Source organism: Aythya fuligula, chromosome 7 (assembly GCF_009819795.1).
Source record: "Aythya fuligula isolate bAytFul2 chromosome 7, bAytFul2.pri, whole genome shotgun sequence".
NCBI classification, from domain to species: Eukaryota; Metazoa; Chordata; class Aves; order Anseriformes; family Anatidae; genus Aythya; species Aythya fuligula.
Window position 1 is genome coordinate 21,834,475 of NC_045565.1, and position 132,822 is coordinate 21,967,296.

General features: G+C 38.0%; 2 protein-coding genes across 9 annotated transcripts; one reads left to right on the forward strand and one right to left on the reverse strand.

Moving 5' to 3' along the window:
* The first annotated feature begins 35,353 nt into the window (after window positions 1-35,353).
* Window positions 35,354-43,937, forward strand: ZNF518A (zinc finger protein 518A). 5 transcript variants are annotated; one of them, XR_004253460.1, is made up of 2 exons: window positions 35,354-35,461; window positions 36,918-36,947. XR_004253460.1 is itself a non-coding variant. In XM_032190906.1 (2 exons), the coding sequence occupies exon 2, from the start codon at window positions 39,014-39,016 to the stop codon at window positions 43,658-43,660; it is 4,647 nt and encodes a 1,548-aa protein (XP_032046797.1). In that variant the 5' UTR covers window positions 35,356-35,461; window positions 38,894-39,013; the 3' UTR covers window positions 43,661-43,937. The 5 variants fall into 5 exon arrangements, 2 of the variants coding, with proteins under 2 accessions (XP_032046797.1, XP_032046796.1); XM_032190906.1 differs by lacking the exon at window positions 36,918-36,947 and adding an exon at window positions 38,894-43,937 and having other exon boundaries at window positions 35,356-35,461; XR_004253461.1 differs by lacking the exon at window positions 35,354-35,461 and adding an exon at window positions 35,970-36,120 and having other exon boundaries at window positions 36,918-36,948.
* A 2,380-nt stretch (window positions 43,938-46,317) lies between these two features.
* On the reverse strand, window positions 46,318-96,042 carry BLNK (B cell linker). 4 transcript variants are annotated; one of them, XM_032190907.1, is made up of 23 exons: window positions 95,919-96,042; window positions 77,887-77,952; window positions 71,896-71,952; window positions 69,897-69,946; window positions 69,080-69,141; window positions 68,299-68,455; window positions 66,927-67,096; window positions 66,358-66,439; window positions 65,523-65,606; window positions 64,064-64,089; window positions 63,468-63,496; window positions 63,085-63,180; window positions 62,226-62,268; window positions 60,883-60,910; window positions 60,478-60,550; window positions 60,084-60,114; window positions 58,960-59,002; window positions 58,114-58,192; window positions 57,350-57,381; window positions 55,333-55,412; window positions 52,162-52,245; window positions 51,255-51,410; window positions 46,318-50,002 (listed from the first exon to the last, which is right to left on the reverse strand). In XM_032190907.1, exons 1-23 carry the CDS (start codon window positions 95,963-95,965, stop codon window positions 49,883-49,885), a joined length of 1,695 nt encoding a protein of 564 aa, XP_032046798.1. In that variant the 5' UTR covers window positions 95,966-96,042; the 3' UTR covers window positions 46,318-49,882. The 4 variants fall into 4 exon arrangements, with proteins under 4 accessions (XP_032046798.1, XP_032046800.1, XP_032046801.1 ...); XM_032190909.1 differs by having other exon boundaries at window positions 69,080-69,120; window positions 95,919-96,041; XM_032190910.1 differs by lacking the exon at window positions 71,896-71,952.
* Window positions 96,043-132,822: the final 36,780 nt, after the last annotated feature.

Sequence of the window (132,822 nt, forward strand, 5' to 3'; positions counted from 1 at the left end):
CGCGGCGGCGGGGCCTGGCCCGGGGCACGTGAGCGCGGCGCGGCGTGCCCAGCGCTCCCCCGCCATCACGCGGCGCTGCCCGCCTCGCCCATTGTTAAAGGGCCGAGCGGCCCGGCGCGTGTGTACAAAGCCCGGCAGCGCCCTCACGCCGCCGCCCCGCCACCAATCGCCGGCCGCCTTACAGCGCGGCCCACCCGCCGCCAATCGGCGAGGGGAGCTCATGCGGGAGAGGGGAGAGCGCCGAGCTCCGCGGCTACGCGCGGGAAGGGTTTGGGCCCGCGGAGCTGCCGTAGCCGGCCCCGATAAAGGGCTGGGGACGGGGCCTGCTCAGCCCCTCGGGGGCTGTCCCTGGGGGCTCCCAGATGCTGGCAGGAGGTGGGGGGAGGGTCTCGCTCACGGGGCCGAAAAAGTTAGTGTACAGTTACACCTGAACTGAGTGAATAAAGATAACAGGCGCATCCTGAATGCAGCTGACAAACCCCAGCCTGGCTCCTTATTTCATTCCCTTTCTCATCGCCCTGCTCCAGCTGTGGGCTTTTTGGTGCCTGGGCTGCTCGTGGCAGCAGCTGTGCCTCGCCGAGCTTCTTCACACCAGGCATCTTAATGCCAGCCTGGCTTAGTGGGCTGCAAAAAGCCACGAGGCTGATCTTTGCTGGTCAATTCTTGCCTGCTGCTGGTTAAACTCTGGCAGAAAGGTTTGCAGTTGTAGGCATCCTCCCTCTAAATAGCCTACACCTGAGTGAATGAGCTTCTGCATTCCCAGAGGTTATTACCAAAAAGAGCTCCTCCATGAGCACCTGTTTCAGAAGGTCTTTTTCTAGCTCTTTTGCCCTGCTTGGTAATCCCGCTGCTTTACAGGTCTTCCAAAATAGTACTTCCAAAATACTTGGTGCTTTCTAGTGGTTCACATCTTTAAATTGCCAAACATCCAATCAAATAGCTAATGAGAATATAAAACCTAGTACAGCAAGTATTGCAAAGGGGAAAGGAAGAAATGCTTTGGATGCATTTTATGGTGAGGGAGTAGATTTGATTTTTCATTTCTACCCATGCTCAGACAAGACTCTTTAATTAAGAAAAGGGAAACCAACTTTTTGACATAACCAGTTTAATGACTTTGTAGTTGGGGCTGTAAAAGGCTTCTGCACACACACATGTCTAACTGGAATGGATAAGCCTGGGGATTTCGCTGACCTTTTTAATCCGAGGAATTGTGCTAATATGTGGAAGCCCTTGTTTTCAGGCTGTATTTCTCAGACTGCTTCCAATACAGCAGATTTTGTTATGTAGTGGAACATAGCTTTCTGAAGAACAAAAATATTTGAGAGGAGATGTTCATAACTTATGTGCATGCATATATAATTGAGAAAATACTTCAGCTATCTGAAATCTATGGGCTATTGAAAAAGCATCACTTTGGTTTTCTAATGGCTTTTATTCTCATCTAATTATGATTTTTTTTTTTTATAGGCAAGTGTGTGCTCACGCTAATTTTGACCTTTGTAGAGCAATTATACCGTTTTGAAATTATTTATTCTTAAAGAAAGGCAATGCAAAATGTTTATGCTTTGAGGGTAAGAAATATCTCAGCAACAGATTCCTAATGGGGACAGTCACTGACAACATCTTTATAGCCTTCAAAAATGCATTGCATGCTTGAAGAAGAGGAAACCAATAAACACCAACATGCTAAAACGTTGCTACAATGGGCCCAAACAGAGAAATGATGTTTCCACTCTTGCATGTTGGGAGAAATTACCGTCATTAGCACCACTGTCTCCCCTTAGAGCTTTCTAAGCACCAAGTCAATTAGTCTGTTTCTGTATTGTTAAGTGGAGAGAAAAAAAAAAAAAAAAAAAAAGATAGATGCTGGCTTATTTCTCAGATCTATGTACTTGTCTTGCCTGTGTAGGAAATGTCATCCTGATAAAGCTGTGTACTCTAAGAGGTATTTTATTTATGTGTCATACTTGGAAAAACAGTGACTTGTAGTTACTTGCCATGTTTCAGAGCTGAGCTGTGGAATGCTTTCCTTGTAATGCTTTCTTCATTATTTTTTTTTATTTTATTTTTTTTTTCCCAAATTGCTCAGCACCTATTACATCCAATTTTAATTGAGTTGTTGATCTTGTAAACTGTTACATGTCTGATTTCCATGCGATTGAAAGATAGGTTTGAGAAGAGCCTCACCATCCTGCCCATGGCCAGGATTGCTCTGGCATTCATTTTTCTTATCTTAGAGAAAGACAGTAAAACAAAATCACAATTTCCCTGAAGAGTGTATGCTAGTGCTTCAGTGTCCTTACGTTGAACAGTTTGTTAATGTTAGGTATAAGTGTCAAGTATATAAGTTTACTATCTATAAACGGACATTGAGAACTAATAATTGAAGGCTGTGTTGTCATGTCTCCCTTCTACCGTTAGTTTAGGCGAAGCAACCACAAACCATTTTACCTCTCCTCACAGGTCGTGTTATCTTAAACTTGCAATTGCTGTTCTTTTCTAGACACTTTTTAGATGGTTCATATCTATCTTAAGTGCATGATTGGAGCTAGAATGCAGTGAAGTTAGCTCAAAGATGTTTTTCATCAGAGGTGGCCTCTATTCTTTTCCTATAAAATCATCCTATTGAAAGAGCCAGAGTACTTCTGTACAGCTACGTTGTTATCTGCAGGAAGCATACATGTACATCTCTGCACCATGACTCTTGACTGGAAGAACTGAGAGTGTTCTTGGAGCCTCCAAACTTTATTGGGTAAGTGGATTCAGTTTTAAGTTTAAATGGGAGTGGGAATAGTGCTATTTGAAATACGTAAAATGTGGATAGATTAATACAATTTCAAATTTTATCTGCTTTTGGTGGTTAAGGCTGTGTACAGTACTCTAAGTGTTCTCACCTTAGTCCCCTGTGCAAAACAGAAGAAAAACAAATTTATTAAATCCTTAGAATAAAGAGAGGATGTTAATGTTTACTTTCATCAGGTAGTTAGGCTTTCATTAGCAAGAAACTGGAAGTGTGAAGTTTTCTGCTTAGGTGTAGCATATGGAACCTGAGAGAACAGAAAGCAGAAATAATTGTTATGAAACCATTTTAAATGCATATCCTCTCTCTGTGAATGGCCATGAATCACCTAAACAAATTCTTGTGTCTCGAGAGGGAAATATGATTGGCTGTGAAAGCTCCTGTCTGTGCTTTGAAAAGGTGCCAGGTAATAAGAAAGACCGTTATTATTGGAATTCTTCAAGAAAAATTATGACCCTGAACTACTTCCAAAACAGGGTATAATGGAACCTGTGAAATTTGGACTAAAACACTTGTTACATTTTTTTTTGTGGAATCTTCTAAAGAGAATGCTACTAAATTGTAGAATTTATGGATCTGTAATTCACAGATTATAGAGTTAACACAATTTCAGACATAATGGGTAAATTAATTTCTCTTTGTAGTTACTGGGAAGTTAGATCTGTATCTCAAGAACTGATGCATGTATTTGTGTTTAAGCTGCTTCCCCCCCTCCTAATTTTTTGGTGGTTCTTCTTGGCCTCTGGAAAAAAAAGAAATGTGGCTTTTAAAATACAAATTAAGAACTTGCAGGTAATTGCCTAGTTAAGCAAATATTCTGATCTTGAGAACAACCATCTCTCTACATTAGAAACTTTTTCTTTCTCCTGATATAAAAGGATCCATTTCTGGTGTATTGTTTTCAGTGTTAATGGTACATTAACCACAGAGTATCACAGTTTCTAAAGTCTGACGCATTGTTTTTACTTTCGTACCTGTTGTCATAAGATACATATTTGAAGTTTGGTTTTATCTTGACTGACAGAATTAAACAAATGAGTCACTTCAACCGTGTAAGTAGAGTCCAGGTTAGAAACTGAATTCTGGGATGACAAAGCACTGAAAGAGATATTTAAGCAAAGACTCAAACACTGTTAATTTTATTGGTTCTTACTTTTAGTTTGATGTTCCTTGGTGGTTCTCACCTGAATAAAAAATGGTACCTTAGATGGCATTTCTAAGGACTGCGTTTTTAGAGTTATAATGTAAGAAAATCTCAGTTTTCTGGAATTTGTTAAAAAAGAAGTTTCTTAAAAAGGAAATACCATCCAAACTTAGTTCCTGTGTTTTGCAGGGCTGGGAAAGTTAGCTCTGTTTTTGTTACTGTACTTGTTGATCTTATTTTCAAACAAAGGCTGTATTTGATGGCATTCATAGCAGTAACATTTCAAGGCCATTTAATTAAAGGGAATGAATCACTTTAAAGACAGGACTGTAACTGCTCACCCAGTTCTTTTGCAGCATGGTGGTAGATGAAATGTAGCGTGTCAGTTGTAACACTTCAGAAGCATTAGAGTGAGGGCTGCCTCCTACTGAAAACACTCCAGGGTTGTGTTTGTAAATGTCTGTACTGAATGTTAAAGGTACTCTATGGGTAAGATTTTCAAAGTTGTCTGGGGATTTGGAGTTCCAGAGTAGCTACTAAAATGTGATTATTGTTTTTGAACTTAGCTGGTAAATATCCTTTGGAACTGTTGTCTCTAGTTATTAATACAGTTATTAAGAGAGAAAGCCATTAAGAGAGAATTCTCTGGCCTGAATGATACATGCTTTTTGAGAAGACTTTTGATAAGCAATTTGGCTTTAAGTGTTTTCCCATCCTCTGGGAAGCAATTTTAAAAATGTGTGTCCATGAATGTTTTATTTGGCATTAGGATTAATGTGTATGTTTTTGGTAATGTGTTGGATGAAGGAAACATTCATATAAGTGGAATTGTGCTGACAGATATAATTTGTACTTAGGGGGTTCTTTTTCTTCTTTTTTTCTGCAAGACACACTCCCAGCTTAAGAAACAACTTCATCAGTAGCTAAAAAGATCCGAGGAACTCTGCATCTAAAGCAGATGTATATGCTTCCTGTTTGGAAGGTTTCAGCTTGTTTGACTGAAATTTAGGAAAGGTTACTTGTTGTGCAGTTAGCTCAGAGATGGAGGAGTATGGCAGTTAGTGATATGTTGTTGTTCCTGTCAAACATGTTTTGATTTTGGTTATATCCACAGAATTTAAGTGTAACAAAAAGGCCTGTTCCTTTCAAACTGAAGATCCAAAAAAAATTGTTGTTTGCTTTTTAAATATTTATTATTACTATTATTTAATAATATGCAGAAGGCAGCCCAGGCAGGGTCCCACAAAGTTAATGCTTTTGACTGCTGGTGGTTGCCATAGAGAACTACAAGCTTACATCCACAGGGGGACTTGGTCCTTGCAGTGCTTTGTGTTGAAGTAGTTGGTACTAGTACTTGACTAACTAGTTTTCTGTACCCAGGCACAAGTGGAAAACTTTACAGGTCCAGTTTCTTGCTAATGAGAACCTAGCTACTACTGAAAGTAACTATTAACATCCTCTGTTCATTCTAAGGGCTTACTGAGTTTCTTCTGAGTCTGTTCTGATTTATATGTGTGGGGTAAGGCAGCAGTACTTAGAGCACTCTGTTCTCTCTTACATGAGGGAAAGTTGCTATTACATCCTTCTGGAGCTCTCTCTACCCTAGGCTGAACAAGCCCAGTTCCCTCAGCCTCTCTTCAAAAGGGTGTGTTCCCGTTCTCAGCCATCTTGGTGGCCATACAATTAATTTTCTCCTGTTAGTCCATTACTTTGTTGTACCTGGGGGAGAAGGGAGTCCGAAAGCTGAATGCAGTATTCTAGATGTGGTCCGATGAGTGCTAAGTGGAGAGTAACAATTGCTTCTTTTGATTTACTTGCTGTTATCCTGGTAATGCAGGCCAGGTTGCTGCTAGCCTTCTTCAGTGCTGGAGCATGCTGTTGGCTCATGTTCACCTTGCTGCTGTGGGAGTCTTCAGCTTCCCTGTAGTGCTGTGTGGTTTAGCACTTTCTTCCAGGATACTTGCCAGGATCACAGCACGGTTTACTCTGTATTCATGAGGCTAAAAAAATAAATAAAAAAAGGATACAGTGCAGCAGGCTTGATGCTAGGGTAAATCCTGCCAAATCCAACAGGGCTTGTGTGTGTTTCAAGTACTGTGCTGTTTGATCCATTACTTAGAAGTGCTGCACCTTGTTCTGTTTTCTTGGTAGTGAAGAGCTTTTAGTTTGGGGTTGTAATGTGTAGGGATAGTGTATCCTAATATGAACATGGATCACAATGAGATCTGGGACCCAGTTCTGCAACAGTGATGACTATGGCAAATTCTGAATTTGATGTATCAGAACCTCTGAAAATAATCTTTGTGTCTCACTATGCTGAAAGAATTTGAGATATTTGTATTTGGGACATTTTACTGCCAGGTAGATGGTCATATATTGAATGAACTGAATAACTCTATATCTTGCTGGCTTGTGGATGCACCTCTCTCAAACTTTATGGACAACTAGACCCTTCACCACTACTTAATATATTCTTATGCTATTCAATGCATAATTACCTAGTCCCAACATGTCTAGTTGAGACATGCTTTTTTGAGATGTGAATCAGTGCTTTGTATTTTTACTCATTGCATTGTGACTCATTACACCCACTGCATTATTAAAAATGCAGAGACATACCTCTCTCTGAATATTGTTAAAAACACTGTGATGACTAGTTTAAAAAGCATGTTAAATGAGCAATCCAGTTGAAAATGTGCCCAAACAGTTTGGTTTCACGGTATATTATCAGCAGTACTCCCATCTGAAACTGTGACCCCATTTTGTGTTAGGGTCTCCATTTGGTATGGTTTCATGAACACAAGCGTTGACTTATATGAAGCCTGTGCCCTTAACAGGTGTTTAGCACCTTCTGGGAGGAAGGGGTCATTACAAATTTTATTTTTATTTATTTATTTAACTAAAATAATCAGTACTGACTATTTCTTTAACATAATGTGGAAGTAGACAGTATTAAGACAAGTTCTGCTCTAGGAAGAGAAGTGCAGTCTCCTTCACCCTGTTTAAGAAATGAGAGGAACTTATGAGTTGTGGCTCATTCTGCACCTTAAAAAACCTCAGACTTGGAGGAAATGTGCTGTCAGAAGAGTCGGTGTGCAACTGTGAGCTCTGCTTAGTGGATTTGCACTTTGAATTGTTGTGGTCATATACACCATTTTTTATAAACTCTTATGTTTGTGTTCCTGTTACATTCATAATTACTTTGAGGACAAAGTGTAAGAACCATCTCTTTTGTGCTGTTGGCAAAATGGAGTCATGTTCACTTAACGTTTTGAGTGAGAAACATTGCATATGAAAAAATTATACAAGCCTCAGTCTGAACTTACAGATATCAATATGGTAAATAAACAGTATCTTTGAAACACTCATATGCTAACATAATATTTTTAATTTGTTCAAGATTATCTTTGGCAAGAAAACAAGCTAGCACCTCATGTTTCTCCTCTCACTAATGGCCTCAGTCTTAAGAAATACCAGCTTGTGTTTTTTTTTTCAGTGGTGGTCCAACAATTTCAAAACAGATGATAAAAGTCAATCTTTCTGTTTGAGTCGTTGCTTTGCTTAGTACATGACTGTGATGAGAATAGTTATAGCTTCTAAGAAGTAATTTGATGAGTATTGCTGGGTGCTAGTTTTGCAAAAGTTTGTTACATTTTGAAACTTACTCTTTGCTTGAAAATGCTTGTAGAATTATTTTGAGTTTACTGTCCCTAATCTGCAGTTTGCAGTTTACTGTGTTACTTAGCTATTAAAGCCAAGTGGTGTTATTTTTAGTTCCTGAATGGATTTTTGCAAATAATCACAAGGTAAGTCCTCAGAGACTGATGTTCAGAGCAGTGCTCAGACACTGATACGCTTGGTTGGGGTTGCCACGGAAAAGTTGGCTTTTCAAACAGTATCATTGTTCATTGCTAGATCAACATATTGTGTTAGATCATAGGGGCTATGTATGGAAAAAAAACATGTCAGTTCAGACTGACTTTTCCAACAGTTAGATTTTACTGCCTGACTGTGTTTATTAAAGATTTCAGATAAGAACTTCTGTGGTGATGATCTAGAAGTGGAAAAAAAACAAACAAAACCCAATAACCCTCCATATTTTACTTAGATTTAAATTGATTTTATTATGAAAGTCGGAGGTATAATGCTGCAGACAGAGACACAGATGCTGGAACCAATTTGCATTGTGGTTTAATGAAATATTAAGTTCAACACTAGGACTCCTACAAGTGGTTTAAAAATGTGTTGCTGCATGACCCAAAGCTTTGATCTTGCATAACATTTCTCTGATACCTCAGCTTTGTTTAAAACCTTTAATTGGGTTATGCTTGTACTGGGTAGAATTGTCTATTAGTACTGCAGTTACTTTATACAAGAACAGGAATCACCTGTCCTTTAACAGTCAACATAAAGCTTACAGAAAATTAGAAAGGCAATGTAAGCTCTATAGTTTACACTTTTACTATTTCAATTAATTCAAAATGTGATATTATCATAGAATATTCTGAGTTGAAAGGAACCCACAAGGATCATCTAGTCCTGATATAGATCAAGTTTCTACTACTGGCTGACCAGTAGTAGAACAGCACAGAGATCTGGTATTAGTGACTATGGAAGCCTTATTTTTACATATGGATAAGAACATTTTTCATCTGTGTTTCTGAGTTTCACTTCCCTGTTTTGTGAAGAAGTTAGCTGTGGTGTAGTAACTGAGTGACGGTTATGTAATGCAATTACTGGAAGCAAATAATTCTGTAAACTTAACTCTTCCCAATGCTTTCATTGAAAGCAAATGAGTAGTGCAAGGTGAGGTGGCAGGCTTTGTCTTGAAGTGTACATAGGCTGGAGCAACTATTAATGTAGTTCCTGGAAACAAAAAGAAAATGTAGGCATTTATTATTTTACTCTCTCAGGAAAAGACAGAAAGTAGAAATTATTTTCGGAAGATAGAATAGCCGCCTTCTTGCTTGACTTTGTGGAGCTGTAATAGTTTGTCCAAATTCAAAGAAAAAACACAGAAGTAATAAAAGTATCTACTGGCTTTTGTTTTTGAGTTCAGCTTAGGTCATGCTGAGTATTATTTCATAGCCTTTCTCTCGTGGTTTGTGGGTGCTTCCCAAAGCCAAAATATATGGTTTTGGCTGATTAATGGCCTGCGCTTAGATGAGGGCAAGCAATGAAATATTCTGAGGTTGCAGAACACAAAGAATTGACAGAGCTCTCCAGCGTAGCTACAACATCCTCCTCCCAACAGGAGAAACATAATTTCACTGTCCCCATCCCCGTTGTGTGTTTCCCTTGAGGCTACTTCAATCATGGTGTAAAATTTAATAATAGTAATGTATATTTCACTTAAGACATATTTTAGAGAAAATGAGGGAGCAAGCCAGCAATATATGATCACAGAAATCTCCATGGATTTGAAATACTCCACAGGTCACGGAGTAGAGAAAGTGGATACATAAATGTAGGGAAAGTTATATGCAGAGCAGACATCTGTTTTCAACTATTTTCAAGTTGGGATTATTGCAACATAAATATTTACAAGTGCATTGAGATTACTTTTACAGTGTCATGGAATAATTGTTGTTTTATTTCACTGTATCATGAGGAGCAAGTAAATGAGCTGAAGAGTAGGTCAAAAGAACGCGGTGTTTATCCTGCCCTTCTGTTTTTAGCTTCTTCCTGAAATAGACGATTAAATAGCATAATTCTAATAATAATAATCAGGATTTTCTTGTGAACACCTAAACTGCTTACTGCACTAAGAGCTTGATATGGAGAGAGAATGTTATTTTGGAAAGTGCAGTGTAACACGGGTTATTTTTCAAGTCGTTTAGGAAAAGTTCTCAGGAGTAAGATTCCAAGGTAATCACTCATGTCTGTCAGGGGCACGCCCTGAAAGCATTGCCTAACTTTGACCTGCTGCCAACTGGCTGGGAAACTGTGGTATTAATAATAATAATAAAAAAAAAAAAAAAAAAAACAAACATGCACACAAAATAATAACAAAAAAAAAAAAAAAAAGGCTGTTTTAATATAATTTAAACATGTCATGAACATATCACCAAAATTTAATTTGAGGGCTCCCCATAATCTAGATTTCTAAATTTGTTGCTAATCACCATAACAGTTCCATTCCCACTGAAGTCAGCTGGAGTTTTAAAACTGAGACATTTGTGTTCTTAAGTTGTCAAAATCTGTACAGGTTTTACTAAGTATTTATTACTTTCAGCGCCTCATGCACCAGGAACAGTTCTGGTACTGTTCCTGTTCCCAGCTGTGAGAATAGCTGTAGTTGGAGTGAGCAGCTGCCTATCTCCCAGAGCCCACTTACCTGGGATATTAATGATATCACCAGCGAGGTGATTGTCCCACTGTCCACATCTCTGGTGAGGCTGAACCTCGAGTACTGTGTTCAGCTTTGGGCCCTTCACTACAAGAAGGACATCGAGACCATGAAGCGTGTCCGGAGAAGGGCTTCAAAGCTGGTGAAGGCCCTTCAGCACAAGTCCTGTGAGGAGTGGCTGAGGGCACTGGGGCTGTTTAGTCTGGAGAAGAGGAGGCTCAGTAAGAGTAGCAGAAGGAGGCAGGTTCACTTCATGGCAACGTGATGTTAGCTGCCATATGCATAAAAAATAAAGACAAAATTTGCTTGCTTCTTGAGGATTTAAGTTCCAACGGTCAGCTTAGAGATGCTGAATAGTAATCTGTGATAGCTAACAGGTCATTTGCCTGTCTGTGTAGGCTCTTGATAATACAAAGTGTGCTATTTGAAACTGCTTACCCCAGTGTAAAGGAATCTTCTATGTACTGTGGCCAAAAACATAATGGGATGGTTGCTGTGAAGAAGCATGTCAGGTTTGCTTATGTGAAGAGTATTTTGAAGTACCTCACTCAAAACAGGGCTACAACTTGCAGAACACTATTTTACTATACACACTTTTAAAATAAGTGGAAGTGATTAAACATTCCCAAGAAGAAAGTAATCTAAACTCTGAGAATGTAGGGAAGTGCCTTCGGATCATTTTCATGTATGAGTGAATTGGTAAATTCTTGAATCATGTGGTTATTCTAACAACCAAACCTTAACTTACATTTATGGACTTTTTGAGTATGCCATTATGATTAATCATTTCAGCTAAAGGGCACTGGAGAATTTTTATTTTTTATGAATTTAGCATGCAGTAGTCATCTGCGATTCTGATATTTTGACTGTGTTGAAATCATATTCTGTGTCTATCTTTCAAACTGTGGAAGCCAGAAATATTTTACCATTGATGCTTTTTAGAAGCTGTCAGGATTGTTTTGCAGTCTTGTTTGTTTGGGATTCTTCAAAGCAAGCTGAAGAAATGTAAGAATATGTTCATTGGTATTATTCTAATATCTAATAATAGCCAAAACACCCAGGGCACTTTTTATCTCTAAGCATTTTAAAGATATTCCTTATTGACACATTACCATCTTCAATTCCTAAATAAATTAAACCAAGGCAGAAAGTTGAGGCAGCTGTCTAAGAGTTTAAGAGGAGGGAGATGAAGATCAGGGAAATTTTTTTGATGGGAGGGGGTAAGGAAGTGGTGTGTGACTCAGATGCCCACTAAATTAAAAATTGCTGACTCTTAGTCTCAGTGGTTTGGCCTCACACCAGCTAATTTAATGGACTGGCTGAGGATCACTGAATCATGCCTAGTCTGGCAAGAATGCCTGAGCCAATGCTGCCAGCCATGTGAGCAGAGGCCATAGGATGCTTTGGAGCATAATGTCTGAGTTGCTTTAAAGCTCCTAATGGTCATTGCTTTGGGAGACTCCTTTGGAGCTGGGTGAATCCATCATCAGACCTGAGGGTATGGGGCTGCCCTGAAGACTTGTGTCTGCATTCTGGGGAAAGTTCAGGGAGCTGCCACACTGAATCAGGGAAAACTGGCAGGCTAGGTTAAGAGGATTTTTTTTTTTTTTTTTTTTTTTTTTTTTTTTTTTTTAATACTTAAGCTGTGTGCATAAATATTCTATTTTGCTAACTAATGAATCATGCCTTGGCTTGAGAAGGCTGGTGCTGCTGTAAACCTCAGTTGGCTCCAGAACACTTATCCTGGAAAGTCTCCTGTGATGCCTAGACTTACTGGGATCTAGTGAAGGGCCATGGTGAGAACTTAGTGCCAATGCCAGTGACTCAGGTTTGGAATGATGCAGCCTGTGACTAAGTAGATCCTCTCCCAGGTAGATTGCCAAAGGCTTGTGAAGCACAGTGCAAGACACTGCTCCCAGGCTTCAGTCAGCTCTGCCTTCTAGGTTTGTATATGTACATTTTTTTCAGTACCAGTCATCAAGGATTGAACTCAGTTGCTGTGAAATGCAATGGTAAAATCCTTTGCAACTCCCCTGGGTACTCTGCTTATTTAAACTGCACAGTTCATCTGGTAACAGTAGCTGACAAGCTGGTGGCTTAGAGCTCCATTGACTGGGCCAGTCTGCTGAGCAGAAGGCATATGTGTATGTGTGTGTGAAATTGGGTATGCACACTGTGAAATGCTGCCAATCAGCAGCAGAGCACTCCAACAAAGAGCTTTTGTTGCCATCTCTTCTCTTGAGGATCTTGTTATGATCAATATGTAATCACCGTGAGAAAGAAGCAGAAGATTCAATCCTCCTAGAATTTATATAGTTAATAATAGAGCTGGATATCTTTTCTGAGTCCAAATAAATTTAAGTTAGATGATATATCAGTGCACATTGATAAGATTTTTTTTTAAATTCAGTTAGCAGGAGTTATTTAAGTGTTTTTAGTTTTCCCTTCAGTGTCTGAACATGAAAACATGGATGTTGATTGTATGCAGGGATATAAATGTTTGGAGAAAAGAGGAAAAAAAAAAAGAAGAAACTTGTCAACTATGAGCATTCTTAGTGTATTGAAAAATCTTCAGTCTGGGGGTTTCTGGAGCTGGAAACGAGTCAGAGCTGAGTTCTGCTCTTGAGCATATGCTTAGCTGACAGGTATGTTAAACTGCAACAAATTCATGCATACTGCAACCTGATAATTTGTAGTAGGTGAATCTCAGCCTAAGACCTGCTTGGATACATGCCATTGTTTCTGAACTCACACTCCTATTTCAGTATGCCAGCTCGGCAGGGATAGGTAGGAATAGCTTTAGAAACTGAATTACCGTTTTTAACCTCTAGAGGGACCACCAGGACCAGAGATGAAGCCTGCTGTAGGCTGGCCGTCAGCTCAGCCCATTCCTTTCTCTACGTTACCTGCACTGTCAGAAGACAGCACTCTACTTGATCAGTAATGAAATAGTGAGAGAGGAACTGCGGGAAGTGAAATTTAGTCATGAATTACTGCCTGCATCTGCTGGGCTGTGTTCAGGACAGCGAGAAATCCTTTCCTGCAGTGCCCTGATGTTTCCAGCATCCTCCTCTCATCTTCCTCATTCAGAGCGGAAAATGTAGGCAGAGCATTGTACTCATTTGGGTTATGACTCTTTATCATTGGTAGTTGTGGTTCAAACCACTTTGAACCACTGTACCTCTCCAGCCTGACTTCTGCTGCTGCAGTCAGGGCATGGTGAGCCCTCAGAAATTTGTGGGTTAAGTTGTCTGGACATTCCTGTATCATTTTTATCTCTGTCTCTGCATTAAGTGGTTTCACTGTGAAATTCCTTCTATGATCAGTTAGGGTAGAAAACATAGTGCTTTCACTAAAAATGAGGAATTACTCATTGGCTTCTTGTTCCGTATAAATCAAGGTCAACATGGTCTCCTTGATTCTCTATCTCCAAATTAGTCTGAACTTGCTCTTCAGCATGACTACACTCCTTCAAGCAAAATTCTGCATAGTTTCTCCTACTCATATCCAAACACATCTACACTAAGTTTCTGAATTATCTACTTTAAATAAGTACAGTGAAATGCCTTGGCTACATTTTAAACTTTTTAAACCTCCATTTAAGGGGGGAAAAGCTTTAGATATGCAAAATGGGCATATTGATAAAATGTTGTGTAGCCAATTAAAGGACTAAGTGGAATGAAATTTGTGGTAAATTGAGTCCTTTGTTTTCAGCGCTCCAGGTCATGGTCGGATGACTGTGCAATGCATGTTTTTCTCAATTATATTGTTCTGCCCTGACTGTTGACATAGCTGTGCTCTACCTACAATGTCATAATGTTGTAGTTAGTGATATTTGCAGAGCTGAAACTTCTGTTTTCTGTGCATACCCTGGACTGGGTATGATTCTTTAAGCTAACCCTGAAACATGTATCTGTGAGCCCTCACAAGGGTCTATTTACTGTGGCCTTCTGCAGCAGACTAGAAAAGAGAAGGACGCTTGAAGAGTGGAAGAAATGTTTTCCAGCTCTCCTGCACCAATTCTTGCTTCAGCTCCCAGACAAACTGTTGAAAGAACTGAAGAAGAATTGCCTTGCTATTAAGTTGTTAGATTGGTAAAATTATTATTTGGGTTCATGTTAGCTTTGCAAAATATTACTTATCTAACCATGGGTAGGTCATTTAATCTCTCTGAAGCTCCATTTACCAGCACTACAGTAAAAATAATAATACTTATTTTCTGCTATCTCTTTAGTGTTTCAAGGTACTGATTGTGTAATGGTTTGTGAGCACCACTAAATCTTGAGGTGGTGCAGCCCGGCTACATTCACTGATCAGACTTGTTCTGTTGTATGTGTTTCTGCTATGCCGCTGGGGGAGAGTGAAAAGATAAGGGGGAAGGTGACTTTCTGGAGTGCTTTTATTCCCATTTCCCTTCAATGGATAACTAAATTTGTGGAGCGATAGCCTAAAATAGCAGGAGAGCAACTGCCTGCAGGGGACTGACTGCCGCTTGGTGGTTACAAAATGGATGATCAAAAACTACCAACTGTAAAATGTGACAGACCCATATTAAATTCAGGGGACTCCCCAGCTATAGATTTCACTGTGTAAGTAACCAAGTCCAGCCACAATCTGTGGGTCTAGACAGTGAGGTTCATGTGCTTTCACTAGCTTGGCTCACATCCCCAGGAAAACCTCCTCTTTGAGACCTGTTAGGGGAATGGGCTGTCGCTCCCTCGGGCTTGCCTGGAGGCTTCTCAGCTCCTCTGCAGTGGGAAGATGCAATTAGGGAGAGAGGGGACAGTTACATAAGGTAAGGGCATCACTGTGGCTGCAGGAGAGAGTAGGTACCACCATTAGATTGCCAACTTTGAATAATAATCTTAACCCTGAAAAAGAGAATTGAACTGGCTGTAGTGGCAGATTTTTTGAGCAGAGAACTGGGCAAGCAGTTTACAGGTACAGCAGACCTTCTTTTTTGGAGTGCTAACAACTGTTATAGTGTGAACTATTTGGCTAGTAGTTCATTCCTTCGTTCTGCAATCACCTCGTTTAACAGGCATCTTGTTTTTCTATAGGCCTGAGGTAACAGCAAGGCGGGTTTTGTCTTGTTTGCTTTTTCTGCTTGTTGGAGTTCTTTTTGCCGTAGCTATTGTGGTCACAAAGCATCTGTTTTTCTTCAAGGCAGAGACTGGAGACTGAAAAATCCTCTGTGATGATTATTTGGTGATGGTTTGAAGAATTCACACAATCCTTAAAGAAAATGAGGCTCTAAATTGAAAACAACATCCCCCCCAAAATAAAATATCATACACTCTGTGCATTTATTATAATCTGTTACAAAATTTAAAAAGTTTCCCTGAAATAAACACACTGGGAAAATTGAAGAAATTTTTGTTCTTTAGACATACAGAAGTTGTCTTGCAACAGTAAGGCAGTTTCAATCAGTAGGGATATTTCAGCACAATTTCCTGTGTGTTCAGTAAACAGAAGAAAAAGGTCATGATGCTTAAGGAAAATGTAGCACATACATAGGTGATTGAAGAGTAGTTGAGATTTTCTGATAGCAATTCTGAAAATCTTGGCCCATTGAAAGCTCCATTTATAGGCCATTTCATAGGGTGGCCATTTTCCATTGCTTTTCTCAACAGGGCATTAATGTTTTCATAGTTATTTTATTTCAATAATTGTCTTTCACCTTCTTCAGTAGCTTGAATTGGTATTAGCCTATTTCAGTTCATGGTTAAAATGTAAGGTAAGCTTTCAGGGCAAAGTCTTTGTGTTGTTCTGGTCTCTGTTCATCTGCAAAACTAAGCCCTATGTGCAGCAATAAATTGGTCTGCTGCCAGTTAATCTTCAGCATCTCTACTGATTCTGAAACTACCCAAGGAAAAATGCTTGTTTGTCTCCTGCCAGTTTGGAGAGAGCCTCCTCTCCCACTCCCACCTTGGCTCACTCAGACTGACAGATGCCTTTGACAGGGGAAACAGTCCTCTCTTCTGGCAATGTGTTTTGTGGCACTAACAAAAAACAGGTGGCTTCACAAAAGAATCTCTTCTCTTTTTGTCCATCTCCAAAGATATTCTTGTGGACTGTAGTATTGAATTGCCTTAAATAAGTCTTTCAAGACAACCTAAGGAAAATGACTTTCACTTAAAGAAATGGGCTCTTGCATCATGGCTATCTGGACCTGCTGTGTATCTGAACACTACACATGGGGCAGAGAAATGCTGAACTCCTGATGTTTTCTGGTTGGTGTAACTCCCTGTGCAATTAACTGAGCTGGTGATCTTCAAGCTGGCCAAAACATTATTTATTTATTTTTAATTTTTTTAACCTTCCTTATTTCACAGAATTTTTTTCATACAATATAGAGTTATTACTGGCCACCCTGGTGGTCTGTCTTGCCATTTCAAACAGTGACTGATGCAACTCACCTTTTCTGCATGCCAGGTAGTTGCTGGCATGCTGTTTTCTTGCTTTCCAGTAAGAAAGAGATGCCATCATGGAATGAGATTTGATTTCTAGGAAATCTTTGACATTGGTTAATTCCTGCTGTGAAGTATTCATCTCTCATTTTAATTTCTTCTGATCATAATGCCCAAAGGACTCTTTACTTTTGCAAGCATCTATGGTCATCCCCCCACTAATCTATTTTGAATTTATTTTAAATTTTATTTTAAGAATAGTTCAAGGTTTTATTTCTTGAAAACTGCCTCATCCCTTCCACATACTCCAACAGAGCAGGTCTTTACACTTAGAAGACAGTGGTGATGAAAGTGTTTTATCATTTATTTTTTATTATTTTATTTTGGTTCCATCCTGTCCTTGCATCCTGTAGATACAGAGTAACCAAGCAGCAGGAAGCAGTTTCATGGCAACAATTATATGCCTGTTTTAAGCTGACACATTGCCCTAAAACTCAGTCTTTTTTTAAAGTTTATACAAAAAGAAGGTAGCAAAAAATTGCAGACATGGCCCTGTGTAATGGCTTTGTTGTTCTCCAGCCATGTTGTCTGCAGGGCTTCTGCTCAGATAAATGTCCATATGGTTAGATCTTGTCTGAATGTTGCAAGATCAAGTACCTGGTATATCTATTGCTGATATGTTGTGCTTTTTTAGCTTCTTCCTTTTCTTCTGCTTTTTCTGTCCATCAAACTCAGAGAAGGAAGTAAGACCGATTCCTAGAGGATTTAGTTGTTAGATTGAGAAATACAGTCCAGGCTGCTCCAGAGTGAAGCAAAAATGCTTCTCTTTGTTTTGAAGTTGTTAAAATGAACAGTAAATACCAGTATCAGGGAACCTGCAGAGATCTAGTGGGTTGTCTCAGGGATCTCAGCAGCTGTTGGTGTCATGTAACCTAGGAAGTCTGTAACATTTCTGGCTGTTGTTAGAGATCGCTTCTGAAATTCCCCATATATTTAAATATTTGGCATTGGTAGGGCTAAGACTCTGAACCACACTTGTAAATTGTAAAAATCTACTATCATGGGCAATGTTTTGTCAGTGGTTTCTGTAATACTGAGTTTTCACCACTTTTCACCTTGTACAGTCATTAACACTTGTAATAAAAATCCATGCATTTACATCAGCATCTTTAAATTACAGTATGTCTTGTAAAGCAAATGGCAGCACGATATTAGATTGCAGTATGGTTTGATGGCTTTCCTTTTTGCACAAAGGAGAGAATGTACAGGGAGTTACAGTAATTTCATGTCCATTTTAGTCCACTATGTAAAAGTAGATTGGGACTTAAAACTAGGCCCAGTGGCTGTGGCATTGAGACCAACAGCTTTAAAGGTGTGCTAATGCTTTATTTCCAGTCAAATTAATGGGTCACACTCTGAAGCACTGTAATAATAATAATTAATATTTAATATTCAGACTTAAGGTGCTACAGACACTTTCACTTACTGCAGTTAACTTAATTTCTGCATCTTTCCTAGAGGGCTTCACCTTCAAAATTAGTGCCAGAATGCAGTGACACAAATGGGTGTCCGTCAGTCAGGCCTAGCGGTTCAGCCACAGGGTCTGTAGTCTCAGCAGGAGCTTGAGCACTTCCAGTTCACTTTGCAACAGAGGAAATCTATACACCTGAGGCACTTGTTTACACTGTAAAATTTCACCCTACTTTTTTGATTTAGAATTTAGGCAGGTTCGCTAGCCACTCTTCTATTTTGTTGTTTATTATTTGTAACAGAGCAGTTCCACGGCAAGGTACGAGGCACAGAGGAGAATGTCATTTTGCTGGGTACTGTATACAAGCTGAGGAGAGGATTTAAAGAGTAATAGTACATTCAATTTTCCATTCTTTTTCATTGATTTGAATTAAATAATTAGAAAATAGCACTTAAACCTGTAAAGGCAAACGTTTTAAGGGAATTCAAGAGGAACTCTGCAGTCCAAAGCTTGCCTTTTTCCTTGTACAAAGTTAATGAAGTCTATGCAAATACATTTTCCATAGAGGAAGCTACTATACTTGATGTTTCCTGCTGGCCCTGTTTTCACATTGTTCCTTGTGCTCTTGCACTTGTTTTCCAACTGCTGCCTGCAGACTCCCATTTTACTTAGGTTCCCAAGTCAGTTTTTTTTTTTTTTTCCTTTATTCTTCTTGTTTGTTGTTGTTGGTTGGTTGATTTTCAGCAGTGAAAGCGCTGCTGAAAATTTGAAAGTGAAATCATGTGTTGTGGGGTGAAAATGAAAGAAGTGAGCTAGAGTCTAGCTGAGAAACTCCGCGAGCTCAGATATCAGAATGAAAAAGTAACTAGAATAAGGAGATGATGTTAGTTGTAATTAAAAAGTGTCTTTTCTAAGTCTGAAGGCAGGTTTAAAACAACATCCAATTTCCATAATGTGGGAACAGATCTCAGAGGAGTAACAAGCGTTTCCTTTTCCCCCAGTTATATCAGAGTAATTGGGGGTTAGATGGGAGCAATACCAAGTCAACTTATTAGCTTTGTCCTGTCCAGGAGTTGCACTTCTGAAATGTGAATTCCCACTTTGCTAAGTCTATTGTCCTGCTCTTTTGTAAAACATATCATGGCTCCTGTGAAAATATGAGAATTTTTACTGGTTAGAGTTCCTAGGTGGTATTTACAGTGCTGGAGAAACAGGGGAGAAGAAATGGTCAGAAAAAAGGATCTGGAGAAGGAAAGTCATCGTAAGTATCCTTCTGTTGTCTTTTCCCTTTCTCATAGCATCAAGCACAGGCCACTTATCACAGATTAGATCTGCATACCTCATCACAGCCCTGACTGTTGGCCATCAACCACCACTCTCTGTTTCTCCCATGACATTTTAAATTCAGTGACTAATTTTCTACAAGTCCTTTTTTCCCTCAGTGCCCCTTCTGTACTGGTGAAGCATCTAACAGCTCAGATTCCCACATTACCTTTCCCAAAATGTCTCTGTACCACCTCTATCAACAGAACTGAGCAACTTGTATGTTATGATTTCAACTTAATCCCCTTAATTCTTTCACTCTGATGTTGCACTTCCAGATCCTCTATTTTTCCCTGTTATGTTTCGTCACAGACTTTGGCTAAACAGTCAGGAACAGGGACCATCCTTCTGTAAGGACAACAAAGGTTTATAGAAATGCTTATTGCTTCACTACTCCAATAGAAATAATAAGCATCGATTGATAGAATTGTTGTAATCATAATAATGGAAAAGTGCAGAACTGGAGAGGATCCTGAAAAACAAGAAAAAAAAAGTGAAAACTGAAGAACCAGGAAAAAAAAAAAGAGAAGGACGCTGAAATGAAGAAAAATATTGAAGGGAAAATGTAAACAGGAACAGATGGGAAGTAACAAAATAAGGTAGGGAAATTTTGCAGAAAAATATATGAGGTAAAAAACAAGAGAAAGGCCTGAAGATGAGAACAACAACAAAGAGTTCTGACACTTCTTATTTACACAATTTTTTTAATGTGTTTTCTGTGAAATATTAGGAACCTGGCTTTGAACTCTTCATACAGATAAAAGTGAGTGAATTTCAGCTGAGGATGGTAAATGTTTGCCACAAGCACTGTTTGCAAATTTTTAACTTTACTATAAAACAAACAAAAAATCCCTCCCCCCTAAAACAAAGGACACAACTTTTTTTTGTTTGTTTCTAAATATATATTTATACAATTAACATGTTAATTACTTTACAACAGTGTATTTGGGGCTGCAAAGTCAAGTTCTCAAAAGTCAAAAAATATCAGCATTACTTTTATTTTTTAATAGGCATTCAAAGAGGGTCCCTCACTAAAGGCTCTCACAGGATACTGAGGTGTCCTGGGGTGAGGTCCTAACTGTCTAAATATTAGAAAGAAAGAAAAAGTAAGAATTAATGGTCTGTTTTGTCTGTGGAGGGAGGTGAAAATTGGAGTTCCACAGGGGGTTACGCTATTTAGTGTATAGACAAGTGATTTCAACAACAGGAAGAAGGTTTGCTGATGGTACTGAGTAAAGAACTAGTAAATAACAGACCAGAGGGTCTTTTGAAGAGTTAAAGAAAGATCTCAGGCTATTATCAGGCCTTTATCAAGTGCCTACTGATGAAGTGCCTTTATCAATAGCCTATTCAGGCTATTATCAAGTGGTCGATGAAATTCACATAAATACATGTAAAGGTAGTGGCAAAAAACTATCTGAACTTTAAATACACAGTGGTGCATACTGACCTAGCTGGTACTGTTCAGGAAGTTTAATAGGCAAGCCCATAAGAATATGAAGTTAGTGCTAACTAACCACTGAAAAAGGAGCTAGAAGTTTAGGAATTATTAGGAAAATACTGAAAAGAAAATGAGAGCATGTATATAAAGAATAATTAAATAGACAGTGATTTTTCTGCATAAAGACGGGTGAAGAATATGATAATGACATGAGTGGCACAGGAGAAGGACAGAAAATGATTGCTCATTATGTCCAACAGCTTGGTGACATCAAATAAAACTGTAAGTAGAACTTTCAGACATTGAAAACTGATCAATGCAGCCTGGAGCAGGCCTGACTAAACCTCTCTAACAGGCTTGCTTTCTTTCCTACAGGATTCCTGCCTCCTTCAATACACAGGAAGAAGAGCATTTACTTACTGAATAGCTCTTCATTGTGTTGTTTCTTTCGCATTGTTCTGTGTGAGGCTTGTACCTGTACCTTGTTCACTGCAGTCTAGTTAGTCCCTTTTTCGAAAAGGTCTGAATTTTCTCATGGGTCTCTGGCGGTTAAAAGATCTATCTTTTCATTAATACTTGCCTTCACAAAATCTCTTTGAGGTTGTACTGTCTTTCCCTTACAGAATTGGATCCAGGGCACAAGGAGAATACAATTAGAATTGGTGTTGGGTACCCAATTTAAGAAAACTGGAAAGCAATTCTTCAGAGAATTCAGTGTGATAGCTCATTATGCATATTAACAGTGTTTCCCATTGACATGGGTAGCAGATCCAACTGCTGTGTTCTTCTGGGCATTGAGACTGTGAGTAGCTTAGTCAGAAAATGAAGGACTGAAATTGTGAACAGATGTAAGATGGTGTTTCAGTGCCCTGGTCAGCATACCAGGGGATTCTAGAAAAAGCAGGGATACAACTGTATCCTACAGCATAATATGCAGCTGCATTAACTGTGCAAAGCTATTCTTAATATTGTTGTAATCCCCTGTGCTGTCCGCTTCACATTTCCTGGCTCCCTTCACAACGTTTTCCTTCACTACAAAGCCTATTTAAAATCCACAGTGAGCTGTTCTCTGAAATTGGAGCAAGGGCAGCATCACAGGGCATCTGCATACAGAAGTTAAATCATAGGCTCCAGAGGCAACACTAGTGCTGTTATTCTTCGAGGTTTTGACTTGGGAAATCTTTTTAAAACATAATTTCCTTCAATAAAAGTCCCCCAAATGAGAGTGATTCTATCAGATAGCAACATATTGACTTACTTGTGTCATCGGTTTGTAGTTCCAGTCTCACTCACAAACTCTTGCTTGTGTCACAGACTCCCCACGTCTCTAGTTTCCTGCCTCAGTTTCTTCACAATATGAATTACAGTTTTCTCCCTGTTCCTCTGGTTCTTATCAATACGTTTTTCCTCTCCTTAATGTACTCAATCTCTGGCTCCTTGTCTCAGTGTCTTCATCTCAGTAGTTTATCTAGTCACAATGCCCTGTCACACAAATGATCTCTCCTGACCTTGGCTTGTTGTTCCCCTCTTGAATTTTCTTCAACAGTTCCCAATCCTGCTTTGGATCTGTCATCAGTAGCTCCTAGTGGAATCTGCTTGCCAAGACAGCTCCTCTTCTTGCCCCTCCTCTTCTTTAGCATCCTTGTCACGCACTTTGTCCCAAACTTCTCCCTTGATACCTACTTCTCAGAAGCACTTACAGAATTTTTATTTTCCATTCAACCGTCATTTTACAAAGTTAACCAAGATGTTCACCATTCCAGTATCAGTGGAAGAAGGAAAGGTTATAATTGATCACAAGCAAAATTAGGCTGGAAACTAGAAGAAAGCCATCTAGAGAGTGAAATCCTGTAGCAGCTTTTCAGAGAGAAGAATTCGGTATACATATTTATTTTTTCCAGTTATATTGTCAAAGACTCAAATTGTTCTTTGCTTTTTCCTTGCTTTAGTCAGGGACATGGATTAGGACTAAGGCACAAAGTCCTTCTGACATTTTCTCAGGTGTGGAGCAAGTAGAAAACCATTTTAACAGATAGCAGCTGTACCTTCTGACACAATGTAGTGTGTGCAGAAAGTCAAAATTTGCTGTGAAATATATCATAACAGTAGGACACCAAAGAGCAGAACTAAGATGGACTAAGGTTTGGTTTATTTGCTTGGATACATTTTGCTGAGACTTCCATAACAATGTTGAAAGTTGAGATTCTCTACATTCCTGGAGAGATCCTGTGCCTGTAGCTGTCCCCACAGGTCTCTCAAGAATCATTAAGTAAATGCTTTGCTGGGTGCCAAATCTTGACACAACCGTATGCTTTCCTGCAGAGCAGATGTTTGCAAAATTTAGCAGCAGACCCAAGTAACCAATTGTAGAGCAAAGACTGAGGCATGAATTGTACCAACTCCAGAAACAAAATTGTATCATACATTGGATGTCTGGACATCATTTCTTCCTTACTTTTCCTTTGATGTTGTAGTATTTTCTGCTGTATTATGTCTACAGCATATTTAGACAACCCACACGTTGGCTAAACTGACCAACATACTGGGGGGTCTTATGGTCCTACGCGGTCCTTTACAGAGATGTCCTCTTTGGACATAGTGTAAGTTTAAAATGTTGTATAGGTGTATTGTGCTTTTGTTTAGGAGACAAGTAAACACTGCCAACAAGACTGTGCTTGGGGGCATGTGAGTGTGTCTCCATGGCTCTGCCAGAAAATAAAGTGGTTGTAAAATATTAGAATAACAAATAAAGGACAGAATTTTCCAGCAAATTAGCAGTTACCTGTCAAAAATCCCTAATCCCTCTTGCTCCACAAGGCTAAATAGGGCATGGTCTGACACAGAAATTTTAAATAAATTTTTGTATGAAAGATACTGCACATTTATGTTGGAAAGTATAGCTCCATAGCCTAGTGAATGAATAAATACACATACTGACTTCTCCTCAGGATCACAATAAGTAATGGATGTTTTACTTAAGCTTCCACATCATGGCTTTGTTGCAATTTGATTATTCTGAAATACTACATTAATTGTTAAACTGTAGTGTATTAGCTACTGTTCTAATTCTAGAAAACTATTTTCTCTTTTGCAGGAATACAAAATTTGTCAGATAGTACTGTCTTGTTTGTTTGCTTATTTATTTATTTTTAATTACTTCCATGGTGATGCTTTAGGTATTTAATGTTCTTTTACTGGTATTTCCATGAAGCCATTTCCATGGACTATAGTGAGCTATAATGGCAGTAGTATATGAACATAACTTTCCTCCCACTGTCTTCCTTTCAGTGAACTATGATGTGTGAGGCTTATATGGGGTTATGGGGTTGTATAATTTTGTTGCAGAAGTGACTAAAGGCTGAGCCTTTCTTCACTGTGCACTGTGTTCCTGTGTTTTTTTCTTTCTTTTTTTTTTTTTTTTTTTTGATAAATAATACAACAAATGCTGGTAGAAGAAAATCTAAGTCCAGCTCAGGGAAATCCTCTAGATACATGAAAGGACATTGGGATACACTTGACATGAGGAATTTCTTTGATGATATGAAGTTACTGGATCATTGGCAGGTATGTTTGAGGTGAATGTGCCAGAATGATATTTCATTTTAAGGATTACCAACTGTTGGACTTGCTTCTTCCAGTAGAGCTGATCCCGTATTAATGAACTGCAGCTAGTTCATCACAGATGCAGCTCAGAGTCTGGCTGCTTAAATCTAATCTTTCTAATCAGTTAATCTGATAAATGTCCATGCTGGAAGTGCAAGAGAATGCTGGGTGGAAGGGAACAGCTGGAATCCTTTTAAGTCTAATTGCCTCCTGTGTGCCATTATTTTATTTTATGATGTAACCAACAATTGGACATGAAGGGTAGTGTGTACTCCACCTTTTAACATCAGTTTAGCCCTGCCAGGAAAGGGAAGGAAGGTCATTAATTCTTAACTGTATTTATGGGCATAGCACCCCACAGTCATAATGCAAGCCTGCTCACCATTATTCTAACACTGCTAATTGAGAGGAGTTCAGCAGACGTGCCTGGTATTCTCTGAGGTCCAGCTGGTATCCAATTTCCAGCAGAGTTTACTGAGAAACATGAAGGTCAAGTAACTTCCCCAAGGTTATGCCATAAATGGCTCAACTGGGATTAAGACTCAGATTGTCCTCGCTCCTAATCTTTTACCTTATTAACCACTGCAGTCTTTTTCTACAAATACCTAACAAGTTCATATTTGTAGATTTACAAACACAATGCCATGGTCAAACTCACTTAATTTGAGGGAATAGATTTCCTGAGAGGGCAGGTAATGAAATAATATTGGCAAAGCTTATTTGAAAATGAAATGGAAAATAATTGACTAGATTTTGCTTAAGGGAGCTATTATTTTAAAGGTAATGTTGTACTTCTCTCCTTGATCTCTTATTTCTCAAGCTTGTGCACATCTGGCCACTCTCCCTTATCACCTGTCAATAAGCTATCAAGGAGCATGGGATTTCCTGAACTCATTTTACCTTTCTTTTACCTAGTCTCTATTTACCTTTATTATATCTCAAAGAAATTGGCTGACTATGTAGAAACAGTAACAAGGTGTCTGTCACTTGGTTTATTTATCTTTTTGTAAAACTCTCTTTGATATAAATACTGAGTGTTTAGCATGATAAAATTGCTATAATGTAGCTGCTTTCTTGGTAATTTGTGTGGGGTGGGGTACTCCATCTTTAAGAGGTAAACCACCAAGAGAGTGTTTAGTTAGGATGAGAAAACCCCCTGGTTTTCCATATCTCTAACTAAAAACCACGAACAGTATTATGGAGCATCAAATACTTTATAGTGCCAGCTGGTTTTAATTAAAGGCTTATTTTCTCTAAACCAAAGAAGACATTTTCTCTAATACAATACATCACAGAACAGCAAACATGTTCACACCAATAGTCTGGTCTCTTTCTGTAAACAGGGATGGGTGCAACACACGTGTCTGGAGGACTGCTTGGAAAGCCTTGTGGGACACAGAACTAAGATAATAGGTAACATCTCACATGGATTAAGGAGCGAGAAAAACAAAAATGTTTTTATTGAGCCTGTTCTTAACTGCATTAACATAGTGTAACTGATCTCCTGTCATTAGGCAGTGAAATCCAGAGCCACGGGGTGCAATTAAAAGGCAACCTGACACCTGCTGTTTCCAATACATCTTCTGAAATATCCAGAAAGAGACAATGCATCTTATCAAGGGATTGAGAATGGTAAAAGAAGGGTTTTCCATTGTAGGTTCCTACTTCAAATTTAGCCTAGTACTTTGTGACCAGGAATGCCCTAAAAAGGGAGTTTGATCTCTAATTCCACTTTTCAGAAGTTGCCACATGATATTAATTATCTCAGCAAAAGTGCCAAAGATGAATGAATGTGGAAGTGGGACTAATTTGCATTGTGGTTACAGGTGATCAGGTACAATGACATGGTTGCGGGGCTATGCAGAGAAACTTCTGTTGTACTGCTGCCTTTGCCAGACCTGAATTGCAATGCAGGGTTGGCCAGCTAAAGATACAAAATGCAAGATAACCCAAAATTTAAAAACTGTTGACCATGTAACACCAACAGGTTACTAGATTTTATTCAAAGAGTAATGCTTTAAAATCCATTTGAAACCTCACTGGGAGCCAATGAAAGAGATTAAAACAGAATAAAAAATGTAAGGAAAAGGCATTCATGAATTTCCTAATAAATATCAAAGAAGGTACAAAAGTATTGGTAGGAGTAGGACAAAGAAATACTTTAAGCTAACTTACAATGAAGAAATAGCCCTTTTAGCACCCTCATGAGCGTACACCTTCACTCTGACAGATAGATGAACTGATACAGAGAGGTCAAATGACCTGACCTGAGGTGCACGTGTATGGACATGCACCTAGGTGGTAAAAACTTATGAGAGAGATCTACTGGCAGATATTCATAACAGTTAGAAACAAAAATTGGACAGAAGTTCTGGTGTTATAGAATGCACATTGCCATGTCTTATGCTGTGGCTTAGAAGAAGTTTGTGAATTAAAGTATTTTGGTTTGTGTATCTGAACCTTCTGGAACGGAAATTAACACCCAGCCTTGCTAAGGAAATCAAGATCAGTACTCAGGATGTATTTTGTAATGTTGCATCAGAGAGACAGTATATGCAATACTATGTGGTTTCTAGTTTGTTTGCCCATCAAGAGTAAAATCTTCCCCATTTAGAGACAGGCTTGAAGATTGCCTTGTTACCTCAGCATCTCTATGCATTAACAGCTGCATTCCAATTTGCATTGCTTCAAACCGTTCTGGGTTTGCCAGGTCCTCTTATGTCTCATGCAGGCAATGGAGATTCCATGTTCCTGCTCACACGAGGCTTCACTACTGATGAAAATGGCCTGGGGTCCCTCATTAGTGTCTGCTGGTATAGAAGACGCTCTTGTGTTACACAGCAAACCCTGCTAGCTCAGCTGTCTGTCACTGAAAGCTATGAAGTCAAGATGTCTCCCACAGTCAGTTCTGCTTCTCTTTCTTCATCATCTGGCCATAACTAGTTTTTTCTAGGGTAATGGCCTCATCTCTGAGCCAGCTGATCGGTGTAACAGGTCTCTGCACATGGGAGATGACACAGGATGCACTGTCTAATGGCTTAATGCCTTCTAGTTGTAATTGTGCTCTAGATCCTTGCTCTTGAGTGTTGGTTCCTTTCCCTGCCTAAAATCCTGATCCAATTTTCTCTCTATACCTTGTCCCTGTTCCTCTTCCTGACTCATGCTAGTTCCTAATCCTGCCCTTGATCCTGCTCAGCCTTTTTTCCTGCTCTTGCCTCTTTCTTTCCCAGCCCTGGTTTTCTCTTTGAGTTACCTTGCCTGACCTCATTTCAGCTAGAACTACTCCTCATCCTAAAGGCACTTGCATACATTTAGACTGAAATTACAATGAGCCAAATCTGATCTTCACTTAACCATGCAAACTATTTTGTTTTCATAAGACTAAAACTTAGCTGAGGACAGAGTATGATTCAGTGGCTTTATTATTGTCTAATCAAGAAATAAATATGTGGAAGTTCTGCTTCTGGTACCAAGGCAAACTGCTCATGAAGGTTAATCTAATCTTTGAGTAGATTATTCTTGATTGAGTTACATGTGGTAAAGTTGTAAATACAGTGATGAATTTTATTTTTATTTTTTTTTACACATTACTAAGAATGCCTCTTCCATGTGTTGTCTGGGAACACTCCCCCATCCCCACATGATGATAATTAAACACAAATCTTACTTTAGATAATGGGAAGGCAGAGAGATGTTTTTCGCTCAAGTTTCAGAAGACTCAGAACTTCCTAAAAACTCAGTCATACTACAGACTTTGGATTCAAGTGATCAGGAAGTGTATTTGAAAAACCTATGCTGAGAATAAGTGTGTGGGGGATATTCTGTTATAACAGAGTCTCTTAACTGGATACATCTGTCTGGTGCGAGCATTAGAATAATTAAAAAGGGGAACTGATGCACTAAGCCTATTTAGCAGAGCATTGCCTGGCCAAAAGCAGATTCCAACAGAGCTGTAGAAGAGTAGAGCAAATGCTTTTGTGTCTTTTCCCAGCTGGCTCTAGATGAGGCACAGGGTCACCTTGATTCAGAGGTCATAGCTTTCTTTTTAATAGTTTGATTTTTCTTCTGTGAATTTGACTCTGTTTTTCAAACTCATGTAAACTTTTGGTATCCATAGCTTCTTGTGAGAGTATGTGCCCAGATTTAACCCTCAATTGCACATAGCACCCCATTTATATGTTTTGAACTGGCTTTTTTATAACGTAATACCCTCTAATTCCTTTGCTGTAAGAAATGGTGAGCAATCAGCCTTTGCTTACCTCCTTCATATCACTCTTATCACATTAGCTCTTAAGTTATCCTTTCTAATGGCTAGACAGTCTTGTTTTGATATATCCAGACTGAGAAGGGAAAACCAAAGTGCATATAGTGCGGAAGATAAATCCATAGCATGAATTTATGCAGCAGCACTGTGATGTTTACCATTTTGTTCTCTTTTTCTAATGATTCTTAATATTCAGTTTGCTTTTATGATTATTGCTGAGTATGCACACTCTGTTTTCATATCAAAGTTTATCGTATCTCAAAGATGCTTCTTCTGGGTGGTATTAGCCATTGTGGAACCCATCATGTTCTACACAGAATTACTATTGCTTTTCCTTATGTAAATATTAATCGATACTGTACTGAATTTCATCTCTGAGTTTATTGCCCAGTTTTTCAGCACTACAAACACTCTTTGCAGAAAATTGTGAATAAAATTAATTATTTTAATCATCCAATTTAGCCATAGTGCTATTTCAACCTTCTGCTCCATGAGTATGCTGAACAGTGCGGACCTTAACAGAGAATTTTGTGGGACTTTCTGGTAACTTCCAAGAAAATTGACTTTAAATTCTGAATATTGTTTAATAAATCCATATATTCAGGTATTCTATGCCTTTTAAAAAGAGTTTCTATCAGTTTGCTCTGTATGGAAATCAGAATTACTAGTTTATAGCTCTCATAAGTCCTCTAAAAGACTGGGGACACATATATCTCTTTTGGCAATGTTGATTTTAAGTGAAAAGTTATACCTCAGTGTGGCTCTACGCCTCATGTAACTATTTCATTCTTTATTCCATTAGAATGCCTGGTTCTGGTCTTACTGACTTGGTTACCATTCTCTTTGTTGTTGTTCTATAGCCTTTTCTGCTAGCATTTGAAGACAATTTAAGACGGTCTCTTACAAATATTATGTAGAAATGCTCTAATGCAGAAACTTGTACAAGTCTGTTCTTGCAGAATGCAAATAATTCATTTTGGCTTTCTCATGTGGTTTGATCTTCTGAGTGCTCATTTTATACCTTGTTCATCTGTTGGCTCTACAGATTTTCTGGAAGGCTTCCTGTTTCTGATATTTTTCTTCTGATGTGGGCTAAAACATTCCTTATTTATAGCAGACAAAATCTGAAACACTTTTTGGCTCTTTGTAAGTAAACCTTAATCTCATCCATTTGTCTATTTCACCTTTGGATATATTTCTAAACATACACTTTATAAAATGTAATGCATTAATATTTATTTCCTGCCTTGTCTGTAATGAGATTATACACTTGTATTTACTTTTAAGTTCTCATGTACTGCTTGACAGTACCAGCTACTGCTTTGCATCGTCAGAACAGCACAAGTGATTGGTTGTTTTTCCAAAAGAGAAGTTCTAAATATCTTCACGGAAAGTATAGAAAAAAAAAAAAAAAAAAAAAAAGGTCTATCTGCGTGGTAGCAGAGGGGATAAATCTCTACAGGAAGAAAGCATGTAATAAACATACTTAGACGAAGAAAATTTATAGCTAGGAATTGACATGGCAGGCCTTGTTAACTGGCCAAGTGCCTAGGAGCACAGTCTTTGAACTAAGAGAAGAAAAAAACAAACAAGATGCTTCTGCTATTTGCTATTTCTTTTAAGAATATCTAGTTCATAGGAATCAGAAAAGGTCTGTTGTGACTCCAGTGTCTGAGCCAAGTAATCATACTGCTAAATGTTTGTTTTTAATTCCTGTATGACCTGTAAATATTGTTATCTTACAGGTAGACAACATGGTATAAGTGGAGGGTTCAAAGAAATTACATTTATTCTGTTCTATACTGTACTAGTTCACTTGTTAAAGGTGTTAACTTATGTTACACTTTTTTCACTACTGTATTCAGACATAAGAGCTGTTTAACCCAGCCTTTTGGGTTTGTTCTTCAAATCTATTATTTTCATACTGATCTGCTTACAAAAAGCTCCAAACTGTGCTTTTTGTTAAAATAAATGCTACATTGACTAGGTGGAGTTCAGTTCATTCATAAAATGTTGTATATGTGAAACAATGCTTATATGAATGAGCTGCCACATGATTAAAAGAGATGTTCTATATATCTTTCTCTGAGATAAAACTTCGATATACTGTGGAAATAAGAAAACTGCCTTTTTAATGAGAAACTGCTTTCTGATATACAAGATTATTAGCTTTGATGATCAAATAGTTTGCAATGTACAGTCTCCTATCCATAGCTATCAGCAAAGGAAATGAATATCTTAATTTTGCCTCTGTGTTTTTGTTTTGTTTGGTTTGATTTTTAATAATAAATATCCTGGTTTCATTTCATTGGTGAAAACAGTAGGAGAGCATAACGGTAAGGTTTCCTTTTCACAATGCCTTGTCTTGTAAACATAGCAGTATTAATGCTGACACCTAATGGTATCACTGTTAATACCTGAACATCACTGAATTCTCATTATTGATTTACCTTCACATTCACAGTGACATTGTAACAGTGAAAGAAATCAATAATTTATTTTTCTTAGTGGTTCTCGTGGTGTATTCAGTCTTAGAGCTATCTAAACCATAACCATTAATACTGCAAGTTCAAATGAAGACACCTATACCATTGGTTACATTTGTAAAAAGAGAAATTAATTTAAGTTCATGTGAGATTGAACAAAAAATGGGAGAGAACCAAGACTAAAAGATTAAAAGACGTCTTCAGATTGGTCTATTTTTTTATATGTTGATATGTGTAGAATATGTTGTCAACCTATGAAAAATAGGAAAATGTGAATGCCTGTGACAAATGGGAAAATGTGAATTAAATATTGTTTTTATTTTTAGCCAAATATTTCCACGTTGTAGTTCAAACATGGAATGCACTAGCAATAACACTTTGTTATTGTTTCTAAGTCAAAAGAAGCTCTTTCATGTCTGTGACCAAATTCAGGCAAACAAGCAATCAAATTATTATTAAAAAAATGGAGAGATCCTCAGCTTCATTTTGTGATCTGTGTCTGGTGCTTGCTTCAGCATAGACTTCAAAATTGAATTCTCTTTTTATTTTTTTTTTTTCCTGGAGTATTTCTGATGAAATCCTTTAGTCAGTACCAATTGTTTGGTATGATTCATTTCTGATGTAAGTAATTTCTGATAGTCCAGCAGAAAAAGGAATAAATTGATCCAATCCCTCCAGCTATCCATAAGTAAGCTGGACACCTAATTGTGATACTCCCATTGTTTGTGGGACACCGATGTATTTGAAGAAAGGACTGGGTTTTGAGTTTAAAAAAATCACATACACAGAACTATTAGCAACAATAACAGAAATCCCAATATGAAGGCTGCTTAAATGCCTCACGTGCTATGTTAACAGCACGTGAGGTTCACTAGCTTTTTCACAGATATCGGCACCTGATTATGACAGGCAGTACTTCTTTCCTAGCAAGAAAAAGGTTGACTCTGGCATGTTTCCAAACGGGTTTTGAAGACTTCATAGCCTTAGCTTTGGAGATGGTTTTCATAATGGTTTAGCTGCTGGTTTCGAAATCTTTCTTAGTGTTTGGCTACAGTGGTTTCTATTCTATTTGCACTCAATTGCCCTACCCATTTATGCTAGACTAATGCTAATGACACATGGAATGGGAAGTCCTGTAGCTGGTTGCTATTCCAGATGCAGAATAATTGTAATGTAATGAATGTACAGTGGGACAGTAAAAATACTGTTAAAGTTTCCAAAATACTACACAGCTTACATATGTTTTTGGGGACAACAGCCAATGATCCGAAGAAAAAACTGGCTGCAGATGTCAGAGCATTTTTTTTTCTGAAAAGTAAAAACAACAATGGAATATTATTGCATGTTTCACTGAGCACAGACTGTCTTGCAATTGAGAAACTTTTTCACAGGATCTCACATAGTTAAGTGGACCAAATTAAACTTACCTTCTGAAAAAAGAATAAAGGAATGAAATTGTCTTATGTGGATTCAGTCCTTGGTTTTTAATAACTTGGGAATTTACCAGTGATGCAGATGTATCGTGCCTGTCCAGATGCATTATGTGTGATCTGTCTTCATGTAAAAGAATATAAAGGCCTTCTGGTTCTCATGAAGCACTCCTCGGTTAATCCTTGAAATAGGACAATGGGACAGTGCTTGTTACTACTTGAAAGAAATCATGTTGTAATGACAACACTTAAATACTTAAAAATACCAAAGTTTGCATCCATGTGCTCTGCCACAATTCATACCTGATGCTACATGGGGTTTGACTGCCAGCATCAGGATACTTAGAGAATGTGAGCCACATTCATGTGTCTCCACTTTTGGACATTGGCTTTTGAAGCAGTTGAGAAGATTGCAGTTATGATTTCAGTCTCACTTGGATTTCCTTGATGGCTTTTGGTTTAGTTTCTACTCTGAGAGTGGTAGGACAGCAGCTGTTGCATTCATTGGTCATGTCCTTAGTGGTGAGTGCATGAGTTCAGAAAGGTCTTTGAGGAAGGTGCTGCTGTCATGGCTTGTAAGGTGTTCTCAGCATTCCTGCAGATGGGAAGGCTGTAGACAAATCCTTAGAAATTTTGGAGGAGGTTTTGTGGATACTAACTCATATGACTAAAGAGCTCTTTCATTAATTTTGGGAGAAGCTATTATATAACATCAACATATTTGCTGTTTTTCATCAGATTCATTCTCACTTTTTTTTTTTTTTCCTCCAGACAAATGTATTGTTGTAACCATGTGTTTTGATGTCATTTTTTTTCTGACTCCTCCTGTGCTGCAAACAATCTTGAAGTATAAGATAAATTAGACCATAGTCTTTCTTTCTCTTTGTAGTGTCATCTTGCAGGTGCTTTTTTTTTTTTTCCTCACCTGTGCTTGACATCTCTATGTGGTCTAAATTTGTATTACAAATTGATATACTACAGATAAAATGTTTGTTTTTGTGCTTGAATATAAATATATATATATGTGTGTATGTATGTGTGTGTGTGTATATATATATATATATATATATATATATATATATATATATAAATGAAAGGTTGGGATGTATAACTGACAACACGATGTATATTTTCATTGCCAGATTAGGAAAATTAACATTCTAACAGAAATTTGATGCTGTAGATTCTTGTCAGACTGATGATTTTCATGATAACTCTTTCCTGTTATCTTTTCCCACTTTAGGGCTGCAACCAGAACTATACCCTCTCTCTCTCCTTTTCTTTTTCTCCAGTTGTAGTTAGTTTTCAGATCCTCCAAAACAGTATGGGCACATATTTGCAATTGCCAATTCTGACTATTTAGAAAAACATAATAAATTAGAGGCCAGAAGAACAATTTTAAGACTTGCATGCAAATCATTCGTACATTTTTTGCTTGCTTTTGGCACAGACTGCTTCATTTGGGTGTAGTAGAACCATGAATGATATAATTCTGTTCCTGAAGATATTATTTAGGGCCAAAAAAACCCGCCCCCAAATGGTTTCTATTCATTTTCTCTTAGTCAAGGACACAAGGGAAATAAATGATGTCAGGCTGAAATGAAGAATTAAAAATATGTTCATTTTAATGGATCCTTAGTATACGTACACACATAAAGACAGAAACATTCATCCTTGTTCTTATATTTAATTTTGAACAAAAAAAAGTTGTGTATTTCTTAAAGTTTATTATGATTAGTAAGATGTGACAAGATTTCTGAAGAAGAATTTGTCGTTTATGGGAACCTTCTTTTGGGAGCCTAAACCTTTCTACTTTTTGCTTTTCATTTTTAAATGCTCTCATAAGCCTAGAACGGCCTTCCTTTTCAATGTCCTCTTGGCATGCAATTCATCTTAACAGTTTATTTCTGCCATGGCTCTTGGCCCCTTTTTGGCCATGGTACATCCAAATTTCCTCTTTCATGTGTACCCTCACGCGTGTTGGTGATACACGCACCCTTCCGCACGCTTTAAGACTTAGCACAGAGGGTTGGTGCACCCTACTACTAACAAGTGCCGCTCAGCCCTCTTCTCAGTGTATGTGATGTTGTGTCGCTAACCAAGCGAATGTTTCTGTTGAGATTTTCAGCTCAGATTTTTTTGTGTGTTATTTTGAGCGTATGAAAGCGTACCAACGTATGTCATCAACTTCTGACTTCCCTCACTGCTGTTCCCCATAGCCACCCATTTAGGTATGGTGTGTGTGCCTCAGCAACTTTCTCCACGCCGGACCCCGGGCAGGGGCCTTTCTTTTAACGTGTTACGATGGGAATCGTCTCTCTAGGATTCTCTCCCAGCACAGGGCCATGGCATTGCACACGCACTTGACCCGAAAGCATTAACAGGGCCCAGCCCCGTGCTCCAGAGACGCCCACGGCTCGGGGCTCTCGCCCAACGCTGAAGGCGGCTCGGGGCCAGCCCCAAGCGGCCGGCTGAGGAAGAGGAGGAGGAAGCAGGGAAGAGGGCAGCGCGGACTCCGAGCTCGGCAGGCGCTCCCGTCCTTCCTGGGGGCGGCGCCATCACCACCCCTCTTCACTGCCCCCTCCTGGGCCTCGTCGGCCGCCGTCCGCCGGCCCCAGGTGAACGCGTATCCCTCCGCCGCGGCCGCCCCCACCGCCGTACTCGCGGCCGCGCAGTCCCCGGATGGAAACTGTTATGGCCGCCGACAGCGCCGCGCCGGGCCGCGGGGACGGGCGAGGTAACCCCGCCAGGGAGGGGGGGACACCGGGGCTGTGCGTGCGGGGAGCGGGCAGCGCCTCGTGGCTCATCGCGGCGGCGAGGAGCGGGCGGGCGGTGCGAGCCCGGCGGGGCAGAAAAGCGGTGGTCGGGCCGGGGGGGGGGGGACAAGGCGTGAAATAGTCCCTCGCCCCCCTCCCTCTACCCCGAATGGCTGCGGGGGCGGCCCGGGAGCAGCGGGGGGCGGCGGCGGCGGGCAGTGCCTCAGAGCCGCAGCGCATGGCGGCGCCCCCCGGCCTGGCGCCGTATCCCTCCGCCCCGCCGCGGGCAGCGCTGCGCCCCCTGGGGCCGTGCGGGCGGCACCGGCTGCTGAGGGGCTGCGGGGGCCGGGGGGCGCCGCCGCACCCCCCCCCCCCGCCCCCCACCTTCCCCCGCGGGCCGCGGACGCCCGCGGGGAGGCTTCTCAGCGAGGAGCGGCCGCTCGGGGCTCCCTCAGGGTCTCCCGGCAGCCCTGTGTGCAGAAGGAGCGGCGCTTCTGCCCCGTGCTGCTGGGGCGAGCAGGCTGAGGGGAACTGGGGAGCGAAGCCGGGCTCGCAGGGCGCTCGGAAGCGCTGCCTGCCCGCCCCGAGCCGCGTCCCGAGCCGCTGGGCTTGTTCGGGACGGCGAAACTTTAGCGCAAAGGTACCTGGCGGCGGGGTGGCTGGATTGCTCTTAGCTGTCACTTTTAACTAGCTCCAAGTCTGTAGCTAAAACCTCTTGTTTTCTCCATCTGTCCCGTTTAAAAACAAAATAGTGACATTTGGGAGCATTTTGGGGGGGAAGAAAATCGAGGCGTAAAGCTTTAAGCAGTTACTTAGGCTTGTGCTTAGGATTTTTTTTCCATATGAGTTATCTGTGGCTCACACTGATGTATGTTCAGGTTTTGTATTTGTTATTTTTGCTTTATAATCTACTTCATACACTGTGAAAGTATTATTCTTCTCTGGCTTTTGCGAAACTTTCTAGAGAATTCTAATTGGGCTTTTTTTTTTTTGGTGGAGGGAGGAGGGAGGTTGTTATAGGATTTATAATTTTGCAGTGTTTTTGCTTAAGAAAAGGTTAATTTTTTTTCCGAGTTTAAGTTTGAAGGGCTCAGGTGCCGGTTGCTGCTTTCTGTCATCTTTTTAAGTCACTTGCCGCAGTTAGGGACACTGGAGGAGCATTAATACACTGAAGGTCAGAACATGCCCAGTGAGGAGGGGTTTGCTGGCTGCTTTTAATCTGACGTGAATTTGGAATTTAGGTTGTAGCTGATGGTGTTACCTCCCGGGAGAGCACACAGTACATATTTACAGCTTTTCAGTTCTTCAGTACATTAAACGTGCACCATATGTGAGAATGTGAAGATGTTGCGGTTTTCAGCTTATTTCTTTAGTCATGATTGATAAATACAATGATTGTATTTACACCTTTTAAAATATCTTTCTTTTTGTTTCTAGACCTTTTTTCAGTATTTCTCCTGACCGTGGCCTTTTCTGATTTTTATGTATTTACCTCTTCTATGTGTGTGGAAAAATATGTAAAAGGCTGGTGAAGAATTGAAGTCTTTTCTTAATGAGTAAGTTTGGCGTCTTCTTTCATAAAGTAAATCTAAAGATACTTGGGACTTTATTTTTACTAGTTAAATGTTTCTAGTCAATAATTTTATTTGTTGAGTTGCAGGTGCTTGTCAGTAGTTGCATGCTGCCCAGTAATAACACAGCTAAACTGTAATTTGTGTGGTTTAAGGAGGTCTCAAATCAGGCTTAGATATTTTCACCTGAGATTCTTTGCTGATCACAAATGTTCTGTCTAGGTGGGGCAGTGTTGCCCAGTTGAGGACCATATTGGCCCCGTGTTAGAAGCCTGTGGGTTGTTCCCTGAAGAATGCTGCATTCACTTGAAATTTTTATAGCATTAATTGCATAAATATTTCAGGTTTCAGTATTTGCAGGTATAGCATTCCAGTCTGAATGATAGATAGCTACTGTCAAGATGACACATTGCATGATGCAACCTGTAATCTTCATGTGTTGTACCTCTGTATTAAAAAAGTTATTCAGCCAAGAAGTTCAAGTCATGTTTTGGTCACTTTATCTGGGAGTTTAAGTTGCTCCTGTTCAAATAAAGAACTTACTGCTGACAAGAGAAAGTATTGTAGTACAACACTCTATTGGTGAAAATGGAGCATAATGCAGATGAGTTGTTATTTTCTTAACATTCAAAGCAGAGCAGTACCCCATGTTTTAATCTCCTGTGTGGAAAACGGGACAAGTGTCATTTATTTTATGTAATACTTATATATTATTTATCTCCTGTACCTAAAATGATTAATTTGGAAATATTCCCAAAGGGTGTGTGTTTGTGTCTGTTGTGTTTTTTGTTTGTTTGTTTGTTTTGAATGTGAAATGTATAGTTGAAATCCTGGGTGCCTCATAACTGAAAAACACAATTAGTTAAATTTTAATCAATGTTGATGTCTGCATAAAATGTAGAAATGTGTTTTGCCTATCATTTCCAAGAATCCTGTAGAAATGCTAATAATGTTTTTGAAGGTATGCAATAAAACATATGCTAAAACAAACAAATGTGTTCTGCTTTTCTTACTACAATACATGAGCATGGCCTGGATTATTTTTTAGTCTCTGCTTTCTTTCTGTTGGGTATTGATGTGCTTAATGCTAGATAATATTTGGGAGACCTCAGTGGTGATGCTTATAATGGTGTGGAGCTCTAGAAGCAGCTCTTGTACTTCATCACAGTGAGGGAGAGGATGTGATCATTCTTTCAGTTTGAATGTGAATAAATAGGATGATCTAATGAGTTCCAAGTCTGCGTTGCTTTGGGGCGGGCAGGGGAATAGCAGAGAGAAAGCTGCTGATCAGATTTCAGCCAATGCTTTACTTACTTTTGCTATTATAGTGTAGCTCTTAATTTTCTATTACAGAAAGAGTTTTTAGTAAGAAAATGCTAGGGAAGAGGCAGTTCTTGTTCCTTTCCAGTTTCACTTTTCAAAGTCAAATGATTTTCGGTGCTATTCCATTTCTGCTGATTTTATGCTGACATGAAATTGTTGTTGGAGCATAAACTTGAGCTGTTACAAATTGTCAGTGTAGTCTGTTGCAGAAACACTGATACGAAGTCTGTAGAGAGAATGGTGCTGACCATGCCTGTTTGAGTTTATTAATCCATGTGGAAGTACTGTTACCAGTTGTACCCCATGTTCCATAAAGATTAATTTATACCCAGGAACCACATGGTGAGAAATGAAAGTTAACTTTTATCCATTGACTACTTCAGACCTTGTGTGAGACGAGAGGTAGCCGTTCATTGTGTATGATTGTGGTGATTATTTTCTTCTGTGTGTTGGTAAAGGTCGTATCTCTATTAGTGCATTAGTTTTAAAAGTAATATTGTATTTGTTTTCTAATTTCAGGAGAATAAAATGGGGAAGTTGTAGAACACTGAGGATAACTCAGCACAGTAGTCTTGTTTGCTGCAGGAACTAAGCCTAATCTCAAGAATCCACTTAAAGAAAAGGAATACCTGTGAAATCATGCCATCTGAAAAGGGCCATTTTTTTCATGATAAAAAGCAAATTAATTTATTAAATCACAATGCTGCAAATAATCTTTATATGGATACTACTTTGGAAAAAGCATTGGGGAATGATCCTTTAAGTGTGATGACTCGACCAGCAATTTTAGATGTCAGTCTCTCCTATGAACTAAAGAATGTGAAGATTGTTTTACCCAAAGTGAACATTCCAAATGAAGTGTTAATGAAACATGAAGTAGATAGGTTTAGAAAACTATTCCAGTGTAAAGAGCAAACTGCAAGGAAGTCCGTAAATCTGGAGAAAGTGAATGGAAGCAGTCCCATTTGTTCAGAGGGAAACAATGTACAGAATATACCAGAAGTGCAATTTGAAGAAGGGCTGAAAACTACAGCAAAGATACTGAATTTCACTTGTACGAAGTGTGAGGATAATGTTAGATACAGCCCAAATGACCTACAGAAACATTTTCAGCTGTTACACTATGGCGAGTTGCCTTTGTATCCTTGTGAAATGTGTAACTTCTCAGCTAATGACTTTCAGTCATTTAAACAGCATAGACGCACCCATCGCAGCACTTTAGTGAAATGTGAGCTCTGTAATGATGAGCATATGTACACTTTGTTTGATTTGACAAAACACTTCACATCAAAGCATTGTGTAAACGGTCACTTTCAATGTGAAAAATGTGGGTTTTCTACCCAGGATGTGGGCACATTTGTTCAGCACATTCACAGACATAATGAGCTTCCATATAAATGTGGAAAATGCCATCACATAAGCTTTACAAAAGAGGAGTTCCAGAAACATGTTGTTTTCCATAACAGCGTGTTTCCTTTTGGTTGTCAGTATTGCAGTTACAGAACACAACGGAAAGATTATCTTTTTAAACACATTATATCTTTGCATAGAGACCACTTGTATGCAAAAGAACAACTGGAAAAGGATAAATGTGAAAAAAGAATAGTGAAGACTCCAGCAGGACTAAAGCTTGTGTTAAGAAGGTGTAAAACGGGAGCATCAAAAAAACCTCTCTGGAGACGGAAAAAAATAATCAGTGAAAGTGACAAAACTGGAGAAAAAAGTTCCCAAGTGCTAAGAAGTGTGAACAAAATTCAACCAAAATTGGATGAGTTGAACCAGTGTATGAGAGACGTGGAAACAAATGAAGAAAAAGATCGAATTATGTATACCGAAAAGCATAATTTCACAGGTGGAATGCTCTCTGCTACTGCTGCACAATACAATAAAGCAGATGATGGAACAAGCTTCAGCCTGGGATTATTGAAAAATGCCATTCCTGGGCCCACGGTATTGATGGTGAAAAACAATAAAATATCTGTTCCAGCAAATTACAGTGCTAAATTTATGGGATTTAAAATGGTAGATGGAAAACAACATATTGTTATAAAGTTATTACCTACAAGTAAGCAAAACTTGCATGTGTTGGGTCAGAAAGCTCATTCTCTTAAAGATGGCTCTACAACTCCTTTGATACAGACTGATGATCCTTGTAGTTTGTCTTTAGGTGCTATACCAAATGTTACTGATCAGTCAACCGTAAAGAACAATTCCATTCACACATTACCCTCTCCTCTGTTTTCTTCTGTTCCTTCTTCAGGAAAACCAGAAGTGGAAAAACAAAATAACTCCTTATTGTATGGTAGGAGTCTTTCTCAAACTGTAGCACCTTCTAATGTAGCTGTAGGAAAAAATTCGTATCACTTGCCAATGAAGTTGGGCTCAACTGTATCTCCATGTGATGAGGTGACAAAAATTGAACCTCGAAGTAACATCTCATGGGGAAACTATAGTCCTCCAAGTCATCCTCAGGTATTACCACCCACTATTACAAATGGGCTTCACTATGACCATATGAAAATGCCCTTCTTTTCTGAATTGAAAATGCAACATGGTGGCCTGAACAATGGTATTGGAAATAGTGATCTCTATTATTCACATTCAGTTGATTCTTCTAATGAAGGGTTGCTGTCTTTTCATAATTATTCTAAAATGGATACTTCAGATAATCAGTGTAGCTTTTGGATGTCAACAGATGACAAATCTAAAGAATTTATATCCAGCCAAACAGTTTCTTTTCAAAACAGAATTGAATCTGCGTCTTCATATTCATATCCAGAGTCCATCAAAGGCTTAAAACAAGAACAAATTGTATCAGACGAATCAAATATTAAAACTTACGGATACATGAACACTAAGAATAACTCTATGTTTTCTAAAGGCCAATCTAAATGTGTTATTGACAGAGAGTGTTTTGTGGAAGACCAGCGTAATGGCCAGCAGTATTTGGATGCTAACATACATCAAGACTTTGAGAACGTAGCTGAGAAATTCCAAGAAAATGGATCTGATTCTGTTAACTCGGTCTTAATGCCTAAAATCACATCTGTTTTCTCATTGCAGAGTGAACAGGCAGCTCATTATTTATCGCCTGAAATAAACCAGTTATTGCAAGATGTGTTAAAAGTGAAAGCAACTACTCAGCAAGAATCCCACAGCAAGTCAAATAACTGCATAAAACTTCATTCTGACAAGCTGCTTTCTAGTCATCTTTCTAGTCATGAGACAGGGAATAGAGCCTTTGCACACTTAAAAAGCTCAGCAACCGCATGTGGTTTTCAGAGGCCTCCTACTAATGCTGGTTTTCATTTATGTAAGAGAGAGTTGAACACAAGCTGTAGCACAAATGAAGGTACGCATTGTAGGAAAGAAAAAAGGATACCCAGAATATCATTAGATTCACAGGGAGGGCATGTAATATCCAGATCTCCAGGTGTTGGTGCATCACTTAAAACTCATACAGATGGAATCACAACACAGCAACTAGTAAAAGAAGAAGTACAGTCAACAACCCCAAATCCTAGCAGCTTTTCTCCAGTTCTTCAGGAACAGAAGAAAACTGTTTTAGTTCAGTCATCTCCAGGATTTTTTGTTCCTTTGCATCTTGCTAACCAGCCTGGACTGCAGGTTGTTTCAGGAAAATCTCTTCCGTCAACCAGTTCATTTGATAGTCATGCAACTAAAGGTGTACCTGCTTCTTTTGTTTTAAATAAAGGACCTGGAGTGATACTGACTTTCAGTGGGGCAATTGGAACAGTTGCAAATGTCCGTAGTGATAGTTCTCAGGTTTTAGGCAGTGTCGCATCCAGAGAATATGGTAAAATAACCGTACCAGCTTCAAAAGTGGAGCGGAAAAATGACAGCTTCAGAAGCGTAAGAAGTTCCTGTAGTAGAGCACATCATCCAGCAAATGACTCACTGAATAGCACATCATTCAAAGGACCTTTTGTAATTACAAACTCATCAGAGTCATCTATGAAAGGAATTTCTTCTGTGAAAGTGTTACCAGAGCAGCAGGATGCTGTCGTTGGTTCTGTGGAGTCAGTAAAACAACAGGAAATGAAACAGAAGCAACATGTTTATGCACTTTTGCCTGATGGACAGCAGGCAGTTTTCCTGCAATGTATGACACCAAACAAACCTGAAGTACATAAACATAGTGTTTTTCAGGAGAGTGCTCATTGTCAAAACTGTCAACCAAAGAAAACTGGAGCCATGCAACAAAAGCTTTTGCTGAAAATTAAGACTTCAGATACGCTGACTGATACCAATCAGTCAGTGAACAACTCAGTGCCCTCACTACAGTTGGATAACTTGCAGTCCCTTACTCCTGCACTAGCACAGAAACAGACTAATCTTACTTCTAATGATGCCTTAATCTTACCAGGTAGGTTAAAGCCAGCAAATGCCTCTTTGGCAAACTCTAATCCAGCATGTCGTATTCCTTCTGTAGAACCTGTATATTCTACCAAACCTGCAGGGATGTGGTTGCGAAAAGGTTCTGTAGAGAGTACGCAAGTAATAACTGCTAACAACAGGAATAACTGTGGTAGTCAGAAGTCCACATGGAGCACCCGGAACAGAGTGGCAAAAGTAAAATCTCGCTTAAAGCAAACTGGGCCTGAAAGTTCGGAAACTGTGGTTTTACAAAGAAACAATTTCAAACGGAAATGCAAGGATAATTGCAGAGAACCTCCAAGAAAGAAAGCAACATTGCACAGAAAGTGTAAGGAAAAGAATCAAGCTCAAGTTGTTAGTGAATCAGGTGGCCCTTACAAACCAAGGGCATCAAAAGAAACTGTGAGGACTTTGAAACTACTTCCTTTTAATTCTAAACAGCTTGTAAAATGCCCTCGGAGAAATCAACCAGTTGTTGTGCTTAACCATCCTGATGCAGATGTTCCAGAAGTTGTAAATGTAATGAAAACCATTGCTAAATTTAAGGGACATGTTCTTAAGGTTTCATTGTCAAAAAGAACTATTGAAGCACTTCTGGAGCCAGCCTTCTGCAATAGTTTGGATGTAACTACTGATGATCTTTCTCAAAAGAGGCACAAGACAGTAAAACCTATTAGCCCTGTAAAAGAAAGATTTGTATTAAAATTGACACTGAAAAAGACTAGCAAAAACAATTATCAGATTGTGAAAACTACCTCTGATAATACCTTGAAAGCTAAGTTTAGCTGCTGGTTTTGTGGTAGAATATTTGACAATCAGGATAATTGGGTAGGACATGGACAGAGGCATCTGATGGAGGCTACTCGAGATTGGAATTCGTTAATGTAATGTAATGATGACCAGTGAGGAAAATAAAACTTAACTATCATGCATCACAGCTTTTTAGAATCAAATTAAATTATGATACACAAGTTGTTTTGTATTTCAGTATTGTAACTGAAATTTAAAAATAATGCAAAGTGCTTGTATTTTAAAAGGAAAAACAGATTCTCTGTTGCCATTGAGCTTTTAGATACATCAAGGAACTTTGTGGTTTAGATAACTTGTAACTAACTGCAAATACAATTCCATAAAAAAAAATATATTATTTTTTGTTACTATTCTTCTGTCCTATATTTTTATTCTGTAAAATGAGTCTTCAGGGCTTCTGTACATATTTAAAAAATCAAAACATGTAAATATTTTTATACTTTTCAGTTATTTGATATGATTCTTGCACAGAAATTTTTTCCCCTCCCCCTTTTTTTTTCAGTTCTGTGCACGCACTACTAAAAACAATTTTTTTTTTTGTTGTCAACTACACAGCTGTTATCCTGGAATTTTTGTTGTTATTTTCACTTGTTAGCTTTTGATTTTGCTTTTCAGGGATTGAACACTATCTTTAGCAAGTGCCTAAAAGATGTGAAGCAGTTTACATTATGTCAACTGTGTAAGCAGAGGTCTAAACAGGGCCATTTTCCCAATAGTTTCATTTAAACAAAGCCATATGTGAATGCTTTAAGCTATATTGCTATGCACATGACACTTGTACTATTTCTGTGCAGTTTGTCTACTTTCTTAGTGAAGTATTTTTCATATAAATTAATAAAACATGTTACAATTGTGTTAATACGGTGAGCTTGAGAATGGAATCAGTTGAAAATATACTATATATATATTCATAATGTATATGGTGTTCCAGAATGGTGAACATTCCTAACCTGTATTGATTCTGTTCCTATTAAATTTGCTATAACTTGTATTTTCATAATATGACTGTGAGCATTTATAGAAAATACTCCTGGTTTTGTTATATACTATGGCTGCCACAAACCATGTAGGAAGGCCAGCAGTGCAAGGCACCATAATGGCCTATATAATTACAATTTTATTCCAGGTGCATGTAATTTGTCCCCATAATGATTACATGGTATTCTCCTGTTGCTTATTCAGATGAACCTTTTATGGTACTGGGGATTTTGCAAAACCAAGGCTTCAGCTATTCTGTCCTCATTTTGATGGTTAGTAGGGTAATACTCCCAGGAACCTGCTTGTTTCCTCTTTGTAGTTTTAGGGATAAAGGAAGGAGAATATGAGTCACATTTTTTAAAAGTTTCTGTTTACATAAACAAAGGACCTTATCAGATCTATAGTAACTGAGAGTATACGACTGAGGGTCCTTATTACGTGTAGTGATTATTATGTTTAGAGGCTTTATCTTCTGGATTCTAAGTGAACCCAGAGGCTAGATTCAGTGGGAGTGCCCTTAGCACATGGCACCTGGTGTTTGTATCAGTCTTTACAAGCAGTTTGGTTCCGAGATGAGGCACTCTACAATTCACATCTTCCCTTGTAGTCGATGGTGTCACTCGTCGTTGGCCATGTCCTAAGGGCTTCATGAAAACCTTGAATAACTTACTGATATACTATCTTTAAGGTCAGGTGGGGTGATCCTGAGGCTGCATGGAGTGATGGGACCCACCTACACTATTCAAGTAAACATGCTGCGGAAGATTCTTCTATCTACCCTGTGCAATTACGGATTTTCCATTGGTGAGGAATACAGCAAGGTTTAATTGAAGCCAGCCTTATCTCTGTCAGCAGGCACATTCAGTAAGCAGTGGCTCTTCTGGCGTTGTAGCTGAGTGCTGTGCTCAACAACTGCAGAAGTGTAGTCAAAGTTTTGCCCAAGTAAAGGAAGGTTATGTATGTTTTTGCCCAAGTATAGGAAGGTGTGCAAGTCAGTTTCACAACATAAAAAACTGTCAAAATTGAGTACTGGACTTGGGGAAGGCTGGTCACTTAAATCACTGAGACTTTAGGTTTTGTGCAAGTTGAATGGTGGCTTTCTGTGCCTATTTCCATACAGTGAAAGTCAAGACTGACATGCTACCAGTGAAATAATTCAGTCTCTTAGGGATGTCACTGAAAACAGAATTAGAATTAGATTGCATTTTAAAAAGTTATAATGAAAATGATTTTGAAAGAATTACTTTTATTTTTTTCGTTGATGTGTCTGTTGGCAGGAAGGTCCGTGCCAGTTTGTAGTTAGTGAGTTATGTATGGGAGTCAACTGAACTATGGGAGCCAGTCAAGGCAGCATAGTTTGGGTGAAAATGAACTTGGTGTGTGTTCTGTATCAAAATCAGCTCATTTTGTGCTGCACAGCAGGCTGGAGCTCTGATGTGAATTTGGCTAGGATCTTTGAAGAAGGCTATTGTAATGTAGGGGTGAGGCAGTGTGTTGGAAATAAACAGCATTAGGAAAGGATAAGAAAGTCTTAAGCTAGGAAGGATCTATAGGCTGTCTCAGCTTGCTGTCATAAATTCTGAAATTTAACCTCTGAATTCTGGATTTTGCCATAGCGCAAAAGTAGGTAGAGGCTCTGCTATAGAGTTCAAGGGTTTTTCTCTAAATTGATGAATCATGAGAGTGACAACTGTGGTTGATTGGATTTTTTTTTTTTTTTTTTGCCTGGAGAACCTTTAACAATACTGTGAAAAAAAGAGCTCTGTAATATTAGCAAATGCTGAAATAAGTTTGCTTTATACAATATTATTTCATTGCCATGTGTACTTTATCCATGGACATCCATCACATTCAGTGCAGAGAATTGTTACTTATTCATAAGCAGTGATTTAATATTTTGTTTTCCACTCTTAATTATGTCCTTGTATTATTTAGTACACATTGCTCAAGTACTGTTCTGAATATAGAATTCTTTTGTATGAGCTCCTCTGTAATGCTTCATTTGCAGTCATAAGAGTTTTGCACTTCTATGGATCTGCTTTCAAGGAATCTCAAGTCTCAGTCTTCCATGAAACTAAGACCACAAAGATCAGCAGCAGAAAATTTGGCTTAAGCAATCTGACCAGCATTGCAGCGGATGATGCAGTAGGAGGTTCTTCAAAAATGTGTTCAACTGCCTTAATAATGTGAGGCTACTTTTCTACTAGCTCACTCCTGCAGTGTTTGTTTGCACGTTGCTTGTTAGCTTCAGTAATGGGCAGGCATCCTACAAATGTCCCACAAGCAACAATATTTGCTTACGCAGCTAGGATTTATCCGAAAGTATAATGTGTGAACCAATTGAAATATGTAAATATTTATGGTAAAATAGTAAACAATCATGTATTTAATGCCTGTAATGTCTGATGTGACAAATTGAGGTGCGAGTAACGATTTGAAGAGTGACAGCTTGTAAATTTAAGCACTGAAAAACAGTAATCTTTAATTGTTTTGTTTGCAACATGTAACAAGATAAGAACGCTATAGTGTGGCTATAGTGTTTTGGGACACACAAACAGAAGTGCAAGTGCAGGGTCAGTAAGTGAGAAAATGCTCTGAGAAAATGCTTTGCAAATATATACTTGGCCTGAAGTCTAACCCATTGTGTATTCTTTGCAAGATGTGTTCATCAGTAAGTCATGGTTTCCCTACTTCAGTAATTCCAAAGTTTTAACCAAAAAATCATGTTCAGTGTTTGTTCCAGGGCTGTTGTCATGTGAGATGTGTTGTGTTTTTTTTTTAAACACTTCCTAAGAATCTGTTTCTACTGCTGGTGCTATAGATTGAAGGAGGAGGGTAGTTTTATAACTTGCATGCCTGAATGCTTGGATTTTGGAGAATGCAAGTTCTTACTCCTTTCATGGAGCAACATTGACAGAATAATTTACAATACTCCCTTTATTCTCCTTTCTAGATCAGGTAGGCAGACAACACTCCTGCTCTTTCATACGTTAGTAAATATGCTACTTTGCTCTGAGTTCTTAGAAAAAAAAAATGCACCTGCTCTGCTTTGATTGCATTTTAAAGCCAACTTTTTTAGTTGTAGTTTTAATTCTTCCTTTGTTTTTCTAGTTGGGAGATAAATTATATAATAACATCAGAGAAATATAAGGGGAGAGGCGTGCTGCGATGTCTTCTAGAAGTCAGGCTAATGTATCTGTTACCTGATGGAAACACCTGCTGGCACTAATTAGTGGCAGCTGCTGGCAATACACCAGCTGTAGGAAAAATGGTCAGGTACAGGATTGCACCAGGTTGCCATTGGCTGCTGAATTATTGTCACCAGATTTCTCAATACAGCATGTTACATCCTGAGTTACTTTGTGGAGAAAGGCATTGCCTACTGAATCCCTGCCTCGTTTTATTGCTGAAACTGTAAGTAGACTTTTGTGAGGAGCATCTGATAATGAAACAAGACACAAAGAGTTGTGTTAACAATTTAAATTCTGTGCCATACATGAATGAATAAGGCAAAGGCTTTACCTGAATGCAAAGCAAGCCAAACATTGAAAGGTTGCTTTTCACCGAGTATTTTCCATTGCGAGTATTGCTTGAAATGGTAACCTTCTAAAATGAAGTTTCATGTATTTAATTTCAGATTAAATGTATAGAAGGAGTAAATTAAGCTTGTAGACAAGCTTATAATAATAATAATAATAGGTTTGTCTTTCGTTAGTTTTGAGGCCTTGAATTTAAAATATATTTAAAGTGTTAATGTTCTACACATTAAACTAGTCCTAAGAATAATATTAATATAACACTAATTAGTATCAACTGAACAATATCCTAGAAAGTATTTATGTAATACTGTAAAGTAAGCTTACACAAGTCTGCTTACTACAGTAAAATCTGTATATGTAGTTTTTTACCTGTCAGGGTCTCACTTGTATCACATATGGGATAAGTACTGTAGTATTACCCATGTTGCAAAGGGACAAAACTGAGATGCAGCAAGGTAGGCAGCCATGTGCCAAACATCACTGTATTAGTAGGCAGTTATTTCTAGAAGACAGGTGTATTACTTGTAGAAGGAATTGCTCAAAGCCACAAGGACGCAGTTCTACAGTATAGCTACAGCATAGCTGTATGTGACTTGCTGAGACCTTACAATTTTAGGCTCAAGCTTGCCGTAAAGGTAATCTTAGAAAACACTGCCTAATCTGGAACAAAAAGGAAAAGCAGTGTATAGTACAGTGTCAGTTTGGGAAAATGTCATTAAGATGGATTAATTTTCAGGTCTAACCAAATCAAACACCTTTGAAACTAATTAAGAACTGTTCTTAAGAGTTTTCATTAGTGTGATTTACGCATTAATAAATTGAATTTTCACCACTTCATCCTTGGTGGAAATGACAGTGTCGTCAATAATACAATAAGCAAACCGCTGTGATAGAACAGGCTTTGATTTTGTGCGTGTGTGTGTCTGTAAACCTATTATAAGAATTGAATTGATGCTTAGTTTAGCAATGAGAAACAGTGCGTTTGGGTCTTGAGAAACAAGGTTTTGAAGACAAAACACTGAGAACTATTAAGTATATATGCTAAAGCTTTAAAAAGCAATAGCTTTTGTAAATACAGATCTTGTAAAGGAGCTCATACAAAAATATACATTGAAGACATCCACAACGCTGAATGTCTCTGTACACAATTGATTTCATGGTATTTTTAATTTTATTTGCATATTTGAAAATACAAACAAATACTAACGAGACAGAGTAAAGCTAAGGAAAAGGACATGTCCATTAGTCTAAAACAGTGACAGCTTTATTGCTGTGAAGTTTATTCATGTGAAGTACAGTCCTATTTACAGCTTGTACACAGCAGTACGTCAGGTTGAGTTGCTCTAACTTCTGGGGCTGTGCACTTCACAAAGAAATTACTGAAAGCAGTGATCTGTGGTAAACCTAACAAATGGAACAAGTAGATCACTGTGGGTATTCTCACATTTAAAGTGAGAATGTCCTACATGAAATCTCTCTTTAAATAGCAGGCAGAGGACAAGGCCATGGTATGCAGCTGTTCACCCCACTTTCAATATCTATGTTATCACAGACGAAAATCACAGATGATGGTGTATCTGCTTTGGCTTCTTGTTCAATACGCTTTTCTGATAAAGTGGCACGGGGTTGAACTTGATGAAGTGCATCTCTTAATACTCCATAGACGTTCTTAAAGAATATTTTCCATCATTTTGGATGTCGTTCTTTTAATACCCAATGCACATATTTTGGAATGTTGAAATAAATGATTAAAACCAGTCTTCATCATAGCAGTTCAGTTTGATTAAGAAACTCTTACAATATATTTCAGTTTTGTTGAGTCTTTTGTGTTGTTTTGGCTGTCAATTAGTACCAGGGAGGTATGCTGATGATTCTCTACTATTTCAGCAACACTGTCAAAGCGCTGGATAGAGAAAAGAGAAAATAATTAGTAGTGCTGGCTTCCTTTACTGCTGTAACACTGACAGTGATCACTACATCATCTTATTGAAGAGTCAAACTAAGACTGTTACCAAGTGAAACATTCTGCCTCTTAGTAAGAGAGCTGATCCTGCTCTCAGTCCTGATTCCAATCATGAATAGATTAGATTTGGACAATGGAAGATATTGCCACTAGCTTTCTCATCTCACGTTCCTTTCCATTTGTGATTGCTGCCTGCACAAGCTGAACCACAGTTTGTTACCTTGCATATTGAAGTGACACCACATACAGATAACCCTAATATATCAAGCTACAGAGTGTTGCCACTTGCAATCTGCTTCATTTGTGGTTCAGCCACCTCTGAGTGCTGGCCAGCTCCAGGAGTAACATCATACAGACAGGTATCAACGGGCCCTGTGTTAGCCATGCCATTTTAATGCTGGTCACTGTAAATTAATACACTGACTCCGCTGCCTCTTGTTGCTTTTTTTGGTCTTAATCCAAATAGAGATGTGGGACCGACTATCTTTTTCCCCTAGGGTAATTTTTGACCCTTTGTTGAGAGCCAGATTAACTCCAGGCCCATTTACTCCATTTATTCTGTAACCTAAAAGCTGTTACCTGGGAGGCAGATAATTAGGCTGAAGCAAGTCAACTTTTGCATCCCTGAAAAGCCTCCTCTGTGCAGTGATAAAACCAAATTTTTGTTGGTGTTTGGGATCCAAGTCTATGTGCTGCTGTCAGGATAATCATCTTTGTGGTATAATAGCTAAGCAGTGATTTTTGCACTCTAGAACTAAAGTTTAACATATTCTTTATATGAAAATAGGATTAAAAGCACAATTATTTTTCTTAATAGTTTTTTTTTTTTTTTTGAGCATAGCTATTCTTTACAATTTTTCAAAAAATTTAATTAGTCTTAGGTAGAAAGTAAATAGGTGGTAGAAGTGGCTAAAGATTTATCTAGTAGCTGCACTTCTAATCCTGATAACTTTTCAAAATGGTTACATGAGCATGTTTTTAAACTTTTTTTTTAATCTCTGGTTTTAATTAGTCACAATACACAAGAACTGATGTTACACTTTTTTTATAGCTTGGTAGTTCAGTCATTATACAGGGTATACTTTTATTTTAATACATGGAGAGTCTTGTTGGTCATACTGCAATGTACCTTAATCCTTGCTTGTAAGAGGTAGATAACTGAATGGAATGTTAGGAAAAATAGAAATCTCACCTCTTCGCCATTTTTTTCTCTGCCCAGTGCATATTGTCTTGTTGCTTCAATAAATCGTATAGGAATGTTGTATACTCTTCTGTTATAAAACACAACCAGTGTGTACGGTTGCCTTGAATCCTGTCCAGAACTATTCCTTACTAGAAAAGATCCATCCTAGAAAGAAAATAATTGTATTCAGGTTTTGTTTCTTTTTTTTTTTTTTCTCCGAACAGTTCAGTATGGTTCTAATGTAATGTTTTTCATCGATAGCAGTGTTAAATCCTTTTCTCTCATTAACAAAACTATACAGTGGGAGATGGGAAGTAGCACATATTCCTACTGTCTAGCAGCTTACAGAAGTTTAAGAGCCACCTTTGCTGCTGCCTGTTTTATCATAGCCAGAGAAAGGAAGAAGAAATGAACAGGCAGTGGCAGCAGTCTGTTGGAGTACACACATTGTTAGGAAATGAAGTTACTGGCAGTGGCAAGGAAGCACAGCAGGGGTGTTTCTCCAGAGCACTCTGGATAAAACAAGCACCTACAGCTACTGATGTTGTAGTCTAGTGCTAGCGGTAGCCTATGCTAATGCTAACCCCCATGCTCTGACCCCATCTTGCTTTACGAAGTTAAGGAGAAGGAACCTCAAGAGTGAAAATGCTGCAGATAAAATGCACAGGACTTGGCCTCTCATTTTAATGGATGCACATGTTCTGTGAGATCTTCCTGAGCTCTCTACTCTGTAGTAGCTTGCTTTGCAGTGTAAGTCTTGAAGCTACCACAATAATTTCATGTTTGAGAGTATTTGCATGGCATGGTATTCTGACCTGTTCATTATACAAATGACATTATTAGAATATTTCTGGTTATCTTTTGATATAAAACTTTAAGTTTTTCCTAAAACAGACATTCCTTAAAAGTGACCTACCTTGTTTGATCGGTACAGTGCATCTTCTGCTGTTTTCCGATCACAGGTAGCAGCAAACCATGCTTTACTATGAACACCAGCATCCTAGAAAGAAAAAGAGAGAGTGTTTCACCTGTAAAATAAGAACAATAATAATAAAGAATCTGGCCTGTGGGAGAGTTACTACTAAATAATTACGGCTGTGAAGAAATCAAATGCAGAACACTTCAGGAAACACCGAGTTCAGAAAATTTTTGCTAGGAATTTAAATTTATCATTTTCATTGGAAGGCTAAAGAAAAAACTGTCAAAACAGTGGTAACAGATGTTTGGTAGAAGGCTGATATGTGACAGAACAGAGAAACATACCCTGAGGAGAGTTTTCAGGTTCAACTGCAGGATGGTTTGGCATTTTTAAAGCAGAAAGATATTCTCATAGAATTTAGAGAGGGTGTTCAGGTATTGTTGAGAAATAATTTGACTGTTAACAATCTAAATGCTGCTCAGCTGTGGCCTAGCCCATAAAGCATCCAGATTAGATAGGTATCTAATTTTGGGAATGAAATTTCCCGTGTAATTAGGGTGATTTGTGAACATGGTCAAAATTGCCTGCATGGGGATAGTACTGAGGTAGGATAAGTGCATCTTTGGCTCCTTTTCCTAAATGAACACAAATAGATGGTGGTCTACAAAACATAGGAAGAACTAGTGTCGTTGCTCTATTTATAAAGCAGTTCAGCAACTGAGACAGGTTTGGATTCAGTTCAGGTTCTTTGTTGAATTGAGTCTGAATATATATCTTTACATTTCAAATGGTGCTCTTAACCAATTTGAATGTATTGAATAGAATGTAAATTTGGGAACAGGAGCGTTTAGGAAAGGGAATGGAGAATGTTAGAGAGGTATGGAAAGAAACTATACTCAGAGAAAGGATAGGAATGAGTGACTAGAAAGTCCGAGACCTATGCATTATGAGGATCCAATAGCTAGAAGATGAATTAACAGGTTATAAAACCAGCAATTCTCAAAGCCCTTGCTGAGAAGGTTGATGCAAAAACTAACTCAAGTGAGCAGAGAGGCTGTAGAAATAGTCCTGAGTATTTCCAAATGAATACTTCTGGGTATTAACCTTCCCAGTCATTTGAATGGCTTTCCTCCAACTTTATAGTAACCAAGCTAATGATAAAATTCATTTTCACAGAAGCTTTATGAAAGCAATCTGTCGACTCAGTACAACAGAGATTAAAGACGAAGCTGCATGTTCTGGCTGAGTTGGTCTAGCTGGTTCAGTGCTGCCAGTAATGGAATGCCTTGGCCTCTCCCTTGTGCTCAGTTTGTTGCTAGCCTGATCTCATGATGAGATAGTTTTCTTTGGTTATCTGGCAGGGTGTTTGACGGCCAGGTTGGTTTTCTGTCAGTTTAATTGGGCTCAGCTCACTGCAGGGCCAGAACACCAGAGAAGCATGTGGCTGGGAGGGGAGTTGACAGTGAAGAGAGAGCAGAGCCTCCTTTGTGTGGGCATTGCACTGAATGTGTGGATTGGGTCAGACCATAACGTGCAACTTTACCTCCAAATTCTTGCCATGCATTTCTCCAGTCATACTGGAAAGGGCATAATGAGAAGACTTGCAAGTACGCATGGTACTCAGCCACTTAAGGAGTGAGCGCAGTAAACCAATCTCTGTACAACAAAACAGGAAAGAATTAACTGCTCCAAAACGTTTCTTCCTGGCACTATCTGTGGGCTACAGTCTGGCAGCAGAGAGCTGTTACCAAAGTTTGGATGTGAACCAAACAAATAATGAACCTTATAGGCAAGAATCAAGTCTGTAAGCACCTGTATAGCGCAGTATGCTACAGCAAACAATAACACCATTGTATGTAATTGGTGGGAAAACAACACTAACTTCAACAGTTAATTTTAATTATTATTATTATTATTTTTTTTAAACAAAATGGATGTTTTATTAAACTTTGGTTTTGCCCATGGCTGTTACATAAAAGCTGCAAATGTAATTGTTACAAGCTGTTTATTTCAGTGTCTGCTGGATTGTTTATTTGAAAGCTTTTTTTTTTTTTATAATAAATATCCAGTATGACATACTGTTAAAATTGTTCCAGAAGTTCCAGTCCTTTGTATCCTTCCCTGTTGTATCATCTTTTTCATGCAGGTTTTAGAACACTTCATGTAGTTGGCCCTGCATAACAGGGCCTTTGTTTTGCAATCAACAGAAACAGTTTTACCTTGTCTGTGACTACTAAGCTAATAAAAATGGCTTCCTGCATTTTGTGGTCTCCTTTCATCCAAAATGTGAGTAAGGGGAATTGCACTGAAATGAGAACAACTTTTCCTTTGCTTAGATTATTCAAAGCTTAATGTTGCAACAAAACTCAGAAAAATGAATTGGTCATAAAACTAACAGTATTAACAGTAATGAGGTCTGTCTAAAAGAGCTGGACATGGGAGAAACTAAAACATGGAGGATGCTGTGGTGCCTCCCCCTACAAAACAGCACTGATTTCCTTCTTGGTCCCTAAAACTTTGCTGACACCCCAAACTCCAATGAAAAAGGCAATGTTCATCAGCGTAATTCTGCCCTCTGCATTCTGCTGTGTTGGACTAGTAAGCAGAACCATCTCCATTTCCTCCTACAAATTTATATAATTTCTTAGCATATCACATCTGTGCAGGCTAATGCTAATAGCTGCAGATGTCTTCATTGTATTGGCTTGGTGTGATTTATTTCAGGACAATATATACAGCTATACATCAGAAATTAGTAGGCAAATTATAAGCTCTTCACAGCCGTCTAGACAGAAGTACATCATCACAGTTTTCCTTGTTTCAAATGGTGTTGAATTATTACAAACTGGAGAGTCAGGAAGACCTGAAACTTAACTAAAACAGTTTTTTTTTTTTTTTTTTTTTAATGACTGGTAGAGTGTCAAGATTTGGTAAAATGCCAAATATGTGTTTCTCTACAGTCTGTCAAAGCTCTCCTATGCTATATGTTCTAAGCATTTTTGACTGAAAGCAAACATGTAGGTGATTTGTGACACAGAAAATCTTCACTGCAAACAGAAATATGCATGTCCTTAGCAAAGGAGTACAGTTGCTAGAGACAGGAGGAAATACTATTTTAAAGTAAAGGATAAGGAAATTTCTGCAACGTGAACTTAGTTGATGTTGTACCTGGTCTGCAGTACTTGAAATGGATGAAATGCTGCCATGAGGGGAAATACCCAGAGAACGGTTTGCAGTTTCTGGCACTTCTGTAAAAGAGAAAAACATGCATAAGTTTTCAAACTATGCCTTGTTTTACTGTAAGAAATTGGTTTGTTATGAGGACTGTGAAAGATCTGGAAAGGAAGAACTCCAGGCAGCAAAATGGCGAAGCAGAACTAGTATGAAACATTATGAAGCTTAATTACAATTGTGATAGCAAAGCACAGTAGAAAATAGTTATTGCACCTGAAACACAGATGTTAAATAATTAAAAAAATATATCTAAAAACTGGAAGGAAGCTGGTTGAGTAGCATTGCACATTAATAATATGATAGAGAAATGGGAAATAAGTATAGATAATTGACTGTTAAAATAGCACCTTGATAGATGTACCTACAGTGGACAATTATTACTGAGTGCACAGAGAGAAGATGATTGTAGAAAATATTCTGTCATTATGGAAGGTTTATTTTCTGTTTATTTTACTTGGGGGAAAAAAGCTACTAGGACTATTAGCACTGTTCCTGGACGTGATATTTTGCAGATTGCTTTAGCAAATCTTCACTAATATAATTCTGATTTAGATTCTGGTTTCAGAAAGCAGTGAGTGTTATACAGGACCTCATCATAATGATCCTGCAGTGACTCAAAAAAAAAACCACACAGTTGGACAGGAAATCCCAAAGGTGTGTTTAAACTAGTTTTAGAATTTATTTGTAATAAACAGACAAATATCTTGTATTCCAAGTTGCATTCCGTGTAAAGAAGAGAAACTGTAAAAACAGTTTCAGGTCTCAATGAATGAATAATCCCCTGAGGAAGGCCACTAAAGAATTTTGTTTTTCTGTAAAATTTTGACTGACCAGCTACAAGAGCTACAGCTGAATAATTCACTGTATGAATAAGTAAGAATTGCTGAAAGTTAGGCTGATTAAACTTTACAAAAGGAAATTAAAATGGGAGATCCCTTAGCTGTACAATAAATAAATAAATAGAAAGAAAGAAATGGAAAAATGGAGCTGTCTGAAGTAAGAGTGCGTTAAAGAAAGTTTTGCTAATTAGTGTATCATTTAGCATCTTAGCACAGAGTTACACTTTAGGGATTAAGAAGAATTTATGCTACAAATTGAAGCACATCAATTGTGTGACAGGGACAGACAGAACTTGAGAGCAGGCTACTGGATCAATGTGAACCATTCTTATGTTTCCATAGCACAGAAGATGTAATTGCAACATACAACAAGCAGACATTTCCAAGAAATAGACAGAAATACTAAGAACAGTGTAAAGCTACACCATATGCAGACTGCTATGTGCAATTATCATCTATTTACAGCGTGAAAGATATGTTCATACTGAAATACGTGTGGAAAGGGGCTGGTAGGCAGGGCAGACAAATGTATGCTAACAAGAGACTAGAGAAATATTAGACAGTTTACACTTCTGAGTGAAAGAGTCTGTATACACATTGCCTAATCTGTTTTTAGCTGTAAACTGAAACTCCAAGTCTCTCTTCGAAAGTATTACTTAAAAGAAGAGCATTAGCATTTGCCATTATAAAAGTATCTATTCTTTTCCCATAGTAGAGGGAGATTAAGTGGCTGGGTGTAATAAAAATCTGTCTGGCTTCTAGGCAACAGAAGCCTGAAACAGCCCAGAAACATATTTGGTGTTCTTCTGTGACAAGGAAGATGGACTGGATCTTTGTTATGATGGGACCCAGCTGCCTTTAGTAGAAATTTTCAGTAGTAACAAATGGGAGCAAGACACCCAATTTCCATTGATTTAGACAATAAACCCAATGCAATCCCTTAATTTTACTAGCTGAACTACACCCAATCTCCTCTTTATATGCATTACAGAGACCAAATGTTAATTCTAAACTAATGAATACGGATGGCCTCTTGAAATAATCTTAATTCAAAGATTAATCTGAAGTTACAAATCAACCACATTTTAACTCAAAATCCGAACAATACTTACTTGGCAGAATTGAGGCCTTTTGGAGCAAAGATCTGAAATAAATATCAAGAGATTACAGAAAGGTTTGAGAGCTACCTTCTTCTGAAAGTATTAATTATATTATATATATAAGTATTAATTATATTGTATAGCACTGTTCCTGGACATGATATTATATTATATAATATTTATATATATAATATATATATGGATATATATATATATGGATATATATATCTATATATCTATATATCTATATAGAGATATATATATATTTATATATATAATATATATATATGGACATTATAATATAATATCATGTCCAGGAACAGTTATAATATAATATATATTATATATATAAGTATAATATTATATAAGTATTAATTATATTATACATATAAGTATTAAATATATCATATATATTTTATGTATTTGGAGCTTGCAAAACTAGAATGTGTTCCCATCTCCTCCCTTCGTCCATTGACAGATAAGGCACAGGTATTTCAAAAATCTTATCCCGCTAGTACTGACAATTAGGAATTCAAATATCTGATTTAAATCTCTATCACCTAATTAGAGATTAAAGCTTCCCATGCTTTTTGTGGTGGCTATAGTATTTGGGTGTACTTGCCATGTTTACTTAATTTATTTGCTACTGTGAGGTTTCAAGAAATTAGTTTTAAAAAGCAAGAGAAGGAACTTTGAACTTTGCACATCTATGTTCAGACTGAGCAGGAGGAGCTGGTGCGCTGAAACATTCAAGAGATGATGAAAAAGGATCTTACTTTTGGGCACCACTTGGAAGGGGTGGAAGGGGAAGATCGTGGCTGGAACTTCGTCGTCGTTCTGCTGCTGTAGGTTTTCCTGTAGTTTGGGAAGAACAAATTAGAGTCAACATCTCTTCAGAAATATGTTGTCCCTGATAAGAAAGTCCCAGTAGTCAAAGGAGGGTTTCTTTTCTTATTGTCATCATTTCAGAGTATTTTCCTACATTTGCCATCCTGCTACTTCTGTTACTGACTAGTGGCATACTACCAAATTTATAGGCAAATAGCTGCGCTCTGGATGCCTTCAGGAACTCAGTGGGAGACTTGCCTTTTGAGAGGCGAGCTGTGTGACACAAAGGACACCGCAGGGGCAGGCTGCCTACAAGAGCGTGGCCGGCTGGCTGCATCTCACCCCTATGTTAGGCAGCAACTCCTGCTGAGTTTTGGCCTCAAGGAGCTGCTGCCTTGCACAGAGGCGAGACACATTTTGTGTCTCAGGGAAGGACTGGCTCTTGCCAGCAGTCAGCTCTGTGTGAGGTGGTTCTTGCTGAGCTCAGAATGAGCTCGCACTTCCCCTCCCTTCCCTCTTCTCCACTTTGAGGACTATATGGCACATAGCTGGTACATTATGTCGTGGGTTGCACTGCCAGTAACCTCAGCAGTGTTATTGTAACTGCTTTTAGAAAACAATGATGCTCAATGCAATTAAGGCTGGCCAGATCCAGTTCTAAACTGCTAAAACCACCCTCCCCCCTAAAATAACAAATATAAATTTAATGTGATGTTGTTCGCTGCATGTTTTTAATAAAAGAAAATGAAATTCTGGTAAAAGTCAGCTTTTTCACAGTAGTAGAGAAAATTTACCTTCGTTTAGAGTTGAGGTGTCTCTGGAAGGTGGGCATGGTTTCTGCAGTAAAATACAAGGAAGTCAAATAATTATTAAGTGGCACATCATTTATACAGCAAACATTAATCTTCCTATAGCGTTGTTAACTACTTTACATTTAAAATTGACAGCATCCAGGAGAGATTCGGAGATAGGGGTATGGCCATTTTGTGAAGAAACTCTAGTTGTATGACAGTGAATGATTTTGTGAAGTGGATTTGGAAATAAGTCTTGAAGCACTCATCTCTGAATTTTACTTTTGTCCATCTATTAGTACACACAAACTGGTATTTTTTTAAAATTAATATTCAAATTGGTAAATTTATGATTCTTTTTCTGCTTTCAAGTTAAGTCCAAAAATGAGAAATTCATCCCAAATACTTGTGAATCAACATTTGAATATTATCATCTTTGTCATACTATGCTTACAGATGTCTGAACACATTTCTCTTTCTTTACTGAAGTATAATTTATCAGTTTAGCTGGCGGTAAAGACTTTGCCAGCCTTCTTTTTCATTATTTTTTTTTTTAATCATAACTGATTCAAAATGGGAAGAAAAGTGTCAGTTTCAAAACATTTCTTCCAAATGAATTTAATTGGAAATTTCAACAACTTCTCATACTTTCTTCTACAAGAGGTTTGGGGATATTTTCCTAATGATGAAATACTTACTGGAAAAAAAAAAAAAAAAAAAGTGAATTTCTGCTATCATCTTGCATCTTTCTTGAGTTATCACTCCTACAATAAATCCATGTGCTTCTTATGCAGGACCCGTACATTTCAGGGACTACTTCTGAGCAGCCCACGTTCCCCGTGAATTATTTCTCATTTTATTCAGTCCTTACAGTGTGAGTTTATTGTTACATCCTAGAGCACTGAATCCAAATATCCATTTAATCTAAATGTTCTTCTACTCGAGCTATTTCACTTTTGCTTAGTTCATGTAACTGCACCCAAGTATTTCCTTTCATCATCTCTCTCTTCTCCTATTCTTTCTATGCCTTTATTTTTTAACCAAATTTACGATCAAATGGAGTTTTGCAAGAAAATTAAATCACCTGTAAAATTATAATTTAATTATGCAATTACAAATCAACTTACTGCTGGATTTACTGCATTAGAAGTTTTCTTTCTGTAGATTGTAGGGGAAAAAAAAGAGTAGAGTTAATTCCATGTATCTGCAAAGTAATTTAGCAACTAAGCATGTGCATGCCATTTTTCTGTGGTATGTGACTAAGTTCAGCAATCCAGCCAGCATCTGCCATCAGTGGCAGGCAGTGAAGGACAATGGCACTGGCACGCAAGCAGTATGCCTCCAGAAATATTGAAAGAATAGTTTGCCTTCACCTAGTCTGTGTATCTTTCATGAACAGCAATAAAAATTACTCCTGAATTTTGATTACCATAGGAAAAGTATTAGAAGCTAACACCTATCCACCTAGTAATTAGCCCCATCCCCATCAAAGAAGTAGTTTTATTAATATTTTTTACTCACAGGACCCTCGGTAATGGAGATGGAGCTGATCCAGTGGGAAATCTGGATTCTTGTGTGTTACCGAAGCTATGATCTAGAAGAAGATACAAACTATTTAGTATGCAGTATTAGCTTTATAATAAAAAAAACTTTAAAAACTGTGAGGAAACAGTGGGGTTTCCTCACTGCACTTCAGTGAGATAGAGGAAAAAATATCCATTGGTTTATTTTATTTTTTTTTATTCTTGACATGTTTTCACTCCAGTTATACTAGAAAATAGTTCAGTAACATTTCTTGCTTATTGCTGACTGATACGGATCAAATCTACACTGACACACTCCACTACATGGTATACTAAGGTCACCAATAACACGTTGAGAACAAATCCTGCTCATATCACAATGTTTTCAGTACAGAATACTTACTGTCATTGTTATTGTTTGCTTCGTGGTCCTGTAATGGAAAAATGTGTTAGATTTGATAAGAATTAGAAAAGTAAACAATTTTTAAAGAGGAAGTGCATAAACATTCTGGGTTTGGAAATCTGTAGTAATTTTAAAAGTAGATTTGTTCAGAATGTATATAACATACAGTATATTTTTTCATCAACTTCTATTAGGGTATTTGAAAAAAAAGGCAAACCAATTAATTTTTAACATTACAATAAGCTTTGGATTTCTTATAGTATGCAGAAAATTAGCCCTGACTTTTGCAGTGAGATCTTTTGGTTCACGTTTCAGGGTAGTGAAGGCAGTGAGTGCAGTGGACTGTCTTTTCACCATCCTAGAACCACAGTGATCCAACTCTTTGCATAGCTTCTTTTGTAGATGCTTTCTATTCCCAGATATTGTCCTTGAAGGAATCAGACTCCCATATGACAAGTACCTCTCCAAGAGGCACCGATTTGGCCATCTTCATCCAGTGGACATGCAGATTAATGGCTTTTCACTAACGTTGGTTACCAATGCATCCATTCTCTGGTTGGAGAGGTGTAATCCATCATCCAACAGCTGAGGGAGTAAAATGGGGAGGACCTTTTCTCCCAGTCAGCCCAGGCCTTTGAGAGGAATGAGGGCTACAGTTCTATTAACATGGTTAATAGTGCAGGTTATTGTTCAGAATGAGCTGAGCAGTAAGACGTGTTTCAGTTATTATTTGTCAGAGTGCATAGTCAGTGATGGAAAGGCACAACACTGGCCAAATATCATTCACACTTCTGTGTTTGTCTTTAACACTGTAAGGACTTGCCACTTATAAAATAAGCAGAGACCTAAACATTTGAACTAGACTGCATAATTCTGTCCTAGGCTGATTCTTGTGCAAAACTGGGTAACTACAAGTACCCCATTACACGCATTGTACAGATGAGAGTTTGTTTGGGAGCTTCATCCTTGGTGCTGTTTTCATCATCTGAGAGGAGTCATGATCAAGGAAGGTGTTTCTGATCAGGCAAAATCATCCATTGCTATTGACAGTAAAGTTCTCAGTTCAGCTGGTATTTTTTAGTACAGGAAATTATTTCTGTGCACTGAGATACAGCCTTTACACCATGTAAAGTTTTTTTTTTTTTTTTTTTTTTTTAGACCAATATAGATGTTCGCTGTACCTCTTTTGTCCAAAAAATTAATAGTGGTAATTATAATATTAGATGAATCTGACATTCAAAGTCATCTGTTTCTGTTATTTAATTCAGTTGATAAAAAGAACTCGAAACCACAAAAAAGCAGAATTTTAACACATTCTTTAAATGGGCACATTATTTACTCACTGTTTTTAGATGAAGACGATTTCTGGGAAGAGGCAAAACATTTCTGGAAAATATAAACAGTAAGGTTTTGTTTACGTTTTTACATATCATATATATGTATACACACACACACACATATACACACACACATTTTTACAAATACACAGTAAGGTTTTTTGGTTTTGATTGGCTCAGGTATGTGCTTCAAGATCTAGAAAGGTCTCCAAGTAGATGGATTTAATCACAGGTATGCACCACTGCAGTGGTTGCTGTGATGCTGGGCCCTAGTGTGCACAACCCTTCCAGAAGAGCTTCTGTCCTGAGCTTTGGGTCCCGTGCAGCTGTGCACAGGACTTCACCAAACACCATAACAGTGTTGTGCCACCTGCTCTTCCTGCAACTTATGGCCTATTTTGTAGAGTGATGTCTACAGATGAGACAGCTGCTTTGTTTCCAAGCAGCTTCCCACATTTCTGGGTGCACAGGAATGAAATAGGCTGCATACTGAAGTTTCTTTTACTACTTCTCATCCAGAGACTTGGAATATAAATCATGGATTTGCCATCCCTTGCCCCTATCCACCACAAAAATATCTTGTTTCAAGGGCACAGACTGGTAGTAGAACTTGAAAATTGTCTGCAGAGATGTTTTACCCCTGCACTGGATTCCTACAAGGTTATTCAAAAAAATAGTACCCATTGGGCAAACTGGCTTGAATACAGAAATTGACAAGGAAATGGGAACTTCCATTCTTAACTTGTCCCAACATCCCTAGCTGTTTGCATGTCCTGACAACTGCTTTTCTGTCTGAAAGCTACACAGAATAGAAAAATTTGTCTCCACTCTTATTTGATATCAATTTAAGCTGCTGTTAACTTACCTGGGAGTATCCAACTTAGGTGATTCTCTGGTCATGCTGTGCACTTGGGGGTGCTCTATATTCTGAGCAGGCGTAGAAGGAAGTGGCTTAGTGAACCTAGTAATAAAACATGAATTAAGAAAGGAAAATTGCATTTAACAGTGCTTACCCTTTTATTTACTACTTTCTCCTCCTTAACACCCTCAAAATTGTAAGAGGTACCCTGAAGAGATATTTCTTTTTAATATGTACTATGTTTGATTTATTGAACATTGAAATGGATGACAAACTTTGTGCAGAAAATCTACATAAGGAGATTCATTAAATATATAGCATCTAGATGAGAAAAATATATTTTCTGACAAGCTTTAAATAATGCACAAACATTCATAGCAATGAATTACCTGGTTGCTGGTGATGGTGAAGGTTTTTCCTTTAAGAGAAAGAGAACCAAATTATTTAGTCACCTTTTGATTTCATAAAATATATATTTATGATCATAATATCATCATCATAGCAATATCTTATTTTTCTGTTGAAGGATAGATTTCTACTAGAGCTCTGTCTGGTAATCTTCATGTGGACAGGATAGGCAGGAAGTCACCACCAGTGCCTGGGAAGCCCTAAGCACACTACTTTGGCTGTATGTCATGTCAAAACCAGCAAGTAGGAAGAAAATTACTATGTCAGAACTGTCATTGCTTCTTTGCTGCAATTGTGCTTCTAGAGAGCATTCCCTTAGGCTTCTGCTTCCCAGACTGGATTGCTATCACACAGAACCAGAAATTTCAGCCCCTTCCTATTTATTTTATTCAGCAGACCTTTTGAATCAATTTGCCAGTTTTTCTTTGAAGCGAATGTCAAAGTCCTAAGTGCAGACAGATTTGTTGCCATTTTTCCCCCCTGAAAGGCTGACAGTACATATATTTTTTTCCACAATCACCTTTGTGATTGTGCCCTGTGTGAGGGCAACATGAGTCAAACTATAGGAAAGCCTTACCTCCTCTTCAGGAACCTCGTAGACTTCTACAGGACAGGGAGGAAAAAACATGTCCTTTAGTTAGCAACAATGCATTACGTTACAAGAAAAACTGATCAGAATTTGTATGAACTGTATTTTGCCTCTAGAAAAATGAATTGAAGTTGCTCAGGTTCTGCCTCCTGTTCTTTTGATGGGAACTTCAGAAAGAGTCCCAGGAAGCCTGATAAGCAGTCACTGTACCACTGTTGCAAATGATGAACCTTCCCCCATGAGCTTTTTTATTTTTATTATTATTATTATTTTACAAAAAGCAAGATTAATGCTGGTGTTGTACAAACTTGAGACAGTCTGGAAAGGTGTGTTAAAAAAATCTACCATGGGTAGGATTTTAGCCTTTTCCTGACTCAGGAAGGAAGAAATCAGGTGAATCATAAATCTAGACTGACTCATTTCTGTTGCCATTGTCCATCCTCAAGCTCCATCCCACAGAAATATTTTAATTCACAGATATTAAATCCCCAAATTACCAGCACCCTTATCTATGCCCTGTTTGTTCAATGAAAATTGAATTATATTTCAACAAATTTCATGTCAGGCTTTGTTGCTTTTATTGCTCTGAAAAGTATCCATATTCCCACCAGGGGGAGATTTTTTTTTTTTTTTTTTTTTTTAAAAGTAATGTCTATCAGGAGATGGCTGTTGCTCAACACTGATTTACAGAAAGGCTGATTCAAAAGGGCATTTTAAGTGTCCAAAAAGTATGAAAAGTATGTCACAAAACCTTAAGTCATTCATAAAAAACTTTTATAGCTTGTGACTTGAAAGTTGAACACATTGCTAATGAATATGCAGAGACACTTAAAGAGCTGTGTGACTGGTATGTAAAGGTTACGCTCCAAGCAAATAATGACATGATGAGTATGCAAAACAACTCAGAGCACAGCTAAGGAAGATTAAGCAAGTATATATGTACCTACAAAAGCAAATACGATTACTCTGATTTGCTTCTGCTTTTGTTTCTTTTGCCAAATAAATTGCTTTTTACAGAAATTAAACAGGAAAGCTTACCACAGGGCATGCAAAACATCAGCCTATACAGAATTTCTTTAATATAGAATCTTGATGTGATTTTAAAATATTGAATCTTGTTTCCTGTAGTGAAATGGGATTAATAGTATACTGAGTCCTATAATTGTTTTTGCTGTATTGATCCATTTACATTCTTTCACTAGAGCAGAAGACTAAAAATAAATCAGTTTGGGGCAAATTACTTGTTCTAGTTTTATTCATCCTTAAAACAGATTTACTATTCAAGCTAGGCAAAACAAATGCTACAACACAGATAAACCTAAGGGGGAACATATTTTTATTTTACTGAAGTACGCCATATAGTTTATGTTGTGAATACATAAAGCAGAATTTAATATTGCTCAGTCTTAGGTTATTTTATTTCAACACTGATGCAAACTCCATTTACCTTGCATGTCAGAAGTAACAGAAGGCTTTGCAGAAGCAGGGAGGACTGGTTTTGTGGTTGGTTTCATAAATCTGTTCACAGGAGCTAAAAACATATTTTATATATAAATACTTGTGTGTATACATGTTTTTATATGTGTAAATATATACACACATATATACATTTTAAAAATAACAATGTAACATTTACATTAAGAATAAATACTAAGAAAATGCAAGTGATAGTTTTTTTTGCCAGATAACCTTGAACAGATTAACTGAAGCAGCCTGAAGTTCTCATTTTAAAAGGGAAACAACATTCAGCATTCCTGCCTTGATGAATAGGTTTGATACCGTCAGTAATGTCACAGAGCAGAATTAAATACTCCTCTCTGTTTACTTTTCACCATTGGACTGTAATACTTTCACTCTTCAGCTAAATATACTTCAAACACAGAGGTAAAAAAAAAAATGAATCAAAGTCTCTCTTTATTTACTGCAAATCTAAAAAGGCTTGTTCTTTTCCCGAGGCACTTCAACAAACAGAAAATTTTAATGGCGTGGCTCCCTTGGATGAGGAGGGAGATCACATACCATGAAAAACTTCTTGGTTGTACCAAGGAAGGACTTTGAAATAGCTGAGTGAGAGAGGCAGGAATTATAAGTGGTTCCCAACAAAAATAACTTGCCATGGCCTTGTCATGGACCAAAGGACCCAACTGCCTTTTTGCAAGCTCTTAACAGCTGCACCTCTACTCTTTCAACTCTAGAAACAGACATTAATTTGACCCATTTTTTTCCACTGTTGTTCCTAACAAAGTAATAAACAATTATTAGCTTAAATAACTAAAACTCACGTTTTGCAGGTACTGACACACTGCTTTCTGTGGGTTCAATATAGTTATCATCATCATTGTCCACAGGCACAATGTAATTATCCTGTAAGAAATGCAGGACAAAAGTTTACCAGTTAAACCTCCCTCAGATCAATGAGCTGTTTGAACTGAAGCCCTGGCAGCAACTCATAGTAGTTGCCATTTCACAGTGACTGCCATTTCAGACATTTATCATCACATACAGATGGGATTCTCAGAAAACCTTTTAACTAATAACTCCATTTCAGGACTGGTGGAAAAAAGCCTTGCCTTTGGTCCTGGGGTTAGTGCGTGAGGTTGCTCTCTCCCCATTGCCTTCAACTTGGAACAGAAACCATTCTGTGGTCTAAGGGGCTTCTTTGATACTTTATTTAAGGCAGATAACCACTGTGAATCAGTATGGTACTTGCAAATTACTGCTTGTGATATACAAAATATTTTGTACCATATAAACGAACAAAGAAACAAGTTAATGGCATTGCTGTCTACCATGTGATTGGTGTGGGGTCCATCATTTAAACTGTCAGAACATGTATATCTAGAAACGTTACCTCATCATCACTACACTCCTTGGGCTTCGGTGGTAATTTTGGTTTTGCAGCAGGAGATGGCAACAGCAGGGATGGCTTGGATGGTTTGTTTGGTCTGGATGAGGCTGGACTGGGTGTGCTTGGGAGAGGTTTGTTCATGGGAGGAAGCTGCTGATGACTGGTACGATTGTCTTTTAATGTGGAAGAAAACAACAGTTTTATTCAAAATTACTCATTAGCCTCTGGACAGTTTTCTACCACCTATGAAAACATCTTCATTGTGGCTGCAATTTAGGTGAAAAGGCAGCCTGAGTGGCTGCAAAGCCTGATGAGAACTGTGTGCAAAGTGGTCCTATTTCATCACCCTGGGTAGCAGCAACCCAGTCGTCTATGTCAGGATGCAGAGGGAGCCTAGATGCTGACTGTTCTAGGAACAGTCATCTAACTCTTAGATCTAACTCTAACTCTTAGGGAAAAGGTGGTGGCCATGTGGTATGGTCCATTAGATAGTACTTCTTGTGCCAGTGTGATCTTGGTGACCTTGGCGCAACAGGACAAAAAAACTGTTAGCGCACAAAGGATGGGACTGAAACACAAATTATGCCAAGTCCTCTGAGGTGACATTCTAAGGGGTCAGCAGCATTCATAAGCTTCTGGGAGTACATAGGTGGTGTTACAGCACTGTTGGTGACTTTTCTATTGCCAACGACAGTCTCGTATCATCCAAAAATTGAAAGCAGGCATCGTGCTGATGTTTCTTTTCCCAATTGCCCAAATCTTCGCCTAACTGAAGATCACTTTCATTCACTTCAGTGCAATGCACCCATGGTTGAAAATAATCCAAACAGGAAGAAAAAAGGCTCTTATGATAGACTGATATAAGTATGATCTTGCTTATGATAAGTATACTGTTTTTCAGAATATTTATCCTCAATAATAATCTCGAAGGACAATATGGAAGGAATATTTGGGCTGCCTTGACTTCTTTTTTTATTGCTTTTGGGATGATATGAGCTACAACTAGGGTTAAGGGACTCCAGTTTAGTCTGATTTGCTTAATCTTCAATATGAACTCCCACATTAAAATATGCAGATGAACCTGGAGCTAAGCTAGTGATATACCCCATACCTCTGCTTGAATTTTGTAGTTATTAGGTGCCTATCAAGTCTCTGGAACACATTCTATTAAAACTCCAAGCTCTGCTAGTAGCAAGAGTAGCCCGTTTCATGCAGTAATAACAAATCATATCCCCTGAAAGCTGAAGACCTGACTGTCCAAATTAAAAGCAAGCTCTTGAGGAAAGGATAGGCTGGTCCATTTGAGGCCACTTCTTTGTTGGTACTGATAAATAAGCAGTTATCAAGCTGATGTAGACAACGCTTCCATAACTACCTGCGTATTCACCCCTGGAAATAGGGAATGCAGAGGGAATTTTCTTTTTCTCCTGCTCACTTGGAGGCGGCTCATAGCTGTCATCAGGATTCTCTTCACTGGGGACCACATACATCTCTGAGTCAGAGTGGTCATCTGGATTTTCATAATCACTGTCCTAGAAAAGGAGAACTTCCCATTTCTCATTTCATAACATACTTATGACTTCATAGCAGTGTATGACACAAATATCCTCACAGGAATACAATTAACTATATTATGAGAATGCACCCTTGAAAGCACATTACCCTCTCCAAACAAACAGGCACTCCTGCCTGCCCCCTCTCCAGCAAGAAGGGAACAGGTCACCTCAGGGTGACAGCTGTATGGTCTGGCAATTACTTTATGTGGCAGATGATGATAACTTGCTTCATTCAAACATACCCTATGATTTTAATCAATTTTTTTTCCATTTTTAGAAAGAACTGGCTTTTTCTTCCTCCTCAAAAACAATACCTTCTATTTTGAAATTATTGTTCAGTTTGAGAAGTCCTTCAAATTGATACCATTCATTTATCTATTCATGGCTATCACAGACAGTATTTTTCATATGTACCTAAGTTGAATATGAAAAATTAAGGTACCTAAGAATGAGTATAAATAACGCTGGTGTAACAAACAAGATATTTCAGTAGCATTAAGTTCAACCAGAAGTAGGTGATTCAAAAATAAACATTTATTATTGCTTGTGTTGAACTTGTTGCTATAGTAACCTTCCACTACCCGAAAGAGATGTACTTACAAAGTCATCTGACCATTGTTCCTCTTCATTGTCTGCATGTTCTAAACCAAGGAGTAGAGTTACTTAAGGAGATGTAATACGGAACATAAATGTTTGTCTTAAGCATAGGTTAAAAGAAACAAAACAACAACCACCAAACATCTATCATATTTAAATAACAAAAATAGTATTGAAATTTTCTTAAACACTTGAGAGAAACATCTGTTTTTGCCTGAATAGAAAAAGTTAAATGCCTGCTTGTCTGTTTTTGATAAATTGTCTCAGAGCTGTTGGGAAAGCATTAGAATATGGTCAACCGCACATAGTCCAAAGAGCAGAGTGTGTATCCTGCTAGCACATCTCATTTTTAAATAGGATTACTTTCTTCATAACAATTAATAACAATTTCTTCTTAACATTTCTGACCTCTGGGCCTTGCAGTTTCTTGCTTCTTGGTTAAAGTTGCAAGACAGATTGTTATTTGAGTGGTTACATTAAACATGGAACATATATCTGATAACATCCAAACATTGTCCTTTTCTGCTTGTTTTCATATCATTGTTTCCATGAAAATATAACTTAACATACAAAAATGGGCACAAACTGATTGCTGTATAAACAAATATAGTTCTACCTGTCCTTTAAGATAATTCACGATGTCAATATTATCATGTTAAAAGTATCAAGAAATTCTGACTTCTGAGGCGATCCACTTGTTCAGGTCTTGTTCTCTTGTTAGAGACAAATTAAGAGGAAATATATAGCTGAAACGATGTTAGGCATGTAGGTATCAACTATACAGACATGCAATTTAAATTTTCCATTAATCCAGCCTTACCTGAAGCATAATCCCGTCGTGGTAGACTTGGTGGAGGTTTTTTTTTTAGCCTGTAAATGATAATTAAATTTATGATCTAAGAAACATTAGATCTAATGTTTCTTGATAGAAAGAAACATTAGCCAGGCACATAAAAAAGCTGGTAACAAAAGACACCTGCAGCTGAAGAAATATAGATTATCATCACAGATGCTTAGCAAATAGCTACAGGAGAATGCTTTGAAAAGCTAGGAACAGATAAGAAATTAGTTTCTAATCTGAGATTTCTTTTTGGCAAAGAACATTTATTTTCAACAGTTTCCTTGCCTGCCCTCCGCCCCCCAACCCCCGTTTATTTCCAGGCAGAAACAGATAACATAAGTGCCAGAGATAAATGTACATCTATCTCAAGATGAAAATCTGTTTAAGCTCACAGAGTTTACTAAGACTATGGCGTAAGAAACCGGTGCATTACTCTCCACTAATATTTTATAAATATCATTTTCTATGAATTTATTTTCTGAGCAGTGTTGAAATATATACCAGGTCTCTCAGGGCCAAATTCTGTTTCCACTTGCTATTATATTATGGCATTGTGCCTCTTTTTTGGTAAACGGTATTATAATGGTATTTGCAACACCAAATGAATCAGAAGATAATTTGTAGAAATCCCAAGAGGATCTTTGTTGCTATACATACAAATATATATGTATGTTCCTGTTTGTTAAATTGCACGTGCCCAGAGAAGAACCTGAATTATGTGGTCAGTTGGTATATCAATTGTTTCCTTAACGTTCTAACATTACCCTGTAAAAAAGAAAAAAATCTTGTTCACAGTCTAAACAAATTATGCATGTGTGATATTACAGGCCAGATTGATGCATCTGAAGCAAACTAAACTCTGATTTTCATAGCAACAAAAAGCACTGATACAATTTACATTGAAAAGTGTTCAAAAGACACTTTGAAGAATCCAACTAACAGCTTCCCTGTAGCACTGATGAGACCTCACCAGAGACCTGAATCTTTTCCCACTGAATTGATGGCTTCACTTATTCTTCAATCAGGTCCTAACAAGGAATTTCTTGATGTTATTCATTGGCAAAAATAAGCAAGTTACTTACAAAAAAAATGTTCATGAAGAATATAAAATGTTTTCTTGTGACCTCTGAGCAATAGTGATATCTACAGATTTTGCTTTACAATTTGACACTCAATATTTAGGTCTGAAACACGCTGCTTGCTGTCTTTGTTCAGATAACAATGTGACTCGGGACGGTGGCACACTGGCACTACCACATCAGCCTGCAAACTTTCCCATCTGTTTTGAGAAATGGTTTGGCTAGTGTTGAATTCATGGAATTCAGTTGCTCAGATAGTCACAAAAAAATGCACATGCATGAATCAATGAGCAAGCAGTGCAGGCATTGCTAAAGCTCGAAAAAAATTAAAAAATCCCAGCACATCATTTCAAAATGTTATCCGATTTTGTTTGTTACCATCAATACTAATAAAAGATAGCTTCCTCTGTCTAGTCTTTAGCTTCTCGTAGCATGAATAAACTTAGTGTACAAACAGTAAATTACAAAGCATTCTCAACAGCCCCGCTGTTGTGTTCTTTCCAGGTTAGCACAGGCATGTTAGAAAGAAAAACCCAGGGCCACTGCCAGGCCAAATCTGAGTTCTTAGAGGAGGGTAGACTAAAATCTATTAACAAACTTTGTGATGTGTCTATCCTGAGTTGTTCAGAGATGACGGACACTTGGAAAATAATGGAACTAAGGGAATAGTAAGAGGCTCTCTGGGTCACAGTGTAAATAAAGGATGTGGCCTGAGCCACTTTATACATTTCCAGACTGCTAAGCAGAGAACTTCAAAACTTTGTCCCAGGTCCTGTAAATCCTGGCAGTGGCCCTGACAGAAAATGTAAATATGTTACGATGAAAGCATACAAAGCACAGAACAGAGCTCTGTGTCTAAGCAGCCTATCATGCCATTGTGCAGCTCTGAAATAGCATACCGATCCCAAGTATCTTTCCCAGTTTTGCAAATTAAGGCCACTTGTTCATTTTGGAACCTGAATATCAATAGAAGAAAAGAAATCATTTTTCTGTCAAAGTTGAAATCGTTCATGGCCACATCTGAATTTGTTAGGATCTCCTCAAATACATTATTTATTCTCAAATTCAAATCCACTTAAAAATAATTTGTACTGTACCAGAATGATTTACTGAGTGCCAGAACTGAAATCCAGACTCTTCTGAAGTCAATAGGAGATTCATTTTGCAAGAGACAAAATTTCACCCACTGTGCAACCACAATGCAAGCTGAAAAGACACTTTCAATGCCAAGGAGTTGATACCTAGCTATTTCAGATACTGATATAATTCTACACAGATGCTTGCAGAGTGACTTGGTCCTGTTCCACTGAACCAAATGACAAAGGACTGAAACAATTGAATGCTGTCCAACTGAGCATAGATATTTAAATGGAAGACAGGATGATTTCCTAACCAGCTTTTAACAGAATTACGTAAAATCATAGTAAACGTAATTTTCAAGCAAAATATTTTAGTGGTACTCAGCTCTGCACTGCAGATGGTGGAACATCTCTGTGCTAGCTTTGATAGAACATAGTTAAATAATTCAAGTTTCCATTGAATTTCTCTAAAATTTTATAGAAAATAATTTTCTGGAGAATTTGAAGTATCTCTGAGAAATTTCAGTTCTAAAGGTCTCAATGAAATCCAAATACATTTTTGAGAGTATGTTAACAGATTTTAAAAAGCAATGTAACACATCTTACTACATATGTCATTAGCTTGAACAAATAACCAGGTAGCATTTGAGGCATTTTACGTAGTTAGGTCTGATGCTGCTCACACAAGGACAGGTTGTACTGTACAAAAGTTCACAATTTTTAGAAGAGTAAATTATTTCATAAAAACAAAACAATATATTCTGAGATTTTGCCTTTGCAACATCCTGAGGTTAATCCAGCAAAGTATCTAGGCATGTACTTAACTTTACTCACGTAAGGAATGCTATAAGAATTGCAAGTATTAATCACATACTTCAAGTTAATATCAATTTTTTTTTTTTTTTTTTTTTTTTTTTTTTTTGTCTTCCACAACTATACAGAGAATTGTAAAATGAACAGCAGCAAAGGTCTGGGTTTCCTGCTCCAACAGCATTTGTTTTTACAGGCTACATCCAGAAAAGTAATCAAATATATGTAGTCATATATATGTAGCAGTTGCATTTTACTTAAAGCAATAAATTATCCTTCAGATGCATTTCTTCACTAGCATTTCCACTTAGTCCCCCCAGCTTTTAAGAAGTGGCTAAAACCTCTTCATTTTCAAGAGTCCTTAACTTCTCCTGTTAGCCTCTGAACACAGCCTGTTACATTCTTAGGGAACATTTTTTTTCCAAATAGAATTTATAAAAATTATACTGACATCTTTGCTGAGACAAGCATTTATAGTTCAAGTTAGTTAGCGTACTAGATCATCTCACTTGTAATTAAATGATAAATTAATTGAACTTTGCCCAAAGCTTTTGCAGAATTCCAAACAGGTGCAATCCAGCTGACAGATACACTTTTCCTAAACTGTAGCCTCATGACCTAGTGGAATAGTTTGTTAGCTTTAAAGTATCTGGTGACTGTACAATGTAAAATTCATCTGAAACTTTTTTTTTCCCCTTTTAAAAGTGTTCTTACTATCCTTTTGCACATTTTCTTTATAAAGTGCTCTGGAGTAAAATGGCATATAGCTGTGCTGTAATCATCTTTATTTTGATGAATATTGTATTAACAAACATACTGACACTTAAAACTTCCTATTCAGCTACATGTTGAAATTGGTGTTACTTCAGAATAGTTATAATTATGTATTCCACTTTTCCCTGGTTTCTTTTTCTAACCTTGCTACAGCTCAGTTTTGTACTTTTATCTCACTGTTTAGTCCATAAAATACTATTTTTTCCCTCTGCCAAGGGTTTGATCATGGATATTTTCTAGTTGCAGCAATGCAGGTTGAAGAGACATTTAGTGACAAAATAACTTCTGCCTGAAGTTATTGTCCCCAGCATGCCTGCCACAGAGGATTGTGTGAATGCTTCCTAATCCATTCCATCAAATTGAACTGCAGCAGTAATGCTCTACCGTTTAAAACACCCAAGCCAGCAATGTGACATGAACATGTCAAGCCAGTGGATTGGTGTAGGAATAGGTCACTGCTATTTTGGAAGTGATGGATCCCTCCTAAGCTGGCACACCTATGGCTGGAAGGAGGTGTCTGGTCAAATTATAAGTGGTATAAGAAAACAGACCAGAAAAATCTGAAGTAACCCAACCAAGAATTTGGGTAAAGCAGATGAGGTGTACCTTCATACCATTCTTCAGGTCATCTAGCAAATGTGATTTCAAGAAATGGACATACCTGGATTGTGCTCAGTTAGTTGAGTAACTGTAGGTGCATGATTTTAGCCATTTCTGATGGCTTTCCAAAGGAAGTTTTGATAGGTTGTGATACTGCAAGAGGGTGAGTGACCTGAACTTCTAGCTTCTTATTCAGTACTGTAGATTATCACATACAAAAACTTTATGGTGAAATCCTGAATTTGCTGTGTACGAATTGAGTTTTAGCATTGATTTTAACAGAACTAGGATTCTTCTGAACAAGCCTTGATGCTAGGAGCTTATGATTTCCAGATGAGTGCTGTCTTCACAGTGGGTTTCAAATAGGCAGCCATCCGTCACAGTGAAATCTATCATGTCTTTCTTACTTCCCTGGTTTGTGTTACCAAAGATAGAAATACAAAAAAATGCCTGGCACACTCTCACTATTTATTCAACTTTGGCTATCCCTATTGATTCTTCTGCACCTGACTACAATCATGATTGTATTCATTGACATCATGATCTGCACAGCAACTGGGACTGCAGTACTGGGAACAGTTTTGCATATTATTAAAGACAAGCAGGTGAACGATAGCCTGTGGGCAATATCTTTACTTCTACTGTCATAAAATTTTGAGTCAGACTGCAGAATACACAACAGGAACTTTTAAGCAACAAAGAAACTATCTGTAGTTTTCTTTTACCACCACTTCTCAGATAGCTTTCCACAAAACTTTAAGACACAAGATGGTGGACATAGCCCTCCTCACCCTCACCCTGAAGATGAACTAATTTGGAGAATAAGACATTTGATGCAGGAACTTTTCTCCATAATCAAGAACCAATCCAGATTTTAGAAGCGTCTTAAACAGTGATAAGTCAAATGTCTTCCAAGAGTCCTTGAACGTTCTTCCAATTTCCATCACAGAGGCTTACAGTAAACATGTTGCATATGACAGCTTTGGGCTTGGGATAAGCAAGTACATTACTCGGTTGCTATACATTTTTTTTTCCAATTATAAGAAATTTGAAATTGAGCCAAAAAATGATTTATGTTTTTGTATAAGTTGCAAATCTGTGCTACATAAAGCCATTTTTAATATTTTTTCCCTGCTCTAGTTATTTTTATGTCTTTGACATGTAATAAAATAATCATATAACTGAACTGGAAGAAGTGATAACTGGATAACCACTTTTTTTTTTAAAAAAAAAAAAAAAAAGAAAAAAACATATGCTAAAACCTAATCAAAAGCCCCCAAAGGGCACATTCAGAGGAATACAGCCAGTTCTAATTCTGCCAAGCTTGGTATGTGTCGTATATATCCTTATCAGTGTTGCCAACTCATGGTTTTATTGCAAGTCTCATTATATGCTGGGTTAAAGACTTGAGTTCTTAAGTCATGTGCAAATGTGAGAATTACTGTTTAAAAAAAAAAATCACAACTACAGATGAGATTAATAACTCAGCTGCACCACAGAGGTCTCCAAAAGATTATTATATGTATTTTTTTTACATCTCATTTTCAATGAGAATACATTTGTATTCTCATAGCTGGAGGAGGTGGAATGTGAGCTTTGTGCTAGTCATACATTAAGAGACTTTTTATAAGCCTGCTCTTGTTGTGGATTTTTTTTTTTTTTTTTTAAATCTTGAGAGAATCAAAGTATTGCAACATTATAGCAGCTATCTTATATCTGACATTTAACAATGGCACCTCTGACCTTCCCAGCTTCAGCTGCATTTAGTTCTTGTTATTTTTCCCTTATCTGTCCTTCCCCTCTTACTCTCTGGGAAGGACACACAGAGAAATACTGATGAACAGCAAAATTCATGTCTGGGCAACTATGGAACACTTTTTTTGGCCTTAGATTACAAACTTAAGATATTTTTTGTTGTTTCTGCCATCTGCTTTTCTCTGGGACATTTGCACTGGACCCACTGCAACATTATTAACTACACTTAGCTTTCTACTTCACAGTAGTAATTTATCTCATTATAAATCAACAACACCCCCATCCCACCCCCAAACCAAACCAACCAACCAAAACCAAGACCACCAAAAGCCTTCGCAGCCTCTAAGCAATTCCTGTGAGCTGGTCCTGGCTGAAACAAACAAGTTTTTGGCAGACAGATCTCTAAACACAGTGATCTTTTTACATACGCACTGTGTTGACAAGAAAAGCATGCTTAGGTAAAATTGAAGATTCAAGTAGTTGAAAGATGGTCATTTTAAGGGAAAATGTGCTTTCGTGCTCATGTGGAAGTAAGTATACAAACCATGTGACTGTGACTCACTGTGCATTGCAGAGTGATTGCTAGAGTGAAAGAAGATATGAGGGGTGGTAGGTGAATGATGGGCGACCAGTCTCAAGAATCTCTGATATATATGGTGATACAATCCCAGCCTGCTCAGGACTTGTGGAAAGAAGCAGAGCTGTGATAAAGAGGCCACAAAGGTGGGCTAAGGGTACTGCTGGGTAACTGAGAGGGAGAGGTGGTGGCTGTTGCTCCTGTAAGTGCCTCCCCACCTCCTCTGCCCAGATTAGGGGCTGCCCCACAGGCACTAAGAGCATCAGCCTGCCTGGCTTCCCAAAGCTCCAGTATAGCCAAACCAGGCAGAGCCCTTCTGCTTCTCCCACCAGCCTATTGACTGCTTCGCAGATACCTAGAAGTAGCTCTTGTTAAAATCCTGTTTTTTCTTTTCCTTGAACTGAGCCATCACGGTCACTCTAAGAACAGTTTTTAGAAGAATTTATAAGTGCCTTTTATGGGCGAGAGCTGTATTTCTAGAATTTAATATAGTCTTCATGGAAACACTGTAGATACTGTGTACTAATTAACTTCTAGAAGTACTCAGTACTTTTGTAGCCAGTGACCCACGTGAAGAAAGACATCTGAATGAGAAAATCACATCCAAATGGAAGTTCAATGCAAATGAGCTATTGCATTAAGAAGAAGTAGTGAGCTAAATAGTTAATTGGTTTGAATAGATGTTTGACTGGAAACTGAATATGGTATTCATCTGACAAGGATGCAGAATTACTGGAATTTCTTTCTATGTATAAAAACACATGAATATTTTATAATACTCCTATGCACGTGACATCAATATTTATGCTGGTTAGTGCTTCTTACTGGAATAAGGATGTTGTTAGGTAATGGTGGATTTTGTTTTATGTGACTGAAAAACAGGAGGATTTAACATTTTAATGGCAATTCTAAGTGTTATGTCTGACCATTTAGTTCAAGGTGGAGCTCAAATTAAAAGTCAATTGCAGCAGGTAGCCTAACTAGTGGCTAGATGAGAAAGGCACACACCCAAACAACAAGTTTTGCTCAATCCCAAGAATATACAACAAAACAGTGTTTCACCCAAATACTGATTTTCAGTGCTATGAAACAGCCTCCCTTTGGAGGCCAGTTCTGCAGCCACTTCACAAAACTCTTAATAATTCTGATGTCACAGTTTGGACTGAACTTCTTTACATACACTAAAGTACATCCTTCCAGAATAATATGGTCCCATGACTACTAGCATAATGTTACAACACTTTAATCTGAATTTCCACAAAGAGAGAAAACTAGGAGTTGTATTGCAAACTTACTTTTTGAATTTGTTTATTATCCCACTTTCATTTTTCTTGATGTCGTGAACCATCTTTTGAAGCTTCCTGCAAGATATTAAACAAAATCAGCCTTAAAATTACCATGTGGTTGAACACCCATTTACATGAATTAAGAAAAACACGGGCAATATATACAGTTCTTTTCTTTCCAGTAATATTTTGCACATCAAAAACTGTTTCATGAATGTTTGATAAGTACTTCAGTTGCTAAAATAAATTCTGTAAAGTTTCCATCCCTTCTTAAGGGAGCTCTTTGGCATGATTTTTGTTATCCTTCTCCTTAAAACAATTCAGCGCAGTTTAAATGATCAGTTTAAGAGCAACTGCATCATGAAAGAACATCAACTAACAGGTTAGGATATTTCAATGTTTGCATATTGTTCAGAACTGACATACTCTCTAATTTCTGATTTACACAAGTCATTTCTTACATGGGCAGTGTCCCATAGTGTTTGAAGTTATAACAGGAGAGGGGAAAACGATACATTGCTGGGCTTAGGCCATCTGAAAAAACGTTACAGTATCTGTGACTGAGCTGTAAAAACTGATGATCTCAGGACTCCAGGAGTTACATGGACCGATATCTAGAATCAAAGATTGTTTTTAACTCATCAACTGCACTGACCTCATTAAAAAATTATTTGTAACCAAGGCAATTTAAATTAATATATAATTTTTTTTTTTTTTTTTTTTTTTCAGCCAGCAGGTACAAGTTTATAATGTGAAAGCTTATAGTGAAACATGTTAGAGCTCTCATCTTCCTAGAAGCTCTTATAGAAAGCATACATGTTTCTAGTTTCTTTACACAGTACATTCTTCCAGTTCACCTAAATTAAAGTATCTTTTCTTAGACCCAAGCCGAAGATTTTAATTCAATCAACAAAGAAGCAATGATTTTTTCAAAAAGGACTTTTTATAAATTCTGCCTTGCACTCTTCATTATAAGTTGTCTATGCTATTCTATGTTTCAGTCTTTCCTACCTCATCTTTGATGCAAGATCAGGCTACCAACAGAATCTTGGAAGCTTTGCTTACAAAGACAAGTAAAAACATCAAAGCTTTCTTGCCCTTTTTTAAGGCTTTCTTTAAACTAGAAGCCTTAATATGCAAAAGCTTTGGTAACACGTAGAGCTTCGCTATCTTCCATCTTCATCATCGGCAGTTGGAGCTCTCTCTTAAAAATTAAAATAAATTTTTCAAAGGAAATTGGAATTAAATGTGAAGGTCACGGGTCATATCTGATACGTAAAGGGTATTGCTAGAGCCTCAATCTTTGCACAACTTTACTTAAAAAGCCATTCAACCTATTTTTTTTTTTTTTTTTAAGATTCTCAACTAATCAAAAAAAATCATGAGAATAACTGACAAGCAAATCACAAGCATATCTTTTAACTTTTGCTCAAAGCTCATACTATTAATTTATATATATATATAAAATTACTTATAGATGTGAGACATAGATGCCCAGAAAAATATTTAGAGCTTTCTTGCAATAATACACTATACCTGTGAGAAAAAGTCTGCATTATTATCTGAACTAACCAAATTAATTAAATATGCAAATCTGGGGGTGAAGATCTTAGAAGATCTTCTGGATTTGTGTGTCTTTCTCCCCCCCCCCCCCCCCCCCCCCAATCAATTCAGCTTCTGTTCATGTTTGAAATATCACAGATAGCCACCTTCTGCAGTTGACTTTCAGTTTTGTGCCTCAGCTGGGGCCTGGCAGAGCTTACAAATGAAAAGTAACAAAAAGCATGGAAAGAGAATAGAGAGAGGAGATTTAAATGTTTTAGTTCTAGTTTGTGAAAAGTGGTTCTTTCTAAGTGTTTGTATCATTTTCAAAAAATGCTTGGCAGCCTTTAATTAAAAAAGCATATAAGAATCAGTTATTTTTCCTCCAGTATTTATTGTTTGTTAGAAATAGGGCCCAAACCAAAAATTTAAGTCTAAATTGAGATCCGAATGTTGCTTATTACTCATCTCTGACATTCATATATATCATTACAATGGTAAAATTATGGCTATACTTTGAAAAAAAAGTTTCATTTTTCACGTGAATGATTTTATGTCGTACTGTCACCTTGGTTCTGAAAAAAATAAACCAACAAAAAAATAAAACCCACCCCAAAAGTTGTAACTACAAGTTCCCAGAACATTTTGTTTTTAATTTTATCATATTTAGATGGATTAGACTATCACTAGTGTCACATGTGCAGTGAATAAATTTTAAATAACATTTTAATACATATTCCTATTTTTAAGAAGAGGCATTTATATTGAAGACAGTTGCTGGTCCTGCTACTGGCACAATCAGATGGTTTTCTGCATGCAGGTGAAACCAGAACATTTCTAACTTCGCATAATCAAATTCCTGAAGCCATTTTATTTTGTAACTAAAAAGTGTGATAAATTAGGGAGTATCTAACACACATTCATGATTTTTTTTCCCACTTGAAGTCACATACATGTAGCTCTCACATGAGTTGCTATAATACCTAGTTTGTTGCCACTGGACAACTTAACTTGCATCAAGCCTGTGAACGTAAGCAATGCACTAAAATAGTGGTGAGTGTAGAAAGTCATCAGGCATGGATGATCTCCAGCTCAAGTGGAATCCCCTTTGACCAATGAAGTTGAACAAGCTGCAAAAACCAGTCTGGTCAGTTTGCGAACAAAGGCTGAGATTTCTTGAGATGAAAGCTGATATAATGCTACCATGTGAAAGTTTTACAGAGCCATCTGTCTGACTGGTGATTTTAGAGGGACAGTAGAAAATATGAAAGGCAAAGCAAAGTTATTGAAGAAGAGTCTTAGGGGTCACTGACCCAAGCCTGAAAGTCATTCCAGAGCAATAAGGAAAGTGAAGCACAGAAGGGCATTCATACACCTGTGTTGCCTCTATCTACATATCGACTTGGCCTCAAACACTTTGCCTGTGTCTCATATACTTTTCTTTACATAAGAAAATTTCTTCCGTAAAAAGTTCTTGCCACAGTACACCTCATTAGAACAACAGCCTTAAGAGTATCCAGGACATGGAGTCTACCATGGCCTGATGTAGACAGTCCTTGCCTTAAGTACATAACTACAAATCTTCACAACACTTCTGAATCAGGATCTTGTTAACAACTAGTGATTATTCTCCAGTTGTTCTCTTGGGATGAACAGGTACTTCAACGTTTCATTCAAGGCCCTCAGCCAGCTAAGACTGTAAATTAAAATAAGCAGCAAATCTTGCATTGTAGTTAAAGATAATTAAGAGATTAAAGTTAAGAGCTGTTTCTTAACTACATGCACCAAGTCTTCATTCAACTTCAGTTGATTTTTTTTTTTTTTTTTAAATGTAAAATTGGACTTGCAGATAGAGGTGTAGCCTATGTCACTGTTGATCTTTGAAAAACAGTTTTCGGAAATAGATACCTATTTTGAGATCCAAGTCAATTATGACTGGGTGAGACCCTTTGATCAGGAACTCCTTGCACACACTAGCTTTTCAAAGTTCTGCAGTTATTGCTGATAGTAAGCATGCAGATGAGAAACTGGGAAGTCTTGGCTCTAAGTGCTTCTAAAAAGTTTTATGTTTCTAAGAAATATATTAGAAATTCTACCTGTCAGAGGGAATAACAAATAAGATTGTTCAATGAGTCCTTCAACTCTAACTTCTCTCCACTTAAAGTTGTATTTTACAATTTCACAGTGGAGGGCAGCCAAACAGTTCAGTATATAGATCAGGCCTGTTAGAGGTGCTAACTCCCTCCTGACTGAATCATTGTCCTGACTGACTATTGTAGCTACTGGATAGAGCCTCTCAAATTTTAGTTTTTCTCCTTTCAACAGCTCTGTGCTCACTTGGGTTGTTAGGATACTGAAGGCAGATTTATTATTTTTTTTAATCTTCATTGTTGGAGCCCAACAAGGAGCATTAGTAGTTGGTAGAAAGGTGTCAAGTGAAACAGGTATTTATGAAGTAGTTAGCAGACAGCAATTATTTACTTGTACCAGAAATAGATTTTTCTACTGGCTGAAAAAAAAAAGTATACACAAAATTGTATGGAAATAAATCTGGCCTATTCTCTTGTTCTGGTTTGAGCCTTGTGAATATAGCTGAAGTGTTACGTCAGGGGTGAAGCTGCTCTGGCCTGGGCCTATCTGTGATGTCTTTGTGCTCTCCTATGGGTAGAAACTCCATGGCTTTATGGGTTCAGAGAAGTCCACCAACATCGTACTTTATACTTGCTCTACACTTTTGATATAGGCAAATTCCCATATTCTAGAAAGGCAGTCACCGATCAGCGCAATATTTAAATGAAAGATTGAAGATTAAACTCAGGTTTCTTGATTCTGAATTCCCTACTTAGTAAAACACAAAGTGCTAAATGCATTTTTTTCCCACCTCACTAAAGTAATGCAAGCACTGAAAAAAAGATTTTAGTAGACATCAGTCCATCTTGGAGATAAGATATGGAAAGAATGAGTCCAGTATAATAAAAAGTATGTCTGGGAGTATGTCCTTAAAAGGACATTTTCCTTTTAAGTCTTGGAATAAACCTTTCTAGAAGATGACACTTTTAGTCCTCTCTTGCCTATTTTTCTTATCTTATCAAATTTGACCTCTAGCAATTCAGGATTATCTGATGTTGTGAAAAATGAGTCACTAGTTGTGATACATATGTAAAGAAAGCCAGAAAGGCTTACCACTGCAAATACAATACATCCAGAAAGAAGGATTTGCTGTGTCACAAAACACCTACCTGTGTTCAAGGACTGCCTTGAGCTCAGAGCTGCCTTGAGATAAAATAAAATGAAACAAAACCACCCTCTCTTTGATCTGATCACAGCTCAGCACATGAGGAATGTATGCGAAGTGAAGGGCAATGGATAGGCCTGGCTTATGACACATCTATGTACTTGGAAATCAGATGGAAGCTTTTGACGCTCTTGCATATAAGTTATCCCACAAAAGCTTTCCAAGCTTAAAATAATAGAAGAAAGTATAAATAACCCAAAGAACAATGAGATGTGAGATGTGATATAGAGCCCATCGACATGAGAAAGAGGAATTTGTCTTGATTTCAGACAGATCCACATTATCAGTAACTCTCCCACCAGTTTGATGAATTTGAGAGATTTTAACTACTAGCATTTTAAACATCTTCACGTTTCTGCACATATACATGTACATACTTTATTTAGAAAGACCATGAAGATCATCTACACCTCCAGAAATCTCTTTAGTGAGCCCTTTGCTTGTGCACAGAGCTTTTGTAACCCTAACCAAGATGTGTGCCACCCTACAGTATCCGGGAGACATTTAAGCAGGCTCAAGTCTGCCTTTTGTTTTCCCATTCATTTCAACGATGTGTGCTCAGGAAAAGATAAAGACACTGGGATTTTGTCAGACTTCTCCCAGAGAGACCTGAGGGGAGAGGGTAGGCAGTTCAGAGCATTAATGATCTCCCCATGCTCCTGGGAACCGAGAGTAAGCTTCATCTTTGTGTGCAGTGAATCCGGTACTTTGAACCTCCAGCATGCACACACCGTCAGTAATTTGTACACTTTGCTTTGTTTTGTGGTGAGGGAAGGCACATAGCAAAGGACACTGCTCTGCTGTATGAAAACACCACAGAGCCTCCTGGGTAGGAAGAGAGGGCACTGCTGCTTTAGTGCATCTGGCTGTAAGCACAAACATGTGCACTTGAAATTGGGAGTGGTGCTGATGATGATTCTGGAAACAGGGCTGACTGCAGTGTCAGTAGGGAGTGGCAGCTAAACAAAAACCAGTTTTAAATGGTTCACAGGAAGTCTTCTATATTATGAGCATACTTCTGTTTATCTGGAGGACTAGAATTATACCTTCTTAAATTCTTGGCACTTCCAAGGCTGTCTGAATTATCAAGTTGTGCCTCTTGAGAAATCCCTATCTGCACTCTGGGAAAAGTTCCTTTACTTGAAAAGGGGCAGAATTTTGAACAGAATGTATTCAGACAGAAGATCTGTAGGGGAAGCTTTAGGCACTATCAATACATTCAATATTAATTGACCTGCATATTCTTTCTCTTCCTAAACTCAGATTTTTAATGGATAAAGTTGAACTGGCTTCAAAATAATTATATATATATAATTTATATATATATATTAAATAATATATATTATTTAATATATATTAATATATATATCAATAATATTATATATATATATAAATCAGTCAGGTTGCACTCTGGGTTAAGTTCTTACACCATTTTGGGTAAGGCTGTTTCTCACTGACAATGCACTCTGTAGTTCTGTGTCTAGAAAGCCTCTTTTTTGAAGATAAACTACCTCCAGTTACTTCAACCAAGAAAGATTCATTTTGGATGTACCCCTCATCTTTGCTGTGAGAAAAGCTGCGTAACAGATCAAGTAAAGCAAAAAAAAAAAAAAAAAAATTCTTCTTTTCCAGGCAAATTCAAATGCTTAGCATTAGAAATGTGGAAGAATGGGATTTAGTAGGTACAAGCTTAAAGAAAACAACAACAAAAATTCCCAACAAAACCCCTTGCTTTAACATTTTAAGCTTTGGCTAAGAAGTTTTACAGAAAGGATCCACAAAAAATAAAATAGAAAGCTTAGAAGAATATAATGGAATTTGGAGAACAAAAGCTAAGTTATTACAAGATGAAAACCAAAAAAATAAAGAACAACAAAAAAAGGAAAAAAAATACTATACCTACCCTTGTTATTAAAAAAAAAAAAAAAAAAAAAAAAAGAAAGTGGGAAACTTGAGAACAGCACACCCAGCCCCAACCTTTACTGTTCCCCACAGCTCAGTTATTCCACCATGGTCTGCCCAGCTGCTCTTTATTTTGTGTTTCCACTAGCTTTTAGTTTTATAAACAGGCATGCAGGTGACAAAATTAAGAAAGAAAGTTATTGTTTCTGAACAAAAGGGGAAGACTCCTGCTTGCTGGGGGGAAAACTTGCTCACCTAGAAGCGCATTTGCGGAAGTACCACTTGAGATTTTGACAGCTTGAAGCTCTTATCTTGCACGATATATTCTCAAACTACATACAGTAGTAGGCTTCCAGCAACGTCTGATTGCTGGCATGGTCTTTGTGAAAGCTCACTGAGATCTGTAATCTGAGTGAGAGTTTTGTAAGATGTAGTTTCATATTACTTGCTAGTTTTGTTCATCTAAACCAACCCAATTAATTGCATAAAACAATTCTCCCCTTTCACCTCCCTTCTGGTAGCTCAGTCAAAAGCAAAACGAGAATCCCAAGTACAAAAAGCATCTATTTCAGCTCTTTAGGCCTCCTTCAGGTACTTCAGATGTCCACATGCACACACCACAATGCTACCTGGAACAGCGGGAGAGCAATTTCCTTGCAAGGAAATGCAGACTGGCATCAGCTGGCTGGGTGGCAGCTGGTGTTTTCCACGGCTGGTGTGTGTATACAACGTATGCAGACATAGCTGAATTCTTGAGGTGCAGTCAGATAAACTGCTTCAGTTGCTGCTGGTCTGGGATAGGGTGCTGTTGCCACATATGCACTCTGGGAGCTTGTCATTACCCAACCCCTGCAATGCCTCTCATGGTGGGAGAAGAGGCATTTTGGAGCTGGAGGTGGTAACCTTAGACACCAAGACATAAACTCTAGGCAAAGAGTCTTTGATCTTTATCTGTAAAGTTATCTCAAAGCTCTGAAGAAAGGTTGAAAGAGGCATGTTCATGAAGAGAAGTCAATTATAGACACCTATCTGAGAGGATGCATGAACAACAAATAGTCTTCTGCTGTGTTCATGAGAGGCACATTAGGAAATGACTATAAATATTTTAGTTTTGTCAAGATATATATATATATATATATTTTAAGTTTGAAGAATGAGCAGAATAGGATGTTATTCAATCATGCACTATTTTGTCTAAAAGCAAAAAACATAATTACAGCAGGTGTGTGTTTACATGGTACACACAGAGGCACAGAAAAGCTTAATATTGATTATACTTTTCTTCTTCACATGCCCTCTAGGTAATCTTCTCAAAGAGTCTGTCAAACTCACTTTTACTAGCTACCAACACAGATGGAGTAAGTGAAAATACATAACATGTAAAGGCATAAACATCTCTGACACAAATTAGTCCTAACATGAAATTAAATAGTATAATTAGTTTCAGGTGACTAGGAATTCTGCACCATGAAAGAATCTTATAGTCACTTAGCAAGGAATCCTGATTCTTGACCTCTATAGGCATATGCAGATTTTTCCACAGGGCTAAGACAACGGAAGCCTTACCAATGGGACTGACTTTGGTACAACTGCTCCCTCCTTTTAGGTCAAGGCTGAGCCTTGTTCTGACTATGTGTGGACAGTGTATTAATACTGAAGGGTTTGTGTGTTTAAATTGTACAGTATTTGTTGCAATTGTTTTTTTTTTTTTTTTTTTTTTTTTTTTTAAACACCCCTTTTTACTTTAGCAGAGAAGAGTTCTGGCTCTTGTTATTTCTACTACTTGTGTGGACTTCCCAGATGTTTACGCATATCAGAAAGCAGTGATGGCCAGGCACTTTGGACTGCTGCCTTTTAAATTACAGATATTTAATAAAAAACTGAAGGCATTTCAGTTTTTTTCTTCCATCTTATCCTGTTTGCTCTCCCCTTTATCCCAACTGGATAATGGCGATACTATAAACAGGACAGAGAATAATCAGCTATTACAATATGCTAAGTGAATATTGCACATCACTTCCTGACACAAAATGTTGAGAGATTTTCTGTTCTGTAACTGACCTGCTCTGTGTCTTTTTGGTTAACTGATCTCTTTTATGCACCAGTTGTCTGGATACAACCTGATGCATTTAAAACAAACAAACAAAACAGAAGCTATATTCAACAAGGCTTCCTTCCTTTACTCTTCTGAAAGGCTTGCGAGCAGCAGATGGGATCTAAAGGCATTAGCTTACTCTAACATACTGGTCCAGTTAAAATAAAAGAATCTCTGTCTCTTCATGAAGGACTTGTTCCCTATAGCTTGACAGGTAAGAGAGAACAAGGACAGAAATTGTAGGAGTAATATGTTTTTTATATTTTACCAAACAGAGGAAGTACAAAGTCATTGCAGGGAAGTGAATAAAGACAGGACATGGTAAGGGCGCTGAAAATTACCATCTGGCAGCAGTAACATTACCTTTAGTCATGATTTTACATATGTTTTAGAAAGGTTGGATAACATTTCTGTCATTCCTGCAGTCATGTAGATTGAAAATGTGATTTGGTCACATGAAGGAAAGCAAATGAAAAAGAAAAAAAGAGTTAATTGAACATGGAAACACAGAGGCCAAATTTTGATTTGGTTTTGAAACAGAGAAAATTCCTTTGTTCTCACTCCTCTTCCACAAATTTCAAATCTCCCATTTTAGTTCTGGTCACCTATTGAAGAACGTCAAAAAAATCTCTTTCAAGTTATGTAATGGGCATGACTAAGATTTAACCAAATATTTAAGCAAATGTCTAAATTCAACCACCTTAACGTTAGGTACGTACTTAAATTTTGTGTTGAGGTCTTACTAACGTGTGCACAACAGCACTGACATGAGATCGATAAATTTACTTCATGATCCGAGTGTAGTCTTCATCAGTGTCTTTGTGCCATTTAAGATTGCTACTAAAATAAACTTTCTAATTTAGTGATTTCAATCCAGAAAGTTCAGAGACTGAAAGAATAAAACATGTTGTTTTTCCAAGGTGCTCAAGAGTTTGAAGGCAAGGTGCTTTGTGTGCACTGGAGAGAGAAAAGGGAGGAGGTTTTTCTAAACAGCCTTTTAATTCTTCTCCTTAAACCAAAAGTGCATTTATATACATAATGGACTGCATTTGTTCTACCAAATAGTGCTCTGACAACCAAATAAAACAGAGCAGAGCTTCTAGATATGGCATTAAATATTAAACACTCCCATTAGCCTACTCCTAGAGACAAAAATAAGCCCAGGTATTTTAATGCTCCCTTATATTCACAAGTGACTAAGATTGGTTCCAACAAAATAGCTTTTATGTAAATATACACTAGATATGCTGAGTAGATATAAGAAATTAAAATTCACTACTTTTAGAATCTTTTGTGAAAGCTTTGTTGCTTTTTATAGAGATTTCCAGCCACAGAAGCATTGTATCCCCAGACGGGCACAGATAGGTGACACACATAGGGAACAAAGAGAGAAGTTGTGGATGCCCCATCATCAGTTCATGGATCTATCCATTCTGTTTATTTTGAAGTTATCCATTTTTATTACAAGTTTGGAGAGGTATTCCAGTCCCTACAATTATATGGCCACTTTAGTGGAGCCTACATAGGCTGCCATTTGAAATAGGAATTCTGCTCTTCTCTGCCCTCCTCGTTTTGACCTCAGTGTTTACCCAGGTATGATGAATTAGGGAACTTAAACTAAGAAACTAACTTGTTTTTAATTTTGCCAAGTTTTGTATCAGCAAGATCGGATTTGGATCATCATATGGCCATGGGAACCCTAGGGCCTGTGTGAAGGTGGAGATGAGGTGCAGGGCAAGCAGGAGAATTGGGAGGGTGGAAGAAAGGGACTTTCTTTTGGCAGCAGCTCAAACAGGCTGAATTAAATTGGCCACGTAACTGCACTTGCAGTAGCACTTAGCTGCTTCTGCACTTCTTGCACAGTTGCTGGTGTCTGTATTTTAAGACATGAAGGAATCATTTAGCCTTATAGTCCTGGCCACTTGTATGCATGGGCACTTCGCCCAGTTACCCCTGCACTAAGCTTCATAAATGTTCACTTTTTCATATTATTGACTGAGGATGCATTATTTTAATGCTTTCCAAAGTACTTATTATGTAGCATATTATATCTGTCGAGATCATAAGCCCGTAGCATTGCACGCATGGCTTCACTTATATCAGGGAAATCTACTTGTCCAAAATATATGCACTGACAGATGAAGAATAAAGATACTAACAGAATTTTGAGGCTTCTTTTACCCCTCAGTCGTTTAGTTTATTTTGTGAAAACCATACTTATTCGCATCATACATATAGCCCTTTCACAGTCTACTGAAAATCTAAGATGGTTCCTAAAGACAAATGAGAAAATCCTATCACTCTCAGCCACATTATCTATCAGTTTTCCAGTTCTCATCGGCTGAGATAAAGAACCAATAATACTTGCTTTCTGAAGCAGATGTTGCTTATCTATCATATTGTAATGTACTTTACTATGCTTAGATATAAAGGAAGCTAGAGAAAACTAAAATCAGTCTACTAATGCAGTGATCATTTTAACCACATAAAGTGTATACGAGAAAACTATCTAATGATGAGGGACTTATAAGTCATCTGCAGATAGCTCAAGTCAAGTGCAGATAGCTAGACTAGATAGATAGACAGACTTTTAATTGATTTGTGCATTTTCCTATGAAAAAAGTAGTTTTGAGGCATTTCCATTAGATACATCAGAGTGGGTCACAAGTTTTCCTCATTGCAGCATGCACACAGTAATCTGCTACAGTTTAATCCCGAACTATAATGGTCGACCAAACTGAGAGGAAATATTTACATCTTTTAAATGTCAAAAATTTCAGCGCAGTTAACATAACATTGAGTGTTAGGGTAAAATGATCTGAACTCCACAAGGCATCATTTTTTTTTTTTTTTTTTTTTCAGTTTCTGTTCTGCAAATAATTGAAATCTTATATTTTTTCCTCTGTTTGTTCAAAATGCTGGAATTGCTTGCAGTGTTGAAGCTCCAGCTATCTCTCACCCTTTAAACAGAAAGCAAAAGCAATGGGATTCTTACAGTATTCAGTATTTTGAAATGTTTCAGTTATACCTTGTCTGACCTGTTACAAACATAAATATGGTTAGTGGGGATTTTTGATTGGCTTAAATGGTTTTCCAAAACTAAATTCACCAAGCAGAACTAAGACTCGATTCCATTACTCTTCACTAACTTTTAAACTGTTGACTTTCAAGAGGTTTGCTTGACTACTGGACAGCACTGAAAAAAAGAATAAAATAGCAAGTAGGCCAAAGAGATATTTTCATAGGACCATAGAATAGTTCCAAGGGGGAAAAAGGAGCTACTAAAAATCATGCTCATTTTCAAATAAAGAGGTACTTATAGCAATTTCAATCAATGTGGGAACACCCTTTCCTCATCTTGTTAATGTTGTTTTCCATATGCCATATGGAAATAAGCCATACGTGTTGATTTTTTTTTCCTAAAATTTTAATTATCGTATTTTTCTTTCAAAAGAAAACGATCTATCAAATTATAATGGACTGTGCAGTATGTAGGTTTTGAATGATTCTGTAACATGCAAAACTATTTTGTTCTTGGATCAGCATATCACTGGGTAACAGAAATGTCCTATAATTTAGTATCTAGCTCTCTACAGAGCTATATGGGGTGTAGTTTTAAAATAGAGGTGAAAAAGGATATACGAAGTTTGCTGAAACATTTTTATTTCTTCTATGGCCAAGGAAATTAATTTATTGGGTTTTGTTTGGTATTGGGCATATGCTTTTTCGACAAGAAAAAGACCACAAACAGTGAATCTTTAGATCAATCTACATTACTAAGTTTTGCTGAATAACTGACAGTCAAAGGCCTGAGATGGCATAACTTATTATTATTATTATTTTTTTTTTTATAGTTGTTCTGGCAAACGCTGCTATTGTGGACAATTATTTGGCAGGGCTACAATGTCACTGGAAGACCTAATTTTATTTGGAAGAATGTGCCTGTTTGGCAGTGCTGTCATAAGCTACACCAGTGACTGAACAATTTTACCTACATAGAAGGAAACTAAAGGTGATATATATGCATAACTGATCTTGTGAACAGTTTTGGTGCAAACCTAGACTCTATTCTTATGTTGCTACCTACATTAAACAAGAGCTCTTCAGAATGGTTTCAATATTACACAGCATCATTTTGTCCATATTGCTCTATTTTCATATACAACATATGTGGATGACAATTACACTAACACAGTTTGCTATAAACAGCATTGTAGGCAGGAAAATTCTATCTAAGTATGTATTGAATTTTTGGGTTTAAAAACAGTACAGCAGGATTCAGATTTTTTTTTCCCCTCCCCTAACAGTTTTCATTAGAAGCTTTATATATGACGATTTATGTTTTTTAATAAACAAACAAAGAGGGCAGCTTGGCAGACTGACAAAGATTGCTCCATGCAGAACAACATAGCCAGAAAGAAGGACAATAATGGAAAAAAAAGAAAAAAAAAAGGAACAAATTTGAAAGGGATTGTTCATATGAAATGCTTGCGCAGACAGGAAGAAATGAGGAAAAAAATATAGATGGGGGTGGAGACTATGCTATGTTGAAGCAAGGGCAGAGAGAGAAACAGCAGGAGAATTTGACAGGGGAAGTTGCACTGGGAGTGAAAGAATGGATTTTCTCAGTGGTATTTAGAGAAGCTTGCACTCTGTATCTCATTCCATTCCAAAGTCCAGAGGTGAGACAGATTCATGAACTGTTTAACTGAAAGCAAGAGGAAATAGAGATTACTCAGCTTCATCATTTAATCAAAACTTCATCTTTTGTAGGGCAAACTGGACCTAACAATCACACAAAGAATTTGTGTTTGTACTTAGCAGCACAGCAAATGTAGCTGGTGAGCTTGCTTCTCCCCATTCCTGTGCATTTCAACTTCAGAGGTTGCATGCAGTCAGCACTGTGACTTCACATATAGCTTGGCCAAAACGTGCGTGTGCCACAAAGTAGACTGCCATGACTGTGTGCAGTAGCAAGTTTTCAGGGGAAACTGGAAGCTGAGAAAGAAGGCTGCTGGAGGTAGCAGTGGGTGGTGAAGGCCATTTCTGGCTGAGGGCCTAAGGGTAAAGGCAGCTAGGGCTCATGCTAGAAAGAGAACAGAGCAGGTAAGAGCAGAAGTGACTCGTGGAGATGAAATAGTGATGAGAAACTAGAAGAGGTCAGACCGGAAACATCTCAATGTGGAACAGCTGAACTCCTGATTCAGGCTCTTAGACTACTAAGCAGTATGTAACTAACCCTGTACACTTGCGTAAGTTTTCCTTTGAAGCGTATACAACTAAAAGAGGGGAAATACGTTAATGTTGGTTGTGAACTCTGGTGCCCAACTCTGTCACGGGGAGACTGCTTTGAAACTCCAGTTTCTTTCCTTGGTTAATTTTTACTCTGATTCTGACATAAACTACATTAACTTAAGGAAAAAAAAGGAGATTAAGTTTTTATTTGCTCCTATTCACTATTAAGAAGAATTAATTAGAATTTCTGTAATAAAAACATTTTCTTACAGTGCAGAACTGATGTTCAGATATTCCCAATTTATTCTCTCAAAAAGGAAATACTCCCTTTGATAAAACATGCTATATTGTAAACCGATGTCTTCTATGTCTAACATCATTTTGCTCCCAAATGAGTTCATTTTCTGCTTATACCCTTTCAAGAGGAAACTACACCAAAAAAATCTTGTAGTAAAGAAGAGACCAAGTAGTTAAGAGCCAAGCTATCTCTATCCATAGAAAAATAGCAAAGACCATAAATACCTTCAAATTTGATAGACAACTAACAGACATTTAGGCCTCAAGGAAACTTCTCTTGATTTTTAATAGAATTAGGACTTAAACCCTCCTGTTTAGCAGGGGATGTTAAAACAAAAGGATTGTGTTTGCATTGCAAATAAGCTGACACATATCCTACCCGAGAAAAAAAAAGTCAGTTGTGTGTGTCCCCCCTCCCCCCCCCGTCCCACCCCCCAGCTTGTTTTTCATTTGCCAGTTATGGGGAGACAGTGATTTTAGGTTTGGGGTGGAGTTTTTTTGGGTGGGACAGGAAGAAACTGCTGCAATTTAATGAAGTTATTTCAAGTGAACAGGAAACTTTACTCTTGGAAAAGTGATCTTTTTGAAAACTGGAAGGTGTTAGCTATTTGACCTTCAGCAAGTGAAAGCATATGGTACGCTTCTGCTTCATGCCATGGTTTGTCACTGCAGTGGGGATGGTAATGATGCCTTTGAAAATGGCATTGTGATACACAGCTGAAGGCAGCTGTGCGCAAAGGGGCATTATTAAGGTTTGTGGTCATAATAAAAAAATGCAGCAAGTCTGAAGAGATGTTATAACAGAGTCATATATAGTAGCTACAAATTATTTACAGAGCAGGAATCATAGGTGCATAGTCTAAGGAAGCTGAACCACAAAAGAGCCTGCAAGTTTGATGCTATATTGTTTGACTTGCTAATTTCATGTTACCTTTGCCAACTACCATCCCTGATTATGAGTGCATCTATTTATGTATACATTTGTCTGAAGCATAAAATTATTTTCCGAAATCAAGGCATACTAGATACTGCTATGTCAGCATAGCATTGCTCATGTATTTCACTCCACACTTTAGAAAATCATTCAAACTACCAAATTCTTTGCATGCACTACATAAATTAATCTCATGATAAACAACGAACCCTGGAACTTCATGTTTTCCTGACTATATAAAAGCGATTAGAATAAACAGTGTATTCTGAGGAAATATTTCTATAATACTGCACATACCTTATAACAAACACTATATTAAAACAATAATGGAATTCCATGAAGTTCCAGCATTCCATCAAACTGATATTTAAGTTAATTGAGTGACTTAACTTCAACTGCAAACAACGCTCATACTGCAACATGGTAGTTAGAGACACATAAGAATGCTTACACTTCTTATTGTTGCAATAAATGTATTGAATATGTCAAGAATTCAGATCTAATGTAAAGCTTGCTAATTCAATGAAAGGCTGCATCTGTTCGATTCAAGTATGCCCATGGAGATGAGATTACTGAAGCCACATAATACCTACTTTTTCAGGTCTACACTGAAAAAAAATAAATCAAAAGTTCTATTCTCAAACACTGACTCAGCAGCAGTACTACTTTAATTTTTGCTGCTACAAAGCAGAAATTTTAAGAAAGCTGTCTTTAGAAAAGTATGTGAACTGTAATTACATCAATTGAACCTATCCTTTGTAGAAAAGTTCTCTGCATTTACATCTTGGCATACGGAGGAAGGCAGATTTTTAACATTCATGTAACATTTGGTGGAAATTTTGAGCCACACATGTATCTTCTTTGTAGGTAGGAGGCTATATTAGGAAGTCAAAGGCAAAATCAACAAGTCGCAGAGTGAAAGCAGGCACATGGCCATTTCAAAGAAGGACGCAATGGCTGCCACCATGTTAAACTGATCTCTTCCTATATTTGCACATCTCTTCTAAGTTTGCACTATGAACACAATCTCAAACAAACTTGTGCCATAAGTTATTAAAATCCTCACGTTGTAGTACGATCACTGTAACCACATATCCAAGTCTCTGTCTAATGAGGTATTTAAACATGTTTAAACTAAAGCATGCATGCATTTCCACTGCACGTAGTGAAAACAATCATGTTTGAGAAATATGTGCTGCTTGCACAACTAAGGTGAATTGGCAATGAGAAGGACAGAAAAAGTAGCTTTTAATACTTCAAGATAATACAGGAAAGCGGAGCTACTTCCCCTTCTTCCTTATTTTACAATTTAAAAGCTCAGGTCAAGACAGAGTGTCAGCCCATGTAAAGATAGATGCAGAAGGGATGCAATGGCTGTCTTTCTGGTTTAAGGCTTTTGAATTGGTACACAAAGAAGCTGTGGACTATTATAATCCTCACGTGTAGGACCTTCTCTATATATTTGGAAGTAATCTTGTTTTTAGCCCTGTTTTAAGCATTTGCTAGAGGTGTAGAGTAGAGGGTACAACTTTATCACAGAAAATAATATTTTATTGCTTTAGGTACAAGTAACTATCTTGATGGCATCAAGTTTTCCATCACATCACTTAGCTTATTATCTTGAGATAGCTAAATGCAACCAGCATTAAGGCCTGACACTATTTAAACCATTTGAAGTGATAAACTGCAGACAGTGAGAAAACTAGCTGTCTTCTTCCTGGTCCATTGAACCATCAAGAAATGGTCAAGCTGTACAGTGCAGCCTGCCAGGTTGAGGACTATAATGGTCATCGCACCTCTACAAGTACACCCCAATATTTCAGCAGTACGGAGAGGGTGGAAATTCTGTTCCATCAAGACTAGCTTTACAAGGGAATATTTTAATTTGCATGAAGGCTTCTGGAGAGAGGGGGAGACACTTGTAAATGGTTTATGAATTAGTATGAAATGCTTAAATATGAGTAATTTTAGGAAAAAAAACGCATGTTTTCCAGTATTGCTTTATAGAAAAAGAAAAGGAAGAAGAAGAAAAGATGTTCCTATTTTAACCTTCATCTGAAACAGGACTTCTTTTAATTACTCAGGAAAAAAAAGGCATTGTGAAAGAGCCCTGAGGTACCCGCTCCACCAGCGCACAAGTCCAGCCACACTAAAAATACTTCAATAATGGTCAGCTTCTGCTTTTTTTTTTTTCTCTCTCTCTCAAACCATGTGTTTAAAGTTGTCCTCTTTCATTTAGGAGCATTTTCCGCTTTCCAGTTCCCTGTCTTCTACCCGTTCTTTCGAAGACTGGGAAATACCACAGGAACTTAACTGAGAAAGCCAGTTTATGACACTCCAATTAAACCATTAAGCCATTAATCCATTTTTTCCCTAATTTGCATATGGCTCACACACCTTAGCGAGTCCAAGCCTGTTTTCTTAAACCTTTGCAAACAAACTTTTAAACCCTTTTCCCCTACTTTGCCGGCGAAGCAGCCACCACGTTATCCTCCACAGACCCGTCTTGCACTTCCCCGCACGGCCGCGGCGAGGACCTGGTGTAACCCCACGGCCTCTGCCCGTGCCCCTGTATTCCCCCCCGTGTCCCTGTAACCCCCACGTCCCTATAACTCCCCAATGTCTCCCCTCCAGTGCAGGATGCAGCTCCCCACGACCCCGCCGCGCTCCTCGCCCGCAGGTGCCCGGCAGCCCCGCTCCGCCCCACGCGTGGCGGGGTCTGCGGGGGTCCCAGCCCGTACCTGAGCTTCTCTCCGGCCGGCACGGCCAGCTTGTTCAGCTTCTCCATGCTCCGCGCTGCGCCACCACCCGCCGGGACCCCCGGCTCAGCCGCCCCTGGCACCGCCACTCGGCACCTGCTGGCGCCGCCGCTTCCTCCTGCCGGGAGGGGAAAGGGCACGGCACAGCACGGCCACGCTGCCTGCCAGCACCCCGCTCCGTGCTCGGGGGAAACTTCCCTGCTAGGGGAGCCTTGGCAGCTGGGCGCTGCAGGCTCTCTCTCCCTGTCCCACCCGCAGGCGCAGGCAGAGGAGGGACCCGGTGCTCCCGGCCCGCCCCCGGTCCGGCCCGGCCCAGCCCGGCCCGCACAGGTGGCCGCGGCAGCTCCGGGTAATGCCTCTGGAAACGGGACGCGGCTCCCCCGCGCCTCCCCGCAGCCCCCTCCGTGTGTCCTGGGGGAGCGGCCGGGGAGGAAGGTGGCCTCGCAGTGCCGACAGCCGGCTTTGACAGTGGGTGAGATCTCGATGAGCTCCAGTGGGCCGTGGAGGGGCCAGGGAAGCAGGCTGCAGCTGGGTGCTCAGCCCTGGGCTGGCCCCAGGGCTTGGCAGGAATGCAGGGACCGCCGGAGATGCTGGGCTCCCTTCTCTGCTCCCCACATCTCTCCCTGTGATGGCGTGCCGGATGCTGGCATGCTGCCACGGGGACTTTTCCCTTCCCGAAGGGGCTGCAGCAAAACTAGAGATCACCCAGTTGTCCCTATCCTTTTGAATATCACCGTCGGGAAAGAGACGTTTCTTCACCTGCCTTCCTAAACAGCACACCCTCCATCAGCACAGGGTGAGGTTGTTCCCACCCCAGATGTAGGTAGCTGGTCTGTGTTTAATGGCTCTGATACCTTCAGCCCAAGCTTGGTCTTTTTTTCCTCTTTAAAGGTCAACTTATAAGTAACAATGTAAGCAGGTATTCATGCTTGGGCTTTATCCTGTAGTTCTGGTACACTTTTTTTTTTTTTTTTAAATTTCTATGCCTTGTATAGTGTTGCCACTCTCTTCTTTCTGTATCTTTGGCCTCTCTGTGGCTTAATCTACAAGCTAAGTCTGGTCTAGGTAAGAAACCTTTCTCTTCTTTCTCTTCTTTCATCTGCATCATGTTAATAAGTTTTGGTAAGTACTGTATATTTTGAGGACACCATAAGTTATTTATTGGGGAGATTCTTATGACACTTAAGGCAGGTTTTCATGTGGATATGTTAAATCCCTAGATTGTACTGACTATATTTCTTTTGTGAAAATTTAGTGGTAAAACATGCTTTCCTGGTTAGTGCGGGTGACAATGGGGAAACAGCCTGCCACAAGATTTATGTCTTTGCTAACAGTATTGCTCTGATCTTGGCATGGATAATGTCTTTGATCTCTCAGCCTTTAACCCAGGAATCAGTGGATATTTACACACAGTATTTCTCAAGGGAGGGCCCTTAGTGAACAAATTACCCTTTTGGGGTGTCTTATAAAGTTGGGGTATTTCATAAAGGCTTTAAATAATAACAGTCAAGTTGAATTTTATTTACTACACGTCTCTGGAATTCCACCCTGCATTATATCTGATTATGAACTGGACACTTTTCCAAGTTTACTCACAAAGTTATTTTTGAAATTAAGGTTGCACTCTGGCAATGTGAAGAAGCAGTGCAAATCAATTGCAGTGTCACTTTACCTTTTGCTTATATAATCTTCCTGCTATATCTTAACATGTATCAGGATACAGGCTTGCTTGTTAGGCCCTTAGACAACAGCTGGTTCTTACCTGACTCACAGAAATCCCAAACTATTTCCGTTTGAGATCTTTGGTGGCAGCCTGTCATTCACACGCTGCCCAGGTTTTGCCTTGTTTCTTCATGACTCATCAGTTTATGGGTTTAGTTTTAATGCTCTACAGTGCCTGGTGAGCCAGAGAGCTTTCACTCTTGTCCTTACAGCACTGCTCCCTTGAAGGAACTGATGCTGATGCCCCATTCCCAGGGCAGTCCCGAGGTCCATCCCTCAGCCTTCATCTCTTATCCCAGTGTCCATGTAGCCATGCAGTGAAATGGACTGGGAAAGAAGTCCTCTACAAATGATCTGGCAAAAAGTAACAAAAAAGGTGGTATTAGCTGCATGCGCTTCTGAATATGGTTTTGTGCATAGGTGTTTGTGAGGGTGCAGCAAAGGGTAGGAGGAATAGGGTGTGTGGCTGTTTAAACTGGTATGGCTGCCAAGAAGTTACTCCTAAGAATATCCCTATTGCACAAGACTTGTTCATGAGATTTTGTGGTATCTGCCACAGGGCCTGTCCATGGATCAGTATCTCAGCCAGGTTGTTTCTTTCCATGCATAAACATGGCCCAACACACATCTCTGCTTCACTTTAATATCTACAAACTGCTTACAGAAAAACAAAACCAAAAAACAACCCTTTTCCTGCTGCTCCACAAGGGCTTGGCCCTCTGAATGTTTATGGAGGGCACATCTTCTTTTACTTTATAATCACTACTACCATGATGCACTGACACTTTCCAGGGGAGAAGAGTCCTGCCCTAGAATTAGCAGAAGTCTCTAGTACCAGGTGATGTAGCCTAGGCTGGCTCCCTGCTCCTGCAGTACATGGGCAAAGAATAAATTAGACTGTTCCTCCCCAGAAAGTGCATATAGTACCCTCTAGTCATCTCAAACCCAAGGCACCTGAGAGAGAGCAGTTTCTCCTGGCCACCTTGGAATATGCTTTTCCTGGGAAACCAATGGAGGGTCAAGTGCAAGTTAAGCCCTGAAATTAAGAGAAGGAAGCCACACTCCCCCATATGTCAAAGAAATTTTTTCTAGTTACAGTGAAATTCCTCCTTTTCCCCAGTTTAAATGTATTCATGTGTCAAGAACCTTTGGATCTAAACTGAAGCCTCACCAGGAAATGGCTAGAGCCTGCTTAGCTGTTTCTGGTCTGCCTACAAATCAACCTATCTGGCCATCTATTGTTGTGCTCTGAAAGCATATCAGGGCAGAACAAGATAGGACAGCCACTCGAGAGACCAAAAAAAAAAAAAAAAAAAAAAAAAGAACACACCCAAACCTCTCCAAACAGCTGTAGGCCTCTTTTGCCCAGCAGGTGGTTTCAGAGTCCGAATTTTGAGCTCATATTTGGACTGACCCTGTCTGTGGTCAAGACGGTTTCTGTATAGTCCTTACAGAAACACTGTTTACTGCCAGCAAGGAGGAACACACTGGGAAGGGGTGGTTCCTCCCTCCCTCCAGGGTTACTTGTTGCCCCCAAATAGTGAGGCAGGACTTCACTAGCCTCAGCTCCAGGAAATGACCTTCCTGCTTCTTCAGGAACCCTGGGAGGGCCTGGAGGCAGCAGCAGATTGGAGCCACGCAGTGAGCATAAAGTCATGCTATTTTTGTTGCTGTAACCCCAGCAACTGTCCATCTCTGACCTCGTGTTCATTTGCAGAATGCCAAAGAGGAACTAGCATTTGCTTTACCACGTGGATGTCATTTTGGCCATAACAGGGGTTGACATGAAACCCCCTTCCCCAGGCATGGGTGCTGGCAGAGGGGTGGTTGTTCTGAGGGATGCCTGTGCTACTACTGTGCTCCCTGGCACATCTGGGGCCAATGGAGACAGTTGGGAGGCACAGCCGTCAACTTGCAAGTGCTGCTGGCCATTGAGATGTGGCCTGGCAGCCTGGACCAGCCTGTGCTGCCCAGCAGAAGTAAGGGGCAGGTCCCAGGGGCATTGGGGTGACAGTAGTGTCTCAAGTGAATAGGTTTTGATATGAAGTTTTTTGCAGAAGTGTTCCTGCAGTAGTGGTCTTCTGGAGTTTTATTGTTCAAACTCTTCACCTAAAGGGCATTTAATGTTTTAAGAACCTGCATTGTCATGGACTCTGCCATTTTTTTTTTGTGATTAGGTAGATAGTGGTACTTTCCTTTTCCTGTGTATGACTACAGATTGACTGGGCAAGTTCCTTGCACCATTACTCAACATAGGTAATGCAGAATTTGCCAGTAAATTCCCTTGGCAGGATGGTTCAGAGAATATGGATACTTTTTTACTTTTTTTTTTTTTTTTTTTTTTTAATTTTTGATGCTCAAAATGCCTTTTAAATTTCTGGAAAGATCTTCTTAATGCCTGGAAGGACAATCTAAATGCCACTGACTGTTGCAACATCATTTCCTCATCACTGTAAATGTTGTGGCTTAGTTTGGGTTTGTTTCTCTCATGCTCTCCCAATATGACTGTATTTCTCCTCTTATGCCCATAAATAAAAAGATTTAAAAAAACAACATCTCTATCTTGCATATTCAGAAACTAAAATGATTTTTTAACCTCTTCTGCTATTTTCTTCTCTTTATTTCTCCTGGTTCATTCCTTGTGCATGCTGCCTCACTTTGATGGCACACTCTGGTTTCTATTTAAGACCTATTTTCTATTTAAGATGAGGTAATCAGGACATGGTCAAACCCAGACTTGGTGCAACAGACTGAAACTGTGAGTATTGTACCTTCATTTGGTCAAAATTTGTTGTAAATTGACAGATATTTCCTGTTTACTCCAGGCTCCAGTTCCCTATACCCTATTGTACCTTGAGTACCTCAGGTAGTATGTCCAGTTTTGCAAGACATAAGAAGAGTGTCTGAGGTCACTTGGTGTGTTCAGCCCAGAGCAGAGGTGACTGAGGGGAGGTCTCATGGTGGCTTGCAGCTTCCTCATGAGGAGAGTGGAGGGGCAGGCGCTGAGCTCTGCTCCCTGAGGACAGCGACAGGACCCGAGGGAATGGCATGGAGCTGCATTGTGTGAGGCTAAGGTTGGATATCAGGAAAAAGTTCTTCACTGAGAGGGTGGTTGGGAACTGGTACAGGCTTCCCAGTGAAGTGGCCATGGCACCGAGCCTATTAGAGTTCAAGAAATGTTTGGACAACTCCCCCAGGAGTTGGGCCTGATGATTCTTGTGGGATTCCTCTTTCCAACTCAGGATATTTTGTGATTCTATGATTGTTAAGATCATCTGTGGTTTAAGATTTGTCTGAAGCATTTGAGTCCTTGGCAAGTGGTGTTCCTAGATCATAACAAGTACCTCCCTACAGTGGTAACTGTTATGGAGAAACTGTTAGGCAAAAGCCAGAGTTTGAGTACTATTGCTGACAACAGTGGTAGTTTTTCTTGACTGAAAGTTTCTGTCTGTCTCTTTCAATGACTTTTTTTTCTGATTTCCACTGAAATTAATGCTGTCTACTTCAATTCCTGCCGGTATGTAGTTTGTATGATGATTTGGGTTTTGTCAGGGATTCCTGCTGAAGCTACTGATATCACTAGTAGTCACATTACAATTAAATATTTTATAAAATATCAGCTCTACATATAATCTTTTAGGTTATAAACTTCCTTTTAGGAATACCTTTCATGATGTTATCTTCATGTGGATTACAGATCATGACTATGTTTAGCCTAGGGAATCTAGGAATCTGTTTGAGTTCCTGATCTGGGTTGGCAGCTGAAGCTGTGAAGCTGTGAAGCTGAACATGATGGGGTGTTGCTCAGATGCAAGAGCATCTTCCCATAGCCTTGTCTGCATGACAAGAAAGCCTAGGAATATGTCCCAGACAGGAGCTGTGGCACACATGACAGGTGGGCAATCAGGCTGTGTGAAAAGTCCAAGCCAGTATATTGATACAGCTTTGCCTGGAAGCTGCCATTTTTAAATATCTAAGGTTTCACATAGTTAAAATAACGAGCTGAGCCTTATAAATTATGTCATGTAGCATAAAAAATGAGCATTAAGAAGGTGAATAAAAAGAACTGCAAATAGATTAATTTTAGACATCCATTTGAAGGAAATCTTCTTTATATTTATTTTTATTTTTAATGCTTTGAGGAGCCAGTGCTGCATCAAAGAATCTCAACGAGCTATGCATGACTATTTCAAGAGGAAGCTATTTTTTACAGGTTACATTAATGCTTACAGACACAGTCTAGTGCCTTCAATGTATATAAAACAGCTGAGAAACATGATTTGATGTAAGCAATCAGTTTGATAATGAGGTTTCAATTTTATCTGTAACATGACCATATAAGACTCATGTTTTCTCTCAGTCATGCTAGAAAACCCATTTCTTAACCCTTTCCCAATTAGTAAAGTCTTGCCTCCAACATTAATAGAGAAGATCATACCAGACAATATTCTTAAAAATAGTCAGGAGTCAACAATGGAACTTCTCATTATAGGAAAGAGTTTTTTAGATGGATTTCATGCGCAACGTGTCCTGCTAAGAACCTGGTATATTTGCTCATTTTGACTTTTGAACTTCTGGGGAATGTGGGAAACCAGAAGTTGCATGCTCTACTCTTTAAAGGACAGCTTTTTGATCTTTTGCTTGGCTTTTCCCTCAGGAAGTTCTGACTAAAGAGCAACTGTATAAGCTTTTCTGAGAAATATGTAAAATGACTGAAAATCCAATTCAAAATATCTGCATGATTTTACTGTCCTGAGGTTATAATATCTCATGTAGCTTAGAGTTACTTCTCCTTACCTATATCTACTTGCTGTCTCAATTCTCTCTTAGACTGATAATTGCTTCAAAAAGAGTGTTTATTCATATGTAAAGACCTCTATTTAAAAATTGAGTCTACTGCTTGTGCTCTCTGACGTTTGGCCACTACTGGGATAGCACTTAAGTTGAGAATTCCAAACACTGGAACAGTGTAATGCGAATGTAAAGGCAGACTCTAGAAGGAATTTGGTTTAATCAGTCTGCATACACATGAAAGTCAGAATATAATTACTACAGTTCAGTTTTTCAAGGCTGTGGAAGTTAAGTGAAAGTAGCCCAAATTGCTCCCACCTCTGTCTAAATTGGAAAATAGCCCAAATTCATACCACCTGAATCTGAACTGGGATCTGTAGCAATGTTGCAGGCTTTAATTTTTGGTAAAGGCCTGATATTTGAAGTATGCTGTACATGTTTGATCTATTCTGCTTTCAGAATATCCTTAGGAAGCTGTGCCATCAATATGCTATGGAGACAGTGAGCGAGTGGAGGGGAAATGTGCTGTTAGCACTGGCCTGTCACATGCTGCCTGGGTGGGTTTTGTGCTTGATCATCTGGGTCTGAATGCAAACTTGTGGTACTTGATACTGTGCCAAAAGTGCACTCAAACCCTATTGTTTAAAAGTGTGTCAATTTAGATATAGTTTTGTTTCCCCTCAATATCTATTTCAGTTGATAACAACTGAAATAACAACTTACCATTCAGTGTCCTATAGCTGGTGTTTGGAAACCATGAGTTTATGGAACATGGTTCCTCATGACTTTCTATGTATTACTTACTGATTGCTATAATCAGGTGAACACACTGCAGTTTCATGTTTAAAATAATACATCTCTGTTTTTCCCAAGCATTGCTTTCAGGTTCTCACTAACTAGTCTATTTAAATTATTTTATTATTGTTTCCACTTCCAAGATGCATATAAGCTCTTTTAAACTAGAAAACACTGCTTCTTGTACAGGGAAAGATACACATAGGCATTTAGTTGTGTCTTAGCAGATGAGAGGAAGGTACATTTCTGTCCCAAGAATTTTTAAATACTTATTTTCAGAAATTTTAATTTCTTCACTATGGGTCAAATGGCTGAATGACACAACATTAATTTTGGAAGACTCCTAGCAACTGCTGTAGAAATTTTAAAGTTTTGATCTGTTATCACTTTGGATAGTAACTACTGAAATTGTTCAAATAGTTATAGTAGTAGATGATGTGTTTGAAAATGCAACTATAAATTTAATTGAAAGGGATTTGGGTTTGTCTTTAGGCTCACTAGAGGAAACAGACAGTACATGCGGGCTTGTACTACGGGGTAGGCAAAGATGTGAAAACAGTAAATTTAGTAGGATTTTCTCATGAGGGGGCTTCTGAGCAAATTTATTTTAGCACCTGCAGAGTGTTTTATTTCCCTGGGGACAAACCCACTGTGTAAAAAGCTGCACTTCTGCTTTTCAGTTTTACCGTCATCTGTTCCACATGCACACAGAAACACAAAACTTACTCCTTCAGACAGACTAATTATTTAATGATAAATGAAAGTCGTTGGAGGCCGGATTGCCTTGGAGGCAGTGACCTATGCTGGAGCCATTTGACAGCTATGGAGGAGAAAAGTGCCTCTGAAGAGTAGTGCTGCTGCTTGGTCTGCAAATCTTATCCCTTTCCAACCTTAACGAGTGACTGCAATCCAGATATTCATAACTGGCTAGCTTTCACCTAGCTTTGAGTGTCACCAGGGAAGTGAAGCTGCAGTGGCATGGGCTTATTTGAAACCTATCAAGTCCTTCCTTCAAGAGCATCAGTCAGAATTCACACATGCAGTGGTCTAAATACACTTGCATCTCTGCTGACAAAAATCACTCTATACTCACACAGACAAAAAGTTGCATAAAAATTCAAAATGAAAGGTTTATCTGAAAATGAGGTTATTTATGTATGGCAATGATAATGTTCACACATCTCATGATGCCTTCAGCATCTGGAAGATGCTGAAAAAATGGCAGTTTTTAAACTACTTTTCTCCTGCACTGGCTTGTAATACATCTCTTCTCTGGAACAATTTGGTAGTCTTATCTCATTCCTGCTTAGAAACAGTTTTTGTTTGTTTGTTTGTTTGTTTGTTTGTTTTTTGGTCTTTTCTATTTTCATGCATTTCCATCATCTTAAGGCTGCCCTCTTTCTTGGATAACTGGGGTCCCTTATTAGAACTCTGTGCTCTGAGAGCAATTATGTCACATGGAACAGAAAGAGCTCCAAAAATTCTTCTGAAATGAATTCTTCTGAAATGTTGCCTTCGAAAAAAGACAGTGAAGTTATCAAGAGGATGGAGGACTTTCTAAAGAAAGAAAATATCTTATTAATTAAAAAGTAGCAGACTACTATGTGAAATAACAATGTAGCAATATTTTATCAATGACAGCGTTATGTGGCTTTGACATGAGATGAAGGGTCTAATAGAATACTGTTGTCTGTGGAGAAAAATTGCTCAGACTTGTAACTCTAGCCATGAAATTTTTCTGTTAATCTAAGACTGCAAATATTGTGAATTGTTGTAAGTAATATGTTCACACAGTTGGTAACTTTTATTGCATTAGGACTACAAAACAGTACCAGAGTAGGAGTGGCATACTATGGTATAGTGAGTTCTAATTCTTTATGTATCTTATTTTGAAGAATTAGTTGTACAGCATTTAAAATAATTATTTCATAAGTTTGAGGTCATAAGAGCCTGCATTGTTGTACTCTCAGAGTACATTGAGAGAAAAAAACCTACATTTAGTAGCAAACACTGGGTTTCAGAATAACTGTTTCTAGTTTTTTTTGGTCATCCCTTCAGATTCAAAATCTGAGGAGAGAATGTGGGGAGAAGTGAAAGAGGAAAGAAAATTTGATAGAAGTCTACGTTTAAAGAGACATGTATTTAAATTTGACTATTCATTGTGTTGCACATAGTCATGTTAATAAACATTTTTTTTCATTATTTTTTGTTTTAATAAAGAACAAGAAGGCTACTACACCGAGGAAATAAAAACAAAAAAAATATTTGGGGATTAAAGAAAATTTCTGACTGGGTAGTTTAGAAATAATATATATTAAGTGATAGTTTTGTGAGGTTTTTCTTTGCTGAACATTAGTGAATTTTAAAAACATCTGCAGCATGGACTTGGGTACCTAAATGTTCTCTGTGTTGTAGAGCTCAGTCTGGAATATAAGAATGATATGCATTTGAAGTTGTCCTGTTCACTATTGCTACAGTAAGTTTGAGCTGGGAATATGTTTATGAACAGACTGGTGAGTAAAAATTAGATGCCTAAGTACTATTTGTAATCTGAAACTCTTGACAAGGAATATATTATTTTTATGGCTTATACTATAACATTTTCATGTTAGTTAACAAATAGAAAGGCAATAGTGTTACAATAGAGTGTTCCAGGGAAAATGATTTTTAAAGTAATTCTTCCTTAAGGATTGTGATTTATTTCAAGCTTAAGCCATACTTGAGGTCTGCTAACTCTTACTGTCCTATTCACTATTCACTGGAGAATTTCCCCTTTTATGGAAAAGACTTTTTTTTTTTTTTTTTTCCCATAAAAGTATCATGAGCTTCTAAAGAAATTATACTGTTTTATTATTATTATTAATAATATTATTATTCCTGATGGAACTGATACCACCAAGACTTTCCTGAATCAAAGATCAAAGTGTATATTTATTTGTTTCAGCACTTTCCATTGGGGTGTTTTAACAGCTTAATATAGTGATATACTGGTTATACACATGTATGCAGAGGCAATCACCCACAGCCATTTGCCTCCTTCTTCTTCCTTAGGCCACTGGTGCTGTCTAATGCCACAACTGTCATATAAGTTAGACCTTTGATCTGATCCAGGTTTGATTTACTTTAAATTGAAGTAAGCCAATATACAAGAATACTAGAGTAAAAAGGGATGTCATAATAGAAAAACAAAATTTTGAGGTTGTTATAGCAGAAATGCTAATCCTGCCCAGGTATCTGCTGGAGCTATGCCATGGTTGTAAATGAACAACACTTCAAGTCTGTACAGAAAGTGGGGTTTTCCCAGACTCTGGTGTTCCATCTTGTGTACTCTGCAAAATATACAACAGGTATAGCAATAGATACAGGTTTGTCTTTGATACATACATATATATATATATATATATATTTTTTTTTTTTTTTTTCACAGTATATTTCAGCCTATTTATTTGTGAGCTATGTATAGACAAAAAATAAATAAGAGAGATACTTGGTGGGTAAACATTTAGATATGAATCATTTCTTAAATGTTATTTGTATTTGTAATCTAAAAGGAATATAGCTGATAATTCATGCTGACATTTCAACAACCCTGTTACTTCCGTGATTTTGAACAATATTACCTATTCATTATAGCAACAGCATGGATGTGCCTTGTATTTCCTTGTATTTCTTCAGAGAAGAATTGCCTGAAGCCAAAGGAATGAGATAAGGAAGATATATACTGATAAATTTAATTAATTATATCACCTAGATCAGGGGTTTATAAGAGGATCTGATGATTTTATGAAATGTATGGTAAGGCAAATTAACTGAAATAGCTCTTAGGATATTGTGAAAACTCTGTGAGCTTTCTAAAATAATAAAAAGCTGTGAAACTGGACAGTAAGGAACTAAATAGGAGAAATGACAGAGCTGTGGTAGCAGGTGGCTGGGGAAACTGAAGTGACAGAAGAAACTGAGACCTAATGCTCTGTCAAGGATGTCATGGGAGGCTGCCTAAAATGTGTAATAGAATCAGGGAAGGAGAATGGAAACTAGGAAAAATAATACAAGAACTGTAAAATATCTAAAAGGTTTGTATTTTTCCTCTCCAGAACACTGGATTATTGGGACCATAAGGAGCTTGTTAGACATTGAAAAATGAGGCATAGCTTGTTGAAAAAAACAAAATAAAATATTTACCATTTCATTATCATTTTAACAGTAGTCTTAGCCCAGACCAAGACAGTTTTGGGCAGGAGACTGTGCTGACTCCCAGCTTAGGAGAATGTCCCTTCCCTCTGTCCTCCAGAGGGTAAATAAAATGACCTGAGAGAGCTGATCTGAATAGTCCTAAATTGTAACACGCTGCAGGGAAGGTTGTACTACTGTATAGAGACTGGCTGTAGTCTGGCCTTAACAGACCACCTCTTCAAGAAATCACAGCATGTCTGAATTTTACTTCTAAGAATTGTAAACAAGCATTAAGAGCATAACGTCAAGGTGTGTTTACACCGTGTGGTGGAGCACGGTGCCAGGGCTGGTAACAACTGAGCAATCTCTGAAAAAAGACACAGACAAGGCACTTCGGGTCATGTGCAGTGTCCAGCAATGCTGCTTTCCTGCTTTGGCAGCCAAGCAGCTTCTCTGCTTTACGCTGGCTCCTATGCTGGACTATGCAAGCATACAGATGCTCTGAAAAACAGAAATGTAGAGAAAAACATCTTGGAAGTGGTCTGGGAATCTGAATATGATTTTTCTGACATTTTTATGACTTTTCTTTCTAATATCTGCACTTTAAATATGTGCAGTTTGGTGCTGTCTGTATTTAGGTGGCTACAGGTGATCTACCCACAGAGGCTCTTTGATGCTATGAATCAAGTGCTGGAGGGGTGTTAACACCATCCACCATGTAGATGTGCACGAGGACCATCATGCCAGTGTCCATTCTGTTTCTATGGTAAGTTTTTATTCCCCACCTTGATGTTGCTGTTGGAAATGGAGTTTAAGAGGAAGGTGCTAGTAAAGATGTATATATTTACATGATTTCTAAGTTTGTTTGGGGCAAATATAAATATATATATATATATATATTAGTATAAATATTTATATATATATATTTATATATATTTTTTGGGGTGGCAAATTGAATTCTATGAGTTGCCACCTGTAGCTGTGCAGGCTGTTGGGTTTCAGGTCTTGAATTTATGTTGCGTAAAGGGCTGCTGTGGCACTCCTACCAATCACACTTCAGCTTCTGCCAGGCCAGCTGTGCTGAACTGACCTTCCTGAAGCTGTTTCAAGTGACTGGTTATAGGCACCAACTGTCTGACTTGCAGCTGCAATAGGCCCTCCTGTCCCTAACTTCTTGCAGCTCATCTTGTAACATTTCTTCTCTGCTTGTCTAGCTGACTCCATTTTACCATAGTGGAGTTTTCATGGCTTAGCATTGTATCTCATCTTTCAACCTGTCCTCTTTTCATTTCTGAATTCATAAAAGTCTGAATGAAGGGGTTTAGTATGCTCCTTCATTATCTTAGATATAGTGCATGTCCTGCCATCAAGCACAAACATAAAAACTGGTGAATTAAGCTCTGCATGTTTATACAAAAGCAGAAAAAGGCTATATTTTCACTTGTTTTTGCAGAGGCTACTCTAAAGCAAGACGAATGAAATGTCTCTCCTGCAGCAAGCGTATGTGTTGATAACACACTGTGTATTAAATGTTGTATTTCTTTCAAAAAATGAGAGGACTCTGTTTAGAGACTTGGAGCAAAATGAGCCAGGACATCTGTTCTGTTTTCTGCGCAGCATTTGAGCGGGGGCACATGTGGAATTCTGTTAAAATAAGATTATAAATTAATAGTTCTTCACACTTCATTGCTTGAATGAGACAGAAGTTATTTTCTTCTGAATTTTGAGTCCCAGGTGCAGCACTTTCTGACTACCAAATATGATTTTCTAAAAGGGAAGAAAGACCAGTGAATCGAAACTACAACAACTTGTTCTCTGTGGTCTGAGTACAACCTTGTAATAGAGAAAATCAACTCAAAAAAAAAAAAAAAAATCAAAATGAATCAAAGCAAATCAACTGACGGGGGGAAGAAAAAGATCCTGTCCAGACACATGACAATATTGAAGAACCGGTTTGTGAGTCAGGCACCAGCTTCTGTTCCTGGTTCTGCTTCTAGCTCTGTATACAAACATAAGAAGCTTGTTTGGGTCTCTGTTTTGAAAAGGTGACCTCTCACTTGTTTCTTGTTTTCTGGTACCCACTTTGAGTTGCTCTGTCACTGATACCTTATGGCTATACAGGCAGGTTGAGAGTACTAATGAAGATAAATGTTTCTACTTTCACTACAGTTTAGTGAGGTTGAGCTGACTGTCACAAAGCTGGGATCCTCTACAGCTGAACCAATTTATGCGTTTTTCTTCAGAGGTTGACCCACTCTTGCTCTTCAAAGAGGATTAATAGACATCTAGTTTTATTTAGCAATAATCTGTGACATATTTATCAAAAAGTCTGTGATTTAGCTTGCTTAACATCCCTAAAAATGAGCATAGTATTTCCAACATTAAAGAAATACTTTTATAATGCTATTGTAACCCTTTCAGAAACATCATTCCATAGATGACTGTACAACATGGTAAGTCACCATGAAAGGTGATTGGCCAAGGTTTACTAACTCTAAAATTTTCTAATTTAGAAGGTGTGCTGAGCAGGCTCTAGAAAAGAGAGTAGTGGAAAATCATGGCAAAGGAAATGGAAAATATGGTAAAACTTGTCTGGAAGATTGGGTTCCCTTGGTGCTAAGAAAAATGCCCAGTTATAGATTCACAGGAATGGAATTTGTCTGTCTGTGTTCTCCTGATTAGGTACTTCTCTTGACATGACCTGGGCAGCTGAGATTGGGAAGGTGCTATGGTTAGACTGTGGTCTCAGGTTCAAATCCATGCTGCCTATGATGGCTCCACAAAGCTTTCAATGTTATGATATTAATATTCCCATTCTTTCACTGTTAATTTTTGGCAAAGCACTTCAAAAATTATTTCAGAATAACAGTTTTGTCTGGCTTTGGATACAAGACAGCATGTTAAAAAGTCTAGTTACAAGAGCAGAAGTGATCTTTCTAGAAGACCTTGGTACACAACCTGCTGTGAGGGGGTCTTTCTTCCTTCTCAGAGAACTGGTGTCATGCAAAAGTCTTGGTTGCTCATGGCAGTATGGAAGAGAACCTGCTGTAACACAAGTGTCTGTTGCCCCCTTTCTGCTGCAGGAGGAGTGTAATACTTTCTACTTCTGTAAATATTTGATGCCTGAGTAGACTTTATCAAATATGCAGTATTTAGTCTTTTTCTAAATAATTGATAAAAATGTGGTTTAATGTCAAATTCATATATGTATGTCCACATACTATATATATTTATATATTATTATTTATTTATTTATTTATTTATTTTTCCTGAGTGTATATAGTTTCTGTGACACTAGAGTGGTTAGGTACTGGAAATCTTTTTTGGTCTCTTTTAGGTACCATTTTTTTTTTGGTGAAGAGTTATTTTCTGTATTTGCAGGCCTGGCCTTTTTCAGTCTGGGAATAGCTGGAGATCTTTAAAGTGGCATTTAAGCTACACCAAGAACTATGGATAGCAAGGAACTAAATCTACCTATTTAGCCATAAAACATTCAACCTGAGTCAGCGCTAGTATTTAAAGGCAAAAGAGTAATTAAAAATCCACAATGGTATATCCCAAGGAGAGGGTCAAACCTTTTATGACTACTAAATATTGGGGCAGAAGTCAACTACCACCAATGTTTTTTCATCTTGAAGCTTTCTCTGGGGTGGGGAAAGTCCAAATGTAGAAGGCCACATGATTTTTGTACTGCTTTATCTCATTTAAAGAGACAGTAAAAGCTCTCTGTTTTAGGGAAAACCCAGTTCTGACAGAAATCTCATGGATTTTAATAGTATCAGTCTTTTAATATTAAAATCTTTGGTTAGGCAAAGTAATCCATAGAAATAAAAACAAAGGAGCAAAAAATCCAAATATTTGAAAGTGAAACTGAAAGTGTGATGTTGCACAGCCTACTTTTATTAACTTGGACTACATTTAATTATAATATCATTAACCCCCAATTCCCCCCAAAAAGAGGATTAGAAAATTCTTGACATGTCATTTCTAGTTTCACATTGCATCCTGTTAGAAACCTATTATTTTATTTCCTGACTTTCCTTCTGTTTTATTCTCAAGCTTAACTATTGCCTTGAAGTTTGCACCTCCAATTTTCTTGTGTTTTTAAAGAGAAGTAAAATTGTACCAGAGGAAAATACATTTTACATGCCAGCATTTGAAACAATGGCTCTAGCTAGAAGCATGGAGAACAGGTTAAAAATGCTCTCAAGTGTCTGACTAGACAGTGGAACAAAGATGTGTAAATCTCTGTCATGAGCAGATCCAAATTAGTGCTGCCAGCAGAGGCCTCTTTGCCCTTTGGACTGTTGTCACCTTTCATGGCCTGCCAGCCTGTCTGTCTGGCAGCTGCAGCAATGGTAATATTGGGTACTGCTTTGAGCTGTTATCTCCACAGTATCTGCTGTCCTCAGTGCATGCATCTCTTCTGGCCCTGTGGCATCACTGCTTGTGAATGGGGCCTTGGAAAGCGATCTGTGGCTTTCACCTGCCACAAAACAAAAGTTTTACAACTTTTTCTACTATTTTAAGTAGGAACATCACAACTCTTGATGCTTTCCCTTTATAGCACCCCTGTGAGATAGGGAAATACAATTATTTCTGCAGGTGGGAAAGGAAGCAGGGAATGCTAAAATAATTTTCTTGGTTGTTCTTAGGAAATCTGTGGCAAAGCAAGGTCTCAAAACACATCTATCAGATCCAGATTTAGTTATTAGACACCCTTACTGCTAAAGATTTTGCCTTGCGAACTCTCTCTTGAGCCACCTACAAATGAATTAGGAGGGGAGCAAGGCTTTTGTAGCTGGTGCATTGGCCTGGAGCAAGGGTGAGTAAGTTGTTCATGGAATTTAAAGATTGATAGCTGTAAAAAGAATCTGAAAAGTGATTTTACCACACTAGGTTGTTTGTCTTCCTTAATGAATAAATAAAAGAAGGCAGGCATAGGAGGGAAGATGAAAATGAAGTCAAAGTGCAATGTTTCTTGTCTTTGCAGTTTGAATTATGCAAGTGCATACATTTCAGGAGGATCATCTCAGAGTTACAAGGTACTTCCTTGATATGTAATGTCTCTTACAATTCAGAGTTTATTCACATGTGTCAAAAAAAGAGATTTCTTTGTCTTGGAAGGCAAGGATGAAATATTTCAGTGTGGAGTTATCTCATTAAAAAATTATGAACAAATGAAAAATAGATGTTAGAAAGTAATCTAGAAATCAGTCTTAACTATATGACATTTACTTGATTCTTGAACAGCGATTTTTTTTTTTTTTTCTGCATATACTATAAATTCCTGGTAAAAGAAACAAGTAACATTTTTTGACAGCATTGATAATTGGTAGATGTTTGTTTCAAGAAAAGGAATTCAAATGTTGCCTACGCAATAATTAAACAAACCTTATAATTATGTGTTCCTTATCCACAGTTCACCCAAGACCTTCCAGAACTGCATGTCAATATGTACAAATGATAAACTCAAGTCTTAACATCATCAAGACACCATATTTTATTTGCCAATGAAGATTTCTCATTTACCTCACAAACTGACACGTGTTAGAGAGAGACGATTTTGTGATAAAAGATTTCATCCTGGCTTTGGGAAAGTGTTCAAAACAGTTTTCAACTGAGCAAAATTCATTTTGAGCTTGGTTTAAGATGTATTTCTAATCACATCAGCTGTAAAAGATGCCTTTTAATTTCATGGGCCCTGGGAAAGTGAAATTTGAGTAAGCTGAGAGTGTTGTGAAACAACTTGTTCATAAACATCTCATACAATAAGTCTTGGACTATCTACAATGAAGTCACTGAGCTATAATTATGTTGTTTCTTCAAGGTATGTTCAAATTACGGATGTATATTACTGTATCACTGATACACACTGTATATATATATATATATACAGTGTATATACATATATAAACATATATACAGTGTATATATATATACAGTGTATATATATATACTGTGTATATATACAGTGTATATATATGTATATATATGTACATATATATACATATATATGTATACGTATATTACACTGTATATATATATATACAGTGTATATATATATATGTATATATATATATACAGTGTATATATATATACAGTGTGTATATATATATATATTTTTTTTATTTTTATTTTCCCTCTGTTATCTCTTCCCCCTGGAAAGATGTAAAAGAGACTTTCATTGAATTACTCGAGATATTCAGTGCAGGAGTCAGAGAATTATATCTCTGTATGGATGCACATTGTTCCTGGTACAGCTGTGGGCTCTCCTAGCAGAATGCAGAATAATTGCATGTCTTAGTTTGCAAAATATTTATAGTCTTCTAGATTCAAAATCTTTCTTATGAAGAACACCAAGTTCTTAAGAAGAACATCAAGAACATTTTAAGAAGAGAATATCAAGTGTTACACTAGTGAGAACTAGGATAGGAAAGGGGAGAGCACTTCAGAAGAACCAGCTTCTGTGTAACAAAGCCCCAGGAAGAAGGTTTTATACCAGGCAGAGACCTGAAGCTCTGGTTATGCTAGGAGGACACATAGGATTTTGGTCTTGACTTGTCTGGCAATTGCTGTTTTCTTGTTTATCTGTCCTTAGTGATCTGGTCTGTTGTGGAGTACCTGCAGTACATACAGATTCGAACAGACCTGTTGATCTGGCTCAGGTAGATCAATGCAGATCTTCTCAAGATAAAACATACAAACTGTTTGCATGCTAGAAACTGGTGATTTTTGTGATAGCAGTTAGTAAGATGTAATAGCAACAGATCTTATAGTGAAATGGTGCTAGGGACCCGGCATCCACTCTATGCATTTCAGGAGTTTATTACTTTGTTACTTTGGACTGGACCTGTTATGGCCTTTTGTTGATTTGACGGCAGAATTGTTATTACAAAACACTCTTGTTATTCCCATTTACATTTTCAGAAGTCAAAGCCTGAAAGCCCACATCAGTACAAGCTCAGCTCTTAGTCTCGGTTCAGTAGATTCCTGTGGGCCCCAGTATAGTAGAAGGCATGTATATCACAGAAACATAGGTCACATCCTTGGTTGATTTTATATGCAAGTTCTCTACCTTTCCTATCAAAATGATGTCCTGTTAGGCTCAATTACCTCACCAGAAACTCCTCTCACACTTTCCTTATCCCTCTAGTTAATTATTAAAACAAACCCAGAATATTAACTTATACACTCATCAAATTCTTATCAATAGGAATATGATTTTAACAGGTAAAAAGCCTCCAAGTTCCTCTAGATTGTTACCAATAGAGTGGGATTTGGAAAACAATTCTTGTTATATAAATAGATTTAATGTTTTCTCAGCAAGGAAAATGTTGCTATGTGGAATAACAGCCATTAGGTGAAATAGAGCAACTCACTCCATATTAAATCAAATGCTTCCCAGTTTGTTTGGCTCATATAGGAAACTCCCAAATATTGTTTCCTGTGCAGCAATACAAGAGAAATAATGTACTTGAACATTAAGGCTATCCTAAATGGATTCAATTTTTCAAAAATTATATGATTGCATTTCTTATCTGTTATACCTGTATTTGCTTACCTAGTATTTTATTAAAATGACAAGTATTGACATGAAACTTTGTCTATAAATATGTCAGTAAATTTATAGACAAAGATGTATTATCTGTGTATATAAAGATCTTTCACTCAATTCACACAAGTTGTTAGTAGCAATAGCTTTTGATTATTGACATCTGCATCCAGTATTATTGAGTAACTCAGACTTTTAAATCTTATTACTGGAATTCAGAGCCAGCTAATATTTGAAAAGGTATTCTGAATGGACAATAGAGACTTCAGTGTTTTAGGGTTAGACCCTGATTTTTTTTAACTCCTTGGAGCATTGATGTATTTGGGTAAGCAACTACTGTTTTGGCACTGGTCAGTAATACATGTCCCTGTATGATGCCCTTCCCAGTCATTTCACTGGCCTAATTTTTACCTCCCAAAAGACTCAATCTTCAGAGCTTTATATATAACATTTACATGCAGACTTCCAAGTGCTCTGTCAATCTGATCAGTTAAATTGTCATCTTGGCAGTAGATGAGCCAATTCTGAAAATTTCACTCCATACTATGTACAAGAGAAGAGCTTCTGTATTCCAGAAATAGTTGAACTTGTACTTCCTAACATTAAGGTTGTCTCTGATTGTTTTGGGAGGACCATCACCCCGCAGCTGCTGTCAAAAAGACTTTCTTTTCAGCTGATTCGAACAACAGTTCTTTTCCAGCATCTTTATCCTGAGCAAGTTCCAGCCCAATCAATTGAAGTCCTTCACATGAACAAGTTTCAGTTCACATTTTTGCTTATTTATTAGCAGAGAAATTGTCAGAGTACAACAGAACATTAGCTATTTCATGGGGAAACAGATAAGAATGAGAAACTTACGGCTGATGCATTATTTTGAATCGGCTCAGCTCATAATCCGATAAATTCTGAAAAGAGAAAAACCACGTTTTGTATTTTAAATAAAGTTATAATTAATTGAGATCACTCCATGAGGTGAATTACATGACACTTTTAAAAGTGAACTGAGCAAAGACCTAAAAATAGTTTTCAGTTTTGTAGTTACGTGATTGTCTTATCTTGGTTAATGTTTAACTTTTTATTACTCACTCCTTGTAACGTTTCTGGAAAACAGGTAGCACACACTGTATTGTTAAACTGGAATTTAACCAGGCATGTGGCAGATTAAATTATGCTGGTTAATGAATCATTCAAAAAGCGATAAGCAAGCCACTTTATATAGTCTCTTTCCAGCTCCACTACAGAGTTTCTTTTGGGGTTGTTACTGAGATCAGCAGATTAGCACAGCAGTTGCTGGCTGGAAGATTACTTTTAACAATGGTTGGGAGACTATACAGTCACCCACCTTTCGGTCTGCTCTTGTGCTAGACTTCTGCATGAGTCCTCAACTCATGAAACACTGGGGATGAAAAATAGAAGCATTTTTTGCGTGTCACATATAGTGCTGCATAAAGACCCATTTTAGCGCTGAGCAAACTAACTCAGATACGGGAAACAGTTTGGCCTGCAGCTGAGCTTCTCATGTTGGGCTTTTAATCTAGTCTAGCCAGACCAAAAGTATAATTGCGTGGTTTCAGTCCAGAAACATTGTGCTAATGCTAAGATGTTGTCTTTCTTGACATAAATTTCAACTGTAAACACGTCCTTTTAAATAGATGGAATTATAACCCTCCTCCTATACTTTGTGTCAGGAAGAGGAAATCAGTTTTTGATGATGTTGTTTCCTGAGACTCTGTAGGAGCAGCTACAGAGAATGTGAATCCCTTAAAATGATTCTTTGCAGTGACTTCAGTGATACTGAATTCATTGTACATTGATTGATGTTAGCTCAGCTCTGTTTTTCTGGATAATCTCCAGCCATCAGTTCCATTCCAAACTCTTTTGACTTTTCCCTCACCATCACATCAACATGATAGATGAGTTTGTATTGAGCATGTAAAGCAAGACACTGACAACTGTGTTAGACAAGGAGATCAGGAGAACATGTAGGTTCCAATAAAAACACATTTCCTCAGTCTGTATTTAAATTCAGTAAAATCTCCGCATTTTGAGTTCTTTGTTATATTTGTTGTGAAAATACACCATTTCAGACACTAGAGAATCCCCTGCGTTGAATACTTAGGCTGTAATTATACCATAACAAAAAACAGCTGCATATCTACATGTAGTATGTATGGTAATTAGCAGATGATCTAGCTGATCTAGAAATCACCACATTCCTGAGGAAATTTAAAGCTATACTGAGCTGACTGATTGACATACAGACCAACCCGGGCATATTTAGATGTCATCAGCTGAGAATGAGTCATCAAATTGCCTCTGCAAATCAATGACTAGCAATATTAAGTCAATTTCTGCACATATTTTTTCACCTTCTAAATGAGAGGAAGAAATGATGTTTTTGTTATTGTAAGGATTAATTCTTGTACACTTCCTTTTCTTTACAAAATAAAATATTTAAGCTTTTACTTGTGTATATTAAGTTGCTAGGTGATCAAAAGACAGCTTGTGCAATTCTTTTTGGCCTTCAAAGACAGTGTTCAATGGAATCTGCTTCTTAAGCAGTGCTCTGCTGTAGGTAGTGCTTCCTGCATGGGTATGAGCTCTGTGAATAGGCAGACCAAGAACTTTTTAACTGATAATTGAGTTTAGTGGGTGATGAAACTATAGACCTGAGCTTTCCTTTGCTGGTGAATGTTTTATACAGAGAGTTTTAGTTCAATTCCTTTTTTTTTTTTTTTTTTCTCCTGGTGACAACTTTCAATAAGGGTATTAAATTATGAACTTCCTTCCAGTTTGAGGAAACTGGCATCTATGAGTCCAGCTGAAAGTTGTGTTTTTATTTAGTAAGTTCAATATTTATTTATAACAGAAAATTATACCACTGATTGTAACTGGGAAGTGCTACTGCATTTTAGCCACAAAATTCTGGTCTTAGGAAAGAGTACAAAAATATCTTGCATACTCAACATTCATGAAATTACATGGTAGTTTCTGGAAGAAGGAAACTAATTTTTCTAGTCTTTAACTGTTCATTGCTCCTGTTCTTGCTGGTGATATACATTGTTAGAGCATATGTATACATATGAACATGAATAGGGTATATTGCAAATTAATACATGTGATAAAGAAGAAGTTAAAGTAGTTTCTTTCCTGGAGGGATTTGAATTGCAGAATAGACAATAAGGAAATAAAGGGACAATAAAAAAATAAAAATAAAAAATAGCTTCACGTTGGAGTGCAGTTTAGAAAGCACATGCAACTATGTTCTTTTCAAACCAGTTATTGATTTCTTGTTTTCTATTGGTTCCTTTATTCATCAGACATCAACTTTCTTAGTAGCTTACTTAGCTCAGTAGCTAACAGTAACCAAAACTCTCAGGTTGCAAATCAAGCCAACCAGCTTTGTTCAGCAGATAGTATCGTGGAAGCAGAGAAATGCTGCTATGGTGCAAATGTCTGAGGTGTGTCTCTCACTCCTTTACTTGCAGAGGCATGTCTTGTATTTGAGCGTATGCTGTTGTAGCTGCTTGCCAACATAGAAAGTGAGGAAGCAGAAGCCTTACATCAAAATCAGAGAGGCAAAGCTTCTGTACGATACAGAACTGCCGAGCTGTAAGTAGGTCTTATGCATTTTTGACTGGGAAAGTTTAAGTGGACTCGTGCATGTGTACTCTGCAATGTATGCAGAGCGGCCTGACACATCTGTGGTGCTCTAGTTCTGTGCATGTGTGTCACAAATGGCCAGCCTGTGTGCATATGGCTGGGTGGGACTGTGCTTTGCAGACTGGGGATGTGTAGGGAATGATAACTGATAGGTGGATAAGGAAGGGACAGACAACATGCAAATGGAGCCTTGTTTGAGGAAGCAGAGTAAATGTGGTTAGAAGGTAAAGCAAATGTGGCTTTCAGACGTGGTGAAACTTTGTAACACACTGGGTAGCATTTGGGAGCTTTTCCGGCCCAAGCATAGAACAGACTAAGGTGCATGTGCTCCCTCTAGTTGGTGGAAATAGTAATACCTACTGTTCCCTAATGGCTTCAGCCACAAACGTGGCTGTCGAGTCACAGGACCTAACGTGATTTGGCTTCTGCTATTGCTTTGGAGGATTTTTGCCACGCTTTCACAGTTCCCAGCCGAGATTGTGCTAGGAGACGCAGAACTTTTTGAAGCAGGTTGTTGATGTAGATGACTGTGTGATACAGTCTTTCTAGCTGTATTTTGAAGTTCACAGCGCATCTCTTTCCCCTTCTTTACTTTTCAGCCCCTTCATGTAGGATGTAGGTAAGCACCTGCATAATATGATTACAGCTGCAGTTTCAAAGAAAGTCTTGAACAATCCAGGAGAGCCCTGAAGGATCAGTAGGAGTCTGAATTTTTGATGTGAATTAGAATGAGAGGATTCCATTGACTTTATGAAAAGAACAAAACCAAAACCCATACTGTGTTGCTAGATAAGCTGTCAATAATCTGGGCAGTGAAGCTGTATGTAAGGTGACAGTCTTGTCATTACCTTCCCATAAGTGAGTTACGTTCTGTAACATTGATAGTTCTGAGCATGGATCAGTTTGGAGAACTTTGCTATGAAATGGGATAATTTCTTTGTGTGTTTGTATTTATACACATCCATAGATTGGAACATGATATTGTATAATGATCTCCTCCTAATTTTCTTGACTGGGGGAGAGGAGTGGGTGGGAAGGGTGTGAGTAAAGGCTCAGATTTATTTGCTATAAAGCTATTTCATGCTGTTATGGCAAAATAAATGCATAATATTTTATAAAGGCTTTGTATTCAGTATGATGAACTTCTTTATGTTAAGACTTGCTCATAGAATTTGTTGAGTAGAACAAGAAGACTGCAAGAAGCCATCATTAGGCGGCTGTTGAACAGCTACATTTTTTTTTCCACTTACGAGAGACAGAAATTTGGAGTACAAATATAAATGATCTGCATTCAGGCAGTCAATGCAAGCCAAAAGCTGAAATGTTGTAGAATTGTAATAAGGCAGGCTAATGATATCTCCTATTAACTGACATAGAAGATCTATAAGTGGCCAGAGGATACCCTACATTTCTTAGTAAAAATGTCCTGATGGAATAAGATCTCAGTACTGTCCTCTAGAAACACAATCTGACTGTCAGTCTGTCTCAGAGCAAATTGGACAAATGTATAGTGGAAATATTTTGGGTCTTTTTCCTTTTGTTAGATTGAGGAAAACTGAAATGCAGGGAAAAGAGCAGAAGAGAAAATCATAGAGTCATAGAATCATTAAGGTTGGAAAAGACCTCCAAGATCATCCAGTCTAACAGTCCCCATACAGTATATAAGGTGTGGAATACTTAATCTCTGTCCAAAAAGAATGGCATAGTTAAGAAATGTTTCCGTTGTGACTATAGTAGAAAGACTATTAGAAAAGTATACACTTTGAAGTGTGTAAAACTGACATCTAGTGGCAGCAAAAGCACCTCATGTGCAAAGGAGCTTTATAGCAACACCAGTTTGCAAAGCAGATTAACATGTTGTAGCTATGTTTCAGGAAATGGTAATTTCAGTATGTACTCCTCTAGCCTACTTCACATGCTAATTGTTGGTGTTATGGAAGCTTTTGAATGAAATCTGGTGCCTTCTAGTAATATCTTGCTTAAGTGAAGTAAGATGGTGGTGTCTGTTCATCTTCTTGATTGTAGAGACTACTGCTAAAGAAGCATTGTCATCCTGATAAACAGTTTCCTTATGAGAGGAAAGGTCTGGAAGGGATGTTAGAATTAAAATACATGCATCCAAAACAAACACACACACACACACACACACACACACAAAAAAAAAAAAAACACTGAGGAGGAGACTTAAATAATCTAGTGTTGCTGAAGGAGACTGTTTGGCAGTTACCAATTTGAGACTTCTTATGAATAGAGAATTCAGGCTTTGGAGCTGTGGCATTACTGAAAAGTGTAAGCTTCTCTGAGAGTTGAATCAGGAATGGCAAAGACTCAGGATTCACATGAACTGAGGCAAGACGTAAGCTATCTGAATAAAGAAAGCATAAGGGAATGTGCTTTGGTCATTCCCAGTGAAGATAAAGGAAGAGTTCATCACTTGCTAAAGCCTGTGCTTAAGTGTTTTTCTGAGCCATAGTTGATAACTTCATTTCTCATTCATAATGTTACTCAGTTGTTATTTTATATCTTCTTCTATATTTTGTCTAGCTCTGCATTCAGATTTTAGTGTCTCTGAAGAAAAACTCTTGCTAAAACTCTGTATGATACCTATGCCAATGAAATTTTAACTTAGCTTTCCCTCTAGTGCTAATGTATATGTATATATATAATGGATAAATGACTAATAAACAGAAAAAAATAGCAAATTTATGCAGAAGATGAAATATTAAGTACTTTAAATTGTGTGTGGAGTGCCACCTCTATAGTCAAGGGAAGGATTCTAAACTGAACACAGAAAAATCTAAAAACATGGTTCTAGTCTGTCTCCCATATGAAATGAAAGTGATCAGGAAGAGAAATCTAGGTAAAAATGGACACATATCTGAAGGAAGAAGGACAGGAAATGTGCTTCAGTGGAAGCATAATTAGAAAAGGGCAAAAATAAGAAAAAAGAATTGTGGTTTATTTTTCCAGGATTGGCAGTTTGTAGCAAGAATTGTTAAAATAGCAAAAACTTTTGGCTGTAAATCTGTATTTTGCACTATTCCCAGTTCATAATGGCATTTATAAATAGCTTGGAGGTTAAAAATATCGGTAGCATAATTCTAATGAAACATACCATGGTTCATTTGAAACTGCACTGAGCTATATATGCTACCTCCATCATTTCATCTCTATTACTTTCAAAACACAGTGCATCACATTTGTTGAACACAAATGTTGATATTCTGCAATGAAACTAAAGTCACAGTTATAGAAGTGGCATAAAAAAAAAGCTGCTGTCATTTCAGAGAGGCAAGCCTACTGCTTTAATGTGAAAGCAGAGATGATCAGCAGTCCTGTTGGTCACAGAGCTGCTCTGTAAGGGTAAGATTAGTTAAATCACACTGGCCAGAGCTGAGTGATGTGCTCTTATCTATCCTGACATGGATAATCTAGCACAGGTGCTTAACAGTGCTGATACACTTCTGACCTTTTAGGTCTGTGTGTGATAGAGGCCAGTTGCTGTGTGTAGAGTTGCACTGGCTTTGTCTGCACTCTCTGAGCTTCTCCCTACTGCTTGGACACTGACACTCTTCCAGTGCAGTGAAAATATAAGGATAGGTCATGCTAGCAGCACCAGAGTTGTTGATATTCATGATATTTCTAAGATTTCATAGCAGCCACCTCTACATTTTGCAATAATGCCTCTGTGAGTCTGTGTGGTATACATGTAGATTACTTTGAGAGAAATAACTTTTGCAAGAGTACCTAAAATGTATACATTTAAGGTTAAACATTTTTACTTCGAAAGAGCTCCAGTGAAAGATTAAACTAGTAGATCCTTTGTTCTCTTATATGCTATGAGTGGTTGTTTGTACAATTTATTTGCTTATAACATAGGGGTTTCCATACCATTCTATACCCCAGGATGTGCTAACTCACGCTTGGCTATCCAAGACTTTCTTGAACGTGTCATAGCCAGGCTCACATGCTGAATGAATACTCCCTTCCCTGAAAGCTGGCTGCAGATATAGCCTTGGTTTGAGACAGATAAAACTTGATCTGCAACATAAATCTTTTTAGTGTGTGAGACTGGAGTTTGTTGTTTTTCCTAATACATAGGTGTCCCCATTAGTCTTACGCTGACCTGAGAGAGATGTGAGGATTCCAAAGTTCTTTAACAAAAATAAAAACAAATTATACTGTCTTCCTCACTAACAGTGATACTCTGTGGGCTTAGCTCTATATTTGCATGTCCTTATTGAAAAGACACTTACTGGAATACAGAAAATAAAACCACTTCCCATCTCTCTATATTAATACATTGCTAAATGCTTAAGCAAACTAAACTGGGTTCTAGCCTTTGAAAAAGGAAACAAGTCCCCACATAAACTCTTATGACCACTAGAATTTCAGCCTCAGCAAAACCCACCAGAGCCTGCTGATGATGTGGACTGCAAGATTAGGAAGTCTGATTTTGTGTATATATAAAAAGAGAATTTGGAAGAGCCAGCTGAAAGTCTTCTAGCAGAACCATTTATCTCTAAAAATACTGCATCAGTTAAAACAGATTGTTTTGCAGGACTCCCATCACTTTATCAATGATTAAGAATGTAGAAAAAAATGCTAGAGTTGAAACAGTTTATTTTAATGTTTTTAATATAAGGTGAAAATCTCAAATGAAGCTGGTCAATGCTACTGCTTCAGTGGTTCCAAAGAATTTTATTTTTACCTTTATGGGAGATCTTCAACTACTCATTTTGGTTTATAACAAAGGGAAATATTGAAATGGTGGAAGTTCAATTTTTTGGCCAGCTCTAAGAATTAATGGGCTGGAAAATGTTTGTAGTCCGGAGACAAAATGCCAGTGACCCAAGATCTCCAAGAAGCAGGATGTAGTATAGAAATGTTCTCAGAGTAGGGTTCTGCTGGAAGCAGAACTGGCACTTTAGGAACTGACCACGACTCCATGCAAGATGGGAATACACTAAGCTGTTGACTAGTTTTGGACCCAGTTTAGTAGTGATATTTTAAAGGATTTACACTTTTAATAATCTTGCTCTTGAAGAGGGCTAAACCACATCTGAAGCCAGCTGCTGCTGGCAGCTGCCTGAATCCCATTTCACTAACTGCACACATGTGATTTGAGTCAAGTGATGTCCTTTTGCACAACTGTGGCTGTTGTGAAAACAAGGCTCTACCTTGGCCAAGTGACTAAGTACTGTTTCCTTCTATGTCATCTTTTCCTGCTTAAACATTCTGCTTTTGCTACCTGATATTTCCTTAAGTGAGCAAACTTTTCTGTCATGGCTGGTCTACCAAACTCCTGCTGAAGTGAGACTGTGTTAGCTCTTCTGGGAACATGCTTGCCTCTGATGGAGTCTCTCTCCCCTGGATAAGGATAGGTGTGTTTTGTTTTATAATTACCTCATATTTGACTCTGGGGGAGGTGTTTGATAAAACACAGCTAGTGTGGAGCCCTTTTGGTGCTCATTCCCTAATGTTAATAAGCTGCTGCCAAGCAGGGAGAAGGAAGCCCTGTGAGGTAGCTGAACATCCTAGTGGTTTGTGGCTGCCAGAAGACCTGTTTCTGCTCACTCCTTTCTCCCTCAGCTTCTGGCTTGGAGGTATGTTGTAAGTCTCCCATCCTGTGCTGACTCTGGTGCTTCTCTGACCCTTTTGTGACTTGAACCAGCTGTAATTTAACCACGGGAATTCCCTTGAAAGCTTCTGCCTAGGAAGAGAGGTGAGGGGAAAAGAAGAAATGATAGTGGGAAGGCTCACCCCTGGCAGCTGGCATTTTCATTTGAGTTTCTGTGAAATTGGATGCTGAGGCTGGGTCTTTGGTTACTATAAAACCTCCTGGGGAACTTCTCTGGGCACTGTGCTTCCTCTATCCCCTCTGTGCTGTCATTAGCAGTTATATGGTGACATAAAGTAACCCTACAAAAAAAAAAGTTGTTCTTCAGGGAAAAAAAAACAAACACACACACACTTGATTTATCCAGATTAGACATCTGGATAAAGCCTCCATTGCAGCCAAGTGAGAGCCACTGTTAGTAAAGATGTGTGTGTGTGTGGGGAACATACAGGAAAGGTGGATGGAGAAGCACTGCCCCTTTAACTAGGTATGAAACTGTGCCTTCAATTAATCTAATTTGCTTACTGAGGAAGAAAAGCTAAAATGGTTTTGGTGGCATTCGCAATATTTGAATATTGACTTGAAGGGATATTGTCTTGACATGATGGCAGAGGCTGTCTCAGTGGAAGATGCTCTGTGCATTCTGTTGAAAAATGAGTTCTTTCTCTTTTCAAAGTACTAAGAGTTTCCATCATGCTCTCATGAGGGAGTCTGAAAATGACAACAGGAAATACCACAGCAAAGATCAATTCTCTGGTCACTGATAGGTGAGACTGGCAAGGAACCTTGTTACTAGGGAAAGTTAAGTCATAATCCTACTTAAATGCTGCTATACAGGACAAATAACCGACTACAGAGACTTTACAGGTCTCTGGGGCTATTGGAGGCCATGGGATCAACCTAGAAAATCTCAAAAAGTAGGGGGCTTTGGGCCTTTAGCTTGCCTCTGCTGGCGAAGGGCCTGGGAACTGTGCAGAAGTGCTCCCTGCTGACACTGTCTGCAAAATCAGCTGCCTTGCACTTCCTTGCATCTGGACAGAAATAATAGTTATAACAAGAAGTGCTGGGAAATAGCTGAGCCTAAAATGACTGTACAGAAAGTGTGTGAATCATCTCACCTCTCAGACCAAATGCTACTGCAGAAGAGATCAGCGATCTCAAAATGGCAGCAGCAACCTTGAAAGCAAAACCTATGAATGAGAGTAGTCTTGAAAGATTAAGAAAGATCATGTGCATAATTTTAAGCACATCAAGTTTCTTCGAGAGCTAGTATTTTTTAATCTTAATGATAAGAATAAATGTCCTTGCTGAATCAGAATCTGAACAGTGACTGTATGTGTTTGGCTTCATTTAAATAATCACAGTGGCTATAGATATGTGGTATAGATAGTCTTTAATTCATACAGTCACAAAAAAATACGTGTATGCATATCTGTAGGCATCTTGAAAAAGGACTTTTAATTTGCTTCAGTCGTGTTGCCTCAGCCACAGAAAGCAGAATTGCTAAAGTGGGAAATCACGGAGTCCATCAGCAAGTCCTTGGTTGCTGCATTTCAATAGCAGATGAAATAACTGAAAAGATAGACTTTAAGGTCCTGGCAGTTCATTGCAAGTATGAGAAGGAAGGAATGCTGTATTCTATAGAGGTAATGTAGGTAAGCAGCAGTATTATCAAGACTTCGGTATATTGAAGATCTGTTCCTAATATGTAAAACTTATGTACTAGACCTAGGCTGCTAGAGGAACTCAGCCTTTATGACTAGTCTGTGTTGAAGAGACCAGCTGTCAATACTACTTGCAGCCTGTGGCACTGGCTCAGACAGAAAAAGCTATTTCTGCCACTGGAAAAAGTAATGCATAGGTGTCTGTCAGTAGCTGTCTTCGGTCAAAGTGTGAACCTCATCTGTGTTGGTGTGTAGCATGGGGAGTGTGGATGAAGACTTCTAAGGTGGGGTGGGTGGCTGTTGGAGCACATGGCCAGCATGGAGCAGCTTCCCCTGTCCTTCTTTGCGATGCTGTGCTGAGTGCTACTGCTTAGTGGGTTATGGACTGGGTAGCTCCAGCTGGTGAGAGCCACCTCTTGAAAGGTAGTAAAGCTAAAGATGAGTAATGTGATATTAACCTATGTTTACATATGATCTTTGGAAATGTTCTTGGGGAGTGCTTGGCTACAAAGTGGTTAAAGACATTTGATGTAAACATCCCCTTTATTTTTCCCAGTGTGGAAATTTGAAAGGCAGTTATAAATATATGCTCCCCCATGCCTCATATCCCTGTTGCCTTTCTGGAATGCTGTTATACTTGTTGGTGTACTCATATGGTTTAATTAAAATCTTTTCTGGTCCGATGCAATAAGCAATGTCTTCTGTCAATACAACATATCTGATGTTAATGATGCTTCTGGATGATAGATTGTTGTGGGGACAGCTACAAATGTGAAGAGTAACCCATTTATTTATTTATTTATTTATTTATTTATTTATTTATTATATCATGAGCTAAACAGATAATGCCAGCTCGAAAGAAGCGAAGAAAAAGGTGCTTTGAAAGTTCCTCATTTTTCTTTGTTCTTAAGCAGAAATTTAACTGTTTAATGACCCATTTGTCAGTGATATATATCTATCTAGTACATGCTAAGCTATTAGTTGTATTTCAGTAGGAAAAAGGATATCTAGGTTTGGATATGGGACTCAAATTAGGTTAAACAAAGTTCCTGATGTTTGTATACATATGATTATCTGCAGAGTGTCAGTACATAAATGGTATAGTATCTGTCTCTTCTCTACTTCTATATAGCTGCTTGATCTTTATACACATTTTTATTTACTTGGATTTCATGTTTGGTCTGTGCACTTACTCAAGGTCCTGGGGCAGCCAATATATGCCTCATCCTCTTCCCTCTCAACACTACGAATCTTCAAAAATGTAAATATTGGTCTTTCCTCTTTGCTTGATGTCAGTCCATGAAGGCCATATCCACATCTGAATTTCTCAAAGATTTTAAGTATTCAAACTATATAATTCTACTCTTAGTATGTTCTGCATTAATTTTATAATATTAGATACTGTCTGGAAATGAACACGAAGCAGACTTAGTAGTAGTTATTGTGGACAAGGTGATGAAAAGTGGATTATAAAAATAATGACTAAAGTCATTGAAATTACTGTTCCACTGTATATAAACATACACGAATCTCTTTTAAAGAAGGAAAAAAAAACAACTATTTATACCAACATTTTAAAATTTGTAATTTGGTCAGCTAGCCAATAGGATAGTATTTACCAGCTACATTTCTTGCAGTGAAAGTGCTAAGACATTAATATAAAACATGTAAAAATTGTTATCAAGGCTGTTGATAATCAAGATCAAATAATTGTAGGAAACACTTGTATATAGAGAAGTTGGATAGGGTTTCACTTCATGAAACATTAATGTTCAAGTTTCAGTCAGGTACTATCTGACTGTTTGGAGCAGTGTACCTTTAAATGTATTATCAAGCTTGTACAGAGTATGATGTGGGAGTGGAAGGGAAAATAAGCATGTTTTCTTTGAGAAAAGTTGAGCTTTGAAAGCCACTGCAAGTTTTGGAATGTTAAAAAGACAAAACAGCCGAGATGCATAAATGGGCAAAGAGCAAGAAAAGAGGTCAAAGCTGTACGTGCAAATGTCCTTTCACATCCTCGTGGTTTCTGAAGATTCACATGGCTTCAAAAATAAGCTCATTCCAGGAATACAGTACATGGATTTGCAACAAGTTCTATAACTATTCTGTCATTCAGATAGTATCTGAAAACTAGTGATGATATTTATGTTAGGACAAAAGAGACTAGTTGTATGTTCATTTTAAATTAGTCTACCAATACAAGCTTGCTTGTGTGTAGGAGTAATTGCTTTGTAAGAAAGTCACAGTTGGTTGACTATTCTCTCCCTTTCTCACCCCTCTACTGTTGACTAATACAGAAATTTATCTTACAGTGAGTATTTGCGTTCTTGCTTGTGTGCCAATTAAAAATTTTAAGCAGTTTAAGGCCAATTCATACTGCAGAGTGACTGTCATGTACTATTGCTTACACGCAAAAGCAAACTAGAAATTGGATAAAGATGGAGCTCTCATAAAAACCATATGCTGTGTTCTAAATGATCTGATGGATTTATGAAACTTGAGAGTCAATAATGGAAAGTGATCAGTTATTATATAGCAGTCAGCCTAATGACTGGGCACATACATGTTTAAAATAGGAAAAGAACACAAATCTAAGTCTTGATATGAGTCTACTAAGTAAATATCAAATATTGACAAATTGTGCATATATAGAAGTTAATCCACCACTGTATTAAAAACTTCACTCTCATATCAGTGTGAAACCATCTCTTTTTCAAAGCTCCACAAGAAGAAAAAACACTATTGGATAAAAACATCTCCCTTGTGTATGTGATCATGTTCAGGTGTGCCTGTTTGGATGATGAGTGTTGGGGTAGTTGCTGACTACCTGATTAATGATTGCACTCATGAGGAGTGTCTGTGGATTTGGACACCACTGAGCTTGACTAAAGTGTCTCTATTCAGCTTTAGCTGATTAAAATTCATATGCAATATTATGTGAACATGGGCTACTTCAGATTGAAGCTCAACAAAGGCGAAATCATATTTAAGAAATTCTTGGCCTATTCCACACTAAGTTGTGGAAATCCAGCTATTGTCTGTAAATGCCAGATCATATCCATTTTATCTGTGCTGCCCAAATCTTTCCCATCTGGAATCACTGTGGTGCTTTGGATTATGATGAAGACTATAGGAAAACGTTGAAAGCATTCAATGACCTAATTGCTGAGGTTCTCAGTTTCCTGTGTTCCTGAATTTATTCGTGAGTGTAGTCACAAAAACCTTTCAAGACCCAACAGTAAATGTAACACTAGACTCTAAGGTTCAAGAATACCTGACTGGACAGGGAAAAGGAAGAAGTGATAACACCATAAATAATGCATGGCACAGGTTTTAAGAAGACAAAGTTTGTTGGTATAGGACTTTCAGCTGGGGAAGTGTATGTGCTGCCATCAAGTATGACCCAAGGTTTTTGGGATGATATGTTCAAGATTTTATTTGCTTTTCTTCCTATTGCCTCTTTGAAATTCAATGCTGTTTCCACAGATGCTTTTCAAATGCTCTGTGTACCACCTGAGTCAAAAGCATTGAAGTAAGTGGCTGGGTTTGAAGTAAGTGGCTGGGTTTTTGATTTTTATTTATTTATTTTGAAAAGTAGTGAATAGTCTCCTCCACTCACAATATAATGCTGACACATGTAGGTACTTCTCTAATCTGCTTTTTATATACTAGTCAGACAATGTAATGCACAAATCAAGTGTTGCTTTTTCCTCCTTCATAGGAAACTAAGTGTTTGGGACAAATGTCAACAATATCCCTTGTGCAGTACTGAGGGAGTGAAATAAGTTTTCTGCTAAAAATATCAAATGTGCATTTGTAATCTAATAAATATTAAAAAACAAAACAAACAAACAAAAAAAACCCCAACAACTATCGGTATATTTATTGCTATCCTCTCATACATTCAGGTGGTTAAGCACATTGGCTGTTTATATTATGCTGATGTTTACTATACCAAGACTTTTAAGTAAGTGTAATGGAAAGTCAAGTACCTATTCTTTTATCATGGCCATGCCATGAGAAATAAACCCAAGGCTTTTATGAGGCTCTGAGTGCTTTAACAGCTATCAATCTTACACTTTACAAGAGCTATGTTGCAATGGCCACAGACAATGAATGACACCTTTTAAAAATGTAGATTGCATTCAAGGGGAAAAATAGTTGCACTGATAAGCCAGAAAGCCCAACCACACAGGAACTGTGAAGGAAATAGGAAGAAAAGCACAGAAACAAAAGCATTCTGCAGCAAGCTTCATGGATACTTACTAACAGTTTAAAATACCTTCAGTTAGAATTTTCTGCGTATATATTTTTTTAGTACGAATTCAAATACTGTGCTTCTGCATTTGCCAAAATAATATGAATTTTGCATAGATTTTACTCTTAAGTATTCCAGAGGCCTAAAACAAATGAAACGATTGAAATTCTTATTTCTCTAAACATCAGTTTTGTGGTTACTGAGGGAATTCTAATTCTTTCCAGCGCATCTTTCTGAGCACAAGCATGTGATATGGTTTTTCAACAATGCAAACAGAACTTCAGGTCAGGTTCACTAATACTAAAGTCTGTGCTTATGCATAGAATTGGCACAGGGAAAAGACACTAGTGAAAGGCCTTTGCAATTGTATTAGTGTGTTTATTTGATGTTGGCAAATCCTGTGAGCTGTTTAATATGGAAAGACTGATAAATATTTTAAAGTGTCCACTGAGCCATTCTAGGAATAGCTTCAAGCTTCTGTTGTTTGTAATAGTATGTCGGTAAGTGACAGGCTGTGCAAGACATCTCTTCCTGATGATTTTAAAGACAGTATTATATCAAAAAATATTGGTTACTATATTTACTAAATTAGATTAGATTTTCAGTGAGCAAATTCCACAGAAATACTGTATATTTACAGTATTTTTTTCTTCTTCCTAACATCATAGTTATTCAGAGCAGAGGGCATTGTGTAAAAGAAAACAGGATGGCTTCATTTTAATAAGGGAGAACTTGGCAGCTTGGTCTTTGTCTGTTTCTTTTTTCTATAAATTTGCATTGAGACTTTTTAGTTTTTAATTTTAGCTGTGTAAGGTCCTTTAATTCAGCCATAAAAACACAGTCAGCATTAATGCAATGTGCTCGGATTATTAAGGGATACATCTCGCTCCTAGGCTACAAGTGTATCTGTGAGAAAGTTACCATCAGAATGGTGCTGGCATAATCCTTCTCCTGTCACAACCACATGAATGTCTAATTGGGAATAACTACTTTTGTCTCTAGTTTTGTCTCACTTTGCATTAGTAAATTTGTAGCAGCAGACAGTATCCAGACAGATTTGGCAAGTATTTCAACTAAAATATACTTTGCTCTGCTCTTGTATCTTTTGGGAAATTAAAGTTGCCTATTTATTTATTTATTTATTTATTCCTCTTTAGATCCTTATAGCCAGATCTTCAAGTATATAGCAGATTTGATTAGTTCTGCTGTGATTCAGGAGGAATAGGAGCTCAAAATGTATCTTTTTGGAAATTCTTTACCTCACTTTGGCATGAGTATCCCCCATCAGCCCAAGTAGCATGACAATATTTGGGGCCATTGCATGCTGGTTTTAGTCTTTATTACAGAAGAAAGTATTTTCCCAGGAACATTTAGAAATTTCTTCCAGGCTAAGCACACTGTGGTCCCCCGTTCCAACAAAACAGTTAAAGCTAAATCAGTGCAAGTGCCTAGGGATCTCCTGGTTGCTTCTACTTTGACTGCTGCTCAATTTCTTCTCACTTTTATGCTGCTAAAGAACCACAGAGTTATGAGTTTAGTCTCGTCAGCAAAACCCATATGCGCATAACCTAATGTTCTCACTGCTGTTCTTCATTGCATGATTACTAGATATTCAATTTTTTTTTTTTTTTTTATTCTTAAGTATTAGGAAAACTAGGAAAGCTCTCTAGCCATTCCGAAATTATATTGAAAGAGTAAAATTCCCAATTTATTAACACTTTCTTGGGGATTTTTTTATCAAAAGAATTTGGACCAAAAAAACGTAAGCTCTTTAGTTTCCATAACTGCATTAAAGACATATGGGAGATTTCATACAGGTATAAGAGCAGCAAAATCAATTGGGCTTAGGCTTTTTCCTTCCTGTGGACACCTCAGTGACCTACAGACTTATTTTCATCTTGCTTTCAGTTCTCTTGCTTCTGCAGTTTTTGATGTAACACACCCTTTCACAGAACCAGAATAGGTTGTATTGTTGATAAAAATGGCTTTTACACCTAGCTACTGTGGATGCACTGTATGAGCAATAGTGGTTTTTTTAATTCTTTTATCTTTCACTCATTTTGGTTTGATAGAAAACAATATTTACCAAAGGAAATACTATTGCAAGTTAGTTCAGGTTTTTCTCATTCTGTAAAAACCTGTATTTTAACTTTTAAATGCCAAGTTTTCCTGCAAGACCTTTATTCCTGAGCTTTATTTTCTACCACTCTCTGCCAGAAGCCTTGAGTATCCATTCTATAACTGGTCTTATCCAAATCTATATCTTTGGGAAATTCTGAGTGCTTCATATTTCTTCATAGTAGAGAAGCATAAAGTGCAACTTTCTCAAGTGTTTCTGTGAGCCACAATCAGCCAATGCTTTCCAACTGCTGTGTCCTGAGTGACGTTCATGTAAACGGGCACAAAACTAGATATAACTGCCTAGTTCAGTAATCGTGCATTGCTAAAAATGCAGCATCAATATGTAATGAAAAATCTGTATAATGTTGTGCTTAAGTACAGTTAATAACAAAAGTATGTATTGAGAGAAGACCTGTTGTCTTTTCTGCTTGAGTTAATTTGCTGACTTTCTGTGGAATTTGCTCACTGAAAATCTAATCTAATTAATTCATTAATTAATCTTTATGTAACTTACATTGTACATT

Excerpts from the sequence above, each read along its gene's own strand:
- ZNF518A (XM_032190906.1), top strand. The coding sequence starts at position 39,014 with ATGCCATCTGAAAAGGGCCATTTTTTTCATGATAAAAAGCAAATTAAT.
- BLNK (XM_032190907.1), bottom strand. The coding sequence starts at position 95,965 with ATGGAGAAGCTGAACAAGCTGGCCGTGCCGGCCGGAGAGAAGCTCAG. Across the intron at positions 60,115-60,477 it reads TCTCCATTACCGAGGGTCCT|AAAGAAAACTTCTAATGCAG; the intron begins GTGAGTAAAAAA and ends TACAATCTACAG. Across the intron at positions 55,413-57,349 it reads AAAGGCCTCAATTCTGCCAA|AAGTGCCAGAAACTGCAAAC; the intron begins GTAAGTATTGTT and ends TCTCTTTTACAG.